The sequence below is a fragment of the Oncorhynchus kisutch genome, linkage group LG3 (assembly GCF_002021735.2).
Source record: "Oncorhynchus kisutch isolate 150728-3 linkage group LG3, Okis_V2, whole genome shotgun sequence".
Lineage (NCBI taxonomy): Eukaryota > Metazoa > Chordata > Actinopteri > Salmoniformes > Salmonidae > Oncorhynchus > Oncorhynchus kisutch.
This window is the reverse complement of record NC_034176.2, coordinates 74542262-74686440: the sequence shown is the minus strand read 5'-3', so window position 1 is coordinate 74686440 and position 144179 is coordinate 74542262. Positions and strand designations below refer to the sequence as shown.

At 41.5% G+C, this 144179-nt stretch overlaps 1 protein-coding gene across 1 annotated transcript; it reads left to right on the top strand.

The window, feature by feature from the left end:
- Positions 1-52460: 52460 nt before the first annotated feature.
- LOC109874969 (TOX high mobility group box family member 3-like) lies at positions 52461-116449 on the top strand. Its single transcript, XM_031814619.1, has 7 exons — positions 52461-53281; positions 89277-89330; positions 103350-103592; positions 110790-111050; positions 111507-111737; positions 112395-112475; positions 114227-116449. The coding sequence occupies exons 1-7, from the start codon at positions 53180-53182 to the stop codon at positions 115097-115099; spliced, it is 1845 nt and encodes a 614-aa protein (XP_031670479.1). The 5' UTR covers positions 52461-53179; the 3' UTR covers positions 115100-116449.
- The last annotated feature ends 27730 nt before the right edge of the window (positions 116450-144179 follow it).

Here is a 144179-nt window from a genome sequence, read left to right as displayed (position 1 = left end):
TGATGCTGAAATGGCTGTTGTGGTTGCAGTGGAGGAGGGGAGAGGACCTGACTCTGTCACACATCTGATCCTGACATAAGACCATCTGATTAAAACAGAACAGTCAATGCTCCCCTCTCTGCTTTATAGACCTTACAGACTTCTGACTAAAACAGAACAGTCAATGTTCCCCTGTCTGTCTTATAAACCTCACAGACCTTCTGCTGCTACTGCTAAACTGATTCAGTGATTACACAGGGAAGATGGATACACATAGGTTATGGTTGGTTTATAGCTTTGGGAAACAACATTGGGAGTCTGTGTATTGGTTGGACTCCCTGATTTGTGCATCATTCTGGTGTTTGGTGACGGAAAATAACCATACCACAATATAGCCTCCACCCACATTTTTTCCCCTGTCAATGAAAGCATGTGTATAAGCTCTAGGAACTCTACTTACCAGACATGAAGTGAAATGTGTCCCTCGCTATCAAATAAACATCTGAATCCAACTTTTGTTCAAACGGCACCATATTCCTGCTGTGTAGGAAGTCTCGTGTGAAGTGTGTGGTTTAATTGCAGCCTGCTGTCTAACTTGGTAGGATCCGTGGTGACACATCATTCAGGGACGGTGGGGCTGAGCCCCACCTGTTTTGAGCCCCACCTGTTTAGTGCCTGTTTTGCATGTTATTTTGGCATTAATACCTGTCACATATCAGTTTACAAACAATGTAAAAAAATATATATCATTGAGTTAATAAAGCTGCATACAAACATGGTCTGTTTTTTGTTTTCTTTTGTAAGGCAGCTCCAAAGTGCAGGTGTTTCAGCCAGTTCAGTGCTTTCTTTGGTGGTGGGGCAGCCAGCGGAAAATGCAGAGCGTAGGGGTTGGTAATGTTCACTAGTTGCGCCATGATTGGCTCAGTATTCTGTCAATAAAGGGGACAATACGTCACCGCAAAATATGCACAAGAGGCAAAAAAATTCAAGCCCCATGGGTGCTGCCATAGAGTTACACTAGAAGTGCCCATCCAACAAAGCTCATGGTCATTGGTCATGGTCATCAAATCATGTTATATCTATAGTAGCTTTGATTGGACAGATCATGTCAACATCATCCTTCCAAAATCTTAGCTAGCAAGCTAGCAGTCATCATAATTAATCAAGTCGACAATCTACTGGCAGTTCTTTTCAATCCTTGTCGTATGAAGAGAAATTATGGAAAGAAATTATAGATAAAACGTATCGGTGCTCATCGGCCATTGGACATAAACATTACACAACAAGTTGGAAATCGCAAATTCAACAATGAGTGGTTTGGAAGGAATCAGTGGCTAACTGCAAACAAATAAATAAAAATAAAAATTGCAAAGCAATCACTAGCCTGCTATTCAGTGGAGTGGATGTGTGGTCCAAGTCTGGGTATAAGTGTCTCTTTTCCAAGCTTAAAAGGATAAACATTAAACATTGGCCATGCTGTCAATCCAGCATGACTTCTGCAGCTTTCAAAACAACTGGAAAATCGGAACTTCGGTGAGTTCAAGAAAAACTGAGAACTCTTTCTGGAGCTCCAACCTGAAGATCACTAATGTCATGATTTGACCTCGTTGTCCTGAAAGCACCATAAATTCAGAGAATGCCAGTCTTTGATGACAAAGTTTGATGACAAAATTAGCCCACGAAGGACCCCCACACCACCTTCCTATTCAAGTGAGCACAGCACAACAAGATGAGTCCAAAAAAGTATTGTTTGCTGCTGCATAAATGATGTAATATGCCAGGGAGATATGTATACCGTAGGTAAGAACGTAATACTAAGTGTATGTTGTGTAGTAAGCTGTTAGTAGCCAATATGCCACACACTAATAATTTGGTCCCTTTTCCCTTCATAATTTAGCCTACTGTTCTGACTTGGTGGTGCACATGTAGTCTAGCCTGTTTTAGAGAAATGTCAACATTGAATATCTTTCATTGTCTGCTTATATGCCCCGTTTATTTATCCTAACGTTCTGATTTGGTGTACAGGGAGAATACTGTAAGAACGGCCCATGTTCTGAATTCTGTTGCTGTACATTTCAAAAGTGCTGAACAAGTAGTTATATTGACTACGTCTGTCCTAGCTCTTAATGTAAATTACGGATTGCGTCTTGTTCGCTCGTCGCCTCCTTATGCCATAGTTTGTACATCTCAATTGTCAGTAGAAACCACATTTGCTTAAGCAAGACTGTTTTTTAAAAGGCAGTAAATGAGGCTGAATTTTTTTACATTTTAATTTAATTTAATTTATTTCACCTTTATTTAACCAGGTAGGCAAGTTGAGAACAAGTTCTCATTTACAATTTCGACCTGGCCAAGATAAAGCAAAGCAGTTCGACACATACAACAACACAGAGTTACACATGGAGTAAAACAAACATACAGTCAATAATACAGTAGAAACAAGTCTATATACGATGTGAGCAAATGAGGTGAGATAAGGGAGGTAAAGGCAAAAAAAGGCCATGGTGGCAAAGTAAATACAATATATGAGGCTGAATGAACTGTTTCACTGCCAAACAAGGCTCCGCTGATAGACAGGTGTAGCAGTGGTTAGGAACCAATATACACAGGCAGTTAGGAAAGCAAAGGCTAGCTTTTTCAAACAGAAATTTGCATCCTGTAGCACAAACTCCAAAAAGTTCTGTAAAGTCCATGGACAATAAGAGCACCTCCTCCCAGCTGCCCACTGCACTGAGGCTAGGAAACACTGTTACCACTGATAAATCCACGATAATTAAGAATTTCAATTAGCATTTTTCTACGGCTGGCCATGCTTTCCACCTGGCTACCCCTACCCCGGTCAACAGCCCTGCACCCCCCACAGAAACTTGACAAAACCTTCCACATTTCTCCTTCACCCAAATCCAGATAGCTGATGTTCTGAAAGAGTTGCAAAATCTGGACCCCTACAAATCATCTGGGCTAGACAATCTGGACCCTCTTTTTCTAAAATGATCTGCCGCTGTTCAACATCTCTTTCGTATCGTTTGAGATCCCCAAAGATTGGAAAGCTGCTGCGGTCATCCCCCTCTTCAAATGGGGAGACACTCTAGACACAAACTGTTACAGACCTATATCTATCCTAACCTGCCTTTCTAAGGTCTTCGAAAGCCAAGTTAACAAACAGATCACCGACCATTTCGAATCCCACCGTACCTTTTCCGCTATGCAATCTGGATTCCGAGCTGGTCATGGGTGCACCTCAGCCACGCTCAAGGTCCTAAACAATATCATAACCGCCATCGATAAGAGACATTACTGTGCAGCTGTATTCATTGAACTGGCCAAGGCGTTTGACTCTGTCAATCAACACATTCTTATCGGTAGACTCAACAGCCTTGGTTTCTCAAATGACTGCCTCGCCTGGTTCACCCAACTACTTCTCCGACAGAGTTCAGTGTGTGAAATCGGAGGGCCTGTCGTCCGGACCTCTGGCAGTCTCTATGGGGGTGCCACAGGCTTCAATTCTCAGTCCAACCCTTTTCTCTGTATACATCAATGATGTTGCTCTTGCTGCTGGTGATTCTCTGATCCACCTACCTCTACGCAGACAACACCATTCTGTACCCTTCTGGCCCTTCTTTGGACACTGTGTAAACTAACATCCAGACGAGCTTCAATGCCATTCAACTCTCCTTCCGTGGCCTCCAACTGCTCTTAAATACGAGTAAAACTAAATGCATGCTCTTCAACCAATTGCTGCCCACACCTGCCCACCCGTCCAGCATCACCACTCTGGACGGTTCTGACTTAGAATACGTGGACCTACAAATACTATAAATACCTAGGTGTCTGGTTAGATTGTAAACTCTCCTTCCAGACTCACATTAAGCATCTCCAATCCAAAATTAAATCTAGAATCACCTTCCTATTTCACAACAAAGCATCCTTCACTCCTGTTGCCAAACATACCCTCGTAAAATGTATTATCCTACCGATCCTTGACTTCGGCGATTTCATTTGCAAAATTGCCTCCAACACTCTCCTCAGCAAATTGGATGCAGTCTATCACAGTGCCATCCGTTGTGTCACCAAAACCCCATATACTACCCACCACTCCGACCTGTATGCTCTCGTTGGCTAGCCCTGGCTTCATATTTGTTGCCAAACCCACTGGCTCCAGGTCATCTATAAGTCTTTGCTAGGTAAAGCCCCGCCTTATCTCAGCTCACTGGTCACCATAGAAGCACCCACCCGTAGCACACGCTTCAGCAGGTATATCTCACTGGTCACCCCCTAAGCCAATTCCTCATTTGGCCGCCTCTCCTTCCAGTTCTCTGCTGCCAATGACTGGAACTAATTGCAAAAATCCCTGACGCTGGAGACTCATATCTCCCTCTCTAACTTTAAGCACCAGCTGTCAGAGCAGCTCACAGATCACTGCACCTGTACATAGCCCATCTGTAAATAGCCCATCCAACCACCTCATCCCCATACTGTTATTTTTTTCTCCTTTGCACCCCAGTATCTCTACTTGCACATTCATCTTCTGCACATCTCTCACTCCAGTGTTTAATTGCTAAATTGTAAATATCTTGCCACTATGGTCTATTTATTGCCTTACCTCCCTTATCTTACCTCATTTGCACACACTGTATATAGACTTTTCTATTGTGTTATTGACTGTACATTTGTTTATTCCATGTGTAACTCTGTGTTGTTGTTTGTGTCGCACTGCTTTGCTTTATCTTGGCCAGGTCGCAGTTGTAAATGAGAACTTGCTCTCAACTAGCCTACCTGGTTAAATAAAGGTGAAATACAAAATGAAATATTAAGGTGTTTGGACTGCTGTTGGGAATCTGCTGTTGGGACAGCTTTATGTAGGCTCAGTTTGCGGGCACTGTTTGTCACCATTATAGTCCAATTCATGTAGTGTTGTGTTGTGGCTTTGTTGGCATGCATCATGTTTGCCCCATCAAGATTTACATGCTAAGATATGATGCAGTTTGGACAAAAAACTGGTGACTCGTCATCCACCGGCCCTGAATGACAGGTTGCCACTGTTCCTACCAAGTTAGACTGCGGGCTACCATTAAACCACACACTTCACACGAGACTTCCCGCACAGCAGGAATATGGTGCGGTTTGAACAAAAGCTGGATTCAGATGTTATTTTATAGCGAGGGACACATTTCACTTTATGTCTGGTAAGTAGACTTCTTAGAGATTATATATATGCTTTTGTTGACACAAATCATTTTTTGGTGAAGGAGGCTACATTGTGGTAGGGTTATTTTCTGTCGCCAACCACCAGAACAATGACCAACTTGTGTCCGAAAGCAAGTTGGTTTAGTATTATAGCAATGACAGCATGATCATGATAGCCCATGTCCCTTGTTGATGTGTATTTTTTATTTTTTATTTTTTATTTCACCTTTATTTAACCAGGTAGGCTAGTTGAGAACAAGTTCTCATTTGCAACTGCGACCTGGCCAAGATAAAGCATAGCAGTGTGAGCAGACAACAAAGAGTTACACATAGAATAAACAATTAACAAGTCAATAACACAGTAGAAAACAAAGGGGGAGTCTATATACAATGTGTGCAAAAGGCATGAGGAGGTAGGCAAATAATTACAATTTTGCAGATTAACACTGGAGTGATGAATGATCAGATGGTCATGTACAGGTAGAGATATTGGTGTGCAAAAGAGCAGAAAAGTAAATAAATAAAAACAGTATGGGGATGAGGTAGGTGAAAAAGGGTGGGCTATTTACCAATAGACTATGTACAGCTGCAGCGATCGGTTAGCTGCTCAGATAGCTGATGTTTGAAGTTGGTGAGGGAGATAAAAGTCTCCAACTTCAGCGATTTTTGCAATTCGTTCCAGTCACAGGCAGCAGAGTACTGGAACGAAAGGCGGCCAAATGAGGTGTTGGCTTTAGGGATGATCAGTGAGATACACCTGCTGGAGCGCGTGCTACGGATGGGTGTTGTGTATATTCATCAGATTGACATAAATGTATTGCAAGCTGTTTTCCACTTCCGATAAACACAACATGTACCTTACATTAGTGTTATGAAATATCTTCAAATTTTCCTTCTAGGCTTTGGAGAATGGTCCATTTACAAGGCCGTGAAAAGGAGAAGCTGCCATAGTCTGCAATTGTGTTGTTAAGAAAACCTAAACAAAAGGATTAGAATGTGAGAGGTGTTCTCAACATCTCAGGTGGGTAGAGACAGAGAGATAGGTGAAAGAGAGACAGAAAGAGAGAGAAAGAGAGAGAGAACAGTGGCAGAATACCTGACCACTGCGACTGGCCCAAACTTACGGAAAGCTTTGACTATGTACAGACATAGTGAGAATAGCCTTGCTATTAAATAAGGCCACCGTAGGCAAACCTGGCTCTAAAGAGAAGACAGGCTACAGTTTACATACACTTAAGCTGGCATCATTAAAACAATTTTTTCAACCACTCCACAAATTTCTTGTTAATAACAAACTATAGTTTTGGCAAGTCAGTTAGGACATCTAATTTGTGCATGACACAAGTCATTTTTCCAACAATTGTTTACAGGCAGATTATTTCACTTAGAATTCACTGTATCACAATTCCAGTGGGTCAGAAGTGGGTCACTAAGTTGACTATGCCTTTAAACAGCTTGGAAAAGTCATGAAAATTATGTTATGTCTTTAGAAGCTTCTGATAGGCTAATTGACATCATTTGAGTCAATTGGAGGTGTACCTGTGGATGTATTTCAAGGCCTACCTTCAAACTCAGTGCCTCTTTGCTTGACAACATGGGAAAAACTAAAGAAATCAGCCAAGACCTCAGAAAAAAATGGTCTTGTTCATCCTTGGGAGCAATTTCCAAACACCTGAAGGTACCACGTTCATCTGTACAAACAACAATACGCAAGTATAAACACCATGGGACCACGCAGCCGTCATATCGCTCAGGAAGGAGACTTGTTCTGTCTCCTAGAGATGAACGTACTTTGGTGCGAGAAGTGCAAATCAATCCCAGAACAACTGCAAAGGACCTTGTGAAGATTCTGGAGGAAACAGGTACAAAAGTATCTATATCCACAGTAAACCAAGACCTACATTGACATAACCTGAAAGGCCGCTCAGCAAGGTGTAGCCACTGCTCCAAAACCACCATAAAAAAAGCCAGTTTGCAGCTGCTCATGAGGACAAAGACCATACTTTTGGTAGAAATGTCCTCTGGTCTAATGAAACAAAAATATAACTGTTTTGCCATAATGACCATCGTTATGTTTGGAGGAAAAAGGGGGAGGCTTGCAAGTCTGAGAACACCATCCTAACCGTGAAGCACGGGGGTGGCAGCATAATGATGTGGGAGGGACTGGTGCACTTCACAAAATAGATGGCATCATGAGGGTGGAAAATTATGTGGATATATTGAAGCAACATCTCAAGACATCAGTCAGGAACTTGATGCTTGGTCGCAAATGCGTCTTCCAAATGGACAATGACCCCAAGCATACTTCCAAAGTAGTGGCAAAATGGCTTAAGACAACAAAGTCAAGGTATTGGAGTGGCCATCACAAAGCCTTGACCTCAATCCTATAGATCATTTTTGGGCAGAACTGAAAAAGCGTGTGCGAGCAAGGAGGCCTACAAACCAGACTCAGTTACACCAGCTATGTCAGGAGGAATGGGCTAAAATTCACCCAATTTATTGTGGGGCGCTTGTGGAAGGCTACCCCAAATGTTTGACCCAAGTTAAACAATTTAAAGGCAATGCTACCAAATACTAATTGAGTGTATGTAAACTTCTGACCCACTGGGAATGTGATGAAAGAAATTAAAGCTGAAATAAATCATTCTCTCTACTATTATTCTGACATTTCACATTCTTAAAATAAAGTAGTGATCCTGAATGATGACTTCAACTGTATGTGCACACTGCCCACAATATTAGGTGGAAACTGAGCTGCACTTCCTAACCTCTCGCCAAATGTATGAACATATCAGAGACACATATTTCCCTCAGATTACACAGATCCACAAACTCAATTTTGATAAACTCCCATGTCTACCGGGTGAAATACCACAGTGTGCCCTCACAGCAGCAATATTTGTGACCTGTTGCCACAAGAAAAGGGCAACCAGTGAAGAAAAAACACCATACAACCCATATTTATGTTTATTTATTTTCCCTTTTTATTTTCCCTTTTGACTTATCTCTTTGCACATAATTACAACGCTGTATATAGACATATGACATTTGAAATGTCTATTCTTTTTGAACTTCTGCGAGTGTAATGTTTACTGTTAATTTTTATTGTTTATTTCACTTTTGTCTATTTCACTTGCTTTGGCAATGTAAACATTTGTTTCCCATGCCAATAAAGCCATTGAATTGGAGAGACAGAGAGAGAGAGAATGTATGCCTGAGGCGTCAGGCAGTTTGATAGTCAGGCAGTCGTGTCTTGTTTGTCTGGGAGCTGAGCAGCAACTCTTCCAGAGCTCTGCCTGTGTGTGCTCTAATTACAGTCGAGATTAGAGCGGAGCAAGCACATTAAACTGCTACCAGCCACTGTGTGTAATTGCTACAAGCAAATGTTTGTAATTATTAACAGATTGCTTTACTGTTGATAATTAAGACCACAACAGAACTTACTTAACGACTGTCTGGAGATGGCACTCTCAAATTGACAAAGTAAGCCACAGAAAATATTTTTTTATATTCTCCCTTTCTATCTCATGTTTTTTCTTGTTCTCTCTATTCTCTCTCTTCTTTCTACCCGGTTTTCTTGTTCCTGATTTCCCTTGCTTCCTCGTTGAAGATCAAGCGATCCTCCTCCAATCAAAAACAAAGGAAGCAAAGACTGATGGACATAGTACTTCAGTGTTGATAGGAAGACTAGTGACTGAATAATCTAAATGAATAACAATATGTGCAAATGCTGCATCGTTTGCAAAGACAGCGATTCATTTAGCTTCTTCAGTCACTAGTCTTCCTATCAACACTTGAGTACTATGCCCACTATGTCCACTATGTCCCCCATGGCCAATGTCCATGAGGAAAACGATACATTGAGTCCTTGGTATTATTAGCTGCAGAGCCATGTTGGTAATCCAGCCACCTGTTGTTGGGTATTTAGAATGAGTCCTATGATATGCAGTTACAGTATATAAAGTAATGGTACGGGAGTCTATATGCAGGAGGTGGGATCTGTTGGACCATTCCCTTCAGGCTAGAGCGTCAGTCTCAGATGCCAGACAGGGATTTATTGTAAATAAATAAACACGTCTCCATCACAGTCAGCTGAGAATGGCTGTATCACCATCATGGCCTGAGGTGGGTCTGGATGGAAACAACTCACTATGGGTTAGGTCCAAGAAAACACTAAGAACAAAACCTCATTTTGGTATTAAAGTCAGTATATTGTGTGAGAATACCACATTTCTTGTGATGATGTGTCATGAATGATATTAGAGTTTTATTTGAGATTCTACACTTTCACCACTCAATCTCCTCAAATAAAATCCCTTCCATATAATCCATCAATAGCCAAATAAACTGGATCAATATACATTTCCAAACGGTATCGCTGACAGTGACAGCATGACAGTGAACATTGCGGTGCACAGTGGAAAGGCGGTGTGTGATATTATGTCTGAACTGGGAAGGAGCCATGGTCTCACACTGTTCAAGCCTATCCTCTGATCACATTCCATTACCTCTCGTATTCATTATCCTTATTGTCATCACAGTGTCTGTTGGATTTTATGTTCTAATAAGGCAGTTTTGATGTGATAACAGATGGTGTTTCATTTCACCAGGCCCCCACAACACAAACGTCATGAGTTGTGTGTGTTTGATTTGATTAGAGATTTGATATAACAGATACATGCTACATTACTGCAACAGCACCCCCATTTCTCATCTGTAGGAGAAAATGAAACTGTGATGAAATGTAATATAGTCCACCTCAGGCGAAACTGGAGGGACTGGGAATTGCAGCACAATAAATCGAATGGATATTACTGCACCCAGCCAGTGTGTGTGTGTGTGTGTGTGTGTGAGTGTGAGTGTGAGTGTGAGTGTGAGTGTGTGTGTGTGTGTGTGTGTGTGTGTGTGTGTGTGTGTGTGTGTGTGTGTGTGTGTGTGTGTGTGTGTGTGTGTGTGTGTGTGCGTGCGTGCGTGCGTGCGTGCGTGCGTGCGTGCGTGCGCGTGCGTGCGTGCGTACTACACAAGCATGAGAGCATGAGTGTGTGGATGTGCACACAAACACACACTCGGTACTCTGGTGAACACACAGAGAGATATTCATGCACACCATTGTTTGTCTGTCAGGGACAAATGTACATGTGGTTGAAGAACCTTCCCATGCTTCCATGAAATTCACTTATATTCACCATCAGATCCATTTTACATCCTCCTAATGGATTTCAATAACCAGCTCTGAACTTCAAAGCTAATGAAGTAGATGCTCTCTCTGCCAATGAACACATTCTAAATACATGACCATTTTAGAACAGAGGATAACATATATTGTTCATTATCAAGGCCATGTGAAATAAATTGCTTTTCTCCAGTCAAGGTTGACAGAGAGATAATGTAGAAGGAGGACATTGTGGAGAAGAGCAGACAGTATTATACCATAACGGCAGTTCTAACTAGCTTTAGGAGGGAGCAGGTTTTGACAGAATGTAATAAGCATGGCAACAGTGATGCCTGGACGGGGATGGGGAAGGACAGCTTTTCTCTGTCAGAGTGAGAGTTAAAGGAAGAAGATGTGGATAGGTCTTTCCTACACAGATCTGACAGATCTGAAGGTTGGTTAGGTTACTGTAGTAGCTGGAAAGGAAGATATTTTGGTCCTTTGATTAAACTTTGGAAAGAAATTATGCTTTTTGAAAAAATATAAAATATAAACTTCTTTAAACTACTGTGGTTAGAACACTATCCTTGAAGATATGAAGTAAGATATTAATACGTATGTGAAAACAACCAATGGGTGAAATGTGTTTGGTCCTTCAGGGATATTTCCCCCTGTTGAGAGTCAAAGGTCATGGCAGTAGCGCTTGTCATTACTTATGTTCTCATCTCATGAATATGAATATCTCAAAAGACAGAGTCTGTTATGTGTGTTCTGAATATGAACATCTCAGAAGATAGAGTTCCCTCTCTGTTGAGTTGTCTGAACAGATGGTAGAACACCTATGCTGCATCAGTCTATTGCTCTTTTGTGCTCTCAAATATTTATAGCACCACAATGCTTGCACAATCCCTGCTGCCTTCTACAGAGAAAACATGTCCTTTACCATCAGGTTAATTGTTAAGACCCCAATTTTAAAAACCAAGAAATGCTTCTGGCCATGCTTCTACCTTACAGTTGAGGAAAGAAAGGCAGAGCAGGAATCTAATGATTCAGAATGTAATGATAAAGGGATAAAATATCAACTAGCTAAAGTTGATTGATTGGTTGATTTATTTATTGGTCAGTGGACTGTTCAGAGTGAATCACCCTTAATTTTCTGACCCATGTTTTTCCTATTCAGTTAAGCCCAGTGTGATGATCTAACCACTGCTATTTGTGCCTGGGAGCTACAGAGCTCCTGTCATCCCTTCACCTTTGCCCTTGTCAAGATGCTTGTGCACAATCCACCATGGGAAGTGACACTACCAGGCGCCCCAAACACCTTGTGATTAGACGGACACACACCATGGTGTGGGGAACATGGCCTTAATGTATTTGCCAAATTGAGTTTGCCTCAAGTGCTTCTATTGTGTAAGATTGGAGGAAGATGGTGGAAGGAGAAAAAACACTGAGACCCAACTGATGTAAATGGATACATCTCAATTACTGTGTTCTTCATGAAAGTGGAAGTGAGTCGTAGAGGGATTATTAAAGTGGATAGGAGGATCAATGTCTGGCTGTCCTCTGCTGGACGCACTCAGAACAGAACAGAAAACCCAAACGCACCATGAGCATTATACAGTAGCTGTGTATGCTGCTATCATTATAAGCCTCTATGAGCTAAAGCAGAACGCAATTAATGACATAAGTAATCATTACAAACACAGCTGCAGCTCTTTTAATGGAAGAATATAATCAAGATTTTGTCATTTACTGTCTTTCTGCATCACACAAATGCATCAGCACTGCCTTGTTTAGCTGCTGCTCGTCGCCATGACAACACCGTTTGACAGAACCTTGTCAAATAAGTGTTTAATACCTCTCTGTTGAAGAGTCTCAAGCTTTGATCAATGCAACACAAGGTCAATAGATGTTTCAAATGAGACCAAGAGACAATGTTTAGACAAAAAAAATACCAGAGAAATCTATGGCCACAAACAATAGTGTCTGACCAGAGGTTGTAGCTACTCTTTCCTTTTCCTCCACCTCTTTCCCTTGTGTTTGGTCTTCATTAGATCTCTGACAATGAGCTTGCTGGAGATGCTTTTAACTGTGCTCATTTGCATTTAACAAGAAATGAAGTCTAAACAGCTGAAACCTGTGTGTCCAATATTCTTGATGCAGAGCCACAATGGATCTTCCAATGCTTACTATGTCACATGAAGAAGAACCTCTAAACATATCCCTATGATGACATAGGCATTTCATCCTAGAACACATATGTTATTAAATATCATAATCAGTGAAATCATTTGATTATTTATCTGTTTGATGAATATTGCGTTAGAGGAGAATTCAATTAAATGGCTGCCCAATCAATCCCCTTTCCAGCAGGTAACTTTAAAGGAATTTTCAATCACAGGCTAATGCAGTTCGGTGGCTTGATGAGACAATGTCTGAGAGACAGTGTAGATCAATATGGCACAACCAGATCTAACCCCAGTAGGATGTGTCAGTGAGGTAACCATCACACAGACACACAGACACACTCATGCATGCACACACACACACACACACACACACACACACACACACACACACACACACACACACACACACACACACACACACACACACACACACACACACACACACACACACACACACACACACACACACACACACACACACACACTAACAAGCTTGCAATGCTGCACACAGCTTAATTCTGTGATTGTCATTAAGTTTCTAATTTACACCATATTTTCACATCAACTATTGGTTGAGAGTGATTTAGATTCTCTCAACCAATGAATCCCATCTGTGTGGTATTAGAACCACGGAGTGAGTCCCAAATGTCACCCTATTCTCTACATAGTGTACTACCTTGTACTATCTTTGACCAGAGTCTTATGGGGCCTGGTCAAAAGTAGTGCACTATATAGAGTGCCATTTGTGACTCAGCCATGCTCTGCTCTGCTCCAGACCTGCCAATTTCACTGACAGCTGCAGTGCTAATTAGCCCAAAAGTATTCTCTTCATTACTAGTTAACCTATCACAGAGCACGGAGAGGGGACGACGACGACGCCATCGCCATCAAATCAAATGAGTTTTATATAAACAAATGTGTTGTTTCAATGTCATCCTATACAAATGAAATATCATTAGCTCACACTTGTTCTTGTTCCCCCATTTGTATTCCGTGGACACAACTCCCGTGCAGAGTTAGCTAGGAAACTATGATGAAGTGACATGCAATTTTCCATCTAGGATATAATATTAATATCCCCAAGGTCGTATTAGTGTGGAGCTGTGTGTCATAGCCTCCAGCGCTGGGCTACTGGGTTATGAGACTACATGGCTGGGCCAGGAAAGGACAGGAGAAGACTAGGGTTCAAATACTATTTGAAATATTTAAAATGTTGTAAGCTTTTACCCTTTCCTGCCTGTAGTGCCAGGTGGGTGGGGTTTATGCTTTGGGACTTTTTTGTAGTTCCATCGCAACAGGCAAACAATCAAGCACAGCTAAATTATTTGAAATGAATTAAAATAGTATTTGAACCCAGGTCTGGACAGGAGGTGAGGAGGGGAGTTTGAGGGTGTTGTCACCATAAATAAGCCTAAGTAGGGCCTGGGAAAAGCAAATCAAGGCCCTAAATCTGAGGAGAGGGTGGACACATGGACAGTTGTTCTCCTCTGAACATTGAACACCCAGATGGCTAGGTCTAGGGGCCATCTGTGGTCTCATCGATGTGCGGTGAATAACATCATAGCACAGGGTGAGGTGGACAACCTACACTATCATTCAAAAGTTTGGGGTCACTTAGACATTTACTTGTTTTTGCAAAAGGGTTTTCTAATGATCAATTAGCCTTTTAAATGATAAACTTGGGTTAGCTAACACAACGTGCAATTGGAACATTGGTTGCTGATAATGGGCCTCTGTACGCCTAGGTAGATATTCCAGCTACAATAGTCATTTACAACATTAACAATGTCTACACTGTATTTCTGATCAATTCGATGTTATTTTAATGGACCAAAAATGTGCTTTTCTTTCAAAAACAAGGAAATGTCTCAGTGACCCCAAACTTTTAAACGGTAGTGTATGTAGCACACCTGTGTCCGCCATCAGACATGTACATTACATTACAAGTTAGCTAACAATGTGACAAATTAAAACATCTGTTCTGAAAAACAAAGTTGTTGAATAAAATGCACACTTTACTTGGTTATTGTTATCTAATTCAGTTACAGCAACAACTTTCCTCTGTGTTTATAGTAAGTAAAATAGAAAAGATGAAATCATCTGTCACTACTCTTCTCAATAAACAAAACAAGTTTAATCAAGGCCCTAAATGTTCCATCTAAACACTCAGGTGGTTTTGTATTCGGTAAACTCTCATTGTAGTCAGTTAGCATTGTTATGTGCTTCCATATTCTTTCATTTCACCCTGCAGCATGCAGACAATAGAGACAAATTGATGGGTTTTGATAGCTGTGTGTAGCTCAAAAGGTCAGTCATACGCTGATATAATTGCAGAAATATCAAAAGTGATTTCCGTTCGAATACAAAACTAACAAAAAGCCAATCAGCCTTTCACAGAGGGCTCTGTGATTGTGGGGTAGAGTTGGACACCTGAAATACATTTGGATGGAGAGGCTGGCCAAATGGTTGATTTTTGAACAGTCACATGGACAGGGAAAAGTAGCTACAGACATCCAGGTGTCATCCTCATCACTATTGAATGGGGGATTGATGACAGAAAGCATCTCTTAACTGATTGAAACAGGACTTAGTTTGGAGCAGATCCATTAAGCATATTGTTTTGTGGAACAAATACCAAGAAGTGTTTGAAACTACAGTAGAAACAATACATTACTGCCTGTTACAGGAGCCTCATCTGGATGGATAATACTGAGTGTGTGTGACCAATCACTATGGGAAAACTAGCTTGTCTCTAGTGAGCATGCTCACAAGACTGGTTCCAGAACTCACAGGGGTTCGACGTGACGGGCGGATTACAATAATTTTAAAAAAGGAAAGTCTACGAACAAAGCCTTTTCAAAGAACCCCTTTCATATGTTTTCAATTGAATTTTGGTGAATATTCTGTCAGCGTGCTTTTGAAGGTCGCGCTGACGGTGCGGTTCAGAGAAAACGGTCATTTACACCACAGAGTCTTTGTTGTTGTCTTCATTGTGTGTTGCTGACCCCAGGCTTCTCTAAAGAAAAACATCCCACACCTCCGATTACTGGCTCATTAGGTCTGATACTAGCTGTGAGCAGGGGAGGTGCAGGGGTGGGCGGGGAGGCTGTCGTATGTCTCTTTAGCCTTCACTCCCACGCCACACTTTAACCATTGAGACATTGTTTAGCAGTCTAAACCTGGGCACTGTTTAACCCCTCGTTTCTCACACTCTCACACTTCATATCAGGTCAGAGGGCAGCTTCAGGAGTTTGTTTAGACATTATCCCTCTAGATTTATATACTGTATGATAATCTGACTTATTCTTTACGTCTTTTAATTATATTTTTCATAATAACGCTGAGTAAAATAAGCTGCTGACTATCAAGATTCTGATTGTTTCTGTTGTTGTTTAAGATAGCTCTGGGGGTGAAACAGCAATATGATTCAGCACATTGCAGAATATAAACTACCATAACATGTACATAACTTACTATAGGAAGTCTATAGAAACCTTTTGGGGTTGTGAAATTGCATTGTATTTTAAATTGTATCTATATTCATTGAATGTACTTCAAGGCTAATGCAATTTGAGAGGTGATAGTGAATACTGGTAGAAGTTCCTATGCAGGAACATCATTCACTGTGCTTGTTAAACAACAATAGTATGCACGGTATTAATTACTACATGTTGTATAACAGATGTTGAATATAAAAGAGCATTTTGATAGTTTCTCTCCCCCAGGCATTCAGCTGAGATGGAAATAAAACAAGAGAACAGTGGAAATGCAGCAGGCACATCAATGACCTTCCATTTCCATGGCTACGTGCCTTTGGTATATTATTATACAACTACTGTGCCGCTCTGTTTAATTTTGAATACACTCAAAATAAAGTTCTCATTCATTCAGCTCTACAGCTCCTGTGCTGAGTTCATCATTTCACTGTTGTTGTTTGAATAACTCTAAGGGTGAGCCACAGTGGACGCTCTCTCTCTTTCTATTTCTCCTTCTCTTTCTCTCTCTCCTTCTCTCGTTTTCTCTTTCTTTCTCTCCCAGTTTCTCTTTCTCTCTCGCCACTTTCCCTCTCTCTCACACTCTCTCTTTCTCTCTCTCTCTCACTCCTTCCATGTGATCCATCATAATTCTTATTTGGAAGACATTATACGTCACTACAGTGTAATTCTCTGCAATGTTAGACCGACTGCGTGAAAGTTTTTCCTGTTGTCGTGTCTTTGGCATCATTAGGGAAATGTAATTCACTAGGAAGTCGGGACACCAAGGAAAATCTTCAGATTACAAAGTTACAAAAATTTTCCTACTAAAACTTTTCAAATATTTTAATATCTGATCAATTAGTCTTCTAATTAATGAATTATTCTTAACCTCACGTTAGTCTCATTCCATAAGTTGTACATTGTTGGTTATCTGCACGAACCCAGCCTTCACTAGGAATCATCCATACATCAATTGTCTTAATCATTTATTTACTAACTAACTAAATAATCACAGAAATGCATAAACAAACTAACAGTAGGTATGGTTACAAGGAAATTATAGGGGATGTGCCCTAGTGGGCTAAACCGATATGACGCTTGGTAGACAAAGGGACTGAGAAGGGCGCGAAAGACAAAAGAGCCAATGCTCCACGTGGTTTGGTCAGGAATTCAACAACCGTTACAACCTTAGCTCCCTCAGATGACCGAGGAATGCATGGTCTCTACTCAAACCTTAGCCCTCTCAGTAATCCAGGTACGCATGGTCTGAAGTGGGCTTCTCCAGGTGGGGTTATATTTGGAACAGCAGAAAAGGCTGTCCCATGACGCCAGATCAATGTCTGTGCTCATGGGGCGGGCCAATGACTCAGATAAACTTTAAAGGGAATTGGATTCTCTTCCATTAAACAGTTTATAATCACATGACATAATTTCACAAATAGTCTAATCTTTACTCATTCATTTTATACAATAATTAGATGCAAAATTCATAACGGAGACTCTTGTATAAGCAGAGTTATGGCAAGGTGGCTGTATTGTCTCTCATGAGGTCACAAACATTACATAAAATGAACCGGTCGTAGCTGGATTCTCCACCGACCATTTACACATTCTCCAAAACATGGACATTGTTCAGTTCTCAAGTTCTGTGATGTAGAAGAAGTTCCTTTGTTCTACTGTGAACCTTTCTCTCTCTATACTGCATGAGGGAGAGAGTCTCCTCCAAGAATTTACGACCTGAGATAACAGAGCCTGGGTGTAGGGGGAAGAGAGAGGTGGTGAGAGAGAGAGAGTTGATACTTGCTATATCCAACGAGGGCCACGTCATGACACTGTAGCTGAACATTCTGTGTGAACTGTAATAGATTTGCGATGGAATTTTGTATCAGGAAGGGAAGGAGAACATGGGAATGACAGCAAGCATTATAGAGATTTGTATATTAGATTGTGTAACAATAACAAACAGGAATCTAATAACAGCATGGAGTTGTATTTGTGTAGTATATGCACGATTACAAACCACTGTTCTATCCTACAGTCTTTTATTTTAGACTCAGTATAGTAGATAATCAGTATATTGTTGGTTGTGCATGCTCATTTAATTAAGAGCTGCTGGAGGGTTAATCAAATGGAAATACAACAACACAGATTTCTACACTGTTCGATATATATTATGTACACTGATGTCTATTGATCTGGTTGTGTCCGATGATTGGGTGGGGGTAGTATGGCTGTGCTCCTCAGTGAAGGGCTGGTCTGAGGGATTGTTGTTTGAGTATGGTCCTCTATCGTCTTCAGCTTCAATTCCATACATGCTTGTGCACACGCACATGCACATGCACGCACAGACATTGAGAGATTGCTGTTTGAGTATGAACCTCTGTCATCTTCAGCTTCAGCTGTACTCAGGAGAACAATCTGTACTTCACAGGCACCTGGAGAAATAGTATTTTCAGACAGTTTCTAATAAATAATGTTGTGTTGGCTACAAGTGTTTTTTGCATAGCACTGAAATGTTGTAAGACCTATACCTTGTATGCTGTATATGAGTTATTTGAGCATTGTCCCTCACTCTGGTTTGTCTATCATAGCTATCAACTACCTTGAACAAAACACTGTATACGTCAATCAGTTGACCATGCTACCATAGCAATACAATCATTAATGATGAGTTCTTTAACATTACAATATTGACATCAATGCAGGGAGGAAATACTGGAGCATTGCCAGTCATCCAACGGTAACACTAGACCATGTTAGCAGACATTACAGAAGTCAAATGGCCTTCTCGTCCATTGTGATTGTTAACTGATCTTGACAGCCAGTCGTGAGCACTGCCTTCACCGTACCGCCCACTAAATCTATCAAATAAAGCAGAAATATTTGAGGTGTTGATCTGAACGAGCAGGCCCCCTGAATTTAATCTAATCCTCGCTTTCTATTTAAAAAGAAGCAAAATAGCCTTGCCTCTGCGCTCTCTCTCTCTCTCTCTCTCTCTCGCTCTCTCGCTCTCTCTCTCTCTCTCTCTCTCTCTCTCTACTCCTCTTTTTCCATGGTGGTTATTTGTCATGTGATTAGCGGTAAAGAAAAACTAGCCAAACGTGAATTAAAGAGAGAACTAACACTGTGGTGAATGACCTGGATGTCGGTCAGAGAGGGGGGAGGGGGAGGGGAGGGGTCAAAGGGATGTCTGAATGTGGCTCAGTCCAAACCGTGTTGCAACGGAGGGGGACCCGTCAAGGCAGCAGCAGGCCCTCAGACAATGGAGCCCATCGCATGCTGATGCAGTTTGACATGTGAATGACATGCTGAATGGTTGCCATGGGTACAAATGTGTTTGGATTTATGCATGAATATTCTGTGGTGATTTTCTTCTCTACTTTTTTTCCGATCTTAACGGCTGGGGAGATTTGACTAATAGTGTGGTGATCCTAAACATTGTCCCCGAACAGAGAGCTGCATAGTGGGGAGGCTCTTCTTTCTCTCTACTAGATCCACTAGACATTATATTATAGCCCCAGCTTAATGCTAATGCATCAGAGAGTATTAGAGCACAGTCAGTCAGCGCCACGGACTATAGATTAGATGCAGAGCATGTGAACAGAGAAACAGTACATTAGGTTCTGCAGGAGGGGGCCTTCCACTGCTAATGATCCAATGACACAGTCTAGTCCACTACTTTGTCAGGCCTCATCCCCCCATAGACCACCACATACTGGTATTAAGTGTTCAGCCACCACTGAAGAAACAGCCAAATATGTGTGTTTCGTTTGCATTCACAAGTGTTACTGTGTATGTGTGTAGCATAGTGTATATCAGTGGTTCTCAACCTTTTTAGGTTACAGTACCACAAACCAAATTTTGCTCTGCCAGGAGTACCCCTGATGTACCCCCTCATGTGCATTTTACCAGTAGGCCTATGGTCTCATGTCATGAGTCTTCTCAAGTACCCCATTGTGGATGGGCCAAGTACCCCCAGGGAACCATTTGCTTATACAACCTGGTGTTGGTGGTGGCAGGTAGCCTAGTGGTTAGAGCGTTGTACTAGTAACCACAAGGTTGCAAGATCGAATCCCCAACTTGACAAGGTAAAAATCTGTTGTTCTTCCCCTGAACAAGGAAGATAACCCACTGTTCCTAGGCCATCATTAAGAATTTGTGCTTAACTGACTTACCTAGTTAAATAAAAGTAAAAGATCAGTGGTGAAATTAAGGTGGTCCGGTACAGCGTCCCAGCAAAATTAATATTGGGGTACCGCATACCGGCTAAATGTGAGCCTATCACAATTAACACAACATTCCCCAAAAACTACAGGCTATTACACCCATATTTAACATTACTGCATGTAAGCCGCTTGAAAAATTTGCAAATTGACTGGGAAATGGGTGGTATAGGCTCCAAATTGCTTTCTGGTTGGAGGAGAACACTTACCTTTTATCAAGCGGAGATAAGTGGCCGAGACACTCCTGGACAAGGCACACATGAGTGTTCAAGACCGAGGCGTGCATGGACAACAGTGGAGGCATCAATTCAGGCTAGAAGTGTAGGCCTAATGACAATCACAGAATTGCGGGTGCACCGTCCACTGTTGGGGTTTGGATGCTGAAATTATTTTGTGAGTGAACCAATGTGTGCAGGTAGCCTTCAGGAGCGCTTTTGTTACACATTAAAAGGCATGGGCGGTGTGCCTAAGGCCAGGGGAAGATACTCTTTCCCTAAAGTAAATTGAATGAAATTGCCAAAATTATATAAGCCTGTCCTGTCTATGCATAAATAAATCAAATCATTCAAAATAGGCTATTACACCAGAAAGCATGATTTGGTCACAGAGGACCATTAGCATCTTTAAAATAAAAGTTGCCACCTAGCCTTAAGAAGTTTTTTTTTTTAAAGATGTGGATTGTTTTTAATCGCATAGCCTACAGTCAGAAGGGCCCGCAATTTGGGCAGGCCATGCTGCAAATACCAAATAGATCATTGCTGAGTTGCGACTATCAGTGAAAAGAGACCCAGCTAGGCATATATGCAATATCTAAAAATAACCTACAATTACAGAAAAACAGTCTGGAAAGCAAATGGCTATTGCTGTAAAGAGATGACAATGAAAAGATTCCAATCTGTCTTTTAGTTATTGTTAGGAATTTTATGAATAATGACTAAACAATATCCCCATTTTAAATAGAACTGTTACTAAGTAAACTTATACTCTGTTTTATTATATCTGATTAACAATATGAATTCATAAGTGAGGGATTGTGGAGCCTGAAACAGGGGGTAATTAAATTAAATAAATACCATTCCAGCCAGGTTGGAGAAGAATGGAAGTGTTTTTTTTTTAAGTAAGCAGAAAGGGTCAATAACTTATGGTTGAACCGACTCAACTTAGATCTGGGATGTTTAGATAAGGCAGTGTGTGTTTTCTTAGGTTTTCCATTAGCTGGAACTGTCTCCTGAATGGTGATGGATGAAAACTTCAGAAGGTTTATCTCGAATGAACTTTTGAACTGTTGGGAGAAAGAATATTTTATAACCTATGACGTCATATTTTGTATATAAACTGTTGTTCGTGGTTACATGGCAGCGCGCTCCGAGAATAAATACTATTATCTATTTTTGATAAGACTGGTCTCTTGTCTATTTTATGCAAATAAGAATCTTACAAATTCTCATAAAATAGACTAAGTGAATTCAATTAATGAAAACATATTGGAATAATGAAATTATACGAACAGTTATGAAAATTATTATCTTAATTGAGCGAACAGTAGCCTATCTTATTGGCACCAGCGGAGAACATCGGCCAAATCCCCAATATTTTTTATATTTGAAGCATACAATATACTTGCAGTGAAGCCGCTCAAAATCTACATCACATTAGTCATCTAACAGACTCCCATCCAGAGTGACCCACAGAAGCAACCAGGGTCAAGGCCCTGCTCAAGGGCACATCGACAGATCTCCCACAAGGTCAAAAATGGGGACCCAAACCAGGGACCCATCAGCCACCGGCCTAAGCTCCCAACCGCTAGGCCACCAGCCCTCCAAGATCCACCCCACAGTTCCCCAAGAGCTGCTCCTCAACCATCCGAGATCCCCCCCCCCCCCCACAGTCCCCTCCTTAAGAAAAATAAAATAATTCCCCCCCCCCAAGACCCACCCCCAATGCACCAACAACCAACAAAATGAACAAAAGAGAAAAAAGACAAAGACAAAGGAAAACAGAAACCACAATGCAAAAACTGAAAGACATAAAGAACAAAAAAATCATAACAGCAAGGCAGACTGAATACGTTTGTGTGCATGTATGGCACTATTTACATGTGTGTATGTGTGTGTGTCCATGTATGTGCACATGTGTGCATTTGAATGAGAGTGTGTGTATATGCTCGTGTACAAACACCTGCACGGCATCAGCCTCAGGCAAACAGGCATTAGCTGTAACAACACTTCCCCTCTGTGTCATTCAAACTTACTTTTTATTATGTTTTATTTTGACTTTATCTTTTGACTTTTATCTTTGACTATCATTCTATCCCCCGCACAGCAACTCCACTCCCACTTGTCTCCAAAATACTCAGCTTCCCTCAGCCCATCCCGCCACCCTCTTTGGATTTCTACGCAACATATATCTTTCAACTATGCTGTGATGTTTAACATACAATTTGAATCTATCTAATCAAATAGAATCCACAGAATGCGAGTTGAAGATAAATACTTTTACTAAGAGTATTAGTAATTTGGTAATTGACTGACACTGTCTCTCCAGATCTCCCAACAATACTAGGGTCAATTTTAGATCAATGTTATGCATTTTCTGCCATTCCTGAACCTATTATCAGAAACAGCCTACCCGAGGGCAATACCAAAACAAATGGTCTATTGATTCTGTATCCTCATAATAAAATCTGCAGAGCTGCGATGATTGTATGCCCTATTCAACTTTTTGTTGGTGGCAAGAATTCTGTACAATAATTTTAGCTGAAAAGCACAAAGTCTTAAATCTTACCTCGTTTTATACAGTTGAAGTCGGAAGTTTACATAAACCTTAGCCAAATACATTTAAACTAAGTTTTCACAATTCCTGATATGTAATCCTCGTAAAAATTCCCTGTCTTAGGTCAGTTAGGATCACCACTTTATTTTAAGAATGTGAAATGTTAGAATAATAGTAGAGAGAATGATTTGTTTCAGCTATAATTTCTTTCATGACATTCCCAGTGGGTCAGAAGTTTAAATTCAACCAATTAGTATTTGTTAGCATTGCCTTTAAATTGTTTAACTTGGGTCAAATGTTTCGGGTAGCCTTCCACAAGCTTCCCACAATAAGTTGGGTGAATTTTGGCCCATTCCTCCTGACAGAGCTGATGTAACTGAGTCAGGTTTTTAGGCCTCCTTGCTCGCACATGCTTTTTCAGTTCTGCCCAAAAATGTTCTATAGGATTGAGGTCAGGGCTTTATGATGGCCACTCCAATAACTTGACTTTGTTGTCCTTAAGCCATTTTGCCACAAGTTTGGAAGTATGCTTGGGGTTATTGTTAATTTGGAAGACCCATTTGCGACCAAGCTTTAAACTGACTGATGTCTTGAGATGTTGCTTCAATATATCCACATAATATTCCGCCCTCATGATGCCATCTATTTTGTGAAGTGCTTTTAGAGAGAGGTTTAGTATTTTCATTTCATATTCATTATATAGATCATTATATAGTTTGGAACGCTTTATCTTGTCATAATTAGGTTTTAGTCCGGAGACTCCAGAAAGGTTATCTAGATCTTCAGTGAGACATTGCAGGGATCTAGCTTGCGGACTTAATATATAACTTGAGTCATCTGCATACATGGACACCTTTGTCATTAAGCCTTGGATTTCTAATCCTCTAACTATTCTTGTTATTTGATCTGATTTTAATAGCTAGCATTTCGATGGCCATAATGAATAGATATGGTGACAGCGGACAGCCTTGTTTAACTGCTCTTGACAATTCAAAACTCTCTGAGAAGTAGCTGCTATTTATTATTTATGCCTCGGGTTGCTATACATTAATTTTACCCATTTTATAAGAGAATCACAACATTTTTAAAAATCAACTATAAATATCAGGCATGGTTTCTTCGATGTTTCGTGTTGTTCTATTATTTCTAGTAGTTGTCATATATTATCTCCAATGTATCGTCCATGTAAAAAACCTGTCCGATCAGGATGAACAATACCTGATAAAACCTTTTTAATTCTGAGTGCTATGCGTTTCGCTAGTATTTTTACATATATATATATATATATATATATATATATATATATATTGCATTTTTGCGCTGGGAGGGTGCAGTGCGTCCTCTGCCTGCGCTCCGCTCGTGCCGGGCAAATGTGGGAGTGGAGCCTAAGGGAGAGGTGCGTGTAGTAAGCACTAGATCTCCCGTGCTTACCCACAGCCCGGTTCAACCTGTGCCTGCACTCTGGAGGGTCCGGGCTAGAGTAGTTGTCCAGCCTGGGGAAGTGGTGCCAAGGTTGCGCACCAGAGCTCCAGTGCTCCCCCACAGCCCGGTTCTTCAGGTGCCTCCTAACACCAAGCCTCCTGAAGGTCTCCCCAGCCTGGTGGTTCCTGTGGCAGCCCCACGCACCAGGCTGTCTCTCTGTCTCCTCCCTGCAGGTGGTCCCGCCTGTCCGGCGCCGCTGCCGGAGTCTCCCACCTGTCCGGCGACGCTGCAGGAGCCTCCCGCCTGTCCGGCGCCGCTGCCGGAGCCTCCCGCCTGTCCGGCGCCTCCCGCCTGTCCGGCGCCGCTGCCGGAGCCTCCCGCCTGTCCGGCGCCTCCCGCCTGTCCGGCGCCGCTGCCGGAGCCTCCCGCCTGTCCGGCGCCGCTGCCGGAGTCTCCCGCCTGTCCGGCGCCGCTGCCGGAGTCTCCCGCCTGTCCGGCGCCGCTGCCGGAGTCTCCCGCCTGTCCGGCGCTGCTGCCGGAGTCTGAGGCGCCAGAGCCCCTCAGCCCAGAGGCGCCAGAGCTTCTGCCCCTCTGTCCAGAGCTTCTGCCCCTCTGTCCAGAGCTTCTGCCCCTCTGTCCAGAGCTTCTGCCCCTCTGTCCAGAGCTTCTGCCCCTCTGTCCAGAGCTTCCGCCCCTCTGTCCCGAGCTGCCCCTCTGTCCCGAGCTGCACCTCTGTCCCGAGCTGCCCCTCTGTCCAGTGGGGTCATTGAGAGGGGTGGCCATGGTGAGAAAGCCACAGAGGCGGACAATAAGGCGGACTAAGACAATGGTTAAGTGGGGTCTCTGATTAAGAATCATACTTAGGTAGCCTGGGTTTCACTGTGTGTTTGTGGGTGATTGTTCCTGTCTCTGTGTTTTGCACCAGATAGGGCTGTTTAGGGTTTCATACGTTTCTTGTTTTTTTGTAATGAGTTGTTCATGTGTACGTTTACATATTAAAAGAACCATGGACACTTACCACGCCGCATATTGGTCCTCTGATCCTTTTCGCCTCTCCTCTTCGGAAGAAGAGGAGGAAATCCTTGACACAGACCTTCCTACTGAGTACCTTACAGACTAACATTTCTATAGGAGTAGTTAAAACAATCTAACAATGGAGCTTTGAGTATATTAAAAAAGGTTTGACATACCTCTACCTCTATTCAGTGTCTTTATCATTGGGTCAGTGCCACTTTTGTTTGTTTTGGGACAATAATTTCCTCCTCCAGGTTAGATGGACATCATATTGTATTTGTGTCTACCCTTTTTGTAGGCCGGTTATGTGGATCAGACAATGTTGTTTTTTATTGATCTGTTTGTCAGTGACAGCAGAGTAGGCTACCCTGTCATTTTTGTAGTAGGCCTATTAAAAGAAATGTGTGAGTGCACTTGGGTGTCCCTTAACGGTAAGAAATGTAATTTACTTTCACCCCTGGTTAAACTGTAATCATGATAAGCTCCAGCACAACCTGGTATCAGAGGATAGATATGGATATATAGGATATAGAGGTAGGACAACTCCCAGACGTAGTGTGTCTTTTTAGCCTTTGAATCCGGATAATTTCTTGTTTCTGGTTGAAAGTACAGTACATACAGTATAGTTACCACTTTGAGAGCTGATCTGCACATCATTTTGAATGTATTAACATAGAGTTATTTGGTATTCAGAGAGGCAGTGGTAGGCTACGCTGACTGTGAGTGTGCTTTACTGTTAACCCGTCCTCGGGGCAGATTAGATGCTGGGGCGTCCTCCACCAAACCCTGCTGATGAGACGGGAGAATCAGCACTATTTACAACAATACCACTGTCACACTCACTGCTACATAATGAAATTGTGTGTGTGTGGCAAAATACCACAGTAACAGATGTGATGGTGACATCTTAGGCATTTATCATCATTTGTCAGTCTTTGATAATAGAAGGGGATCTTACAACCCATGATTAAACCACCCAGAATATCATTATGTCGTGTAAGGTACGGTGTGTGTGTGGACAGGACTGATATATGAAATGTCAATCTTGTGGAGAGCACACACTTACAAGCCAATACTGGTAAAGGATACATGACAATATATTCCATATCTCTCCAATGAGGAGAATGCCCTGAGAATATTTTATTTCACTGACCGAAGATCTACATTTAAATTACACCAGAGAAGTAAGAAATCTCTACCAGTATGATGACAGATAAACACAGCTCACTGTACACATTACCAGCAGAATAACCATCAGTGGAGCTTTATAGGCTACTCTGTGTATTTTCAAATATACAGTGTAATACAATTTTAGATACAGTATGTCCAGAATATTCCCTTTACTTTATTGGCTAATTAACCAGGCCAGACAGGCCAGTTCTGTTTGAAAAATGAATCAATGGATTGTTTCAATGCGTGGCGATGAAATCCCAGAAAATTAAAATTTTCAAGGGTCAATTAGGTCCTTTGCTTCTTGTTGTACAAATTTTGCTTCTTTACTGGAAACCTGGCTGCCACTCTTAGCGTAATATCAATATCAGTGGTCATAGATCATTTATAACGTGATACACCACAGCTGTGTGTTGGGTTTACAGAGAGAGAGAGAGAGAGAGAGAGAGAGAGAGAGAGATGGGGGAAGGGGAGAGAGAGAGAAAACGGGAGAGAGAGATGGGGGAAGGGGATAGAACACACCATTGAATGTCCCAAGCCATTAGAACAAGGGATATTTCTGGTTGACTGAGCAATTCATTCTCGACATGTCACATTGAATTTCTTCCATTATAAAACACTGCTGCCTTCTCTACTCTAAAGGCAGATTGCCTGCTCCTGTTTCACCCAGTAAAATATTGCCTCTCCCTCAAACAATCTTTTTTATCCTAGTTATGAGGAAATTCAGAACATAAGATTGATCTGTCTGTGTTCATAATGTGGACTGATTATTTGAAATAGTCTCACATTATTTTATAAGATGGATAGATATTGAAAACCCTAATGTTATCATGCCATCCTTATGAAATACATGTATACCATCCTTGTATAAAAATATCAATTGTAAGCCTTACATTTGTTCAAATTTTTTAAGAAATAAGCAATCCAAATCCATTGACAGTAAAGCCAGTCTGTGTACTGTCATTTTATGACATGGTTTCTGGTGTTGTACATCACACACCTGTCCATTCTCTCTGTTATTGATGTGGTATTGGACATCAAAAAGAGAATCCATCTGTAACTGTCACCATGTATGGGGCTTTAGTGCTAAAGTCTGTTTTTCACTGAACCTGCCCCATGACACATGGAGTAAAGAGTAGGAGTCTCTTCTATCTGTCGACCAGCGGTATCATATCCTCTCATCCTCAGCAACATCTTGTGGTTAGCTGTTAGCTCCACCACTTCACAGCATCTCTCTTTTAGGAGCCAGGCTTTATTCTGTGACTCAGACAGTTCTGACAGCACTGCAATACAGATTGATGTTGCCCAGATAGAACCGGGAAGGAAAGAATGCCAATTATGTCTGCCTCAGAGAAACACATGTCTGTGTGTGAGGATACAAAGGCCTCCTCACTACATTGTTATCATTCTCAATAACCCAAACAGTGTTTGGGAGTAAATTGACTGTCTGCAGACATCTTTCCCTCTATCGTCTTCTTTTCCTTTCTGTCTTCCACCTCTATTCTATAATGAATCTTTCTCTCTGTTGCTTTGGGTAACATGGAGTCTTTCTCTCTACAAGAAATTGAATCACAGATTTAAAAAAAATATAGTTGTTGGACACGAGTTTGCAGATTGAATACTATTGATACACACGCAAGACATCGTTGTACGAGAATTGGGTTTATATACAGTAAACAAACATGTATGCTTAAACCTGACCACAAAATGCTTGAATGGTTGTCTTTATCTACAATAATCCGATACATGAACTAAGACAAACAAGAGAAGTTGTTAGTTCTGGATAAGTACAAGCCCTTTACCTGTGGGCAGCTGACAGCATACTGTAGGGGGATTTATCATACATTATGTTCTAAACAGAGAATGATCTAAAAGCTATTATTATTCCAAAACCCTCATTCCATCACTTAAGATCACATTTTGGATAGTGTCCAAGTTGTAGTCTGAATATGCTCTCATTTCTGTTAGTCGTAGTTAGAATAACAAAGGAGGTCACATGAGATAGTTCTGCATGATATGTACACTATTCAAATGACTAGTCAGAGGCCTATAGCTGACTACTGAAAATATAATAAACCATAAACATCAAATCCTGTACTTGTCCAAATAACACACTAACACACAATGGGCGGGGTGACTCTGAATGTATCTGACTGAGCCTGATCTTTCTGTGCTAATGGAAATGACAGTTGGGAGAGACAGACAGAGACAGTAGCAGTAGGATCCTGGCTAAGATCCAGATCCATCCACCCCTCTGGTTGCATCCCAAATAGCACCCTATCCCCTAAATAATGCACTACTTTTGATGAGAGCCCTAATGGTTCTGGTCAGAAGTTGTGCACTAAATAGAGAATAGGGTGCAATTTGGGACTCTACCTCTGTTGTTCCCCTGTCTAAACATGGCTGCCCTCCCTTTCTCCTGACCGAGCCAGTTCTCACAGAGCTTAATATGACACTCCACTGGTGTCATGGCAACCCTAACGCCACACGGTAATTACTGCTGTGGAAATCAAATATCTGTATTGGGAATCAGATTAGATTGCTTGTCATAGAAAACACTACCAATTTGTTCTGACTTGTTAGTTATATTACCATACAAGATACAACCTAATCTGTTTGTGCCCTCAACAGTGTAGCTACTATTTACCTCAGCATGTTGCTTGTGTTTAGAAGCGATACACATAGAAATAGAATTACAGATGTAGGATTTTAATTTGATCACCCCGTTGCAGAACAACTTTCCTGCCATTTCAAACTTGATTTTCCCTCACGAGAAATGTATCAACCCCTACAAAAATGTCCATTAATTATAATCCACATAATAACTAATATTTCCTGTTGCTCCAGGATTATTTTGTTGCTGTTGCAAACTGGCTCAAATTAGGATCCTACATCTGTACATAATTTGAATAGAATGACAGTCAGATAGAATAACATTAGTCAAATAGAATGGCATGAGTCCAGAGGACAGGATTCTATTCCATTATATCAGTAGGAATGACAGAATGTTGAGTTAAATGATAGCACGCCGAATTAGGATTGAATTTAACTACTTGCTACAAATCAGATATGTGTCACTCAAACAGGGACAAGTCTGGGGCTTTCTTCTCTGGCAGACTCATCGATTTCAGCAAATGACACATTTACATAAAACAGAATATGAAGTCACACATTTTGTTTTACACTTGTGTTGACATTTAATTCAAGAGACAACAGGCCAAGAGGCCAACTCCATTCTCAGGCTACTGTTTAATGTCTTTGAATGGGTATCATAAAGACAAGCCCTGATCTCATTGAGATAATGGCCAGAAAAGTGGATTCATAATTGGTTTGTAGTTTAATGTATTATGTTGTAAAAAAAAATCTGGTTCAACGCCAACAGGAAAACATATCAAGATGAGACATTTATACAACCAAGTATAAATGGTAACATGGAGTCTTACTCTTGCTCTTCTATCTATTGAAACAAGACCAGTGTCCATACCATATCACATATCATTTCCATGTGATCAGATTGCATTTCCTCAATGCTCAGGGACAAACACTACAGTAATATTCAAGGCCATGGTAAAAGCACAAAATAAATACACCATTCAACAGCTATCTCTACTGGACACCTATGGGTAAGATAAAGTCTTCATGTCTTGTTTTAAATGAGCTTCAGATTAAGCCAGCCTACAGCCACTAGACTCCTGTGAGCTTTTCTATCCAACGGGCTGGGCTATATGTAATATTCAACGTACAAGGCAGAACAGCTAACAGCAAACAGCCCTCAAGCTGTACAATAGTGAGGGGTGAGTAGTGTTCAACTGCAGTGTTGCATAAATATTGATGAGATTCCTAGCTACAAACCTATGATATAAACATCTGAATATGACCAGTGACAGCCATTAGAGATTGGTCACACTGAATCAAACAGAATAACTTGTCTTTGATGCCAGTTGTCAGCATTATCACTGCCATTAGTGGACACATAAGAGGAGAAAATAATTTTCTAAATAGACTCTGACTCTGGAACTCTGGGATTAGATTTTAAAAAATTGCAGCACCTTTCATGTGTGCTATGGAGATGAGAGGGTTTAGCAGCCAGGGACCCTGGCAACTCCACACTCTTAGAAAAAAAGGGTTATTCGGCTGTCCCCATAGGATAACCTTTTTTGGTTCAAGGTAGAACTCTTGGGTTCCATGTAGAACCCTCTGTCAAAAGGGTTCTACCTGGAACCAAAAAGGGTTCTCCTATGGGGACAGCCGAAGAACCCTTTTAGGTTGTAGATAGCACTTTTTTCTATGTTAAAATGATGCCAACACGGACTATTTTTTGTTTACCTTTATTTTACCAGGGAAGACATATTGAGACCTAGGTATTTTTTTAAATGTGCCCTGCGCAATACAACACAAATATACACATTATACACAAAATATACACATACTGTACCAGTCAAAAGTTTGGACACACCTACTCACAATAGGATTTTTCTTTTTTTAAATTCTGAGTTGTCAGTGGCCGTGTTATTATGAGAGTGGCTGTAACCTTTCAACCAAATCTCCTGGTGTTTGTGCTTCAACACCCTCAGTGGCTGTCGAGGTCTGTCAGTCACCACCGCGTCCGCATGTGGCAACCTCTTCAGTACCTGTGAACTGAGACGAGGATATCGGTCTGTGATATCGCAAAGTGTTTCACCAGTGGGAGTCATCGGGTCAGTTGCTGGACTGACGCCATTAGTGTCATTGTCAGGGTTGACAGTCCCCCACAAAGCGGAAGGCGTATCATCGGAAGCAGAGTATACTCTGCGCATCAATGTTTTTCTTGGTGAGAGGGGCCGCAGTGCTTGTGGAAGTGTCCGAAGGGCAAGAGAAGTTCATCTCAACTACCGTATTGCACGAATGCAAGGAGGAGGGAAGTTGCTCATTCACAGAGACAGCTGGCTCGAAATCATGACAAGAATTGTCAATCAGATTGGCTGATGGAATGTGTCGAGATATTGCAATATCTCCTTGGATCGGATTCTGCACCAAGAGGTTTCTAAACGTCTTTTTCCCAAGGGGTGCATTTGACAGATACCCCTTGTGAATGACTGCGTTGCAGCTAGCGTAAGAGGAAAACAGTGTGGTCAGTGGAGAAGGCACTGTAGCATGTGACCATACCTGGTTGGTTTTCCAATCCATCAATGGGAGTAACCGATCCATCAAGTCTGCTCCAAGTAGCAGGGGTACAGTTTTGAGGCTGGTAACATACACAGGGTGGACGAGCGATACGTCCTGGAAGTGTAGTTTCAGCATGACTCTCAATGTGAGAGGCGAGGTAGTCTGAGTGACCCCTTGAAGTGTAGTGTCGCATCGTTCCACTTTTAACCAACATTTAGTTGTCTTCAAAGCCCTTTTTAGATCATCAATGTTTGAGAGATGAATGAGAATGTCGCACCCGAATCAATTAGCGCATGACAAGTTAAGCAGTCCTCCAGAACTGTTTCCAGGTATGGGCGTTTCGATTTGTGTTTAGTGGACATATTCCCCACAAAGTGGAGTGGTCGTTCGCAACGACGTGATGTGTCAATTCTGTTCAAGGTGGAAGCAGACCGATTTTTCCGATTTTGAGTGGGCTTGGCTTTAACGAAGAGTTTGACCTTTTTCTTCGCAACCTTTGTATCAGAGTCTATAGACAAATATTTCTTATTTCTTGATCAAGCGGGCCCTGGATAGGGTCTTGAATGAGAGCGGGAGAGACCTGGTGGACCTGGTGTCTGGTAATTCCCCGTCTAGTCCTTGTGACTTATCTTTTACCCTTTTCTCAAATGTTTCTCGCTTTAGTTCTTCACGTAGTGGAACTGCTGGAGAACATTGGTCTACGTTTTGATCATCCTTCAACCCTTTGTTAACCTTGTGCTCTGACACTCTGTGTGGGTTGGGTGCAGGAACGTAGTGAACAGGTCGATTGTAGCGGTAGTCGTTTTGATGTTGACGTACTTTACAGTAATTTCTTCCGCAGAGATTATCGGAATCATGGTTTCGTGGTAGAAACTGTCATCTCTTAATGCACCATTACCTGATAATGCACCCTCTAACTGGAGTGAGTGCTCCTGGTCAAACTTCAAAACCGAGTGGTCAGGGCTCTTAGCGTTGCAAACTTTTGATGCCTCAAAAGCTGTGCTTGCAAGCTCTCTGAGTTGTAAGATAAGCAAGTCAATGTGGGCTGCAGGGCCCAATTAGGTAATGAAGGTGGGATACATGTTCGACAGGAACATTTGTTTAAATGGTAACAGATCTTCCATGCCTGTTTCAGTGAGTAGGCCAAAGCAAGCTGAACGAAGCCTATGATAGGAAGCTTGTGGGTGTTCATTCCGAGCTTGTTTGACCGTGTTAGCCAGTGAGCTATCGTGTTTGCGAGTCGCAGAACCACTGAATTCTAATTTCAAAGCTGTGGCAAGGTTAGCGTAGTCATTTAGCACGTGTTGCTGTTGTAGACGAATGAACCTCGTCACGTGTCTATTCGATGTTTGCTTCAACAGGTAAACCCTGTCAGAACCCGTAGCGTTCGGGTAGCCATCCAATGCGTCCTCTATGTCAGCTAGGAACGTTTCAGTATCGTTTGGCTGACTTGGAACGGGGTCAAAGGTGGGGAAATTCTTGACGAGTTTGTCAAGGTATCCTGCGTCAAGCGGGCGGAGAGGGTTGGCTTTATCCTTTGGGGAAAGTGGGGCCGAAAGGCCAAGAGGAGAAGCCAAGCTTTGGCCAAGAGGAGCCATATTACTCTGAGGGACACTTAATGGAGGCAATGTCTGAAACCTATCGTCTTCATTCCTTTGAGTACATGGCTCCGGTTGCTTGAAGGGTAGTCTCTCTGAGGAGTGTGACCATTCTGGATTTCCTCCAGATGGTACCTAAGGGTGGTATTCTGCTGCATTGCAGAGTCCACTTGAGCGCTTAGAGTACTGATTTTGGACACGTGATTGTCGCACTTGCTCCTTTCGGTCTCAAACTTATCTGTCATGGTTTGCAGATAGAGGTCTTGAGTACGGAGTGAGAGATTCAGTGATGAGATTTCTTCTGCTTGCTTAGAAATCAGGATTTCCATCTTCATCACCCGAGTTCTCTCATCATTCATTTGGTCAGCGACTTCAATGAGTTCTGCTGATTTGTCATCTAACTTAGTCATTGTGTTCATCAATTGATACTCTTTGGTCTGCAGAATTTTGAGTAGAACCGTGTTACTCTGAGTAACGTTCAACAAAACTGCCTGCATGTTATCAAATTGCGCGCTCTTGTTTGTATATAACTCAACAGATTTATCTAGTTTGGAGTGGACCACCTCGTATTTAGTTTTGGCTAAATCGAGTTGTTCCTGGAGACTACGATTTTGTTGAAGAGTTTGTGCTCGTTCATCGTCATAAGCATTTGCAATTACTTTTAATTGTTCAGATTCCAAATGCAGTTCCTCGACTAGCAGATGTTTTCATTTCCTGCTTTTATCAATAGTTGCTCAGTTCTCTCCACCTGTCCCCTCATGTTAGCCATGTCTGGCACATGCTTCAGCTGTGCACTGTGGTATTGGACCGATGCCACATTTTTATGGCGATACATCAGTGCAAAAGTGGGGAGAACTGTCACAAAGCCTGTGGTTGATTTTGGAGAGTGTTCGCAATTTCGGCTAATGGCATAATTAGGGTTGGTATCGCTGCTGAGGTCAGAGATCAATCCTTTTATGGGTGGAGGTTCACTAATTAGCGGAGGAGTGGTGACCATCTCCTTTGATAGCTTGCACATTATTAGAAAAATGTTCTTTCAATGTTTGGGTTTGGAATTCATTGGAAGCTGATGAACTATCAGTACTGTACCAGTAATGTGGAAGTTGGACGTGAATGAATTTGCAAAAGCAAATTGAATTAATTAATCAATGCCAATGATTAATCCTACCTGGGTAGGCTATCTGGGTATTAAACTCGAATTAACCTGAGAGGTTCCTTCATCTAGGTTAATATGAGAAGTTTAAAAGTGTCTCATTTGATTGGAAGAACATTAAGTTATGTTAAACAATTTAACTTATTAAATTGAATGAGACGATAATTCATACAATCTCCATTGATTGGATATCATAAGTGTAAACAGTAGATCAAATGTTGGAAACATTGAACACTGTGGCACTTCTCCATAAGGCCGAAACCACATGGGATTCCCGCTGGGGCGGGGCTTCTGTCAGTGCTGGATTACTGAATGGTTTTTCAAAAACCACATTTTACTGAATAGACCTGTATAGGCTATTTGGGAATTAAACTTTAACCTGAGAAGTGGCTTCATCTAGGTTAGTTTGGAAAAAGTTTACAATGTCTTATTTAGAAAACTCATCAATTTGGATATTATTTAAAATATCTATTTCAGAATGCAAATAGCCAGATTTACACTTATTAGTTCAATTAGATAAGACATTGATATCCGTCTGGATATCATAAGTAATGACTTGAGTGTGACCTGAGTAATTCTTCATGAACGAATATACTGGGCACATGTCAGTGGTCAATGATTTCACACACTGAAATCAAACGGAACTACCTGGGCCGGGACTTCCGTTCCACAAGGCAGAGCAATTTCAACGTGGCACAAGGGAAGAAAATGCCTATTTTCCCTTGTTAGCTTTAGCATGCAAGCTAAACCCTCCTTGTGCCTGTAAATGCAGCACATAGGATTCCCTTGGCAAGGGAAAGGTTTTACTTATCACGTATTATGTTCAAATCCTTTTCTGCATTTTTTGACAATGTTTTAGCTGGAACACACGACAAACAACGAAATGCACCTTGGTCTACTCACGAGAGAGACAGAGATATATATCGCTGGTCAAGATTATATCTCCTGAATTTCTATCGGCAGGCACTTTGTCCTCGCTCGAGAAATTAATAATGACCGAGCATACCCGCGTCTGAAACGCGCCAGGCAGAACTAGCCCTGCATTTGGCCAAAAACTCTATTTCTCAGATTTCTATAATTAGCTTTCTCGGCCCTCATACAGAAATGTATTTGCTTACGTTACCCACTGACTACGACGATAATCCATACAATCAGCGAACAACACGGAGGCGGGAGAATCTTCAGCACTCACACATACAATAATGCTTGTCTACCACTCCAAAGATATTATGTAATCTTTTTTTCAATTTTATACAGGCTGAATCAAAATGAAAGCCTCATTCTATTTTAGATTCCTATCAGGGGGCTCCAATTATGTTGACTTAACCCAGACATGCGGCCTAGTTCCATAAATGTTCAAATCCTCGAACAATGGTAAATTCTTAGATTACAGAGTATACTCTTGGCTAACAAGTTGAATCAGCAATACGAAATTGGGTTGAATTATTTATTTACTAAATACCTAACTAATCACACAGACTTACACAAACACACAATTAATCATAACTTGATTACAAATTACGTCATAAAGGAAAACGTCCCTGGTGGGTGGAACAGATATGACAGCTTGTTACACAAAATAAAAGGGGCTGGGTTTGAGTGTAAGAGAGGAAAGACTGAGGAACAAAGGGAAGAAGCTGTGCTATCGTAAATACAGTATCTTATGCATTCTAAATTTCCGCCCATTTGGAAAAGGAAAATGCAATAAATATTTACTCTGAGCTGCGCTTCGGTAGGTTGGTGGTAGATGGAAGGCCGTGTTGCCCAATCGAGTCCTTTGAAGAATGTCTCTGGTTGTCAATTGGATACGTTGTAGTAACGTTGTTGTGTGGTAGACAGGATACTCTGTCTGTTCCTTCCTAACCTGCATTTGCAGCTGCGGTTGCTAACTCAACGGCTAGGAGGCGTCACTTCTGTGAATAAGTGAATAAGAGTTCAAAGTTCATGCCATTCGCAACCAAAGCTCACGCTGACGTTGGCTTCGTTCTGTAGTTATTATCTGAACCATTCTGACATAGGACCGTCGTCCTACATCCCCGGAACAGCAAGTTATGTTGTCGTCAAGGGCTTATAAAGGAAGGGAGAGGAGGGCGTGTTTGAAAAGTTTTATAGCCCATGTCCCTTCACAGGGCGGGCCACTGATTGACCAGCCCTATCTTTTGAAAACCCACATCTCACATTTTAGAAGCTAAAATCACATTTCATCCCATCACAAATAATTTCATATTCAAATATTTTAATTGAACAACAATTCCATGTGAATCCGATAATTCTGATGTGTAGACATTCCACTGTGGAGTTTATGTCATCTTATCATTGATGAGAATGTCTCAGATGACAACCGAACTGACATCATATTCATTAAGTACCACCACATATGATCAATTGTTCGGATTACCAGTATATAGTTCATTTCCCCCCACCTACTGATGTTCCCAGAATCTCTATGTTAACCAAGGGTTTTGCAAATGTGACATCAGTAGGGTAGAGAGAGGAAAAAGGGGGGAAGAGGTATTTATGAATGTCATAAACCTACCCCCCCAGGCCATTGTCATGACAGGGGGTACGTAGCTGGAGGTTGAATGTTTGAAGGGGTATGGGACTATAAAAGTTTGGGAACCACTGGATTAAGCGATGTCATTTACAAAATAGCCTCCAACACTCTACTCAGCAAACTGGATGCAGTCTATCACAGTGCCATCCGTTTTGTCACCAAAGCCCCATATACCACCCACCACTGCGACATGCCTGCTCTAATCGGCTGGCCCTCGCTACATATTCGTCGTCAGACCCACTGGCTCCAGGTCATCTATAAGTCTTTGCTAGGTAAGGCTCCACCTTATCTCAGCTCACTCGTCATGATAACAACACCCACCTGTAGCACGCGCTCCAGCAGGTATATCTCACTGGTCATCCCCAAAGCCAACACCTCCTTTGGTCGCCTTTCCTTTCAGCTCTCTGCTGCCAATGGCTGGAACGAATTGGAAAAATCGCTGAAGCTGGAGACTTTTATTTCCCTCACTAACTTTAAACTTCAGCTATCCGAGCAGCTAACCGAACGTTGCAGCTGTACATAGACCATCTGTAAATAGCCCATCCAATCTACCTACCTTTTCTGCCTATTTGCACACCCATATTTCTACTTGCACATCATCTGCACATCTATCAGTCCAGTGTTAATTTGCTAAATTGTAATCACTTGCTACTATGGCTTATTGATTGTCTTACCTCCTCACACCATTTGCATACACTGTATATCAACTTTTTTCTATTGTGTTATTGACTGTACGCTTGTTTATTCCATGTTGTAACTATGTGTTGTTGTTTGTGTCACACTGCTTTGCTTTATCTTGGCCAGGTCGCAGAACTTGTTCTCAACAAGCCTACCTGGTTAAATAACAGGAACATGTTGCCATGAAAGTCACTAGCAGAATTCATTGCTTACCATTATGGCAGAAAGAATGCGTTGACACACATACTTGAATTTCAGACAACAATAGGATCAATGTAGATGGGTATTTATGCAGGAGGGTGACAGCAAGCCTGTAAACATGCTAATTTGCTTAGTTACCGATGAGATGAAGAGAATACATTTTCATTCAGAGCACTGATGGGGAACAGACTACACAAAGACGTGACAAAGCAAATTGTGGCAGAATAATTGATTTAATTTACCAAAATGGCAACCCCAAACTATCCATCAAAAGAGGATGTGGGTAGAAATCTCATTATGCTGTAGCATTTGGAAAATAAGCTCTTTGGGAGATAGCTATTTCTTATTTTACCTCAAGACAATCTTTGGTTTCTTGTATCTGTCAATATTGTGGGTAGATCAGATTGTATACAAAGAAGTGCAGGCGTTACCCTTATACAAAAATACCATGTAAAAGTGTCAGATAATAGGATTATTTTCCTTTAGTATCACACTGACATTAATATGAATCCCTTGTGGAGGGATCTCACAATTATATGTTTTACACACAAATTGCTGAAAGCCTTGTGAAATATGAAATTATTATAAAAACACTGAAGCATATAATGTAATTACTTCCCCGAGTTTTTACAGAATGTCAATCAGCATCATATCTCTGCATCATTTAATGGGATATTGAAATATCCTCTTCCAGCATGAGTCACTGGAGGCTGCTCTACTAATTAGTATGAATGACGAGCGCTAAGATTACTAATGCTGCTGAGGACAGGTTTTAATTGAGAATAATATAATGAAGTATCCTGTAGATTTGTCAGAGTTCTCTAGATTACTTTTCATTGGTCTACTTGGGGGTTATGAGAGGGGTAGCTAGTGTTATTTAGGTCCTGTATACAGTAATAACTGTATAATAACAATATTAACAGTAACAGTGGTTACTGTGTAACCTGTTACTTATAAACAATATTTTTGTAATTGTTTAAAAAGGCAGGGGAATCAATTTGTAGAGGTTGCAATTGCAATCTTCTTAATGTACTGTATGTGTGACTCGAATAGGGGATGGCTTACTTTGAATGATTAAACTGTTTCTGAAAATAAATACAATGCTGGCCACTTAGGAGGGAACTCAAGTCATGCATATTAATTAGGGTGCTAGTATGCACTGTATTTTGGGATGGGGTGGGGCTGAGTGGAATGGAGTTTCAGTACCTTAGTATAGAACATCATTCAATGCAAATTTAATAGGTTTCTGGTAGACATCATTATTGAAAAGCTACACATTCTAGAGACAGATTCATCTCCCATTTCATGTTCATGTTTGAACATTTCAACAACAGTCAATGAAAATAACTGTTTCAGTAACAAATAGTTCCTAGAAACTGTCCTTTGAGGCGTTAATGGTATTACAAATGTTCAAATGCAAATGTAGGTTCTGCGGATATGATTCAGCATTGCAAGAAATGTTACACAAACATGCCCTGTGACATCACCGCATAGGCCTATCACCTTAGAGGAAGAGGATGGTTCAGTTTGGCTTTAATCTTTAATCTTCTCATCATTACCGAGTAGTGTAATAAAGGCAATGGTCCCCAAGAGCATGGCATGAAACACAGCACAGCACATCTAAATCTATCTCCTGCAGGATGAACGATGCTGGATGCTAGATATGCTCAGACTAAATGGTACCCTATTCCCTATATTGTGCTCTATTTTTGACCAGGGCCAATAGGGCTATGGTCAAAAGTAGTGCGGTATATAGAGGATGGGGTACCATATGGGATGTCATGTACCAGTCAGAACCAAGTCCTCCGGTTGCATTTAAAACAGACAATCAGCTCAGGAGACATTCAGGTTGGACTGGAAATATTACAGCCGTATGAAAGGCAATAAGCTCATGTCAGACTGCATCATGACAAATCTGTTTAAAAAAAACACACATTCCTTTTTTAGAACACTGTAGCTGCATTTACATAGGCAGAGCAATTCTGATCCTTTTCCCAATTATGGGCAAAGGATATGATCTGATTGGTCAAATGACTGTAAATCATGGCACAGTATCTTCTTCTGTGGTGGAGGTATTCAAAAGGAGGTAGGGATTAGAAAGATGCTTAATGACTTAATGACTGTCCACAGCTCAGGAGGCTGTCTCTTTCTCTCTGTGGGGTTTGGGTCTGCATTATCCACTTCATGTTCACTCCTCAGTGGCTAGCTGCAGGCCACTATTTATCTCCTAGGAGTGTGTGTCAGGGAGGTGTATATGTGTGTGTGAACTGACTGAGTGATCACCAACAGTGCACTAATAGAAAACTGTCATTTATATGTTAATTTTGGGTATAATTAACAGTAAAATACAGTGAAACGGTGAACTACAGCATTCTGTAAAGAATTGCTGTATTTCAAATGGTACAGTAATTCATTCCCACAGAATACAGTACCATACTGTATTATTGGAGCAGCAAAAACCTTTGACCAGTAGTGGGTGCATGGTATTGTTGTTTCTGGGTTATTAACATATTTTTTGCACCCGTGAGTGAGAGTGCTGTACCAATTTAAATAATATGTGGTAGTAGTGCCCCATCAATTTAAATTGTATAGGGGACAGATTGGAGTGGCAGCAAGTCTTCAACTTTTAATGGTTGAACATTTTGCCATGTCCTTTGTTTTTTAAAAACTGTAGTTGCTGCCAAGTGGAAGCTTTTGTTCAGGCCTCTAGAAGTGCAAGTGATATAAAACACCAAATATACATTGATATGCTGTGTTAAAACATTACCTAGCAGCCAACCTGCTTGCAACATTCCCATATAATTAAAGTAAAATACTGAAATAGAAATCTCCTCTCAATGAATTTAATTTATTCATCCATTCATTAATTACAATTACAGTAAAATTAATTCCCTTCTACAGTATTATTAGACACTACTTGTTGTGATACTACCGAGATTACAGTAGGTGTCCTACAATATAAAATACACAAACTAACTTCAAATCAAAATCAAATCAAATGTATTTGTCACATACACATGGTTAGCAGATGTTAATGCGAGTGTAGCGAAATGCTTGTGCTTCTAGTTCCGACAATGCAGTAATAACCAACGAGTAATCTAACCTAACAATTCCAAAACTACTATGTTATACACACAAGTGTAAAGGGATAAAGAATATATACATAAAGATATATGAATGAGTGATGGTACATTACGGCATAGGCAAGATGCAGTAGATGGTATCGAGTACAGTATATACATATGAGATGAGTAATGTAGGGTATGTAAACAAAGTGGCATAGTTTAAAGTGGCTAGTGATACATGTATTACATAAAGATGCAGTAGATGATATAGAGTACAGTATATACATATACATATGAGATGAGTAATGTAGGTTATGTAAACATTATATTAAGTAGCATTGTTTAAAGTGGCTAGTGATATATTTTACATACATTTCCATCAATTCCCATTATTAAAGTGGCTGGAGTTGAGTCAGTGTATTGGCAGCAGCCACTCAATGTTAGTGGTGGCTGTTTAACAGTATGATGGCCTTGAGATAGAAGCTGTTTTTCAGTCTCTCGGTCCCTGCTTTGATGCACCTGTACTGACCTCGCCTTCTGGGTGATAGCGGGGTGAACAGGCAGTGGCTCGGGTGGTTGTTGTCCTTGATTTTCTTTATGGCCTTCCTGTGACATCGGGTGGTGTAGGTGTCCTGGAGGGCAAGTAGTTTGCCCCCAGTGATGCGTTGTGCAGACCTCACTACCCTCTGGAGAGCCTTACGGTTGTGGGTGGAGCAGTTGCCGTACCAGGCGGTGATACAGCCCGACAGGATGCTCTCGATTGTGCATCTGTAGATGTTTGTGAGTGCTTTTGGTGACAAGCAGAATTTCTTCAGGTTGAAGAGGCACTGCTGCGCCTTCTTCACGACGCTGTCTGTGTGGGTGGACCAATTCAGTTTGTCCGTGATGTGTACGCCGAGGAACTTAAAACTTACTGCCCTCTCCACTACTGTCCCATCGATGTGGATAGGGGGGTGCTCCCTCTGCTGTTTCCTGAAGTCCAATCATCTCCTTTGTTTTGTTGAGGTTGAGTGTGAGGTTATTTTCCTGACACCATACTCCGAGGGCCCTCACCTCCTCCCTCCCTAGCTGCCTGTAACTTACAGTAAAATTCACGGCAACCCCTTTACAGTGTGTACAGTCACATTATGCATGTCTTACAGAAGCACTGCTAGCTCATGGGCAGCCATTGTCTTCTCCCATGACAGACTCTCCTGAACATTTAGTGTTCTCTTTCTGTAAATTAACAAATTGTCCTGATGTGGTGCTTCTTAACCAAGCATGTCCATTCTATGTTACACAGCATGTACAGTTGAAGTCTGAAGTTTACATACACTTAGGTTGGAGTCATTAAAACTCATTTTTCAACCACTCCACAAATTTCTTGTTAACAAACTATAGTTTTGGCAAGTCGGTTAGGACATCTACTTTGTGCATGACACAAGTCATTTTTCCAACAATTGTTTACAGACAGATTATTTCACTTATAATTCACTGTATCACAATTCCAGTGGGTCAGAAGTTTACTTACATCAGACTATCCAAGATGGCGTAGCAGTCAGATGTCTTGTCGTGTCATGTATATATCGTTTTTTAAACATATTTTTCTTCGCATAACTAAACCTCAACATCTAAATACTCTCCTGCAACCCGTCTCACCCAATGTAGCGTGGATCTGCTTTTTTTTCTAAAGTATTTATATTTACTTAGGATCCGGGAACCCCTCAACTGAAGCTAGCCAGCTAACTACCAGCTATCAGTCAGCAAACCATTGCTAGCGGTCATCAGCTAACCTTTACCTCGGAAAGCTCTCGCCATCCCCGGATATCCCCGGATTCCCACCGCAAACGGAACATTTTCATCTGGATCTTCACAACTAGCTAACTAGCTAACCGCAACCCGGATGACTACTCCTGTCTAGCGTTTCCATCCACTTAGCTTGAAGCTAGCCCGGCCAGAGCTCCTGTGCTACCCCTGAAGCATACTCCTGGGCTACAATATCCGGACCCACGACCGGTCTATCGATGACACCGCATGAAGAAGCATAAACAGACTTAACCCCATCGCGACGTCCCCCAAAGGCTAACTTTCTAGCCCTTGCTATCTGCTTGCTTGCTAATTCGGCCTGCTAACTGCTAGCCTGCCCCGGTCTACTAACTGCTAGCTTGTTTAGCCCCGGCCTACTAACTGTTAGCTTGTTAGCACAGGCCTGCTAACTGTCTGAATCGCCGCGTCCCCAGCCAGCCCAACCACTCACTGGACCCATATTTATTTTCAATCTCTTTTCGATTTTTAATTCGATTATACCTTCCGGTAACCTGCCTCATCCAATGTGATACGGAATCACTATTATTTTTAATTTTTATAACACATTCAAGAACCTCCAGACTAGCTACAAGCTATTTAGTCATTGTTAGCCACTGCTAGCGGCTTTTACCTTCTGCACAGCCAGCCCATTTTTTTTTGCCTGGATAATACTCGCCAGTCTAGCTTCCCTGTCCCATCTACCGCTGCCCCCTGGACACTGTGATCACTTGGCTACATAGCTGATGCCTGCTGGACTGTCCATTAATCACGGTACTCCATTCTGTTTGTTTATGTTTTTATCTGTCTGCCCCAGCCACACTCAGGCTCTGTGTGTAGTTAATCCGACCCTCTCTGCCTAGTTAACGCCATTTTACCTGCTGTTGTTGTGCTTGCGGATTGGCTGTTGTTGTCTCACCTACTGTTTTAGCTAGCTCTCCCAATCAACACCTGCGATTACTGTATGCCTCGCTGTATGTCTCTCTCAAATGTCAATATGCCTTGTATACTGTTGTTCAGGTTAGTTATCATTGTTTTAGTTTACAATGGAGCCCCTAGTTCCACTCTTCATACCCCTGATACCTCCTTTGTCCCACCTCCCACACATGCGGTGACCTCACCCATTACAACCAGCATGTCCAGAGATACAACCTCTTTGATCATCACCCAGTGCCTAGGCTTACCACCGCTGTACCCGCACCCCACCATACCCCTGTTTGCACATTATGCCCTGAATATATTCTACCATGCCCAGAAATCTGTTCCTTTTATTCTTTGTCCCCAACGCTCTAGGCGACCAGTTTTGATAGCCTTTAGCTGCACCCTCATACTACTCCTCCTCTGTTCTGCGGGTGATGTGGAGGTAAACCCAGGCCCTGCATGTCCCCGGACACCCTCATTTGTTGACTTCTGTGATCGAAAATGCCTTGGTTTCATTTAAAAAAAAAATATTTCACCTTTATTTAACCAGGTAGGCAAGTTGAGAACAAGTTCTCATTTACAATTGCTACCTGGCCAAGATAAAGCAAAGCAGTTCGACACATACAACGACACAGAGTTACACATGGAGTAAAACAAACATACAGTCAATAATACAGTATAAACAAGTCTATATACGATGTGAGCAAATGAGGTGAGATAAGGGAGGTAAAGGCAAAAAAAGGCCATGGTGGCAAAGTAAATACAATATAGCAAGTAAAACACTGGAATGGTAGATTTGCAATGGAAGAATGTGCAAATTAGAAATAAAAATAATGGGGTGCAAAGGAGCAAAATAAATACATTAATTAAATACAGTAGGGAAAGAGGTAGTTGTTTGGGCTAAATTATAGGTGGGCTATGTACAGGTGCAGTAATCTGTGAGCTGCTCTGACAGTTGGTGCTTAAAGCTAGTGAGGGAGATAAGTGTTTCCAGTATCAGAGATTTTTGTAGTTCGTTCCAGTCATTGGCAGCAGAGAACTGGAAGGAGAGGCGGCCAAAGAAAGAATTGGTTTTGGGGGTGACGAGAGAGATATACCTGCTGGAGCGTGTGCTACAGGTGGGAGATGCTATGGCGACCAGCGAGCTGAGATAAGGGGGGACTTTACCTAGCAGGGTCTTGTAGATGACATGGAGCCAGTGGGTTTGGCGACAAGTATGAAGCGAGGGCCAGCCAACGAGAGCGTACAGGTCGCAATGGTGGGTAGTATATGGGGCTTTGGTGACAAAACGGATTGCACTATGATAGACTGCATCCAATTTGTTGAGTAGGGTATTGGAGGCTATTTTGTAAATGACATCGCCAAAGTCGAGGATTGGTAGGATGGTCAGTTTTACAAGGGTATGTTTGGCAGCATGAGTGAAGGATGCTTTGTTTGCGAAATAGGAAGCCAATTCTAGATTTAACTTTGGATTGGAGATGTTTGATATGGGTCTGGAAGGAGAGTTTACAGTCTAACCAGACACCTAAGTATTTGTAGTTGTCCACGTATTCTAAGTCTGAGCCGTCCAGAGTAGTGATGTTGGACAGGTGGGCAGGTGCAGGTAGCGATCGGTTGAAGAGCATGCATTTAGTTTTACTTGTATTTAAGAGCAATTGGAGGCCACGGAAGGAGAGTTGTATGGCATTGAAGCTTGCCTGGAGGGTTGTTAACACAGTGTCCAAAGAAGGGCCAGAAGTATACAGAATGGTGTCGTCTGCGTAGAGGTGGATCAGAGACTCACCAGCAGCAAGAGCGACCTCATTGATGTATACAGAGAAGAGAGTCGGTCCAAGAATTTAACCCTGTGGCACCCCATGCATGTCAACATCATGCATGTCAACATCAGAAGCCTCCTCCCTATGTTTGTTTTACTCACTGCTTTAGCACACTCTGCTAACCCTTATGTCCTTGCCGTGTCTGAATCCTGGCTCAGGAAGGCCACCAAAAATTCGGAGATTTCCATTCCCAACTATAACATTTTCCGTCAAGATAGAACTGCCAAAGGGGGAGGAGTTGCAGTCTACTGCAGAGATAGCCTGCAAAGTAATGTCATACTTTCCAGGTCCATACCCAAACAGTTCGAACTACTAATTTTAAAAATTACTCTCTCCAGAAATAAGTCTCTCACTGTTGCCGCCTGCTACCGACCCCCCTCAGCTCCCAGCTGTGCCCTGGACACCATTTGTGAATTGATCGCCCCCCAACTAGCTTCAGAGTTTGTTCTGTTTGGTGACCTAAACTGGGATATGCTTATCTAAGGTCTTCGAAAGCCAAGTCAACAAACAGGTCACTGACCATCTCAAATCCCACCGTACCTTCTCCGCTGTGCAATCTGGTTTCCGAGCCGGTCACGGGTGCACCTCAGCCACGCTCAAGGTACTAAACGATATCATAACCGCCATCGATAAAAGACAGTACTGTGCTGCCGTCTTCATCAACCTTGCCAAGGCTTTCGACTCTGTCAATCACCATATTCTTATCGGCAGACTCAGTAGCCTCGGTTTTTCGAATGACTGCCTTGCCTGGTTCACCAACTACTTTGCAGACAGAGTTCAGTGTGTGAAATCGAGGGCATGATGTCCGGTCCTCTGGCAGTCTCTATGGGGGTGCCACAGGGTTCAATTCTCGGGCCGACTCTTTTCTCAATATATATCAATGATGTTGCTCTTGCTGCGGGCGATTCCCTGATCCACCTCTACGCAGACGACACCATTCTGTATACTTCCGGGCCGTCCTTGGACACTGTGCTATCTAACCTCCAAACGAGCTTCAATGCCATACAACACTCCTTCCGTGGCCTCCAACTGCTCTTAAACGCTAGTAAAACCAAATGCATGCTTTTCAACCGTTCGATGCCTGCACCCGCATGCCCGACTAGCATCACCACCCTGGATGGTTCTGACCTAGAATATGTGGACATCTATAAGTACCTAGGTTTCTGGCTAGACTGTAAACTCTCCTTCACGACTCATATCAAACATCTCCAATCTAAAGTCGGCTTTCTATTCCGCAACAAAGCCTCCTTCACTCACGCCGCCAAACTTACCCTAGCAAAACTCACTATCCTACCGATCCTCGACTTCGGCGATGTCATCTACAAAATAGCTTCCAATACTCTACTCAGCAAACTGGATGCAGTTTATCACAGTGCCATCCGTTTTGTTACTAAAGCACCTTATACCACCCACCACTGCGACCTGTATGCTCTAGTCGGCTGGCCCTCGTTACATATTCGTCGCCAGACCCACTGGCTCCAGGTCATCTACAAGTCCATGTCAGTTCACTGGTCACGATGGCAACACCCACCCGTAGCACACGCTCCAGCAGGTGTATCTCACTGATCATCCCTAAAGCCAAGACCTCATTTGGCCGCCTTTCCTTCCAGGTCTCTGCTGCCTGTGACTGGAACGAATTGCAAAAATCGCTGAAGTTGGAGACTTTTATCTCCCTCACCAACTTCAAACATCTGCTATCTGAGCAGTTAACCGATCGCTGCAGCTGTACATAGTCTATTGGTAAATAGCCCACCCAATTTTACCTACCTCATTCCCATACTGTTTATATTTATTTACTTTTCTGCTCTTTTGCACACCAATATCTCTACCTGTACATGACCATCTGATCATTTATCACTCCAGTGTTAATCTGCAAAATTGTAATTATTCGCCTACCTCCTCATGCCTTTTGCACACAATGTATATAGACTCTTTTTTTCTACTGTGTTATTGACTTGTTAATTGTTTACTCCATGTGTAACTCTGCGTTGTCTGTTCACACTGCTATGCTTTATGTTGGCCAGGTCGCAGTTGCAAATGAGAACTTGTTCTCAACTAGCCTACCTGGTTAAATAAAGGTGAAATAAAATAAAATAAACACTAAGTTGACTGTGCCTTTAAACAGCTTGGAAAATTCCAGGAAATTATGTCATGACTTTAGAAGCTTCTGATAGGCTAATTGACGTAATTTGAGTGAATTGGAGGTGTACATGAGGATGTATTTCAAGGCCTACGTTCAAACTCAGTGCCTCTTTGCTTGAAATCATGGGAAAATCAAAAGAAATCAGCCAAGACCTCTGAAAAAATGTAGACCTCCACAAGTCTGGTTCATCCTTGGGAGCTATTTCCAAACACCTGAAGGTACCACGTTTATCTGTACAAGTATAAACACTATGGGACCACGCAGCCGACATAACCTGAAAGGTCACTCAGCAAGGAAGAAGCCACTGCTCCAAAACCGCCATAAAAAAGCCAGACTACGATTTGCAACTGCACATGGGGACAAAGATGGTACTTTTTGGAGAAATGTCCTCTGGCCTGATGAAACAAAAATATAACTTTTTGGCCATAATGACCGTCGTTATGTTTGGAGGATAAAGGGAGAGGCTTGTATTCTGAAGAACACTATCCCAACCGTGAATCACGGGGGTGACAGCATCATGTTGTGGGGATGCTTTGATGCAAGATGGACGGACTGGTGCACTTCACAAAATAGATGGCATCATGAGGGCGGAAAATTATGTGGATATATTGAAGCAACATCTCAAGACATCAGTCAGGATGTTGAAGCTTGGTCACAAATGGGTCTTCCAAATGAACAATGACCCAAGCATACTTTCAAAGTAGTGGCAAAATGGCTTAAGGACAACAAAGTCAAGGTATTGGAGTGGCCATCACAAAGCCCTGATCTCAATCTCAATAGAACATTTGTGGGCAGAACTGAAAAAGCGTGTGCGAGCAAGGAGGCCCACAAACCTGACTCAGTTACACCAGCTCTGTCAGGAGGAACGGGCCAAAATTCATCCAACTTATTGTGGGAAGCTTGTGGAAGGCTACCTGAAATGTTTGACCCAAGTTAAGCTATTTAAAGGCAATGCTACCAAATACTAATTGAGTGTATCTAAACTTCTGATCCACTGGGAATGTGATGAAAGAAATGAAAGCTGAAATAAATCATTCTCTCCACTATTATTCTGACATTTAACATTTTAAAAATAAAGTGGTGATCCTAACTGACCTAAAACAGGGATTTTTTTTACTAGGATTAAATGTCAGGGATTATGAAAACTGAGTTTAAATATATTGGGCTAAGGTGTATGTAAACTTCTGACTTCAACTGTACATTAAGATCCAATAGTTCAACTGAATGTGCACTGAGTATACAAACCTTCAAAACAATTTGCTCTTTCCATGTCCTAGACTAACCAGGTGAATCCAGGGTGAAAGCTATGATCTCTTCTTGATGTCACTTCAATCCACTTCAATCAGTGTCGATGAAGGGAAGGAGACAGGTTAAATAATATTTTTTAAGTCTTAAGAAAATGTAAACATGGATTGTGTATGGGTGCCATTCAGAGGGTGACAAAATATTTAAGTGCCTTTGAAAGGGGTATCCAGCCAATTTGAAACAACTGTGGGAAGCATTGGAGTCAACATGGGCCAGCATCCCTGTGGAACACTTTTGACACCTTGTAGAGTCCAAATTATGAGGAAATCAGTCAATTGAAATAAATGAATTACGCCTTCATCTTTAATCGATTAAATGCAATTGTGTCCATTGTCCATAGCTTATGCCTGCCCATACCATAACCCCACCGCCACCACGGGGCACTCTGTTCACAACGTTGACATCAGCAAACCGCTTGCCCACACAACGCCATACAAGTAGTCTGCGGTTGTGAGGCCAGTTGGACATACTGCCAAATTCTCTATAACAATGTTGGCGGTGGCTTACGGTAGAGAAATTAATATTAAATTCTCTGATAACAGCTCTGGTGTTCATTCCTGCAGTCAGGAACTTGAGTCAACTGCAGTCAAAACTTGAGAAATCTGTGGCATTTTGTGTGACAAAACTGCACATTTTAGAGTGGCCTTTTATTGTCCCCAGCACAAGGGGCACCTATGTACTGATCATGCTGTTTAATCAGCTTCTTGATATGCCACACCTGTCAGGTGGATGGATTAGCTTTTGGCAAAGGAGAAATGCTCACTAAAAGGGATGTAAACAAATTTGTGCACAACATTTTAGAGAAATAATATTTTTGTGCGTACAGCAAATTTCTGGGATTTTTTATTAGTTGGAGATAATACATTTGTACATTGTCCTTGCGTACATGGTGCCCTTCAGTAAGGATAAAAGCTTCCGCGATGAAAGCTACATTTTGTTTTGCTGTACATGTAACAGTATTATGTTATATGTTTTGATAAAATAATCTATTCTCGTTTTAGCAGGTGTAGCTTGATAATAAATGTTCTGCACATCACATTTGGTCAGGTGTTAGGGTTGCATATCTTATGTCCAACGCATGTCAGTAACTCACGTACGTTCTCCACTTTCCTCGAATAGATTGACATTCTAACACGTATGCTGATGCAGCTGTATCCATCATGCACAATATGTGCTTAATGGGTGAATGAGATGGTCATCAGAACAGATCTGGGTATGACATGTACCTGAGCTGTTTTTAATTTGAGATGGGAAATAATGAGCATTTGATTTCACTAATGTAACACAGGACGAAAAACAAGCACGAGAATTCAGTTACAAATATCCAACAGCAGTTATTTGTTCAGGTTGCCGCACAATGGAATCCCATACTTAATATGAGGAGGATCATAAATAAAGATTATTAGGTTAATTAATTATTTTTGCATTTATTACTCTTTTGTACCTCCACATAATTACTCAGCACTGATTTAATTGAATTTGAATGAGAGCCAGCGGAAGATAATTTGTTTTCAGGTTACCAAATGGTTCCAATGTTCCCTGAGAGAGCTGAGAGAGGGAGAAATGACACATGATTGCATCCCAATTGGCACACTATTCCCATCCCTGGTCAAAAGTAGTGCACTATAACGGGAATAGGGTGCCATTTGGGACATGTCCATGGTAGCAAGGCATAATTCATCAGGCTGGGACACTGACACCCAACCAACAATACGGAAATGAATTCAGCTCTGCAGCTGCATGGGAGAACAACATTAAACACAGAAATAAATAACAACACCAACCTGCCGGAGCCAGAGCACAGCCGTGCTTTATTCAAAACCAAAACATATCCAATAACCATGAGCTATTGAATTAGAAATGTAGTGTGGCGGGCGGGCGGTGGCACTCTTATCTGATAAATTATGTGGGAGATTGTGTGGGTTTTAATGTGTGTGTGTGCATGTGTGCGTGTGTGTGATAGTGAAAGAAATGTGATTGAGTGTATATATGTGGGTGTATCTGTATGTGTGCATGCATAATGCTTTTTTAGGCATGTTTGCAGTTGAATCATCCAGGAACATAACATAAAAACATCCACCTTGGGTCAATGTATCCATAATTGCAAAGTATATTTTCTTTGTGATGCTACATAGATTTTTAAAACATTTTGTTAACCATCTCAAAGCAAGCGTTGTATCGTTGGATAGCGCTCAAAACAAGGATTATCTTCTAGCATGGGCATACAGGGATGTACAGTATTTCTTTGATTCAGTCTTTAATAACACATGCTGAAAACCTCCCACATTCAGAATATCTTATAAAATCAAAACATACACCAAACCTTCACCCACTTGGGACCACAAAGGAACCTTAGATCTGAGATGTTCAATAACTCAAGATCTCCAATTCTCTAACACGTATGGCAGCACTCCATGTTTAGGTGTAGGTATGTGTGTGTGTGTGTGTGTGTGTGTGTGTGTGTGTGTGTGTGTGCGTGAGTGAGTGAGTGAGTCGGTGAGTGAGTGAGTCGGTGAGTGAGTGAGTCGGTGAGTGAGTGAGTGAGTGAGTGAGTGTGTGAGTGAGGGACAGAAAGGTCCGGGGTCTCTTTGTGGTTGCTAATAAGTGATGCCCCTCATTTTCATCTCTCCACTGGTCAGTATGTATGCAGCAGGCCTACTATCCTGAAGAGAAAGATGTGCAGGCAGGTGGTTGAAGTATCTAATAGGCCATGTCTCTACATGTGGCCGTATATGTTTGACTCGGCCTGACAAGAAATCAGGTTATCATTATATACATAAGAGGGCGAGCACACATAAAGTACATCTCCTCCAATCCCTGTAATGGGAGACTGACTGTTAGTTCAATCTTTTCAGATGAGAAAATAAACAAGTAGGTCTACACTTCATTGAGACATGATGATTATTGTAAATTGACTGTTTGTATTCATTCTACTGTCCCATGTGGTCATATTAGGGAGGGGGCCAACAAGCTGCTTCAGGCTATAGCGATCCCTAAAATTGGATTGGCTTTCAAAACCAATGTTTGTTTGATTTTCATTAAGAACAATGTTTGATTTAGTTAAGCACATAGAAACAATTATAGTAATACGGTTTATAAGGTTAATAAGAGTTTTGGGGCGGCAGGTAGCCAGTGGTTAGAGCGTTGGGCCAGTAACCGAAAGGTTGCTGGATTGAATCCCCGAGCTGACAAGGTAAAAATCTGTCGTTCTGTTTAGGGGTAGGATGTAATTGTAAATAAGAATTTGTTCTTACCTGACTTGCCTGGTTAAACAAAATACATAAAAAAATATGACCAGTATATTACAAACATAAACCATTCTCAATTCGAGCAACTGCTGTAAAACCGTGTATATTCCTGATTAAGTATCTTTTATATAAAATCTGTCAATCAAAGTATCCCCAGAGACTGAAAGCCGTGTAAAATTTAACTATCTAGTGTTTTCATTGAAGCAGATGCTGGCTAAATGGGAGTGGCGTGCTGTGTTCGGGGAGTAGCCCAAGTTGTTCACACATTGTTCATCAACAGAGCCAAAGACGGAATCAAGCATCTATCTAGTGTTGTATAGCAAATCTACTAATTCCACATTATTGGTTGACCGCACAAATGTATCTTTTTTTTTTGTCCCAAACCCCACTCTCCACTGGTGGAACACTGTAGCAGAATTCCAGGGAATACAATATCCTCATTGCTTTATGCACCTTCGCCAACTACTGTGCAAACTTGAGGAAAAACAACTTTTGGGGGGAAACGAGCGCTTTTTACGTGGATAGTCACTCTCCTGCGAGCCGGACGTCTTATTATACACATATTATAACGTTAGTTCCGTTTTCAATTTTGTTTCGCAAGCTGAACAGGGGAAAGACGATTGTGCAGTCTGTCCCTGCCGGTCGCGTGGCTTCTTTGTGTACAGCAGCTGCCTCTAAATGCATGGGCAAACATCACTGCTTGGCGCAGATATCATAAACCTTGAGGACGAGCTTGGACATAGCTCAACCGTTATTTGGGTTTTAAAACTATGAAAAGCTTCTTTAACAAGTAGAAGAGGAATAACAAAACGTCGTATTTGACCCCTTACCCCTTCTTATCCCGCTTTCTATTTCTTTGATTTACGGTCCCGATAAAGCTTGCCCGCCTCGCCGCCTTTCTCTCACTCTGTGCGCGTGGATTGTAAAAAGGTAGAAACAAATTGAGCTCTGTTCACAGTACAGCTTCGCTGTTGCCTGGTACATCATGGATGTACGGTTTTATCCGACTGCCGGAGGAAATCCTATTCCAGGAGACCCACCAAACCTGGATTTTTCCCACTGTTTGGGCTACTACAACTATAATAAGGTGAGCAATTGCGTTCTACGTTGTTTTGCATACTTCTATCATGTTTCTGCACACTGTATTCAAACCCCATTCCTCTGGAGTCCGGACAGACTAATATAATGACAAATGGTGTTGTACACGATTGGGAATGTTTTCTTTGATAATTAATTAGGCTACTCCATCATCTAATTCTATTCTGCATTGGCATTACAAAGCTTTTATAAAATAGACAGAATAACACAATAAGACAAGAGGTCGTTTTTACCAGTGCATTACACACTTTTATCAATTAGGCAAGTTTACCATCTTCATTTGGTGCTGGACTTCTGCGTGTCATAATGTTTACGCGTTGAAATGCTTTCTCATATAGTACATCTCTCAATTGGACGAAGTTTTGGTATCCTATCTCTTGCAGAGTAAGCTATTCATGCCAGGTGGCAGTGACACTGCTACTTTACGATGAGTGATCAACTTGATTACATGTGTGACAGAGCCTTTAAAAAGTGACTTGATCCATAATAATTTAAAAATTTAATGGTCAGTGTTTATAATTTATAATTCCATCATCATCAATCAACATGCAGTTCATATGTTTTAGATTCACTGAAGGCACATGATAAAGTGATGTCACTACCTATAGAGCTGGTCATATTTCAGGGCAGTTCATGAATTGTGAAAGGCATTAATTATCCTTGAAGTGAGCCGGTTGTTTATGTTGATATCTGATATCTGATGTCTGATTCAACTACTGTTGTTTCAGATCGTGATTCCTTCTTTTGCTCACAAATAATATGTCCCTGTTTACTGATGTGTTGCAGTGTTTTGAAAAAATTTCATACTGTCCCTAGTAGGGTTATCCTATGTGAGATATCCTTCCACAAACAGTCCCAGACTGACAGGTGGTTTGGTACACAACCAGCAGCAGATATTTGGTGTTTTTGTATCACAAGCACAAAGGAGTATTTGTTTTGAAAAGGATAATGGCTCTATTTGACAACATCTTCAGGATGTGGAAGCATGGTAGCTACCAAAAGAGAGAGAGACAGTCCATATCAAATGAGTTTCCAGACTTTTCCCCAGAACATCCTCTAAGAACCAGTCGAAAACATACTATAATCGTGTTCTGAGAACATTCTGAGACCAGAGCAGTGTTTGCGTCTGCTTAGCCAAATAGCCCAGGCTTGTTAAAGCTCCCAAGTGCAACCACATTTGTTTGACTGTCCTATAATAGATAAAGCGTGGTTTTGTGTTTGCTTGAAAACTCCCCGGGCCAAAGTTTGAGAAAGGAAATAGTATTTCTGTCAGGAATAGGCCAAAATGCAATTGTAGTCTGAGAGGGAGAGGAAATGAAGCACTCCCTCTGCAACATGTCTCATCACAAACCACACATCACATGCCAATTCAGAAGCCTCTGCATACTGAGTGGAAGGGAGATTTGCATGTGTTTGCATAATGCAAGACACATCATCCCCAAATTGATTCCACCAAACTCATAGAGAGGAAACATTAGTCATCCAGATGATGTGTCATGTTTTTAAGTTGTATAGACTCAAATTAACTTGGGTTGATAACAGAGTTATTTATTATAGCTTTCATGTCAAGTTACCACTCCAAGAAGCTGTGACAGTGCCTTGGTCAATGTCAATGGGTACTCAATGTGATGTATAAACAGTAACACCCCCAAAATGTTGTCTGAGGAAATAATTCAGATTGAATCACAATGGGGCCCAGAGGCACTTTCAAACATTACAGATTGTTTTTTAAATCTACAGAAACATCCAAACGAGTGGCACAAACTTAATTAGGTATTAAAGTCATCATGTACTTTACAAGGGAACATAAGCTGCTAGTAATCTAGTAGAATTGAACCTCAGACCCTTGATGATAAATGTCATTAAGAGCTGATTTAAAGCACACTTCATCTATGCTACATATTATTCTATACCTTTTTAATATTTAATGGTGTGGATTGTGTTCAGGTGTATGACAGGGAAGTCTCAGCAGGGTGCCTTTGGTAAAGTGCTTTGATTTAAGCTGGGACACAAGGCAACTATGTTTAGGGGTATATACCCACAGGGACTCTTTTTAGCTGCTGATTGGTTGATAGTTGGTACTTCAGAAATTGTGTGCAGTCTTACATTACATTCAATTTATCTGGGATAATGACTTGGTTTTTACTGGCTCTTTGGTTTATACTGAGGCACATGTGGTCTTAGTCAGTGAAATTTACAAGAAGCCCGGCTTCACTTGTGAAACCTTATGAATACACGCCTAGATTATTTCTGGTCATCAGGGTGTATTTTCTCTCCCTTTCTGTCGCAAAAGTTGAATATTTTATATGTCCCCCTTGGTTTAAAATGTGGGACATTTTGTGGTCTACATAACTGTGCAAGCTCTTCAGATTGGACACTACTAAAGGCTGTGATCTTTTTTGGTATTCTCTCAACTGTACTGGTTTACATTTAGCATGTCTAAATGATTTGACCATTTGATTGACTGAAATGCCTTTGTTCATGAGCGTGCCCCCCCCTGTTACTGGCACATTTATAGTCCTGTGTTATACTCCCCTGAAGTTTAATAATGTTTTAGATGTAATATACATTTCATTAGCTGCACTGGTAGAGGTCATTAGTTGGTTGTTACCAGGTGTAACTGAGGAATGGGTTGCACCTGCAGCACTGCTACTACTACAGAGCTTTAGTTTGTGAAACTATTACTAATACTGTCAGTAAGTGATTATACATTGTAGATGGCTATGTTCAGATCCAAAGATGATGTAATATGCATTAGCATTGTGTTAACTGTGATTGACTGAATTATTCCGCTGTTCCGTAGCCATACTTTCCTGTTGGTTTAAAAGGTGTCATTACGGAAGAGTGATTGATTGTCTTCCAAGAATCCTTTCAATGACAACTGCTGTAAACAGGAAGTGTGTTTCACTAAGTAGGGTTGATAGTAACAGCTGATTGGCTCTGATGACAAATGGCCTCTGAGACTCTACCAAATATACAGTATATGTTTCCTCTTATTCAAGGAAGCGCTTATCAATTGATTATATTTAAACTTTGAGTTGTATGAACCACTCGTCTGTCATATGTAATAGACTACATACACTGTAAGAACAACAAATGGGAAGTTATTCACAGCATAACACATGAGGATGGAAGGCTGCAGCTGCAGTCGGCATACTCTAGGACTTTACTGAGCCTTTAAATGAGTCATGTAGGTGAAACAAAAGCCTGATTGAGGATGGGTTGGATTCTATTGTTCCTTGCATATCTATAGGAAACAAAGCAGAAAGGACATAAATCAGAGATGCTAAATTACAGTCCCTTCACACCAGAAAACCCTTGGGGCAATATCTCCCCATTGTCCCCTACAGCCAGATTGGCCTAGCCTCCCATGGTCTTTGTTGTCCTGTCTGTGGAGTGGTAGTGAAGGGGTTAAGACGCTCTTCAAACACACAGTGGGCCATGTGCATCTTGTCAGTGTACACAGCTGGTGCCATTTCACCACACACACATTGTAAACATATCCAAACACTACTAGGACTCTAAATCGCTGGCACCACGAGAAGCTGCTTACTTTGCCGTTTTCTAAAGTTGATGGATGTAACCGAAGTTATATGTTTCAAGGTTTAAATGTTGAGGAAGTGAAAAGCTGATGTATTTCCTGGGCATTTTAATTGCAGTTTGTCGGACGCCTAGTTCAACAGATTTATTAAAGACCCGGTTTTCCATTTGAGATTGGGAAAGTTAATTTTTAGCTCACTCACTTGAAGTACAGTACTTGGAACCCCTGAGCTAATGGATTCTCCGTCCGAAAGTGAGTTACTCTGCAAATTCAGACAATTTCCCCAATTCATCTGGTCCTATCTACATTAATTCAACTGATGTGTGTATGTGATTAACTATGTAGTGTTTACGTTTTTGTTCTAACTCTGAACTTCTATCAGCTCAGCTTCCTGCATGGAAGACCATAATAGTTGTTGCTATGGAAGCTGTGTCCGGACTGTCAGTCATATACTGTATATTAGAGGTGGACTTGTGGTGGAACATTAGTAGATCATACTCTCTGCTTTCTATGGCTGTGCCGTAGATGATCTAAGCTATTACACGGATCATCCCTTGCAATGCACACACACACACACACACACACACACACACACACACACACACACACACACACACACACACACACACACACACACACACACACACACACACACACACACACACACACACACACACACACACACACACACACACACACACACACACACACACACACACACACACAACTAGGGAGTCCTCCTGTTTGTGTTTGAATCTCTCTGCGGTATGTACTTTTGAATTTTACAGTGACGTTAATCAACACTTAAGAGTCCTCGTCTATATGTCCACTGAATCTGTGTGCAACATTGAGACCGATTGACTGTCTTTACAAGGTGGGTTTGGAAAGAGAGGCTGTGGTTGGTGTTGAATATGTAAATCTCATGCTCACACAGTCCATTACCCTGATCAGCTCTCATGAAGACCATCTTTAATCCAACCACCACCCAGTGCTCATGAATCCATTCCATCTCCTCTTCTCACATCACCATCATCAGCCAGCAGGCTGCATGTAGATAGAGTTTACACAGTATTGCTACATTTTAATATCCACACTAGCATACTACTTATAATGAAATTATGAAATGGTCATGCACGGCACCAAGTCTGGAACCAGAAGGACCCTGAACAGCTTCTACCCCCAAGCCATAAGACTGCTAAATAGTTAGTTAACCAATAGCTACCCGGACTATTTGCATTGACCCTGCATTGCACCAACTCTTCTGACTCATCACATACACTGCTGCTATTGTTTATTATCTAACCTGTTGCCTAGTTACTTTATAGCTACTGATATGTACATATCTACCTCAATTACCTCGTACCCCTGCACATCGACTCAATACGGGTACTTCTTGTATATAGCCAAGTTATTACCTCGTACCCCTGCACATCGACTCAGTACTGGTACTTCCTGTATATAGCCATGTTATTACCTCGTACCCCTGCACATCGACTCAGTACTGGTACTTCCTATATATAGCCATGTTATTACCTCGTACCCTTGCACATCGACTCAGTACTGGTACTTCCTGTATATAGCCATGTTATTACCTCGTACCCCTGCACATCGACTCAGTACTGGTACTTCCTGTATATAGCCAAGTTACTCATTGTGTATCTATTTTTCTATTATCTCTTTTTTCTTTCTCTCTGCATTGTTGGGAAGTGCCCATAAGTAAGCATTTCACCTGTTGTTTACCAAGCATGTGACAGATACAATGTGATTTGATTTTGGAATGTCCACACTAGCCTACTACATAGAACACATGCCCGATACATTGCTTCCTTTTAAGTAGTATGCTAGTATGGAACAGAGAGACTGTTCTGTTTTCTCTCTGGACAATCCAAAAGCTGTGTCACTGTTACAGCTCCACCGCACTCACGTTGAGTCTGGATTTGCCTCTCTCCCCAACAATTTCTAGAATGTGAACACATTCCGTCCGTTCTGATTGGTCTCAGAAACCGATGGATTGGTCCAGAGCCGGCCTACACGATGTTTTCATTAACTTTGGTACTCTGATTGGTTCGACTTGTTAGAGAAGATCCAATCGCTGATGAATTCGTTCTGTACAATGCCCCTCATTTTGAAGTTACACAAACAACAGTTTCAGACTGAATGTATGGAGCGATTGATAGAGCAGAGGAATTCAATTCAGGGTGAGTCGTTAGGCAAGCCTAACATGTCTCTTTATATCACACCAGGGTCTACTAACTCACCATGAGACCTACTTTTCTCACCAGGATAAACCATTTCAATCTGTCTTTGTCTCGCTACATCTCTGACAGCATCAACCTCACTGACTTATTAAAGATAGAATCTGTTCACCCCAGCGCCATTGTTATTGTTTTTGTTTTGTCGACTAAACGGAGGTGAGCAGCGTCCAAATGGAAATGAGCAGCGTGGTACAACAAATTGCACTACATCAGTGGAGACTGCTGAGGGGAGGACGGCTCATAACCATGTGGAAACCATGTGTTTGATGTATTTGATACCATTCCAGTGATTCCGCTCCAGCCATTACCACGAGCCCATCCTCCCCAATTAAGGTGTCACCAACCTCCTGTCCAGTACATATTCTGCTGTTCTATCGAAGCGTGCAGTGATGTTCGAGGCAAAACAACTGTGTTTGTTGTTTGCTGTAACTTCTTTGGTGTTATAATATCCCAAATTGACGTGGCAGTTTCACCATTAAGGATTCCATCTTTAAAGAGAATAATTTATTCTCTATGTGCCACAGAAACTACTTAAACTGTGAATTAAGCAGTAGGACCAGTCAATCAGTTCTGTCTGGGTGATTCAATAAATTGTGTCCTATAAATGATTAGCCTTGCAGTTAAGACACTTACATTTATTTTTAAAGCACTGTTGCAGTGAGACAGCCATCATATTTTTCACATATCTAATTTCGAATGCCTCGTAATGGGCTGACGGAGGACTGTATCAAAACATTTAACTGATCTCCCCTGGATTTAACCTTTAATCCAACACAGATTGAATTAGCAGATAGATTAGAAATGTGACGTTTTACACAGTCAAATATGCATGACCCCCTTCACTCAACACGTGAATAGGAGGTCCTGTCAACAAAACGAGACTTAAAAGTTCAATTGTTAGAATTTTTGCCTATGCTATTTTTCAGACCATCCCTTACTGTTCAGAATGGACGTATATTCCGTCTCATCAAGGTATTGCTGACTGTTATTATTACATTAATTTGCAGAGCAGTGCATTGTCGTGACTGTAAGTGTGAAATGTCACCTCATTAGTGAGCTATGTGCTGTAGGGACTGAGAGAGAGATATTACGTACAAAGCAAAAGAGATTTATGTGCTTCCAAAATGACACCTAATTCCCTTTGCACTACTTTTGAATAGGGCCCTGGTAAAAATAAGTGCACTATATAGGGAATAGGGTGCAATATCAGACGCAGTCAAACTGTGGTGATTAGTCCAGCTATCCTTTGTTCAGCTGCCCGTAGCACCACCACGACCATGCAACATTCCCAAAATGCTCAGTGTGTGTCACCACCAGGTCGTCCTTTAGGGAGAAGACAATGTCAGCAGGTCGGCAAATATCCATCAGACCTGCTGAACAAAGAGCACAGAAAATGGAGTAATACAACAGCTATTTGAATGTTTAAATGGGAGACTGAAATGAACCACAGTAACAACGTACTGTTTTTCAATAGGTGATTTAATGTAACTTGGACCTATGCCTTGGTTACTGTAATACAGTAGTAAACAAATAATCTGTGTCACGTTTAGAACACACTGACGTTAACGGCTATGTTTATCTCCATTTCCAAACTGTTTTCTTACATTTTCCCAGCCAGTGCAGAGGTCCCCAAGCCAACAGCTGGAGTCAGTGTTATAGAAATAGGGGAGCCATGTTGGCCTCAGAAGGTCATAGTCATTGATCGTAGATCGCCCCTCCCCCAACGTTATATATGTGGTAAATGTTAAAATCTCACTCTGCTAATCCAATTTTGCTGCAGCGTTAATAGTGTAGTATTTAAAGTCATCTTCACCTAATAAATCAACTTTATGTCTCCTCAAAAGCTAATATAAATTGGAAAAGCGCCATCACACTCTGACAGATTTTAATTGGTTCTTTTATAGACGTGCATTAGAATGATAAGAATATTCTATTGCAGAAGAGTCCTTTGTTTTACCTGTAAATTTAATTTGTCATCATTTATGTTAGAATGAAATGGTAGCGGAGATCTACACTACATAGGCACTGTGCTGACATGGCCTTGTCTGTCTCTCTGCTCTTTGCAGGCCTAGCTCTGAGAGTTTTGAAAGAGCTGTTCTTGGGAGAATGTCTCTGTTTCTTGTTGTTTATTTATGGCTTTAAATGGTTGATTGTGTCCATTGTTCTTTCACTGGATAGTAGTGCCTATCCATAATTTATCCTCTCTGTCAGAAAGAGTTCATCTCACATATGGATACTTAGTATTCATTTCTTTGTGTACAGGTACACAATTCTAGTTACAACTCCTGCCTGTAGTTTCCAAAGCAGTCAGTTCACAGTGACGCCTAGAATGTTTTTCTGAATAGAAATGCTTGACTGTACAACCCAAAACTATTCATCATTATGCCAACATATGAAATAAGACACATGGTGAGTGAGCCCCAATATCAAAACAGGGAAAGAGAAAAAGCTAGAGTGAAAAAGCAATATTTTTCTAAAACATCAAACTCTCTCTAACATATTCAATAATCATAAAGTTGTTGTCAGCCTATGGGGTGCTCCATTACTCTCAATAAAAGATCACGTCTTGCAACCACACAAATCCCTCTCACATATTGGCTCTGAACCCTTCTTTTGAGATGTAACATACTCCCCCCGAGTAGCATTTCTCTATCTGTTCTCAATGTACCACACATTTACTGTAAATCACTATTTAGTTGGAGTTCACTTTTATATATTGGAGAAAAGATAAAGACATGTAGCGTTTTATAGAAAGCACTAGCCTATGGATAGATTTTTTTATCCACCAAGCAACATATGGTTTCTCTCATGCTCTGGCTCGGCTCTAATATTTATTTCATACGCATATACAAACTGGAAAGTGGTCTCTTTGTAGATGGTTTCCAAAAATTATACAGTGATTGCTTCATTGCTGATTTTTATTGGCCTCAGAAGTACTGTGTGTTAAACAAAAAGCGTGCCTCCCCTTTCCCCTGCCGTAATTCAATGTTGCATTTAGGATGCACCAATAAAGTCCCAATAAGGGGACACTTTGCTTCTGGCCTCCATCTGGATCTCTGAAAGCAGTATTGATGTGGGGGGAGAAGATTCTGAAAAGTCATCTGCTAGTTGGTTTAGATCTCTTTTGTCTCTTGGCAACCATTCTTGTGGGGTTTAGAGGTCACTGCTTGCAACCTCCAATTGTTTGCAAACTGATGACTTGATGAGAGGGTTCTACCATGTATTTGTCTTATGACGACTCCCCTATTACAATTGGGAAAGGAGCTGATATTTTAGGCTTTTTGTTGGAGGTCATCTCTTTGTGGCAGTGCATTGCAGGGGGACTTAATGCACTGCCACTGCACTGTGACCCGGTGAACACTTCCTCACAGGTGGCTATGGTGTGGGATGCCAGTGGTAGGAACCAGGCCAAGGAGAAAGAGGCCTCGGCATTGAGGAGTCCTTTAGTTTCCTCCTGAGACTACATGCTATTGACAAGTCTTTCATACTCCATTCCTTTCTAGGCAAACGATCTAGGGTCTCTGACAATGGGCAATAACCCTGAATCTTCCTCTCTCCTCTTCGGAAGCTCTTACATACGTGTGTCTTCCCAGACACATGCAGATCCTGGAAAAGGAGCTTGCTTTTTTTTTTTCTCTAATGAGGCACAGGTACGTTTTTCCTTCCTACCCGCTGATAAATGAGAAGTAGAAGCAGAATGATAACATTGTATCAGAGACATTACAGGCAGTTGATTAAAGCGTTAGTTGGGGAGTTAGCCAAGGTTAACAATCCATAATGAAACACTGTGAAAATAATGATACGCTGCATGGTTTTATGAAGGCTTGTGGCTGCTCAGCAGAGCTGCGTTGACCTTCAGCAGTTACACGAGCTAATCGTGGTGAACCTTCAGCCCCCCTGTAGTTTCCAGCCGTCTCCATTAGCTTCTGATATGCATCTTCTAGGAGAGCAGCCTAGACTTTACAGAGTTTTGGCTTTGGGATTGGGATTGTTCTAGTGACAATGAGATTACGGGCTATTTTAAAATTGCTCTTTTAGGTAGTATCATAAGTTGTTCTTCTAACGTATACCAATACTTAGGGTTTTACCCTTGATACACCACACTTCCTTTTACACGGGTGTGGCTGGCTTGAATGACAACAGTTATTTAAAGGAATCAAGTATTTCTTTGTTGTCGTGGTTTGTTTTCAGTGAAGTCTATTAGAGTGCCATTGATTCTCCTGGAGAGAGCCAGAGATTGGTCACTGTCCAATGTCAGATCCTTTGTGTATGTTGAAAGCAGTTGCCTGGTGTTACTAAAGTCTCAACTTATTATGCTGTCAAAACAGCAGCATATCTGTATGCTTTGGATAGTAGCTTGGATCATGTTCCTACTGCTTTATCCAGACCATTTGCTACTCAACAGGCCATGGTGCTAGCGGCCTAGCACCATTAGCTTTGATCACTGACTAATAAAGCGTTCTACTATCTAGGGATCCTGTTGCCACAAAACATTGAGGATGTCAGGTGATGTCATATTTTCATTGGCCTGTAGTCTTTCCTATTGGCTAATGACAACATTAACCTGTTGCTGACCAAAATAGTAACTGTAAGACATCATGGATTACACCTACTTCTCCTCCACAAACTATCCTCCAGATGCAAATAAGATATTTAAGCAATACTTAGCCTATATAGTGATTAACTATTGCTTCAAAAGAAAATACATTTTCTCGGCCCAGATGTGTGAAATCACAGAAAAACGGCATTGTTTACTGAAGCATGTTCCAAGTGAAGCTTCATGCATGTATACCAACATCTGTGAGTACTGAGTATTGTAATAAACTGTGGATGAGGTGATATGCTAAAGTTAGACAGAGGAGCGTGAGTTACGTGTATCTTTCTGTAATTACCTCAGTGATTGTCCGCTGCTTTGGTTCTTATCAGACATAAACTTGAAGCACATTCCTCTGTGTAATTGTGCTCGCCATTATTACTGCAATTACTGTAAGTTATTACTCATATTGTTCTCTGTTGGACTGGTAGTTTGCTAGTTACCAAATATGGACTCTAGGGTTGGGGAGTATTCAGGTTTTCATACCTTCATACCATTTCTGTAACCTCCCAAAAACATTTATTTTATTTTTGACACACAAAACAATTTAGGCAACAGGGATCTTCATCCAGGGGGGAATTAAATGTCTCTGCTGTAACCAAGAAGCTTGATCTTGACATCTAGTGACTTAGCCAGCGAACCAAATGCATAGCTGGAGCCGTGAGCTGGATATTATTTATTTGACACATCTTAGATTTCTTATAGTTATACTAAACTTATGAACAGTGGTGTAGCATGCACCCCCACAGCCACCACGAGGCAGGGGTGCCCCCACGTTTCCACTTAACAATAACAGAACTTTGTAACGAATCTCTTTGTCGTCTGAGGAGGAGTAGGAAGGATATGCAGCGTGGTAAGTGTCCATGTTAATTTATTCAACTGAACACACAAAAACTAAATAAAGCGAATGGAAGAAACGAAACAGTTCTGTAAGGTCATATACACTCAACAGAAAACAACTACCCACAAATCATAGTGGGAACACAGGCTACCTAAGTATTGTTCTCAATCAGAGACAACGATTGACAGCTGCCTCTGATTGGGAACCATACCAGGCCAAAAGCAGAAATACAAAACATAGAACAAAACATAGAATGCCCACCCCAACTCACGCCCTGACCAACCTAAAACAGAGACATAAAAAAGGAACTAAGGTCAGGATGTGACACACTTACAGTTGACCGGGGAAGCTCTAGCAGGGCAGAAATTTGACGACATGACTTGTTGAAAAGGTGGCATCCTATTTTAGTGCCACGTTGAAAATCACTGAGCTCTTTAGTAATCCCATTCTACTGCCAATGGTTGTCAATGGAGATTAAATGGATGTGTGCTTGATTTTATACATACCTACAGGCCTAATCCACTAGTTTGAAGAGGTGTCCACATGCTTTTGTATATACACAGTGCCTTCGGAATGTAATCAGACTTTTCCCACATTTTATTACGTTACAGCCTTATTCTAAAATGGATTAAATAAAATAAAATCCTCAGCAATCTACACACAATACCCCATAATAACAAAGTGAAAACAGGTTTAAACTTTGTTTTGCAAATATATAAATATACAAAACAGAAAAACCTTATTTACATAAGTATTCAGACCCTTTGCCGCGAGACTCAAAATTGAGCTCAGGTGCATCCTGTTTCCATTGACCATCCTTGAGATGTTTCTACAACTTGATTGGAGTCCACTTGTGGTAAATTTAATTGATTGGACATGATTTCGAAAGGCACACAACTGTCTATATAAGGTCCCACAGTTGATAGTGCATGTCAGAGCAAAAACTAAGCCATGAGGTCTAAGGAATTGTCCGTAGAGCTCCGAGACAGGATTGTGTCGAGGCACAGATCTGGGGAAGGGTACCAAAACATTTCTGCAGCATTGAACGTCCCAATAACATAGTGGCCTCCATCCTTCTTAAATGGGAGAAGTTTGGAACCACCAAGACTCCTCCTAGAGCTGGCCGCCTGGCCAAACTGAGTAATTAGGGATGAAGGGCCTTGGTCAGGGAGGTGACTAAGAACCCGATGGTCACTCTGACAGAGCTCTAGAGTTCCTCTGTGGAGATGGGAGAACCTTCCAGAAGGACAACCATCTCTGCAGCACTCCACCATTCAGGCCTTTACGATAGAGTGGCCAGACGAAAGCCACTCCTCAATAAAAGGCAAATGACTTCACCCTACGGTGAAGCATGGTGGTGGCAATATCATGCTGTGGGGTTGTTTTTCAGCGGCAGAGACTGGGAGACTAGTCAGGATCGAGGCAAAGATGAACGAAGTAAAGTATATCGAGATCCTTAATGAAAACTTGCTCCAGAGTGCTCAGGACCTCAGACTGGGTGAAGTTTCACCTTCCAACAGGACAACAACCCTAAGCACACAGCCAAGACAACACAGGAGTGGCTTCGGGACAAGTCTCTGAATGTCCTTGAGTGGCCCAGCCAGAGCCCGGACTTGAACCTGATCGAACATCTCTGGAGAGACCTGAAAATAGCTGTGCAGCAAAGCTCTCCATCCAAACTGAGAGAGCTTGAGAGGATCTGCAGAGAAGAATGGGAGAAACTCCCCAAAAACAGTTGTGTGCCAAGCTTGTAGCGTCATACCCAAGAAGACTCAAGGCTGTAATCACTGCCGAATTTGCTTCAACAAAATACTGAGTAAAGGTCTGAATACTTATGTAAATATGATATTTAAAAAATGTCTAAAAACCTGTTTTTGCTTTATCATTATGGGGTATTGTGTGTAGATTGATGAGGGAAAAAACAATTTCATCAATTTTAGAATAAACAACACCAATTTCAACATCAACAGTGAAGAGGCGACTCCGGGATGCTGGCTTTCTAGGCAGAGTTGCAAAGAAAAAGCCATATCTCAGACTGGCCAATAAAAATATTAAGATTGGCAAAAGAACACAGACACTGGACAGAGGAACTCTGCCTAGAAGGCCAGCATCCCGGAGTAGCCTCTCAAGTGTTGACGTTGAGACTGGTGTTTTGCGGGTATTATTTAATGAAGTTGCCAGTTGAGGACTTGTGAGGTGTACTTGTCCTCTTGCTCAGTTGTGCACCGGGGCCTCCCACTCCTCTTTCCTTTCTGGTTATTTTTTCAGAACAAGAATAGACTGACGAGTTTCAGAAAGTTAATTGTTTCTTGACATTTTGAGCCTGTAATCGAAGCCACAAATGCTGATGCTCCAGATACTCAACTAGCCTAAAGAAGGCCAGTTTTATTGCTTCTTTAATCAGAACAACAGTTTTCAGCTGTGCTAACATAATAGCAAAAGGGTTTTATAATGATCAATTAGCCTTTTAAAATGATACAACGTGCCATTGGAACACAGGAGTGATGGTTGCTGATAATGGGCCTCTGTACGCCAATATAGATATTCCATAAATAAAACTGCCGTTTCCAGCTACAATAGTCATTTACAACATTAACAATGCCTACAGTGTATTTCCGATCAATTTTATGTTATTTTAAACTTCTTGTGACTCCCCATCCCGGATCCGGGAGTGTAATCATCGCCTGACACTAATTAGCATAACGCAACAGACATAAATATCCCTAGAAAATATTACTATTCATGAAAATCACAAATGAAATATATTGAGACACAGCTTAGCCTTTTGTTAATCACCCTGTCATCTCAGATTTTCAAAATATGCTTTACAGCCAAAGCTAGACAAGCATTTGTGTAAGTTTATCGATAGCCTAGCATAGCATTATGCCTTGCTAGCAGCAGGCAACCTTGTCACAAATCAGAAAAGCAATCAAATTAAATCGTTTACCTTTGATGAACTTCGGATGTTTTCACTCACGAGACTCCCAGGTAGATAGCCAAAGTTCCTTTTCTCCCAAAATATTATTTTTGTAGGCGAAATAGCTCCGTTTGTTCTTCACGTATGGCTGAGAAATCACCCGGGAAATTGCAGTCACAAAATCTGCTAAAAATATTCCAAATTAGCTCCATAATATCGACAGAAACATGGCAAACGTTGTTTATAATCAATCCTAAAGGGGTTTTTCTAATATCTATTCGATAATATATCCGTCGGGACAATTCGTTTTTCAGTAGGACCGATTGGAGTAATGGCTACCTCTGTATTTTACGTGAGAATCTCTCTCGGAGCCACCATGTGACCACTTACGCAATGTAGCCGCCTACGGCTATTCTTCAACATAAATGCGTAAAACTTCGTCACAATGCTGTAGACACCTTGGGGAATACGTAGAATGGCACATTCACTGCTCAATAGGGACTCATTGGAACGCAGCGCTTTCGAAACCTGGGGCACTTCCGGATTGGATTTTTCTCAGGCTTTCGCCTGCAACATCAGTTCTGTTATACTCACAGACAATATCTTTACAGTTTTGGAAATGTTAGAGTGTTTTCTATCCAAAGCTGTCAATTATATGCATATTCTAGCATCTTGTCCTGACAAAATATCCCGTTTAAAAGGGGAACGTTTTTTTCCCAAAAATGAAAATACTGCCCCTAGAGTCGCAACAGGAAAAAATTTGCTTTTCTTTAAAAAACAAGGGCATTTCTAAGTGACCCCAAACTTTCAACGATAGTGTATATATAATAAAAAATTGGGGGTTGTGGGCTCCCCTGCCTCGTGGGGGCTGCGGAGGTGTGTGCTACACCACTGATTATAACTATAAGTTAAGTGTAACTATATGAAATCTAAGATGTGTCAAATAAATTATATCCAGCTTAGGGCTCCAGCTATGCATTTGGTTTGCTAGCTAATATATATATATTTCTTGTGTTTTAGAAAATAATACCGTCTGTATTTCAAAATACCCCAGTATATGGTGTAAACGATATATCGCCCAACCTAGTGGACTCCCTCTAAGAAATAAAGCATCTTTCCAATTATTTACAGATTGGACATGCTCAAAGAATTCAATCATATTTACCTTTTTTTAAATCCAATTTATATATATTTTTGCCTGTGGATAGTACATTCAGCAGATGGACTAATGATTACTTATACAGCAATCCAGTGGCTGCAGGTAGACTAGTGGTTAGAGTGTTTGTAACCAAAAGGTTGCTGGATCGAATCCCTGTGCTGACAAGGAAAACTTCTGTTTATTCTGCCCCTGAACAAGGCAGTTAACCCGCTGTAGGCCGTAATTGTCAATAAGAATTTGTACTTAACTGACTTGCCTAGTTAAAGGTTAAACAAAAATATATTTTTTAATCCACCATGCAGGATGTGTAATGTTTTCATAACGTTAACACATTTTCCACCAGTGTCCACCACATACCAGGCCTATTTATTCAATTCCAGGATCTCTTTCATTTTCTGAACTAGCCTAATGTGCAGGGGGTTTCAGATCACGTTAGCGGATCAAAGCACAAATTCCCTTTCTATGTTTTCCTCCAGCATGTCTAACTACAAACAAGTCCTCATATTTTCCGGTTGCAGTTTTATTTTGTTTACTCAAAACAGATGAAGAGGTCCGTGACACTCCAACATGAGAGTGGGTTGTGCTAATATCTCTCCAGGCTAAACAGAGGCCTGATAGAGCCATGATATTGAGGATAAATCACAAGTGTGTGCGCTCACATTAGCAGGCTACAGTTGGACAGCCACAAGGTTGAGTACTAATTAGTGTTTTCAAAAGCCAATCAGTTCCGCACGATGGCTGCTTAGTGCCGTCCAAAAGTGCCATTTTATTTAATCTGGGTTTCAAAGTTTATCCAGCAATGGAGTGTCATTGCAAATACAGGCAGATTGTTTTTGGTTTAATTGTGAGAAGGCGGAGACTGGGAAACAATAGGACAGAGAGAGAGACTGGCTGTTGTGGTGTATTGTGGGTATTGACATTTTCAGATAGAATATATTTTTAACAGAAGCTAATTAATAAATAAGAGTAAATGTTCCATCCGCATATTCATCACCAGGCAGGTGATGGGGTCATCTCTCTCACAACACAACAGGCAAGCCTTAAGCAGGAAAAACAAAGTAGTACATAAATCAGAGGTTTTCTCTGGCAAGGCGGAACCCCCCGGGACCTACCTTGGTGCTTCATTAGACTCCAGAAGGATCATGTTTTAAGTGGAGGTGAGCGAGTTCTGAATAACAATGACAAATTATGCCTCAGAGCATTGGGTGTTTAGGGAACATAAAAGCAACATATCCCTTTTCCTAAAAGTGAATAAAATATTATTTGAGAGAAAAGATATTCACTGCACTACATCATATACGCACAGTAGGGATATAGACTATAGTTAACGTAACGGTTACTATTACTGTTTCTGGCAGAGTTTCCCAAATTGAGGTTGAGCATATTCCTTTCATAATTAACCATATGGGATTACAATGAATATATACTCTTTATTCGACTTCAGTGAGATGGCTTCACGTTTTAGTCATTTAAATTGTTGTCCTTTTTTGCATCTCGTCGTATTTGACCACATAATTCTATTCACTTAACTCACCCCACATACAGTACTTGTGAGGAAACACTCATGATAATATATGATCAGTATCATGTTTCTCTTTTAATTATAAAAACATTGTTTCTCTGTAGAAAGTGATAACAACATAACTGAGAGAATATGCAGCACTCTATGTAAAGCTTGTAAGATAAAATACGTCCAGAGTTTGGTACACGGGCTGTCAAAACAACATACTGTAGCTACTGTGCTGACATAGAGGCTTTTAGAGCCCAGTCAGGCAGGCCTCTGGCTATTGTTCTTCCTGATCTTTGAATTCCTGGATCTGACAACTCTGCACTGACCAGCCTAACCAGCACTGATGTCTGATGGTCTGTGGGCGAGAGAGAGCCAACAACAAATCTGAGGGTAACAAATCGTCATATAAAAATGATATGGATTAAGGATATGGATTCAGATGATGCTAGTGAGAAAGATTAACTGAACTATAATATATCACAATTTGTGGCTGCCTGTTTAAAAAGACCTTTACAAATGAGTAATACATGAAATAGAAAGCCTTGTGTAGCCGAGTTATAATAAGAAAGCCTTTTCCAGAGGATAAATCTGCTCAATTACAGACAGACAGGAGAGATATGCTGGAGCAACATTCCCATGGCTATTCAGTCACACTGAATATCCACACATGGCAGATTTGAATAAAGAGATCGGGATTATTATTGCTTCCCAGTGTGATGGTAGCCTCGTTTTCCAATCCAGGCCTTTATTTGGATTTTGGGGCCAGCATGATAGCAGTAATGCTCCCGATTTAATAAAAACTGTGAAATACAAGGAGCTAACAGTCAATACTGTTGGAGAGCTGATTTGGTCGATCTCTTCAGTTTACATGAATGAAGAGATGAATTATCTCTGTGTCCATTGAATCTGCCCCTCTATCTCCAGGTAAATTGGCTGATGACAGGCAGGGTGATAGCTTGTATCCTTCCTCTCTCTCTCTCTCTCTCAATTCAATTCAATTCAAGGGCTTTATTGGCATGGGAAACATGTGTTAACATTGCCAAAGCAAGTGAGGTAGACAACATACAAAGTGAATATATAAAGTGAAAAACAACAAAAATGAACAGTAAACATTACACATACAGAAGTTTCAAAACAGTAAAGACATTACAAATGTCATATTATATATATATACAGTGTTCTAGCAATGTACAAATGGCTAAAGGACACAAGATAAAATAAATAAGCATAAATATGGGTTGTATTTACAATGGTGTTTGTTCTTCACTGGTTGCCCTTTTCTCGTGGCAACAGGTCACAAATCTTGCTGCTGTGATGGCACACTGTGGAATTTCACCCAGTAGATATGGGAGTTTTTCAAAATTGGATTTGTTTTCGAATTCTTTGTGGATCTGTGTAATCTGAGGGAAATATGTCTCTCTAATATGGTCATACATTGGGCAGGAGGTTAGGAAGTGCAGCTCAGTTTCCACCTCATTTTGTGGGCAGTGAGCACATAGCCTGTCTTCTCTTGAGAGCCAAGTCTGCCTACGGCGGCCTTTCTCAATAGCAAGGCTATGCTCACTGAGTCTGTACATAGTCAAGGCTTTCCTTAATTTTGGGTCAGTCACAGTGGTCAGGTATTCTGCCGCTGTGTACTCTCTGTGTAGGGCCAAATAGCATTCTAGTTTGCTCTGTTTTTTTGTTAATTCTTTCCAATGTGTTAAGTAGTTATCTTTTTGTTTTCTCATGATTTGGTTGGGTCTAATTGTGCTGCTGTCCTGGGGCTCTGTAGTGTGTGTTTGTGAACAGAGCCTCTCTCTCTCTCTCTCTCTCTCTCTCTCTCAAAGAAAGTAGTGTTTTGTCTCCACCTGTCCAGCACAACTGTTTAAAAGCCTCTCACTCTCTGTGTCTTTAAAGAAGGTTGTCTGTGAAGGATAGTGAGAAGGACAGTGTAGAGTAGATGAGATGTGGGCTGCTACAGTATGAAGGAGCTGCAGCTGCTCCCAGTAGACTCTATACTTACAGAGATGTGGAGAAACAGTTCAAACACAAGCTTAATGAAGACGAATGGAGAGGCATGTTGGTACACACATACACACAGTGGGGAAAGTGCTTGAGTTCGTTGTAGAACGTATGGTGGAACCCGACCTTAACTGAACTGTCTCATTTATTTTGGTGCAGAAACTCACAGCGCAGTTCCCATTTGCCCCTAACAAGGAGGTCAAGGCTCAAATACAGCATATGTCACTGTCTGACCCCTTTCTCATCTTCCTGGACTGTTAGAAATGGGATAAAACTGCTCTGAGGGAGTTGTGGTCAAAGGAGGAAGTCAATGACTTATTTTTCTATAGACACTTAGCAGACCTTGCTGCCTCAGAGGTGGAGTAGTGTACAAAATCAAATGTGCAGTGTTATTTTTAAGTGTGGAAAAACAGATACTTCCTATCTTAGAGTAGTTGTTTAAAACAAACTGTACACTACTTAATCTCTGTAGTCAACCTAATTAATACCCAGCATTAAACTGTCCATTAAAGCACCTCTACGTTGCAATAAGTAGATCCTCATGTTCTAGAACACACTAACAAATCTAATTGAACCATGATCTTAATGTAATGTATTTCACTTCATCTAGTATACTCGGTTGAAAGGGGTTGGATAGACTAATGACATTACCATGTCTCTCCTACTTTCCATTCCAGACCCAGATGCTGGTTTATGGTTGTAATGTACTGTATGCGCACATGACTGACTTTATGAGTTATACCATTGGCTCATACATTAGTCGTAAAGACAAATGCTTAGCCTCATATTATCCTGAGGGAAATCCACACTTTTAAGTGTCATGGCTGTATTTGATTGGTCACATGCTTTTTACGTGTCAGCCTCACCAAGGATATTTTTTAGAGAGAGAGAAAATCACACAGACACAAATCATTTGAAAACAAATCAAACATTGATAAACTCCCATATCTGTACAATCATGGCAGCAAGATTCGTGGCCCGTTGCCATGAGAAAAGGGCAACTAGTAGAGCACAAACAACATTGCAAATACCACCAATGTTTATCTATTTAACTTCCCCTACTATTCGTACTAGAACTATTTGCACATTGCTAAAACACTAAAAATATCTGATAATAAAACACTTGAAATGTATTTATCTTTTTGAAAACTTTTTGAGTGCAATATTTACTGTTAAATTCGAATCGTTTTTTGTTAATGTTTTGTGTCTTCTCACCTTTGTTTATTGTTTATTTCACTTGCTTTGACAATGTAAACATATGTTTCTCATGCCAATAAAGCCCCTTTGAATTGAATTGAGAGCGAGAGAGACGGAGAGACAGAGACAGAGAGAGAGAGGTATATTTTCTCCTTCACCTTTTTCAATGCTTTGCTAGCTAAGCTCAGCTTCTCTTTTTTCCTTCCCTGTAAAAAAGAAATCCTCTAGAACATAGTGGGGTTCCATTAACTCTGTGGACTGTCATGTTCAGGTACACTTTGATCTCACTGTTCTTTCTAACATGGAGGAACGGAATCATTTTACATTGTGTCTAAACAGATGCGGCTTTCTTCTTAAGCTCTCCTAAATGTCACTGGCTGCTGTGATATGAAATAAATAGTGAAGATTAAGTCTTTGTAATTATTCAACAGTAGGTATCATAATCTTACACTTCCTTTGAAAAGTGAAATGTTAAAATGGCACTTCAGGTGTAAATAGAGTGAAAAGCATGAACAGAGCATTTAGTCTTGATGGCTCCTGTCACATAACGAAAACAATATCTGAAACTCAACAGACGCTTATTTTTTTTGTTTTTTGGAGGCCCTGTTGCCAAGAATTGTCAGTCAAATTGCTGAATGGAGGGTAGTATGCTGGAAAAGACATACTTGAAAGAGCTAATATGCAGGTCTAAACAGCTGTTTTTGTCCAGCGTTGTCTTTTGCAGCTGTCCTTTCATTGTGGAATAAAACAATTCATAACATGCTAGGCAGTGTATTAACATTGCTATAATGAGTGTGTATGTGATCTTACACACCAACCCCCAATGATTGTGTAGGAGAAAGATACTGTAACAACTAACAATGACTGGCAAAAATGGCAGGTATATGTCGCTCAACAACCCAAAGGAAAACATCCTTATCCATAGCATTTCCATAATTTCAGATAATTTGCTCCAGTCGTTGCGTTAATCTGCGCTGACTTGTTGATTGTCAGTTTTCCAGACACATTTCTGTAGCCGAACACAAACAGTATTTGCAGCAGGACCTCTCTCTGTTCTGTCAGTAGTGCCAAGCAACACAGCCACAAATTGGAATGTGGTAGAGCTCTGGGAAGGCAGCCAAGATTGAAATTAGACAATAACCTCTGCTCCCCTATACTGGCTCTCTCCTCCAGCTGCAGGCAGATCCATTTGTTTAATACAGTCAGCCCTGTAGTGTATAATAGACTGATATATGAGTCACCGCTCAGCAGTTTGTGTTTCTCAGATTTATAGAGATTGAACAACTGGTCGGTTTCTACTTACTGTAGTCTTATCGAGAAAAATACATGGAAAGGAAGGATGCATGCAGCACAGCACAGCACAGCACATCACAGCACAGCACAGCACATCACAGCACAGCACAGCACAGCACAGCACAGCACAGCACATCACAGCACAGCACAGCACAGCACAGCACAGCACATCACAGCACAGCACAGCACATCACAGCACAGCACATCACAGCACATCACAGCACAGCACAGCACAGCACAGCACAGGGTAGATAGATCCAGTACACCCACGCCAGCTTACAGCTGTATCTTTACAATACATGCATGGAGATAGACACAGTTATTTACCTAATCCATTTCTAGCCTAAAGAGTTTTGTTTTTGCGAGTAAGAAGAGAAGCATGAAAGCTTAACAGGTAATACTACAGATCCTTCTGATTGTACACAATGCATTTGCTGGATGAATAATTTGTTGGTACATCAGATCTATTTACATAATCATTGGATGGTAGAATACTTTCATACTGTCACTTTTAATCCAGGAAGATTTTTTGCCTGCGTCAAATTATAACGGTAGCCTGGTTTATAAACGTTGTTTCAACCTCCTGAGTTAAATAGAATTTTCATGCAATTACTCTCAAAGAATTAGAGGATTAGTTTCCAGTGAGTCCCTGAAACAGTGACTGGTACCTGCGTTTTGCAGTGTGTACAGAGGCAAAACCATTCTAATGAGTGTGTTAACCAGTAATAGTGTCCAGGGAATAGAGAAATGTGTCTGTTTTGCCAACGCAATAGGAGAAGACTACATTCTCCGCAGCTCTCAATAGGGATGGATCCAGGTCACTGAGCCCATACCCACCTGTCTTATCTAGTACAGCAACACCACCATCAGCACTAATACCACTGAAACAAACCCATCTACTGTGGTGAAAAGCTTTCCTGTATGGCGATTAAACAATGCATTATCTCAGATAATGACACCTAAACCCACAATAGCCGTAGACCAGAGAGCTAAGAGTGCAGTAAAAGTAAGCCTGGTTTAAATGATAGCATCTTGGAGCTGGAGTTACTTCAAAGCTGTCCCAAAGTAAACAGCATCTAGACATTCAAGGTTTAGAGGCGACTGCAAGACACCACCACCACCAAGCTGATTTGAACTACTCTCATGTCATTTCCTTAAAGGTCCAATGCGGCCATTTAAAAAAAACTCAATATCAAACTGAAAACTTGCTGTTATTGGCAGAGAGGTTTGGAACTCTCCTTCTTATTGGTCTATTAAGTAATGTACATCCTGGTGATATCACTAGGCAGGCCAAAACCTCATCCAGGAAAATAATAGCTGAAATTTCAAGCGGTCTTTTCAAACAGCTCTTACACTAAAAGGGCATTGTCATCATTGTCACAATTTTACAGTATTATTCCAACCTCATAGTGTGGAAATATTGTATATATATATAAAACAGGGAAATCACATTTTTGACTGCACTGGGCCTTTAACGACTTGTGTGTCTGTGTCTGTGCTGCTAACAGCAGGCATTGTGGGAAAGCTTCCCCATGTTTCTGAGGCCTTATACTCTTCTCCTCAGCCCTAAGCCCCTTTGTGGCGGCGGGCCAATGGCTTTGCACCCCTCTAGATCAAAGATGAAACCCCACATTCAGCTACTGCTTTCTTTTAGGATTTGCTCTCGAGAGTTTGGACCAGACCAGACTCAGTGGTAAAGGGAGAAGAGGAGAGGGTGGTTCATCTACATAGTATGTAGACTAGCTGGATTGGACCCAGGCTAAGGACACAAGTCCCTGTAGGCCTAGTGCTAGAACAGATGCTTTTGGTCATTATTGTGTTGGTATCAACTAGGGATGTGGCGGTCACGAAAGTTTGTCAGCCGGTGATTGTCAATCAAATAACTGCCGGTCTCACGGTAATTGAACGTTAATTAACATAAACACATTTAGCATCTCCTGGCTTCTACACATCGCCTACAAGCCACTAATGCTGATCTTTGGAACATATACATTTGAAAAAGTCTAATAAATCCATGTATTATAGCCTACACCTTCACAATAAATCCATTATTTACTTTAGACAGGTCTAAAGAAACATGATATTTAGAAAATGTAGTTTATTTCAGAAGGACAGAATAGCATACTCTGAGTTTGTCCTGATCTGGCTATGCCAAATGGCTGTAGGCTACACTAGTTCATTTAACAGATAAGATTTGCTTAGAATTCCATGCCATTATTTTATAGTATAAAGAATACAATTGAACATAGCTGAATAATTCTCCAAATGATTTGACGGAGTGCGCTCATGCGGCTATTCTGTATTGAGAGGTTAACAAAGAAATAGTTATTCCTTTAAGCTTAATTTAAAGTTATTAATGTAACTTTAGTTGTTCTACAAACGTTGGGCTATAATGTTTAGATTTGTTATACATTGTAAGGCTGCATGATGCGACTTTAATGATGATTTGAAAAAAGTTGCTTGAAAGGCATGATCTCTGTTTAGTTTTTTTGCGCAGGCTGAACACACTTCATCAGTCACTCATTCACAACTTGACAAGCAATTGATAATGCTTAGAATTTAACGGCGGCATCGCCTTTGTGTGGCCGTAATGTGCCCTCGCTGAGTGTGGCGATCAGTTAGCATGTTTGGTATGCTACTAATGACCATCAGCAGCATCAGAGCTTGGAGAAGCCTAATTAACATGACTAACGGTCACGTGGAATTTGACTGCCTTCATGACTCGTGACTGCCGGTGTGACGGTAATATGGTCACCACAACAGCCCTAGTATCAACTACAGTGTTGAGGCTTTGGTGTGCATCTGTCACAGATCCAATGAATTTCTGACATACTTTGTGAATTGTTTTGACTGTATGGAAGTAGCTTTGTGTCATCATAATTCCGAACAGCCTATTTATCCACATATTCCATATTCCTGAAACAGATCAAGCATGGTTTGAGTCGTAGGGGACATTTTTGAATATGTGACACGAGTAATAACAAGAAAAATGTAGCACTGGCCGTCATACGGAACCAAAGCACAACTCTCCTCGGCCCAGTGTTTGTTATGTTTGCTCTGCAGAGAACATGACAAAAGATGTCTGCGTCACTAACCTCAGACTTTTACTTACAGTCTGTCTCTCAACACTACCAAAACAAGCTGGCCCAGAGAAGAAACTTGACAGCGAAGTACACTATAATATCATTCAATCTCATTTCCTTTATTTTGTTAATTGACCACTTCAGCTTGTTTCCAAGTGTAGCCCATGTTTCTTAAACCAGCAACAAGGAAGCAGTAATGTTCTTAGTTATGCCATGTACTGTAACATAGTACCTGGGAGGCTCTACTTAGGTTTAACTCCCGTCCCAAATAGACACATCTATATTAGGTGATCTCACATTTCAGAGAGAGCACCCTTGGGACTGTATCTGTCATATACGTTAAAGTGAGCTTACACAAAATCTTTCTGAGGGGACCTGCACCTGCACCTGAGACCTGAAACTCAGTTTTATTAATACACTCAACTCCACCGAGGCTGCTTCCCAAATGGGACCCTATTCCCTACATAGTGCACTACATTTGACCAGGGCCCATAGTGCTCCCATAGGGCTCTGGTCAAAAGTACTGCTATATAAGTAATAGGGTAATATTTGTGATGCAAGACATCAAACACTGGTAGAGTATAAGTGAACAGTGAACAGGTGGTCTTTTATAGCCATGTTTATTTCCCAGCATGGGGTTAAACAATTCCATCAGGTCTGGTCCAGATTTATTAAAGCAAACAGGGCAGACTGATGACACAATGGGCATGTCCCAAATAGCAACCTATTTCCTATATAGTGTACTACTTTTGACCAGAGACCTATGGAATAGTGTTGAGACACATTTGAGACGCAAACAATGCAGGGCCAAGCAGAAGAGAGTGGACCGGCTGTGAAAGAGAGAGACAATCAGGACACAGACTGAATAAAACTGTCATCTGTTTTTTCCAGAATTCTGATAACACCAAATCTTTCCCTCTCAGACCTGTTCTACTGCTCCATTTGAATCTAGTGAGGGGTGAGAGATAGGCTTGAATGGTATACTGTATATACCGTATACCTGGGTATTTGAAAATATTTTTTCAACACCGTGAATACCATTGAAACTTTCTTTAAGGTTTTAATACATTTAAATATTTGTAGCTACTTTTTAAGTAAATACCTACGGTCAACTTGTGCAATACATTAGAAGATTAAGAAGATCGTGTTCTTCATTTCACCTGTCACGTAATTTTTCATTATAGTCCTCAGTTATGTGGTGATTGTTTACAAGCACACAACGATGAGAGACTGGAGCCTTGTGAGTCACTCACTGTTGTGCATCATGCGCCAGGTGATCGAGTTACAGCATGGAATTCACAACTATATGTTTGCCAGCTAGATATCTTATAACTATTAAGTTAACTGTCTAAATTTAAAAAAATGCTATGCAGTTGTGCTTTTGATTTGCTAATTTAGTGGTTATCTTCTTCCAAAATCAAGCTAAGATTGGTAACAGCAGAAAAAACCCTCCTGGAGCCATGTTGTCTATTATTTGTTTTGTGCGTGCAACAAACTGTGAGTAGCATTTATTTGTATAACTTTATGAGCTGGGATGTCTGTCCTGCAAATAATTTAGGTCAGAGACTGTATAAAATGTTCGCAATAATCTTTTTAGCATTCTCTATGCGATGTTACAGTTGAAGTCGGAAGTTTACATACACTTAGGTTGGAGTCATTAAAACTTGTTTTTCAACCACCCCACACATTTCTTGTTAACAAACTATAGTTTTGGCAAGTCGGTTAGGACATCTACTTTGTGCATGATACAAGTAATTTTTCCAACAATTGTTTACAGACAGATTATTTCACTTATAATTCACTGTATCACAATTCCAGTGGGTCAGATGTTTACATACACTAAGTTGACTGTGCCTTTAAACAGCTTGGAAAATTCCAGAAAATGATGTCATGACTTTAGAAGCTTCTGCTAGGCTAATTGACATACTTTGAGTGAATTGGAGGTGTACCTGTGGATGTATTTTTTTTAGGCCTACCTTCAAACTCAGTGCCTCTTTGCTTGACATCATGGGAAAATCAAAAGAAATCAGCCAAGACCTCAGAAAAATATTTGTAGACCTCCACAAGTCTGGTTCGTCCTTGGGAGCAATTTCCAAACGCCCGAAGGTACCACGTTCATCTGTACAAACAATAGTTCGCAAGTATAACACTATGGGACCACGCAGCCGTCATACCGCTCAGGAAGGAGACGTGTTCTGTCTCCTAGAGATGAACATACTTTTGTGCGCAAATCAACCCCAGAACAACATCAAAGGACAGTATCTGTATCCACAGTAAAACAAGTCATATATTGACATAACCTGAAAGGCCGCTCAGCAAGGAAGAAGCCACTGCTCCAAAACCACCATTAAAAAGCCAGACTATGGTTTCCAACTGCACATGGGGACAAAGATCGTACTTTTTGGAGAAATGTCCTCTGATCTGATGAAACAAAAATAGAACTGTTTGGCCCTAATGACAATTGTTATGTTTGGAGGAAAAAGGGAGAGGCTTGCAGAACACCATCCCAACCATGAAGCACAGGGGTGGCAGCATCATATTGTGGAGGTGCTTTGCTGCAGGAGGGACTGGTGCACTTCACAAAATAGATAGTATCATGAGGGAGGAAAATGACGTGGATATATTGAAGCAACATCTCAAGACATCAGTTGAAGTTGAAGTTGAAGCTTGGTCGTAAATGGGTCTTCCAAATGGACAATGACCCCAAGCACACTAACAATATAGTGGCAAAATGGCTTAAGGACAACAAAGTCAAGGTACTGGAGTGGCCATCACAAAGCCTTGACCTCAATCCTATAGAAAATGTGTAGGCAGAACTGAAAAAGCATGTGCGAGCAAGGAGGCCTACAAACCTAACTCAGTTACACCAGCTCTGCCAGGAGGAAGACCAAAATTCACCCAACTTATTGTGGGAAGCTTGTGGAAGGCTTTTGGAGCCAAATACTAATTGAGTGTATGTAAACTTCTGACCCACTCTGAACATGATGAAAGAAATAAAAGCTGAAATAAATAATTATCTCTACTATTTTTCTGACATTTGAAATTCTTAAAACAAAGTGGTGATTCTAACTGACCAAAGACAGCGCATTTTTACTAGGATTAAATGTCAGTGATTGTGAAAAATGGAGTTTAAATGTATTTGTCTAAGGTGTATGTAAACTTCCGACTTCAACTGTACATCTACTTGTTAGCATGGCTATCCTTTGGATTTTTAAAATTTTACTAGGCAAGTCAGTTAAGAACAAATTCTTATTTACAATGAAAGCCTAGGAAGAGTGGGTTAACTGCCTTGTTCAGAGGCAGAATGGCAGATTTTTACCTGGTCAGCTTGAGGATTCGATCTAACAACCTTTCGGTTACTGACCCAATGCTCTAACCAATAGGCTACCTGCCGCCCCGGATTATAGAGGCTCAGTGGGATTTTGTTCACTGCTGGTATTATAGAATGTTCCGGGATGGCACATGGTCGGTATGGAAATCTGGATACTGCCCAAGCCTAGTGTGTAAGGGACAGAGAGAGTGTATAAGGGACAGAGAGAGTGTGTAAGGGACAGAGAGAGTGTGTAAGGGACAGAGAGAGAGAGTAAGGGGGAGAGAGAGAGAGTGTAAGGGACAGAGAGAGAGAGGTAGAGAGAATGAGAGAGAGAAGGTAAGATGGGAGACAGACAGACAGAGAGAAAGAAATTCACTTTAATGTTACTTCTTGTGTAGTCCTGGACCAGCAGTCAGTTAGTTCTTATGGGAGGGAACAGTCTGCTGTGCTGTGGGAGTAATGATTTTTAGCTTTAAACTGAATTACGGATCGATTCCTCCTGCAGATCAGAACACAGCTTGTGAGCTGACTGTGTGGACACGCTGTGCACTGGAGTCGCTTTACAAATTGACTGCCGAACACATAGTGAGGTATATATATATATCTATATGTGTCAGCTTGCACTGCATGTATGGGGGCATGCTGGTGGTGAATAGCCCCTATAATCACAGGAGGGTCCAGCTGCAGACTGTTTACCCTGAATTGGGTGGTAAATGAGCATGTATTTGGTGAGGAGGACCCAGGGAATCAGAGATTGGTGTTTACCCAAGCTGCAACTGGCCTGGTGGAGGTTGTGCGGAAGGGAAAGTGTTCCATTTGTATTGCTAGTCTTGGTCTCCTCCCCTTCTGCTAAATGAAAGGGCCAAAGCTACAGTGGCTGTCATCTTAATGGAAATATAAAAATAAATAAAAACAACAGAGCAAATTACTTATGGTTATACTCTGGACTGAACTGGAGGCGTAGTGTAGTTGCAAGTTGACTGGTGTTTTATCCTTCTTACAGAGAGATGACTGGACTGGAGAACACATTAGCATAAGCATCGTGTCCCGGAGAACAGAGGCTATGCTGTGATTACTGAGCTCATAGTTGAATTGTAAAATTGCTTGTCAGCAGCTGATATGTTTCTGGCAAATGTCTGCTCGTGATTGAATTCGTTTTTGGTGTTTCTGTGAGGAGGAGGGAGGAGGAACACAGTCAAGGTGCTTACCTGCTGTCAAGCTAATACTGATACTGATGGCTTTGGATTGTATTGTGTAACCTAAGTAGCCTATATTCTGCTCATTCTGTGTCTCGTCCATCACAGAGTAGACATAGTTTTTTTTTACATAGCCAATCACTTATTGTGAGGTCATTTCATTTTGATTTATTCATGAGAGTCAACTTTGGAATTGAATAGTCTAAAGTGCAGATGGAAAAGGAAGATTCTAGACCCTTTGTATTAAATTTAGTATGGAATTTTGCAGTCCAAGACTTGAGCGGAAAAAAATACTTGATTTATTCTTACAAAATGTGGTTTTCGATGTCTTTTCTCTCTGTTCATGCTCTTGTGAATCTGGACTGTATGTTGACCAAATGAGCGCAACAGTCCAAGCTGACTATACCAAACAGTTACAGTGGGGAGAACAAGTATTTGATACATAGGTACACTTCAACTGTGAGAGACTGAATCTAAAACAAAAATCCAGAAAATCACATTGTATGATTTTTAAGTAATTAATTTGCATTTTATTGCATGACATAAGTATTTGATACATCAGAAAAGCGGAACTTAATATTTGGTACAGAAACTTTTGTTTGCAATTACAGAGATCATACGTTTCCTGTAGTTCTTGACCAGGTTTGCACACACTGCAACAGGGATTTTGGCCCACTCCTCCATACAGACCTTCTCCAGATCCTTCAGGTATCGGGGCTCTCGCTCGGCAATATGGACTTTCAGCTCCCTCCAAAGATTTTCTATTGGGTTCAGGTCTGGAGACTGGCTAGGCCACTCCAGGACCTTGAGATGCTTCTTACGGAGCCACTCCTTAGTTGCCCTGGCTGTGTGTTTCGGGTCGTTGTCATGCTGGAAGACCCAGCCATGACCCATCTTCAATGCTCTTACTGAGGGAAGGAGGTTGTTGGCCAAGATCTCGCGATACATGGCCCCATCCATCCTCCCCTCAATACGGTGCAGTCGTCCTGTCCCCTTTGCAGAAAAGCATCCCCAAAGAATGATGTTTCCACCTCCATGCTTCATGGTTGGGATGGTGTTCTTGGGGTTGTACTCATCCTTCTTCTTCCTCCAAACACGGCGAGTGGAGTTTAGACCAAAAAGCTATTTTTTTGTCTCATCAAACCACATGACCTTCTCCCATTCCTCCTCTGGATCATCCAGATGGTCATTGGCAAACTTCAGACGGGCCTGGACATGTGCTGGCTTTAGCAGGGGGACCTTGCGTGCGCTGCAGGATTTTAATCCATGACGGCGTAGTGTGTTACTAATGGTTTTCTTTGAGACTGTGGTCCCAGCTCTCTTCAGGTCATTGACCAGGTCCTGCCGTGTAGTTCTGGGCTGATCCTTCACCTTCCTCATGATCATTGATGCCCCACGAGGTGAGATCTTGCATGGAACCCCAGACTGAGGGTGATTGACCGTCATCTTGAACTTCTTCCATTTTCTATTAATTGCGCCAACTGTTGTTGCCTTCTCACCAAGCTGCTTGCCTATTGTCCTGTAGCCCATCCCAGCCTTGTGCAGGTCTACAATTTTATCCCTGGTGTCCTTACACAGCTCTCTAGTCTTGGCCATTGTGGAGTGGTTGGAGTCTGTTTGATTGAGTGTGTGGACAGGTATCTTTTATACAGGTAACGAGTTCAAACATGTGCAGTTAATACAGGTAATGAGTGGAGAACAGGAAGGCTTCTTAAAGAAAAACTAACAGGACTGTGAGAGCCGGAATTCTTACTGGTTGGTAGGTGATCAAATACTTATGTCATGCAATAAAATTTGAATTAATTACTTAAAAATCATACAATGTGATTTTCTGGATTTTTGTTTTAGATTCCAACTCTCACAGTTGAAGTGTTCCTATGATAAAAATTACAGACCTCTACATGCTTTTTAAGTAGGAAAACCTACAAAATCGGCAGTGTATCAAATACTTGTTCTCCCCACTGTATCTTATTTTATCTCCACATTTATGAGCAGCCTAATCTCGGGAGTTGATAGGCATGAAGTCATAAACAGTGCGATGCTTGAAGCACAGCGAAGAGCTGCTGGCAAAACCCACAAAAATGCTGTTTGAATGTATGCGTACGAGCCTGCTGGTGCCTACCACCACTCGATTAGACTGCTCTATCAAATCATAGATTTAATTATAACATAATAACACATAGAAATACGAGCCTTATGTCATTAATATGGTCGAATACGGAAACTATCATCTCGAAAACAAAACATTTATTCTTTCAGTGAAATACGGAACTATTCCGTATTTTATCTAACGGGTGGCATCCCTAAGTCTAAATAGTCCTGTTACATTGCACAACCTTCAATGTTATGTCATAATTACGTAAAATTCTGGCAAATTAGTTCGCAACGAGCCAGGCGGCCCAAACTGTTGCATATACCTTGACTCTGCGTGCAGTGAACGCAAGAGAAGTGACACAATTTCACCTGGTTAATATTGCCTGCTAACCTGGATTTCTTTTAGCTAAATATGCAGGATAAAAAATATATACTTCTGTGTATTGATTTTTAGAAAGGCAATGATGTTTATGGTTAGGTACACGTTGGAGCAACGACAGTCCTTTTTCGCAAATGTGCACCGCATCGATTATATGCAATGCAGGACACGCTAGATAAACTAGTAATATCATCAACCATGTGTAGTTAACTAGTGATTATGATTGATTGATAGTTTTTTATAAGATAAGGTTAGTGCTAGCTAGCAACCTACCTTGGCTTCTTACTGCATTCGCGTAATACGCGTGGGGCAGGTGGTTAGAGCGTTGGACTCGTTAACTGTCATTGGAAATAAGAATGTGTTCTTAACTGACTTGCCTAGTTAAATAAAGGTGTAAAAAAATTATAATAATTGGGCCAAATCGGCATCCAAAAATACAGATTTCCGGTTGTTGTGAAAACTTGAAATCGGCCCTAATTAATCGGCCATTCCGATTAATCGGTCGACCTGTAGTGGAAAGTCTTTCCAAATAAAAACAATCCAATGAACTACTATGCTATTTATAGTACATGGAGAAAACAAATGCATCTCAGCAAATGAAGATGTAAACAGCCACAATTTCCCCTCCTCCTCTTCCAGCTCTCACAAGAGCTCATCATAGCACTATAATGGGAGAGAAGACTGCCAGTTGTAAAGGATTGGGTATTCTTTCCCTTCTCAAAACACAGAGAGAAATTAAATTCATCTCTTCATCTGATTCAATGTGAGGAAAGCTTAATGCTTTTCTGTCTCTCTCTATGAGTGTTTTCTCAGACAGTACATCCTATTCATCTTTTCATGGCAGGATCAGAATCATGTAAGCTCTTTAATTCTCTCTTTTCTGAAACATTTATTGAAGAAAGAAATTTGCTGCTAGTGCAGATAGAGAGGAAGTGGCTAGGAGTGAAAACACTAGGTAGATGGCCGGTCAGTCAGTGTGTTTGCTCTGCCGTTTCTGTCTCTCTCACACCGTCGAGGCTCGTGTTACACAGAGCTCCTTTGGCCATGGATCCACTCTGTTAATAAAAGCCTTCTATCCCAAGGCTATTTTAAAGCTCTACTCTACTCTACTGCTGCTTGTTCCCCTCTGCCAGATAGAGCCTTTAGGAGATATAGAGAGAGAATGACAGAGAAAGAGAGATTGGGAGAGGGAAAGAGAGACATCACTTGTTTTTCCAAACATGCTGAGCTTGGAGCTTGAATGTGCAGGGCTGTCTAATGCTTTGTAACAGGTTTGTCTGGCCTGTTGCTGCTGTGCTCTTATGTTCCTACAGATTTTTCACCCCCAGTTCCCTGGTTCCTGTAAGAACACCCCATGATAACATTTCTGTAACATTTACTCTGTCATGTTCGGGTGATAATACCCCAGACAATCTTAGTTCCACCAGTGGCAGATTTCACTGCTGCCAAAAAGCTTCCTGTGTAACATAGCGTGGTTTGGTTTTGTCCTAACGAGGACTGTAAGCAGGCAGAGTTTGTTCATCCATCCTGCTCATCTCATCATTTTAATTACAGAGCGCTTATTGTCTGCTCTGACCCATTTTAGTGCAGGCTCTGCCGTCAGCTGCACAGTCCTTCCAATCACACTTAATTTCATCTGGCATTTGACTCAATCAGAGCCGGCCGTGAAACATGAACATTAAACGCCGGCGTTCCACCAAATGAATTGGGAGCAACAATATAACAATAACAAGATCCGCTCATGTTGCTACTCGCTGTCCACTGAGGATGTGGCCAAGCGACTGCCACAGTAGGGTAGAGCTCTTAATGGTCAAGATTGATTCTGGTGGCTGGGGACCATTTCCAATGGTGTTGGTAAGAGACTAGGATGTGTCCCAAATGGCCCCCTATTCATTTTATAGTGCACTGCTCTTGACCAGGGTCCAAAAGTAGTGCACTACATAGGGCATAGGGTGCCATTTGGGATACAGTCTAGTTCTCAGAGGAGAGTTGGACTTGTACCCAATGTGCCCTGGAACTGGAAGCACAATAAAACACACCTCATGGAAATGGGGCAGTCTTCCTAAAGAGTTTCACAATACTAATTAATGGCCTTTCCTTATTGCAGTGTTTTCACTGAAGTTAATTTACTGGAACTCAGTCCAGCATCAATTGTTGTTGGTTGTTTTCCTATTGTTTCACCTTAGAGCGTGGTGTTTGTGTTATTGAGGTATAAATTCACCATGTGTTGGGAGCACACACCACAGAGGCGGTAGTTTACAGATCTTAATTTGACCTGTATTGTCACAGCAAAATAATCCTGTGCAACAGGATTTTAATGTTTAGTCCATAATGTTGCTTGATCGGTAGTTAGGCTATTAGCTGGTCAAAATGAGGCTACATGAAAAGTGGAATACTGTTAATATAACCACGTGTTAGTGCTGGTTTTCAGTGAATTTGTGTATATCATGAAGCTCGTCTGCATTTTCTGCGGCACAGAAAAATATTCAGCATAAAAAGAGTGATCAAATTAAGATCCTGCATCTGTATGTTGCAGGTAGTAATTGCATTGGGAAACAGTTGGATGTCGATGACGCTAATGAATAACTAAACACTGACAACCAACACACTACCTGCATGCTCTGGGAAGACATAGCCTACCTCCACATCAGTTCTTGCCATTAGAAAGCCCACAATAACAACAAAATGATGTATTCACCTCCTTAGATCCTTATGTTCCCTCTCCATTTCCCACAATATTCAGAGTTCTCTTGGTTCCAGAGCTATTGTTTGTTCACCCCCTAACGTCTCACTTACCAGAAAAAACCCAGGGGGGTTAGGAACAGAGGTAGCACTGCACAAAACCTTCCTATATCTTCCCACATCAACACAATGTTGCCTGTGTTTCAATAGAGAGAGATATCTCTGAGGCTTCAATTTGTAATCTAAAAGAAGAAGGGGACAGTGTAACACTTCACAGATAAGCCCAGGCTGCGTTGAGGTTAATTACTAGCCGAGTGTGGCTCAGAATGCCAGATGTGTGTGTGTGTGTGTGTCTGTGTCTGTGTCTGTGTCTCTGTGTGATTCTCAGAATGCCTGACCATAGAATACCCTGGCCATGTCAGGTCTGAAAGTGCAGAAGGGGGAAGGGAGGACCGCTCCTTATTGACAGAGGTTTCACAGTTGAGGTTATCTGCAACTCTCTGTGGTGTGTGTGTGTGTGTGTGTGTGTGTGTGTGTGTGTGTGTGTGTGTGTGTGTGTGTGTGTGTGTGTGTGTGTGTGTGTGTGTGTGTGTGTGTGTGTGTGTGTGTGAACCCCAGTGCTCAGATGCAGTTCAGTGGGACAGCTCCAGGTAAAGAGGTCTACAAACGGGTTGTGTTGAATGTATCAAACCACCTGCTTTGCCAACTGCTAGTGGGGCTTGTGGCTTCCCTTCTCATTGGTGCATTACGCTGTTAACATTGCTGCTGATTCTACACGCTCTCTCTCCAAGGCATAGGCTAATTAATGGATACCATTCGTAGTTGATTAGCTGCAGTTCTTTCGGTAATTACATTCGCATACTAACCACTCACAAGAAAACGAGGGGAGAAAAAAACAAAGGAGTGGAAAATAAATGAATGCACTTCTCATCTCGCTCTGATCTTAATTTGTTTCCACTATTGTTTGGCTTCCGCTTAAGATAAGAAACCATTTTTTCTCTCCCTCTATATTTGAGTTGTTCCACTTTCATAATGTTTCACTAGAATGACTTTGTAATAATTACACAAAATGAGATTATTCCAGTGCTTTGTGCAAATGGAGAAAGTGTCTCACAGAGGGAGGACTCATGAAGACACAAACCTCTTCCCCTCTTCCTCCCTGCCCGGTGTAGGTAGGGTTTGTGGGGTTTGTGCTGCTGCTGTAGCCTGGTCACAGAGAGGTGCATTGTGCTCTAGAGCCCAGCTGCTAGTGCATAATTCTTCATTCTGTCTCCCATTGTTCCTACCTGTCAGCATGCTTGTGTCTCAGAAGAAAGGAAGTGGCAGCCATTTTGCTAGGAGGGCTGTGTGTGTGGGTTTAGGGGGCTCGTCATGAACGCAAAACACAGCGCTGTTGCTATTTCTTAACTAAACTAAAGGACACATTTTGTAATAGCTCATCTAGCTACACTTATCCCCTCCATTCATGCTTGCCTTTCACCAATCCAAAAAACCACAACCGCTCCATGTCCTATTGGTACTCTCCCACCATCTTTTTTTAGTTCCTTGGCAGCATCCTCCTCCCTTGGGTTACTTGAAGTTAATAACCTGCCAGAGCATCTTGATACTTTGCTTTGTGATGCAAACCCATGCTTAATTACCATCCCATAAGGCATGAATTTCATTATTCCAGATTCCAGATTTTCATTACCTTGCAGTGAATTGGCTACAGCTTTTCAAAAGACATATTCTACTATGTGACAATAGAGCAATGTCACCCAAGCAGAAACAACTAGGACTAAACTCAACACGTAAATGTGAAAAACGTAAACGCAAGTGACACTAATTGAATGGATCTGTGAAAGGAAATATCTCTGTGACACTGATTTGACATAATCTTGGTATGAGGCCAGAGGTATAATGATGATCTGTTCTCTTCTCTTGCAGTTTGCCAACAACAACAACTACATGAACATGGCAGATGTCGCTGGCGGTGGTGATGTAAGTATCCCTTCTCCACTTTCCTCAACTATCCCTTCACGTTCTGATCTCTTCTCCACGTTCTGATCTCTTCTCCACGTTCTGATCTCTTCTCCACGTTCTGATCTCTTCTCCACGTTCTGATCTCTTCTCTACGTTCTGATCCCTTCTCCATGTTCTGATCTCTTCTCCACGTTCTGATCTCTTCTCCACGTTCTGATCTCTTCTCCATGTTCTGATCTCTTCTCCACGTTCTGATCTCTTCTCCACGTTCTGATCTCTTCTCCACGTTCTGATCTCTTCTCCATGTTCTGATCTCTTCTCCATGTTCTGATCTCTTCTCCATGTTCTGATCTCTTCTCCATGTTCTGATCTCTTCTCCATGTTCTGATCTCTTCTCCACGTTCTGATCTCTTCTCCATGTTCTGATCTCTTCTCCATGTTCTGATCTCTTCTCCATGTTCTGATCTCTTCTCCATGTGCTGATCTCTTCTCCACGTTCTGATCTCTTCTCCACGTTCTGATCTCTTCTCTACGTTCTGATCTCTTCTCCATGTTCTGATCTCTTCTCCACGTTCTGATCTCTTCTCCATGTTCTGATCTCTTCTCCATGTTCTGATCTCTTCTCCATGTTCTGATCTCTTCTCCATGTTCTGATCCCTTCTCCACGTTCTGCTCCCTTCTCCATGTTCTGATCCCTTCTCTACGTTCTGATCCCTTCTCCATGTTCTGATCCCTTCTCTACGTTCTGCTCCCTTCTCCACGTTCTGATCTCTTCTCCATGTTCTGATCTCTTCTCCATGTTCTGCTCCCTTCTCCATGTTCTGATCTCTTCTCCACGTTCTGATCCCTTCTCCATGTTCTGATCCCTTCTCCATGTTCTGCTCCCTTCTCCACGTTCTGATCTCTTCTCCACGTTCTGATCTCTTCTCCATGTTCTGCTCCCTTCAAGTTCTGATCTCTTCTCCATGTTCTGATCCCTTCTCCACGTTCTGCTCCCTTCTCCATGTTCTGATCCCTTCTCTACGTTCTGATCCCTTCTCCATGTTCTGATCCCTTCTCTAAGTTCTGCTCCCTTCTCCATGTTCTGCTCCCTTCTCCACGTTCTGCTCCCTTCTCCATGTTCTGATCCCTTCTCTACGTTCTGATCCCTTCTCCATGTTCTGATCCATTCTCTACGTTCTGATCCCTTCTCCACATTCTGCTCCCTTCTCCATGTTCTGATCCCTTCTCCACGCTCTGCTCCCTTCTCCAAGTTCTGATCTCTTCTCTACGTTCTGATCCCTTCTCCATGTTCTGATCCCTTCTCCACGTTCTGCTCCCTTCTCTACGTTCTGATCCCTTCTCCATGTTCTGATCCCTTCTCTACATTCTGATCCCTTCTCCATGTTCTGATCCCTTCTCTACGTACTGATCATGTCAAGGCCAACATTGGAGATGTAGGGAAGTCAATGAATCAGATGTCAAAGATAACAACTACTATTTGTCCGACAGTGGACCGGCAGACAAGCTATAGTAAATTATAGACTACAATTGTTTTTAACATTGAGTAAGGCTTTGTTGTATTGCTGTTTAATAGCTTCATACTGAAGCAAGACCCTGCATAGATTGATAGTAAGATTAGTCAAGTTCTGAAAGCCTTGTGATGTGTCTAGCTTGACAGGACTCAGCAAGCCAAGCCAAGGTGAGGTGTCAGAAAGTTAGGGATGTAAACACCTGTTTTCCCTCGTGTTCCAAGACATGATCAAGGAGCCTGAGGAGAAACACGCGCCATCACTCACAAAACCACTCTCTGTCTTGCCTGGCAGTTCCAATGCCTTGAACATCATGTGGCATGACTTTAGAAGTGTCTGAATGATCTGTGTATGTTATGGTAAGGACACATAGAGTAGGTTTGGGACTACTTCTGATGAGCTGCCGAACTCACATTTCATGTCCCTCTGAGCGTTGGTGACTGAGGATTCAACAGTGTGCTAAATATACCAGTGTAGTCGACCTCCACCCTCTCTCCTGCCCTGTCATTAGGGAGAAGTGCACCAAAAATAGCCATCATCCATCCACAATAGTTCAAAACAGAGCAATCTCATACTGTTTAGTGTACCAGGGTGCTGTCTAAAGAGAGACTGATCTAGCCTGCTCTCTCAACCATGTACCAAGCAACCACAGTATTGCCATAGAGAAGATGAAAACAGATACCTTTGTAATGTTACACATCACATCTTTCTCCATGGTTGAGAAAGCTATTGTTTCTTTAGCTCAATGGTGATGCTACTCAGTCATGCAGATACAGTACAGCCGGGACTGCACAGACTGACGCAACTACAAAGCTTTCATAGAGTCTTATAGGGAGATGTTTCATTTGCCAACAAATTTGCTAAAACTTAGTGCATCCATCCTCCATGTCCAGGGGCTGCTGAGGCCAAAGAAATATAATTACTAGAACCGGCATCCCCATGCAACTAAATGTTGCATCCCCATGCAACTCAATGTTGCCATGGTCAAAGGGGCTTTTTTTTTTTACCCAATCTAGTTACTCTACTTCTATGGCTGGGGCCCTCTGTGGTGAGGCGAGTGGAGGCCACACCATCACAAGCTGTTCAGAGATCATTCAGCCCAAGCTGTGAAAGCCCAGTGTGGCTGGACTGGCTGGGTGGGGGCTGGTGGTAGGGGGAAGACAGGAGAGTTGATAGAACAGCCAAGCAGCTCATTTGCATTTGATCAAAAGGAGCAACTGTTTCCAGTGTTACGGTGCAGATGGTATTGTACTTCAGCCCACATTTTGTGTGTGTGCGTGCGTGTGCGTGCGTGCGTGTAGAGAGCGACATAGAAAAATATGTCTGAGTGTAACCACAGACAGAGCACAGATTATTAAGAATTGGAGTGTGTGAAGTATTGTTTCTTGTAACCTGAACTGGGGGGAAATTTAAGTGACTTTCCTCTTTGAATTGTGTAATTTCACACTAAAATGAGATTTCTCTCTACTGTAACACTGTATTAATCAAGTTAATGTGACAGGCCTTGGCTCTGGGTGCACTGGGAGGGAAAGCTTCTGTACCAGCACCAGCCAAAATGGATCTGGCTCCATGATGAATGAGTGACTTTAACAGCAGCTAAATATATACAACTGCATTCTGCATAGACAATTGAGGCTAATGGTAATTGTAAAAAAAAACATCAAGTTCTCTTGCAACTGTATAATGCAGAACACTGAGTCATCTCTACACAAACACTACTGGCTATTTACTCACTGGTATACTAAAACTCAGAGAACATCTTTAAATTAGCCAATATGCTTATTCAAATAGATTAAACAATATTAGATACTTAGATGACTAGTGTATCAAAATAAACCAATATGCTTATTCAATAGATAAAATAATGTTGGATATGTAGATGGCTGGTGTATCAAAATCAACCAAAACGTCATATGTAACAGATAAAACAACATTGGATTTTTACTGTAGATGGCTGGTGTGTTATTATTCTGCACTTACAGAATGAGATAAGATGACCTTGGTGTGCTCCTGTTAAAACACCCATCCTAACAGGGCGGCTTGACTGCTCTCCTTAGAGAGTATGATACTGTACACCGGGATTCAATTCCACTCAGCGGTGGGTATCACTTCTCCCTTCCAATCAAATTAGACAGGAGTAATGATCTATGTAGAAATGGATTCGAGATGGTTACAAATTTGAAATGTTGATTACGGGCCCACTGTGATGTTATCATTTGAGTATCTTTATGCTCCTCTGCCTCTCTAGATGTTGGAAACTGGAGTCTCAATCCTGGCTCTATTGATCCCGGGGCCTATTATATTCAGTAATTGCATGGCTCTGCCTTTAACAAGTCTTGGTTATTGCATCAGTGAATTGGATTACAGAAGTTTATTGAAAGGCTGGAGATATTGCCTCAAAAGCTTTTTCTTGCTCCTGTCTTCGATATTGGGAGTGAGAACACCATACATGTTCTAGATAGAAGGAATATGAGATAGATTGGAGTCCTCGATGGTTCACAGAAACACATCAGATCATTAGCACCATGAATCGTCTCATGCTTTTCCTGAATATTTCCATAATCCTTGCCTTGTTAGCTCCAATAGTCAACACTTTAGCAGTGAGCCAATGTGTTTGTCATAAACCTGATGGCCTTTTCACCATGCACGTAATGCTGCCTGTGTATTAACACATTACATCATACAACACTGGGGCTCTGTGGCTGCTTGGGAGATTCCCTATACATCTGCCCACAGATGCTGGATTGATCTGGTCTGGCCTCAGCTCCCTCTTACAAGCCCTGCTCTTCCCCCTATGCCATCGGACCCTCCACCTGCCCATGGAAAGACCCGTCACACATGCACGCACACATAACACAAACAACATGCACACACACACAGTGACTGACATGGACACACACACACACACACACACACACACACACACACACACACACACACACACACACACACACACACACACACACACACACACACACACACACACACACACACACACACACACACAAACATGAAGCCAGCATCTGGTTCGCTTGGCACTTGGCTGTGCTGAGCTTTCATAACAATTTAAATGGATAACCAGGCTGCTGATCAAGGAAGTGGATTGTGCGTCTCTTAATCTGAGATCAGAGCCCCTCTAAACTGCTCCTGGTGCAGAATTAGCCAGGCTTTATGTGAAGTGACACCAGGCAGTAATGCTGCAATGCTGTAACAGTGTGTTACTCTCTGGGCTCCACCAGCCATCCAGCCAGGCAGACAGGCACTTCTAGTCTGGCACCTCTCCCCCTCAGAGGAATTTTTAAATTTCACCTTTATGTAACCAGGTAGGCTAGTTGAGAACAAGTTCTCATTTGCAACTGCGACCTGGCCAAGATAAAGCAAAGCAGTTCGACACATACAACAACACAGAGTTACACATGGAATAAACAAACATACAATCAATAATACAGTAGAAAAATCTATATACAGCTTGTGCAAATGAGGTAGGATAAGAGAGGTAAGGCAATAAATAGGCCGTGGTGGTGAAGTAATTACAATTAGCAATTAAACACTGGAATGGTAGAATGTGCAGAAGATGAATGTGCAAGTAGAGATACTGGGGTGCAAAGGAGCAAGATAAGTAAATAAATACAGTATGGGGATGAGGTAGATTGGATGGGTTATTTACAGATGAGCTATGGACAGGTGCAGTGATCTGTGAGCTGCTCTGACAGCTGGTGCTTAAAGCTAGTGAGGGAGGTAAGAGTCTCCAGCTTTAGAGATTTTTTCATTGGCAGCAGAGAACTGGAAGGAGAGGCAGGCAAAGGAAGAATTGGCTTTGGGGGTGACCAGTGAGATATACCTGCTGGAGCGCGTGCTGTGGGTGGGTGCTGCTATGGTGACCAGTGAGCTGAGATAAGGCGTGGCTTTACCTAGCAGAGACTTGTAGTTGACCTGAAGCCAGTGGGTTTGGCGAATGAGTATGAAGCGAGGGCCAGCAAACGAGAGCGTACAGGTCGCAGTGGTGGGTAGTATATGGGGCTTTGGTGACAAAACAGATGGCACTGTGATAGACTGCATCCAATTTGTTGAGTAGAGTGTTGGAGGCTATTTTGTAAATGACATCGCCGAAGTGTGTGTGCATAGTCAGTTTTACGAGGGTATGTTTGGCAGCATGAGTGAAGGATGTTTTGTTGCGGAATAGGAAGCCGATTCTAGATTTCATTTTGGATTGGAGATGTTTAATGTGAGTCTGGAAGGAGAGTTTACAGTCTTAGCAGACACCTAGGTATTTGTAGTTGTCCACATATTCTAAGTCTGAACTGTCCAGAGTAGAGGTCGACCGATTATGATTTTTCAACGCCGATACCGATTATTGGAGGACCAAAAAAGCCGATGCCGATTAATCGGGCGATTTTTATTTATTTATTTGTAATAATGGCAATTACAACAATACTGAACACTTATTGCAACAATACTGAACACTTATTTTAACTTAATATAATACATCAATAAAATCTATTTAGCCTCAAGTAAATAATGAAACGTTCAATTTGGTTTAAATAATGCAAAAACAAAGTGTTGGAGAAGAAAGTAAAAGTGCAATATGTGCTATGTAAGAAAGCTAACGTTTCAGTTCCTTGCTCAGAACATGAGAACATATGAAAGCTCGGTGGTTCCTTTTAAAATGAGTCTTCAATATTCCCAGGTAAGAAGTTTTAGGTTGTAGTTATTATAGGAATTATAGGACTATTTCCCTCTATACCATTTGTATTTCATTAACCTTTGACTATTGGATGTTCTTATAGGCACTTTAGTATTGCCAGTGTAACAGTATAGCTTCCGTCCCTCTCCTCGCTCCTCCCTAGGCTCGAACCAGCAACACAACGACAACAGCCACCATCGAAGCAGTGTTACCCATGCAGAGCAATGGGAACAACTACTAGAAGGCTCAGAGCGAGTGACGTTTGAAACGCTATTAGCGCGAGCTAACTAGCTAGACATTTCAGTTCGGTTACACCAGCCTCATCTCGGGAGTTGATAGGCTTCAAGTCATAAACAGCGCAATGCTTGACGCACAACGACGAGCTGCTGGCAAAACGCACGAAAGTGCTGTTTGAATGAATGTTTACACGCCTGCTTCTGCCTACCACCTCTCAGTCAGATACTTAGATACTTGTATGCTTGTATGCTCAGTCAGATTATATGCAACGCAGGACACACTAGATAATATCTAGTAATATCGTCAACCATGTGTAGTTAACTAGTGATTTATGATTGATAGTTTTTTCTAAGATAAGTTTAATGCTAGCTAGCAACTTACCTTGGCTTACTGCATTCGCGTAACAGGCAGTCTGCTTGTGGAGTGTAACGAGAGAGAGGCAGGTTGTTATTGCTTTGGACTAGTTAACTGTAATGTTGCAAGATTGGATCCCCCGAGGTGACACGGTGAAAATCTGTTGTTCTGCCCCTGAATGAGGCAGTTAACCCACCGTTCCTAGGCCATCATTGAAAATAAGAATGTGTTCTTAACTGACTTGCCTAGTTAACCAATTATGCATTAGGGGGCGCTATTGACATTTTTGGATGAAAAACGTTCCCGTTTTAAACAAGATATTTTGTCACGAAAAGATGCTCGACTATGCATATAATTAACAGCTTTGGAAATAAAACACTCTGATGTTTCCAAAACTGCAAAGATATTGTCTGTGAGTGCCACAGAACTGATGTTACAGACGAAACCCAGATAAAAATCCAACCAGGAAGTGCCGCATTTTTTGAAACCGCCTCATGTCAATCACTCCTTATATGGCTGTGAATGAGCTACGGATGAGCTTACATTTTCCACGTATTCCCCAAGGTGTCTACAACATCGTGCTGTCTTTTTACGCATTTCCATTGAAGAATAGCCGTAAGGGACCATATATAGCAAGTGGTCACATGGTGTCTCCCGCAGAAAATCTTGCCTAAAATACTGAGGTAGCCATTTTTCCAATCGCTTCTTATGAGAAACCAATTGCCTCGACGGATATATTATCGAATATATATGTTAAAAACACCTTGAGGATGGATCCTAAACAACGTTTGCCGTTTTTCTGTCGATATTATGGAGTTAATTTTGAAGTTTGGCGTTGTAGTGGTAGCATTTTCCGGTCGATTTCTCAGCCAAGCATGATGAACAAACGGGAGCTATTTCGCCTACAAAAATAATATTTTTGGAAAAAAGGAACATTTGCTATCTAACTGTGAGTCTCCTGAGTGAAAGCATCCAAAGTTCTTCAAAGGTAAATGATTTAATTTGGTTGCTTTTCTTATTTTCGTGAAAATGTTGCCTGCTGCCAGCAGAGCCTAGCATAGCATTATGCCATGATAAACGTACACAAATGCTTGTCTAGCGTTGGCTGTAACGCATATTTTGAAAAACTGAGATGACAGTGTTAACAAAAGGCTAAGCTTGTGTTTTAATATATTTAATTCAATTAATTAATTAATTAATTAATCTAGGGGTATTTATGTCCGCTGCATTATGCTAATTCGTTTGAGGCTATGATTACGATCCGGGATTGCTCATTGCAAGAAAAGTCTAAAAAAAATATATAAAAAAATACAGATGTCCGATTGTTATGAAAACTTGAAATCGGCCCAAATTAACTGGCCATTCTGATTAATCGGTCGACCTCTAGACCAGAGTAGTGATGCTGGACGGGCGGGCAGGTGTGGGCAGCGATCGGTTGAAGAGCATGCATTTAGTTTTACTTGCATTTAAGAGCATTTGGAGGCCACGGAAGGAGAGTTGTATGGCATTGAAGCTAATCTGGAGGTTAGTTAACACAGTGTCCAAAGAAGGGCCAGTATACATAATGGTGTCGTCTGCGTAGAGGTGGATCATTGAATCACCAGCAGCAAGAGCGACATCATTGATGTATACAGAGAAGAGAGTCGGCCCGAGAATTTAACCCTGTGGCACCCCCATAGAGACTGCCAGAGGTCCGGAAAACAGGCCCTTCGATTTGACACACTGAACTCTATCTGAGAAGAAGTTGGTGAACCAGGTGAGGATATCATTTGAGAAACCAAGGCGTTTTAGTCTGCCAATAAGAATGTTGTGATTGACTGAGTCAAAAGCCTTAGCCAGGTCGATGAATACGGCTGCACAGTAATGTCTCTTATCGATGGAGGTTATGATATTGTTTAGGACCTTGAGCGAGACTGAGGTGCACCCATGACCAGCTCTGAAACCAGATTGCATAGCGGAGAAGGTACGGTGGGATTCGAAACGGTTGGTAATCTGTTTGTTAACTTGGCTTTTGAAGACCTTAGAAAGGCAGGGTAGAATAGATTTAGGTTTGTAGCAGTTTGGGTCTGGAGTGTCTCCCCCTTTGAAGAGGGGGATGACCGCAGCAGCTTTCCAATCTATGGGAATCTCAGACGATATGAAAGAGAGGTTGAACAGGCTAGTAATAGGGGTGCAACAATTTTGGCAGATAATTTTAGAAAGAGAGGGTCCAGATTGTCGAGCCCGGCTGATTTATAGGGGTCCAGATTTTGCAGCTCTTTCAGAACATCAGCTGTCTGGATTTCGGTGAAGGAGAAGTGGGGGAGATTTGGGCGAGGTGCTGTGGGGAGCGTAGGGCTGTTGACCGGGGTAGGAGTAGCCAGGTGGAAAGCATGGCCAGCCATAGAAAAATGCTTATTGAAATTCTCAATTATAGTGGATTTATCTGTGGTAACAGTGTTTCCTAGCCTCAGTGCAGTGGGCAGCTGGGAGGAGGTGCTCTTATTCTCCATGGACTTTACAGTGTCCCAGAACTTTTTTGAGCTACAGGATGCAAATTTTGAGCTACAGGATGCAAATTTCTGTTTGAAAAAGCTAGCCTTAGCTTTCTTAACTGCCTGCGTATATTTGTTCCCAACTTCCCTTGAAAGTTGCATATCACGGGGGCTGTTCGATGCTAATGCAGAACGTCACAGGATGTTTTTGTGCTGGTCCAGGGCAGTCAGGTCTTGAGAGTCAGGTCTTGAGGGCTATATCTGTTCCTGGTTCTACATTTTTTGAATGGGGCATGCTTATTTAAGATTGTGAGGAACACACTTTTAAAGAATAACCAGGCATCCTCTATTGACAGGATGAGGTCAATATCCTTCCAGGATACCCGGGCCAGGTCGATTAGAAAGACCTGCTCGCTGAAGTGTTTTAGGGAGCGTTTGACAGTGATGAGGGGTGGTCGTTTGACCGCAGACCCCTTACGGATGCAGGCAATGAGGCAGTGATCGCTGAGATCTTGGTTGAAAACAGCAGAGGTGTATTTGGAGGGCAAGTTGGTTAGGATGATATCTATGAGGGTGCCCATGTTTACGGATTTGGGGTTGTACCTGGTGGGTTCATTGATCATTTGTGTGAGATTGAGGGCATCAAGCTTAGATTGTAGGATGGCTGGATTGTTAAGCATGTCACAGTTTAGGTCACCTAGCAGCACGAGCTCTGAGGATAGATGGAGGGCAATCAATTCACATATTATGTCCAGGGCACAGTTCGGGCAGAGGGTGGTCTATAAGCAAGCGGCAACAGTGTGAGACTTGTTTCTGGAAAGATGAATTTTTAAAAGTGGAAGCTCGAATTGTTTGGGTACAGACCTGGATAGTAAGACAGAACTCGGCAGGCTATCTCTGCAGTAGATTGTAACACCACCCCCTTTGGCAGTTCTATCTTGTCGGAAAATGTTATAGTTAGGGATGGAAATTTCATGGTTTTTGGTGGTTTTCCTAAGCCATGATTCAGACACGGCTAAGACATCTGGGTTAGCAGAGTGCTAAAGCAGTGAATAAAGCAAACTTAGGGAGTAGGCTTCTAATGTTAACATGCATGAAACCAAGGCTTTTACGGTTACAGAAGTCAGCAAATGAGAGCACCTGGGGAGTAGGTGTGGGGCTAGGCACTGCAGGTCCTGCATTAACCTCTACATCACCAGAGGAACAAAGGAGAAGTAGGATAATGGTACGGCTAAAGGCTATAAGAATAGAGGCCTGCGCTGCACTGACAGCTGACACACTCCCTCCGTACCCCAGATGAGCCTTAGCTAACTTCATGTCTCAATTTTCAAGTTTGTCCCAACTTGTGCAGATGTTAATTTGGATCATCATTAAGGACGGGAGACGAGGAACACAACCACAGTCTTTGATAGCGATCTCACTTCCTCTCTCTCTCCCTCCCTTCCTCCTTCCCTCCCTCCGTTACACTATTTAGCAGAAACTAGGAAAAAAGCATTCCTCTATTCCTGCCAGGGGCAGGTCTGTTTATCTGAAAGGTCACAGTCACATTTGCTCTGTTTTACTATAAAAATGGAACTCACCTTTGCTCACCTTCATCTAAGGGAAGGCTGTCTCAAACCTCATTGTGCTTGCCACTATAATTCAGGCCACAATGCATCAGCCTACGGTCCAACATCCCTATCCAGCTCTGTTCACTGTCCTGGTTTAGCTTCTTCCACACAGATCTTGGCAAGTTGTACCCATATGAAAAGGTCAGAGAGTAATACAAATGAATGTAATGGTGATGTCCTTTTTTCCTCCCCTAAAGTATCCTTCTGAGGCCTGTGAAACCAGCCAAACAAACAGAGGCCCTTTTTACTGCACATCATTCTTCTCTAATGACTGGTTCAGATTGGTAATGAAGCCTGTGATGATGATGTTCTCTCCTGATCACTGCCATATGGCCCTGGCTGTAGCTCTACACCGTTGAGTCATGACAGTTCCCTTTTTACACTATTTATGTTTTAAACACTTTGTGTTTTCATTGTTAGGCATGGAGACAAAACAGGTTCCAGTGTTTTTTCAGTGACGTTAACATGAAATAAGATGGCAGTAGTAGAGTAGAGCACAGTAAATGGTTTGTTTAAAGCTTTCTGTAATGTATCCTGCTCTCCTCTACACTCTTAGAAAAAATATAAATCTCGAACCGTAAATGGTTCTTTGGCTGTTCCTATAGGAGAACTCTTTGAAGAACCCCTTTTGAAAAAAAGGGTTCCAAAATGGTTCCTTGGCTGTCTCCATAGGAGAACCCATTTTGAATCCAGGTAAAACTCTTTTGGGTTCTATGTAGGACCTTTTCCACAAAGGGTTCTACATGGAACCCAAAAGGGTTCTATGTGGAACCAAAAAGGGTTATCCTATGGGGACAGCCAAAGAACCCTTTTGGAACCCTTTTTTCTAAGACAGTATAAAAGTGTCCGTTTGCTTCCCAACTGAAACAGTTCATGCATATATTATGATGACATTTTGTGACATTTTTGTTCGTTTTGGCCTTCGGCAAGAGTTTTTTCGTCTGTTCATGCACACAATATTTTTTCTCAAGGCAAGCTGAATCTGTGCCCCTTCGTCTGTAATTGGTCAACAGTAGGGATTGTTCAAGGACATGTTTGTTGTCATTCAACGATAGACGACTCGTTTTCATGTACATTTTTTCACTTGAGAAATACTAAACCCAACATCCTAGTTAGACGTAAAATTGTGCGACGAAGATCTCATTGGCAAAAACATCCAAATGAATGACCAATTTTGTTGTTGTTGTTACCTTAGATTAGTCTTTCATTTTGAGGAATTATATACTGGCTACAGCGTCTCAACTAGTAATAATGGTAATGGTCAAAATTTTCAAGTGAAGGTCTTTTCAAGCGAAGGTCGAAGGTATGCGAGCACACTAGTTTGGTGCGCCTAGCCGAGTCCGGCTAGGCACCCTCCAAACCGAAGCATGAGGAAGCCTTAAGCCTGAGTCCAGAGCTGTGATGAACATGCAGTGGCTCCTTCAGAAAGGATAACTGCTTGAACTGCAGTGAAACAAGCATCAGAAAGTTTAAAAGTGGTCTGAAACTAGGGGAACAGGAAAATACAACTCTATTAGCTGTCTCTATCGCTGGAATTCATCAGAGACAGCTGCCCTGAGTAGGCATTGAATTAGTTTCAAGTGTCTGTGTGCCAAAGCAAGCAACAGAAATATTACTACTCTCTAATCAAGGACTAGGCTGGCATATTCCCTCTGCTGCCACTGCCTTGGGTTTTTTCATTGCCTGTTCTAGAAAAAGAGAGAGAGAAAGAGAGAGAGAGAGGCTGATGGACTTCTGTTCCAGCCTCCCCTCTAAGCTTGCCCTGGTAAAAAGTGTATTAACACTGATATCAACACACTAACCTAAAGCTAACAGAAATATGTTTTTCAACTCGATTTAAGACCTTTGATATTGAGGAAAGAGTATCTTGACTGCCATGCTAGTAGTGGCTGTATCCAATTGTGGCGCGTCCTATATGCATGTGGTCATTGTGGGTCGCTATGTGAATATGTTGGCCTTTTACAGAGTGGCTTAAGGAATGTACCAATGAAGACAAGAGTAGGTGAGCAGAGCAGTCGGTACCATCTCCAAGAATCCAAATAAGCTAATTAAGTGTGACCAAAAGCTTGAATTCCGCAGGCAGAGGGATTAGACTGTTTGATGAGCAGATTTAAGGGTTCAACCAAGGGGAACAATGAGAAACCCTTCTGGCCAAGCGTAATATTTCTCAGAACATTTTCTTTAAACCCATGTTTCTGTGACGTGTATTTTCTTTGCACTTCAGACCCAAGATCTTCCATCCCTGAGATTAAAGGGCTTTTATCATGTATCCGGTCCTCTCTCATGATTTCTTCACTTTTTTATAGTTGCTTCTTTTTCTCTCTTCCCTCCTTACTTTGCTCAGAGTGAACTTTAATGGGTTTTAAGAAATGTTACATCTCTGTGTGGTTACAGACAAGTGTTAGTACCACTCCACCGAACTTCTCCTCCTTTAAACAATACATCCCTGAAAGGAAGGCTTCATGAAGGTATGAGAGATAAGAATGATTCCAACTCGGATTGAAACGTTGTCTGTTCTGTGCGTCTGATTAAATCCCCATGGGAGCATAGGAGAGTTGCAGATATTCCTTTTTTCCTTTGATTATAATTCATGGACATTTTTGTAGGGGTTGACACATTTTTCAAAAGGAAAAATCTACTCTGAAATTTTGAAGTGGAAATTACAAACTTCAGAATAATTTTTACACCTCAAATACACTACACATTTAACATTTCCTGCATTGCAGGAAAGTTCTCTGTAACATGATCATTGGGATCATTCCAGAGTTGTGTATTCTTTCTTTGATACGTTCTTCTGGCCTGCACCTGATGAATTGGATGTGCCTATTTTTCTATTATTTCCATGAATTATAATTCACATAATAATTCACATTTCCTGTTGCTGCAGGATTATTTTCCTGCTGTAACAAACTGGCTCAAATTAAGATCCTACATCTGCAGATAGTTTTAGCTAAATGTCATTATAAAGTATCTAGGCTTGTAGCGACAGCACACATACACTGATCATAAATTAATACATTGAAGTGACAGTGTGCTTTTCCTTCCTTTTTCTCGCTCAGCCAACTTTCACTACTAGTTTCCTTTACAGTACACATGATCTGTATTTATTCGTAAACATGAATCCAATGATATGACTATGTTCTTCCCTCTCCCTATCTGCTCTCTAGACATTCCACACCCCCAGCCTAGGAGATGAGGAGTTTGAGATCCCTCCCATCACCCCTCCTCCAGAGACAGAGTCTGGCCTGGGCCTATCGGATGTGGACTCCCCCTTCCCAGGGCACCCGCTCCAGCACAGGGGACCCTTCACCCCCCAGTTCCCCCCTCAGAGCCTGGAGCTGCCCTCCATCACCATCTCACGCAACCTCATGGACCAGGAGGGGCTCTCCAGCATCAACGGCCTGCCATTGGTGAGTACTAGACTGGACCAACACTTAGGGTTGAGGGGTTTAATAGATACTACAGTCACATGCATAGGCTCTTCAATAATTATAGGGCTAGGGCGGGTATAAGGTGTCAATCTGATGAATTTGTTCATGCACAGAGAAAATAGAGTACCAGGCACCAACACTTGGGTACAGGATCAAGGTGATGTCATATAAACATATAAATAAAAAAGGTCAGGAGAGCCCATGTGACCATTACAGTATGATCTGAGTACCTGGAGAATACCCTTACCCTTTATTAGGCCATAGAGTAACCTTCACTGCACTCAGTGCACACCTCCAGTTGTTACTGCATCTGGCACAGCATCTGGCCCGTTTATAAAGCTGGAGGATGGAATAGTATCACAATGCTAGCTAGACAATGGTCGCAGTATGTAAATACTGAATTCTGTTTGGGTTTATAAAGGAAAAACAAAGCCTACCAAAATAACTCTCTTTGTAATAGGAAAAGATATGAATGGATCATGGGCATGATGGCACAATGTATTTTTTCCCCCACAGGGAGTGGTGAAAGTGAGTCCCCAAAAAGTGCCACTGTTTCATGGGTCCGTATGTTGGTTCCAGAAACCCTGTTCTGTAGATGCTGATGAATCATTCTGTTCTGTCCTGTCCCCTCCACTGTCACATGATGTGTTTCCATGCCTTTATCTACATGTTGTTATGTTCAGAGCCTGAATGCACTCAGTCAACTAACAGACAGAGCTTTGTTTCAGAGTTCAGAATCCCAGGTTTTGTATTTGGTTAAATAACACGATGCTACTAGAATTAACCTTTCGGTGTGAGTACTTAGAAAGGGAGTCAATGAATGGATATCCAGCTTAGCCTTCCTGTCCATTGGTGTGGATGAGAAAATGTGGAATGGTTCCGGAACCCAGTAATCACTTTCTTTATGTTGATAGAGTTCTATGTTATAGATTTTTTTGAGGAGGAAACGTGGAGAGGTCACTTGCTGAGAGATGATGATATTGATGCTGTGTTTTTTGGGGCTGAACTGCAAAAAATCATCACATTGAACAAATGTGATAGTTCATGATAGTTTTAGCCATATTATGCATGTAAAAATGTATTTCAGACCACCCACTTTTAAACCAGACACATATGGTGAATCGCATATGATATTACAGAATATGTATTTACATTCCGATATGGGCAGGCACTAGCATATTTTATTGCCTTTTTTCCTCCCTTCCATGCTGCTGGCATGTAAAATAATTGCAGCTTTTAAAATATCTGTGCTGCATAAGCGAGCCCCGGAAGGCTTTTGCCTAAAGAATTTTCATTTCATGGTCAGTTAAGCTTTTTTACATCTGGAGAAGAAACGGAACCTTGACACAATTACAGTCCTGACTGTTCTCACGACTTGGTGGAGGATTAGATTTGATTCTCCAACATTATTCCTCTTTAACACCATTTGCATGGCTCATGTCTCTGATTGTAAGGAGACTCTATTAAAACTACAGGGAAAGAATGTGCGGTTTCTGCTCCTTTGCCTCGTGGCATTGTCACTGGGAGTCTGTTGCACACTGCTCTGCTCCTTTATCACTCAGCAAACATTGTACCACAGACAGAAAGGCAGAAAGGCTTACCGACCGTGAACTCCATTATATTCTGGATATGGGATTGATCCCCAAAAGTCCTGAACACAGAGACAATGCAGGGAAATGACATTGATCTATGCCATTGTCTTTGGTTTGAGATTTGAAAAGGGTTGCGGGAAGTAACTATTTTAATGAACTATATAGTGTTTATAAAAGTGTTATTACATTTTAGGTTCATTTTGTCAGTGGAATGACATTGGGGGACAACATTATGTACACTACACTGTTGTGTATCTCTTATTTGAAACGTTTGCAAGGACATATAAATAAACCATGCAAATAAACCATAGTAAGTACGTTTCCCAACCAGCCACAGTTTTCATATTCCCCAAATAGTTTTCTCTGTTCTCTTAGCTCTGTGGCAGTGGGTAATTCGTAACTGTGATAGCCTCTCTCTACACCACCATGACAGAAAAAACAAACCAATGGGTGTACAATGTACCTGTACCATTTTCAAATCCCCCTCCATGTAGTTGCTCTGCCAAGTGTTCCATTAATTCCATTCCCCTAATGCTCCATGTATGTCTAGCAAATTGGCCACAAATGCAATGGTTCTACAAAGAGAAGTACATTTCTGTGGGCTGCAGACAGTCAGAAACGGCTGGCAGAAAGCAAGTCATTATTTATTTAATCTGCTCTCCTAACAAGCTTCTGACTGTTATTTGTGTCTCGCTGCATGTGTCCTCCTGATTTGTGATTTGTTCTCTGTCAATAGTGCCAAATACTATTGGAAGTGGAACTGGTATCTATTTATTTAGAGTTCCCTTCATTCTTGCTTTCGTTTTCTCTCTTGTTCTCTCTCTCTCTCTCTCTCTCTTGTTCTCTCTCTCTCTCTCTCTCTCTCTCTCTCTCTCTCTCTCTCTCTCTCTCTCTCTCTCTCTCTCTCTCTCTCTCTCTCTCTCTAATGCACTGCACAGACCTCTGGGTGCTATTTCAGAAAATCTCCCTGTCTTCTCTACTGTATCTTTGCACAGAATTAGACTTTTCCTGTGTTTCCTCCCTTGTAAGAAAGTAAAAGCATGGGTGGATATGGCTGTCTATAAAAGGTCTCTTCTATGTGTCATATCTTCATAATTGGGTTAGAAATAGCCCAAATATCCCACTTGAGTAGAAATGAATATGGAGTAAAATGTATCTTTCTAGGTTTGTTGCCCAAAATTGATGCAGAGATGCATGTTTATTGTATTTACATGAATACATACGGACTATTTGCCAAAATCTAGTCAGTAGGAATCTAATCTGCATCATTTGCGCTACGTTCACCCTAATGACTTATTACAAACACACATTTAGCCAGCTAGACTAGTACATTCATCCACAGTTGTTTTCCTCTATAGCCAACACCCAGCAATGCCATGCAATTGGGTCTGACCTGGGGATTTGTAGCTGACTGTATGTACAGTACGGTTAATTACACCCTGATAATGTACAGATAGTCTATGAATGTAATCCCCTAGATTCTGACCCGTCACAAACCACTGTGTCTTGAATAAAATGGAAAATATGACCAGTGTTGCAGAAATGTTATTTTTTTACACTCTCTTATCTTCCTTCCAAGCTGAGTAGCACTGACATCAGTTGTACATCCATTTCAGAGAGTGGATTTTTTTTGTCATTGTTTTCTTCGTCCTGTTTCTTTTCTCTTTTTACTTTCAGCCAGACAGATGTTGTGACATATTGGGTCAGTCAGAAGTGAAAGATATTCATGCAGGCATGCAATCCTTGTAATGAAGTCTCAACCTGACCTTCTGTGTGATTGATTCTGTAATTTAGTTTTCTCATGCAGCCAGCGCTTGAAATGAAATGATATCATGTTGAACAACTTTTAAATACCCACAGTGCACCGGGAGAAATGGGGGAAGGAAGGGTTTTGGGACGGGGGACATTCATTGTGGGAGAAGGGGATTTGTAACCCTTCATTGTCAGATAAAATGGGGTTGTGGAAGGGAAGAATTTGTTTTTGGGCTTGGAGGTTGGATGGAGAGGGGTTAGTCAGTGGACGGACTGTGACTGTGTATATGCGCAGCAGTATAACGTGAGGTTTGTTAAAGCCAGAGACAGGAGAGAGGAGTCGAAAAAAAAATTATCTTCATGCTATTATAGCCTTTACCAGCATTCTAAATTCCATTTTTCTCATTTGGCTTAAGCACCAAGGTTCTGCGGCCAGGGAGCCGACAAGGGAGGAGTAAGAAAATAAGATGTTCCCGTTTAAAAGCACATGCAGTAAAGGACTATGTGCAGAGGACTGATAAACTATCTTTAATAGGACTGACCTTTCATGCTGGCGAAAGTTACTGGGGGACTCATCCTTATAATTACCATATAGATGATTTTACCCCTCTTCTGCAATGGAACATTTCCAAGAGCCTCTGTCGTTGATTGAATGGAAATTGAACTTGTTAACATTTTTTTTCAGCCTGTTACGGCTCACACAGTGCCACTGGTAATAAATTTCCCACCTCCCCAAATTCTGATTCCAATATCTTCAAGAACAGACCCAAGGCTCTTTTCATTGACATCGCTGCTATTGAGATTTTATCTCTGGTACTTCTGAATGAGTAATGTTGCATTTTCAGTCCAGCTGCTGTGTTTATTAGCCAGTGTGTTGTGGAAGGGTCTCGGCTATTGTTTTGTTTTTTATTGCATCTTATTCATAGTTGTTGGGATGCTTTGGTGCAGAGGAGAGGATAGGATGTGTAGTCAAAGCCAACAACCTTCTATCAAACAAGACAATATGCTTGTGACAGCTTGACAGGTACACATGACTTGCTGTGTATCATTTTGCTGCTGGCTCCTTGAGCTTGAGGTTTTTTAAAAGGCATAGATGTTGAGAGACTGATTGATTGATTGGAGAGTAGATTGCATAGACTCTGGGTTTACTTGTGTTTGATACACATGTCCATGTATACAAACACACACACACACACACACACACACACACACACACACACACACACACACACACACACACACACACACACACACACACACACTAGTTGGATGGAGCCTGATAGGGGAGAGAAGAGAAGGGGTTGGCTTGTCACATCTGGCCACTGTGCATTCGAGATAAGGATTTATTTACAGATTTATGATGACTATCAAGCTATCTTCTTAGATGTCTGCTGTGACTGCAGACAATATCTGCGTCCCAAAGGCACCCTATTCCCTACATAGTGCACTTTGTGCCCTGGTTAAAAGTATACACTATATAAAGAATAGGGTGCCATTTGGGATGCAGACAATATTCCAATTAAAATGCAAATGAGAGGACAGAAGGACATAAATTAACAGACTTGTTGCAGATTCACACATTACAATCACAGCCACTGTAGCTGGAAATGATGATATCCTTTCTCAGGGACTAGTACTATCCAGGGGTGTGTTGATAGTATGGTTAACATAGATGTGTTAATATTAGGCCTAAGCTAGGGTACGTTCGCCTACTCTATAATCACTCACTCCTCTTCAAACTTTGTTTGTACAGCTTTTCTGTTACATACAGCATATATGTTACACACATTTTACATACATGGTCATTTTTTAACACTGTAGTTACATAGCAAATATATAGTTTTTTCATATAGATTACATTAATAACTCACTCTTTTTGGTAAGTAGTTGTGAGTTGTAAAGAGCCGTAGATGTGTTTATAGCCACCAGTCCAGTTTATAATATTATACAACTATAGTCTTTTTAGCAAGCTGGGTTATGTGATATTATTGTAACACTAGTGTAAGCTATTTCACCACAAACCCATTTACAAAAAGGCCAGCTATCACTAAAGCCAGCAAACACAAGATACATTTTGAAAGGCAAACGATCTTTGAATGCTATGACCGTCGCTGTTATGAAGAAAACTCAACATTTGACACAAATGGCAGGATGTGTCATTGCTCTAAGTGATATTGCATCATTGTGATATTGTGTTGAAGTGTTGAAATGTTGTTACAAAGATAGTCATGGCTAAAGAGCTCAGTGTGTTTCATCTGTGATGCTCTCAATGAGCAGAGAGTCACTGCTGGAGGTGACAATGAGACTTACACATCAAGTGGAACGGTTTCAAACTGAAGATATGTAAGTCAACATTACATCGTTATCCCATTGCTCAAGTTTATTTCACCATTTATTCAAAGAGCGAATTGAATGGTTTGCATGTTTGCATCATCAGAAAAATATGTCTATAAATTGTATTATATTCCGTCACTGGTGGAGTATTTCTATGTAAATATTGAATACATATCTGCCTTGTACTGTTTTATGATAAGTAGTAGACATGGCATATGAGAAAGATGGGAGACAAATGGATTGTAAATTCAATATGTTTCTGTTCTGAGAAGGTGTTTGAATATTGTTTTGAAGACAGGGTTCGTACGGTTCTCTCAATAAAGCAAGGTGTGTGGGTATATGATGTGTTGATGTTGGGAGAGATGGAGTTTGTGCTGCTGCTGAATACCAGATGGATGTTACTCAGGGAGAACACACGAACACACACACACACACACACACACACACACACACACACACACCTCCCAAACAAATCACATGTTTGTTGTGTTCGGTTATTTTTCACTATTCCCTGTCAGCTCCGCTGCACCGTTGATCATTCTCCCCTCTGAGAGAATGGCAGGGCATGTAATTCCATCCTCTGTGCAATCAATGCAAACACCTACCTCTTCCTCTCTCTTTACACAAAGAGCTTTTGAAAACCATAATGTTTAATCTGGAAAATATATTAGAAAATGTGAAGATGGTATGATATACCCACAACGGTAAAAAGAGGAAGAAGAATGGCCATGACACGCCAATCGTATCTTTCAGCCAGTTGATTTATAGAGTTGATTATATAGAAATATTTTTCACTCCTTGGCAGTTAAAGTATGATCTATGAAACCTGCCAGCAGATAGCATTTAATTTCGAAACATACTGGAGGAGGTATCGTTTTGTGCCCCCATCTGCCAGCCAGGGGAAATGTATAACCTTCAAAATGTCAGACTTCACAGAAATGTATAGCATTTTTATTTGTTGCATGGGCATTAAATCCAAAATGTCTTTGAGGTAGTCATTGTGCATACACATGTTTTTGTCCTGGCATTTGAGGTTATGTAGCCTAACCATCTCAAGGGTACTAACTCAGTCCATTATACACCAGGGTCTGAGCAGTCAAAGCTGTGCCACAGATTTCCATACAATAGAGTGTTGTGAACCGTATCAATTGAGCAGTGAAGCCATCTATTAATGGCAGATCAAACTGGCGACTCAGGTTTCAAGATAATTCAACAAAGTTGATAATGGGAGAAGTTAAAGACCCAGGGCCATGTGTTATGTTATGTGATGCATTGTGACCATGTGACAGTCTGGAAGAATGTGATGACCAGATTATTTTACTGCTATGCTCTGGTCCAATATCTGTTAGTGCTGTATAGCCAAGTCCCACTTGGTTGTGATGCCAAACAAATGGCTATATAGCACAAACAGATCTGGTACCAGGCTACAGATACAGTACAGTCTCTTAAAAGATGCTGTCATATTTACTGACGTTTCCCTCTTTCTCCTCTGATTCAGAACATGCAGGGCCACCTCCGCCAGTACCCCCCTAACCCCGCCATGGTCATGAGATCCATCATCAGCATGAACAACCCCAATGGTATGATGTCCCGGAACCAGCTGACCACCATCAACCAGTCCCAGCTCAGCGCCCAGCTGGGCCTGAACATGACAGGACCCAAAATCCCCCATACTTCGCCCTCACCACCAACCAGCAAGTCGGCCACGCCCTCACCCTCCAGCTCTATCAACGAGGACGACCAAGACCAGGACAATAGGGTGAGTGAGGAAAACTCCATGAAAGGGCCTTAAATAAAAACACATTTTAAAGAAGGCTACACTAAGACTGTGCTCACTTTAGTGTGAAATAGACCTGATTGAATAGCACAGTGACTGCTTGATATTCATATACATTTGTTGAGGGTGGTTGTGTTAGTAAAGTGTCACATGCACATTTGGGCTCCTGAGTGGCGCAGCATCTCAGTACAAGCGGTGTCACTGCAGTCCCTGGCTTAAATCCAGGCTGCATCACATCCGGCCGTGATTGGGAGTCCCATAGGGCGGCGCACAATTGGCCCAGCGTCGTCCAGGTTTGGCAGGGGTAGGCCGTCATTGTAAATAAGAATTTGTTCTTAACTGACTTGCCTAGTCTAACAAAATAAAATTCCTTTGGCACTACATGTCACCATTGAATTGCATTAATCTGTCTAAACCAGATCACTCTTCTTGTAACAGGTAATGGCGGGAGAGAAGCGCCCAGCACCAGATGCTGGGAAGAAGCCCAAGACCCCCAAGAAGAAGAAGAAGAAGGACCCCAACGAGCCCCAGAAGCCAGTTTCAGCCTATGCCCTGTTCTTCAGAGACACACAGGCTGCCATTAAGGGTCAAAACCCCAACGCCACCTTCGGAGAGGTTTCCAAGATAGTGGCCTCCATGTGGGATGGCTTGGGAGAGGAACAGAAGCAGGTAATCCATCATTATCTGTCAGAACAGTCCTACACTATGACGTTTACACCACTGGGTCTGCATTCACAAAGGCTGTGTTTACACAGGCAGCCCAATTCAGATTTTTTTCTCACTAATTGGTCTTTTGACCAATCTGAAAACGATCTGATGTGATTGGTCAAAAGACCAATTAGTGGAATAAAAAACAAATCTGAATTGGGATACCTGTGTAAATGCAGCCATAGCATCTCAGACTAGGAGTGTTGATATAGAATCAGTGTAGCCTTTTAGATCATACTGAATACGATTATATATGAACAGGACAGGGGAGACTTACCAGATCCTGAATGAGCACTTCTACTCTGAGATGCTTTGTGAATACGGGCCCTTGACTTTTATATCTGATTGAGAAGCAAATGCATGATGATCAGTAATTAACAGTAATTGCTCTAAGGGGATGCATGAAGTCAGATTGTATAATTTCTCCCGCCCCCTCTTTTCCCAATCAATATGTGGAGAGCCACAGAAATAAATCGATGAATATAGACATCAAAAGTAGAAGGCTGTTTAGTCAGTTATATTGTGCTGCCTATGCCTGCAGTTATATGTTGTATCTCTTTACAGAGTGATCCTTTGTTTGTCACCTGTCGTTCACACCTGTCCGTCTTGTCATAACAGGGCTATAAAAGCAAAACAGAGGCTGCTAAAAAGGAATATTTAAAAGCCCTCGCTGCCTACCGCGCCAGCCTGGTTTCAAAGGTGAGACACTGCTTTCACTTTTCAGCCAACAGAAGTGTGAACTGCTGGAAAGAAGCCCAATACCCCTACTTTTATTTCTGACTTTCTGACTGTTATATTTTTGATTTGACTTGATTATTATTGATATTTGTACTGCATTGTTGAGGAGCACTTGCAAGGTAGCATTTCACTGTACCATTTATACATGCAGTATCCTGTGCATGTGACAAATAAACATTGATTTGATTTGAATTTCATTGTGATAAGTAGTAAACTTACAGTTGAAGTCGGAAGTTTACATACACTTAGGTTGGAGTCATTAAAACTCATTTTTCCACCACTCCACAAATTTCTTGTTAACAAACTATAGTTTTGGCAAGTCGGTTAGGACATCTACTTTGTGCATGACACAAGTCATTTTTCCAACAATTGTTTACAGACAGATTATTTAACTTATAATTCACTGTATTACAATTCCAGTGGGTCAGAACTCAGCAATTTCCAAATGCCTGAAGGTACCACATTTATCTGTACAAACAATAGTACGCAAGTATGAACACCATGGGACCACGCAGCCGTCATACCGCTCAGGAAGGAGACGCGTTCTGTCTCCTAGAGATAAATGTACTTTGGTGCGAAAAGTGCAAATCAATCCCAGAACAACATCAAAGGACCTTGTGAAGATGCTGGAGGAAACAGGTACAAAAGTATCTATGTCCACAGTAAACCGAGTCCTATATCGACATAACCAGAAAGGCCGCTCAGAAAAGAAGAAGCCACTGCTCAAAAAAACGCCATTAAAAAGACAGACTACGGTTTGCAACTGCACATGGGGACAAAGATCGTATTTTTTGGAGAAATGTCCTCTGGCCTGATGAAACAAAAAATAGAACTGTTTGACCACAATGACCATCGTTATGTTTGGAGGAAAAAGGGTGAGTCTTGCAAGGCGAAGAACACCATCCCAACCGTGAAGCACGGGGTGGCAGCATCATGTTGTGGGGGTGCTTTGCTGCAGGAGGGACTGGTGCACTTCACAAAATAGATGGCATCATGAGGAATGAAAATTATCTCCAGACATCAGTCAGGAGGTTAAAGCTTGGTCGCAAATGAGTCTTCCAAATGGACAATGACCCCAAGCATACTTCCAAAGTAGTGGCAAAAAAGCCCTGACCTCAATTCTATAGAAAATGTGTGGGCATAACTAAAAAAGCATGTACGAGCAAGGAGGACTACAAACCTGACTCAGTTAAACCAGCTTTGTCTGGAGGAAGGGGTCAAAATTCACCTAACTTATTGTGGGAAGCTTGTGGAAGGCTACCCAAAACGTTTGACCCAAGTTAAACAACTTAAAGGCAATGCTACCAAATACTAATTGAGCATATGTAAATTTCTTACCCACTGGGAATGTGATGAAAGAAATAAAAGCTGAAAGAAATAATTATCTCTACTATTATTCTGACATCGGACATTCTTAAAATAAAGTGGTGATCCTAATTGACCTAAGACAGGGAATTTTTACTAGGATTGAATTGTGAAAAACTGAGTTTAAATGTATTTGGCTAAGGTGTATGTAAACTTCTGACTTCAACTGTAGATATTAAAATATTCCTGCACAAACTGCATCAACATCCTGAGTCTTAGAAAAGTAAGAGGCTTTATAGCTTTACGTTGTTACCTCAGGCTATTGTCGAAATAAACATATTTGTTTAGTGAGTAAGTCTAGTGTCCATTCCTAGTCTGTATCTAACATGCTGTTGTTTCGCTTCCAGGCTGCCCAGGAATCAGCAGAGGCTCAGACCATCCGTTCAGTCCAGCAGACCCTGGCCTCCACCAGCCTGTCCCCAGGTCTGATGCTGCCTTCGCCACTCTCCCAGCACCCGTCCATGTCCTCTATGTCCTCCATGGCCCAGGCTCTCCAGAACGGCATGCCACGGGCCATCGCCCCCAAGCCGCTGCAGATGAGGATGGGGGGCAACCAGATCGTGACCTCGGTGACAGTGCAGCACCAGAACATGACCAACGGTGTGCCATCCCAGCTGCTGAACCAGATGGGTGGAGGTGGTGGAGGAGGGGCCATGGTGGCCGGGGCCCAGCCCACGGCCGTGTCCCAGATGAGCCCTCCCATGCAGGGTGGTGTGGGGGGGCACATGCAGCAGCTGCAGCAGCAGCAGACACAGCAGCAGCAGATGCAGCAACACCTGCAGCACCACCAGATGCAGCAGCAGCAGATGCACCACCAGCAGATCCAGCAGCAGATGCAGCATCAGCATTTCCAGCACCACCTCCAGCAGCAGTTGCAGCAACACAATATGCAGCAACAGCAGCAGCAACAGCAACAACAACAACAACAACAACAGCAGCAGCAGCAGCAGCAGCAGCAGAGGCATGACATGCAACAACAGCAACTGCAACTCCACCAGATGCAGATGCAGCAGCTCCACCAGCAGCAGATGCAGCAGCATCTCCAACAACAGCAGCAACAGCACCAGTCCCAGTGTTCCCCACCACAGCACTCACCCAGCACGCCTCAATCAGTGGGGAGCTCCGCCTCCATGGGCAGTCCCCAACCCACCCCCCAGCAGCCACACCCCTCCCAGATCCAGGCCCACGCCCAGGTTCTGTCCCAGGTCTCCATCTACTGAGCCAAACAAATGGAAGATATCAATCTTATCTCAAAGAAGAGGAATAGAAATAAAAGCATAATTTCCACATTGCTTTTCTAAGTTACACTTAAGAAGTGTGTAAGAATTAGAATGTTTTACAAAGAACTTGTCCATTGTTATAGACGGATATGAATACCTACGTAGACGTGTAAAGGGGCAGATACCTTAGCTGGATTTTGTCTATAAAATAGGCTGCGCTATGAGGAAAAGTCGGTAGGCAAATGCCCATTGATTGTTTATTGTTTGTTTTCTTGTCCTTCTCCGCTCAATAGTCAATTCAAAACTGACTTTGGGCACATTTGTGAAAGGACTGGTGTACCTGACTCACACAGGGGAAGGAATGCCCTGTTTTTATTTAACGATAGAGCTTTATTTATGAGGTCAAAGTTGTCCGTTCAGCTCAACTACTGGACACATTGAATGGATTTCAACAGGCATTTTTTGCAGCTCTAACCTCTCCCAGAGAAGAACACCTGAACTGAATGACTTACAGGTACCATACTGGAGACCAGTAACCCACACATTAAACTTGTTTCCACACTGGCCATTATATTATGAGACTTTCTAAATTTTTCCCATGTTTCTCTTGCCCTACATTCCTGCAGATGTAACTGTTTAACAAATTGCCTAAGGGAAATTCTCCATTAAACCATCATGCATTTCAGGCCAATGTGATATTTGAGCGCATTCATCCTATGGCATGAAGGCAAGAGACAATATCTTAAGGAAAAAGGGATGTGAAAAATGTCTTTGGGATGGGGGATTGTGGGGGTTGCTGGATGGAGGAATGGAGGAATGGACAGGCTGAGAGACATAAACTGCCATAAGATCATTTATGTCATCCTATGTCATCAAACTGTAAATGTAACCTGCTGTAAGTGTTTTGTAGAGTTGGGGACCTCCTCTTTCCACTAAAATACCCATTTGTTCAAAAAGTGTGTAAAACTGGCACTCCAAAAAATCCTCCTTTTATGTATTTGTTTTTACCTCAGATGTTTAACAATTAAATTATGTTTTTATTTGGTGTGATAAAGGGGATATTTTATGGTAAATGAAAAATTCCACGATCAAGGTTGATGGTTTCATGATTGATTGATGTATTTTTACACTACGTACTCCTTGATACTACAAAACGTATCAAAAGTAAACAGAAGAAGTAGCAGAGACACTTTGTTGCACTGTCAGAGCCAATTGAAAAGGCAATGAGGGTATTTTCTTGCCAGATGAAGTGATATATCCATGATGAAAAGAGAAAAGTTGTACATTTTTCATATCACCTGTTGTAAAGTTTTAATATGTGAGGCTGTAATTAAAACATTGGTAAAATGACCTGTATGATTACTATATCACGTAGTGCATTTCTGCTCTTTTATACTTTTTTATGAGTTATAATAGCAGCAATTCATTTGTTTGTATTTTGCTTACAGATAAAAATCCAACTGATTTTTGAAAACTGTGCATAGAATAAATACATTTTAGTATGAATATTCTACTTATTTTTCAGCTGTTAATAGGACATTTAATTTAACATTTGAGCTTAAATGAAAACACAACCAGAGACATCAATTATACGATACTATCCATCATTTTGTATGACGTCTCCTTATTGTTAGATATTGAAAAATGCGTGATTGCAACATGATTTCAACATGGAGTACCAACCCTTGTAACTGTGTCAAACAAACAGTGTTGAGAGTGGAAAGAGTCAGCATGTAACTGGTGCTTGTCTCAATAACAGTCCTCATTCTCACTGACAAATGTTTTGGATTCTGACTCTTTCTTCACCAGGAACTAACCGTTTCGTACCACCACATAGTAACTACTTCATTTCTAAGATAGCCTATCATCAGGGGGCTCTGAGCTTACATCAACATGGTGAATGAGTGGGGGAGGGAAGACTAGCAAACAATAATTATCATATATCCACAATGAGCAGCAAAGCCATTAGACTATGTAGGGGGGAGGGACATTTATTTTTAACCAAACCTGTAAAAAAAATTGTGAAATAAAACCCATGCATATTTTATACCGCCGATTTATATCATTTTAAAATTGTGGCTTTGTATTCAATTAGTTAGTTTGTAATTTGGATTTTGAGGGCTGGCTGCTGTTGCTTAGTGTGTAGTGATTGGCTCTTCATCGCTGTGTGGAGCAACGGAGTCCATTTCTCCGTCCGGCGTGATTAATTGCAGCATCTGTCCTGTCAGAAGGCAGTAGTGAAGAGGTCCGCAGGAAAACTGCAAATAAGCTCTGGCAACAGCCTAAAAGCGCTTATGATGAAATGAAAATGAAAAACAGCAAGTGCCGTCCATGACCTGAATCTCAATAGGAGGGAGGTGGGGGGGAAGGAATGAGAGAAAATGTTGAGTGGGGTGTCCATGGCGACCAAACACATGCTTAAAAACACAGTAATGAGGCGGAGGGAAATGGCTAATATTATTCTGAACAGATTCGCGGCGGAGCTTTCATTAATAATGCATGGAGCTCCTTGTTATTCCATAACCCCACAGCACGGTCACTGTGTGGACAAATATCTCACAGCCAGGGATGGGAGTTTTGGGACTGTTCAATAAAAAGGTTACAGATTTATTTTCAAAACATTATTAGTAGCCTACATCCTCAACATACATTTTAAATTATTACTGTTGAGTAAGTCTTCTTTGGGAGACTGACTGGATTAGATTGAAGACCTAGCTGAATATATTTCACTTGCTTTCAGTGGACTTCCATTGAGGTTTTCTGCAGGCATTTACACTACATCACAACCAGTGTATTCATCTACACTTGCAGAAATAGGCTAGTGCAAAATGTATAATCAATGTATAATCAATTTGCCAGTTTTGATAACAAACCTAACATAATAAGTCATATGATAGGCTATATCAGGGATGGGCAACATTTGAAGGCCCTCTGATATATTTCCACAAAAAAAACTCAGTCGGGGTCTCAACTTACTGTTTACAAGTTAGAATTGTGGATAAATCATGGTTAAATTTCCGGCTGGGGGCCCTTCATTAATTTTGTTAGTCAGTCTTACTCAGATATCATATCAAAAACGGCAAACATTTCTTTCCACCATATTGCAAAATGTGTAGAAGTTTTGTAAATTAGCTGTAAAACATCACATTTTCCTCTCCGACCCATTGCCAATTCACTCCGCCCTATGTCAAAATGTGCAGAAATTTACTTTAAAAAATTTCTGTTTTCTCAAGAGGAGGGGCTGCTAAAATGTTTTCCTCGCAACTGCTGCCCCTCATGATGCGTTTAGATTTGTTTGGCCCCTACCACCATCAAAGTTGCCCAACCGTGGGCTATATGCTTCATGCATAACCTGAGCCAGTTGCCTTCATCCATATTCGGGTCTTATGCCTCATATGCTTGGCGTTGTGTTAGAGGAAGCCTGAGGAGCCAGACGTGGAACCTGTATGATCCCTATATTTTAATGATTTATTTGGGTCCTGTGTTTTCCTGTTCAATGCACAGATACAATGTAGCCATAACAATAGCCCTGCTGCTACTAACTCCTAGTCCCCCAAACACCCAGACCCACGTAGGCTTGGACCATACCCCACACCCAAGCTACAGCCAATGTCTGTGTCTGGACTCCAACTCCAACTCCGGTATGCAGAGTTACTGACCTGACACTTTGCCCATCAAAACTATGTCTAATATAAAAAGCATGCAGCCTTTGGGTGTCTGAAACTGCACCCTATTCCTTTCATACAGATGCAGGATCTTAATTTGATCACCCCTTTTTTTCAACCTTTATTTAACTAGGCAAGTCAGTTAAGAACATGTTCTTATTTTCAATGACAGCCTAGGAACAGTGGGTTAACTGCCTGTACAGGAGCAGAATGACAGATTTGTACCTTGTCAGCTCAGGGATTTGAACTTGCAACCTTTCAGTTACTAGTCCAATGCTCTAACCACTAGGCTACCCTGTCATAGAACTTTCCTGCAATAGAGGAAATGTAAAACTTGTAGTGTATTTGAGGTTTAAAAAGGCTTCTGATCGTTTGTAAATTCACCTTGATTTCAGATTTGATTTTCCTTTACAAAAAATGTATTAACATCCGATAAAATGTCAGTTAATTATAATCCACATAATAATTCACAATGCTGCAGGATTATTTTCCTGCTGTAGCAAACTCTCAAATGAAGATCCTACATCTGTAGTGCACAACTTTTGACCAGAGCCCTATGCGAACCCTGGTCAAAAATAGTACACTATATAGTCCTAGTCGGTATTGAATAGAACGTTGCGGCCCCGCCCGCATGTGGAGAAAACAACCCATGGTTACCTAATTGGCTTACAGCACAAACGTGACCTTTTTCAAACGCAATTTTCTTTTTGTCTGCTTGTTTTAGTCAATTACAAAACTACATTTAAGAAAAATACATGTCCCAAGATTACTTTTCAACATTGCCTGCTCCCAAGCGTTCTCACTACTTAGAAAAATGTAGAATTGCAGGGCCTCCCTCATGCCCCATTTTTTGATGGCGCTAACCGTAGCCATGCAACAACACAAACAAACAGACTATAAAGCTACAAGTAGTGAGTGTAGTTACAAATGGACTATACTAAAAGAAATAAATGTCTTACCTGTGTTTAAATGTTTTCCCTGCTTGGACACCGGGTCCCCACAATTTCCCATTCTTCCACATTGAAAACCTATAGACACAGCGCTCTTCTCGCAGGGTCTATTTCCCTACGTGGGATTTTTTTACCTGGTTACATTGACCAGCACAGCAGCTTATTGGAAAGTGTTGTTATTTCTGTATAACAAAAAATCTACACCGAAGTTGGCTCTTTTACAATGAGGGTCAATGGGAAAGAATGTTTGTTTTCCCCAATTTGTGGGCGAGGTCGAGGGGAATATCGACTCGGGGTAAGGCTGCCATTTCAGATTCTGCCTTTAGCTCCTAACACCTGGTCCTGGAGAGATGACAGTTGACCCTTCAAGTCCAATGGCAAAGCTTTGTTTATGGGAACAGTTAAGCTCCCATGTTTAAAGTTCACTGGTGATCTTTGTTTAGAGAACTATTGACCCCATGGTTCAATGATGAACTTTGTTTAGGGGGGCTCGCTGGCTCTTCAGGTTTTGGGAAGATGAATTCTTGACTCCCCTGACCAATGGTAACCTTTGTTTAGGGAACTTTTGACCCAGCAGACCATGGATGGACATAGTTGAGATGATAAGCAGCCTCTCCGGATGATAAGACTAATTTAGTGTCTGTGGGAAGCTTCTGATAACCCCAGAATCAGTTCATAAAACAAAGGCTTGATTTAGAAATGCATGTAAAACTTTCACTGATATGTATCCATGATGTTAGTGTGTGGCATTTGCATTTTATTATCGCTATAATGCATTTAGACCTACTAAAAAGAGTATAATGCCATGGGTTAGGGTCCTTTGCTCGGTTTTTTTGTAAAGCAAAAGAAACCACAGCATTAGTTTGCCGTATTGGTAGAATAACCAGCACATTGAAACCTAGCACACAAACACACAGGACACACACTTGCACACACACATTCTCTATCATTGTTGACAGTGATTCAGTCTTTAGGCTTATCCCCTCTTTTGTTGAATTCAGTGAATGTAAGGCTGAACTGGCCACTCTACTGACCTTAGTTGTCAGGAATTGTGAAAAACTGAGTTTAATATATTTGGTATGTAAACTTCCGACTTCAACTGTACCTGCTCTTTCCATGACTTAGACTGAACAGGTGAATCCAGTTGAAAGCTATGATCCTTTATTGATGTGACTTGTTAAATCCACTTCAAATCAGTGTAGATGATGAGGAGGATACAAGTTAATGAAGGATTTGTGTATGTGTGCCATTCAGAGGGTGAATGAACAAGACAAAATATTTAAGTGCCTTTGAACGCGGTATGGTAGTAGGTGCCAGGCACACCAGTTTGAGTGTGTCAAAACAAGAACAAGAACACATTCCTCAAGTACAAGGCAAGGGAACATTCCACAATCGTTACTGTCAACTTCTGCAGAGATCATCGAACAAACATCAAAAGTCAAATATCTGTCGGACAAAAATGCCATCAAGCCTGCCTATAGTCCAACCATGCTGTGAACTGGATAGACATTGAGACCACCCACTGGGCACAGACGTCAGTCTAGTTTTGATCGAAATTTGGTTGAGTTGTCAACTAACGTGAATTCAACCTGAAATCAACCAAAAATATCACAATTGTCATTGGATTTAGGCGAAAAGTTGGATGGAAAAAAAACTAAATTCCCTTACATTATTGAGTTTTTGCAAATCCAATCAATTTTCCACGTTGAGTCAACGTCATCACATTATTTTTTTGTTGTTGAAATTACTTGGAAACAATGCTGATTCAACCAGTTTTCTTTCTCCTGGGCTTGACTGGCTACCCATCCACATTGCCCCGGCCAAACGCCACACCCTCTGGATTTGTTTCCTACCCGATGACTTCTCAAACGGATCTAATTGGTCCCAGAAACCGATGGGTTGGACCAGAGCCGGTCTACACAAATCATGAATCACATAATTTTTATGTCAGCACAAACAATTTCTATGATGGTAGGTTGAGACTGATGTATGGAGCAAACGATAAATTCAGGATGAGTTGTCAGGCAAGCCTTCTGAAGGTCTAATGTAGTTCTAATGTATTTTGTAGTATTATGAGTGACTAGTCATTTATGTCAGTGATTTGAGAACTCTGGCTACAGTATACTGTGACAGAACATCATATCCCAGAGGTGTTCTGCAGAGTTGCCCATAGTCTGACATTGCCTTTGATTGAAACTTACTTAGCCTGTTTATAATCTATTACAGAGCTCACATGTATCTATGGCAACAAAACCAGACCAAACTGATAGTTTACATGTGCGTGCTGTGTCATATCCAATTAAGTCAGGCTGACTATACACCACCATTATGTGTTCCTCTGCTCTGGAGGAAAATCAATAAGTATGGACAGTGCCCAACAAGGTCCCCCTTGTATCTTTTTCTTATCCACTTTGGACTAACAGGGAAACAGGGAGACTAAGATAGATCAAGCCACTAGGATGTCTCTGATGCTACAAGAGGCAGGTGCTCTGTAGACTCCATTCAAAACTTGGCCTATTCAGTCCAAACTCCTCTAACGTCCATTCATGCACAGAAAAACACCATCTGCTGCTGTTTTGCCTGGAGCAATCACAGCTGACCAAAAAAACATGATACCAGCTGTTGCTAAACAAAAGCCAAACAAAGGGGGCAGGAAAAGGTTAGACACAAGTTCGACCGCGCTGAAGATTACTCAGTGGAAAGAGGTGAGAGAGGGGATAGATGGAACATTTTTGTTGGCTCCCTCAAATCATCAGAGTAAGAAGGGTCTATTCAGGAACAGTGAGTGTAAAGGGTTAAACATGAGATATTTAATCCCTCAGTCTAGAAGAGCCTTAAAGCATCAATGGGTCAGGTGATAATAAAGACGGATACTGTGGATGAGGATGGTTTCACAGTTCACACAGTCACCGTCAGGGGGGAAATATCATGGTATATTATCACTGTCCTGGTGCCTGCTGTAGCACGGAGGGGCTAGTAGGAGAGCATGTAAAACACAGGTGTTAAATGAGACTGAATTTAACAAGCAGAGGGCCAGAGGGGAATCACATGATAGAGAATTATTCTAGTGAATATACTAGAAATGTGTAATAGTTGACAAACCTGAGAACTAATTATAAGACCATATCAACAGATTAATTCACATCCAAAATCAACAAATAGAAGGAAAATCGAATGATCCACTGAAGGAAAACTGGTGTTTTCAGTGAATATAGACATGTATAATAGGTAACATACCTTGTCACCAGACCATATCAACATATCTTTATACTTAAGCTAAACAAACAGATTAGGTAAACTAATATAAATACAATCAGAGAGGGCTGGGTCACAACCTAAATGAGTGCATCACATTGCTTCCTTCCTTATTAAGGGGCTCTATTTGTCCCCATCAGTGTGATGCTCATTGCTCTGTATTGTAGAGTGATTGCCACCAGTTCCTGGACCCTATGAGACTTTTCCTGCTCTAATGTATGGCTGGTTGACCTGGGGGAGGAGCAGCAAGGTGATGTGAAAGACTGAACAGCTTGCGTGCCTTCAGACTTCAGCTGTCCATGCAGACTGTGACTGCGTCAGAAATGGCACCCTATTCACTTGTGCACTGCTTTTGACCAGAGCCCCATTGTGCAGTATATAGGGAATAGTGTTCCATTTCGGACACAACCTGTCAGGGTTGGCTCAATTCAGAATTTTTAAATTGACTCCTATTCAACTTATGAGTTGAAAATTGAATTGGCCACACCCCACAGGATGTAGAATAAAAATGTGAGTGACAGGAAGTAGAGTTTAATTCGGTGCAATTAAAAGAAATTCCACCCACACACAGAACATGAGAGTTTTATTGAATCTGACAGATACCAATGAATACATAACTTTTGTCTAGAAACAATGTTCATGTACTCTTTTAACTTTAGTGCTTAGAATAGCCAATTATATTTCCACCAAATCAAATCAAATCAAATTTCACATACACACATGGTTAGCAGATGTTAATGCGAGTGTAGCGAAATGCTTGTGCTTCTAGTTCCGACAATGCAGTAATAACCAACAAGTAATCTAACTAACAATTCCAAAACTACTGTCTTATACACAGTGTAAGGGGATAAAGAATATGTACATAAGGATATATGAATGAGTGATGGTACAGAGCAGCATAGGCAAGATACAGTAGATGATATCGAGTACAGTATATACATATGAGATGAGTATGTAAACAAAGTGGCATAGTTAAAGTGGCTAGTGATACATGTATTACATAAGGATGCAGTCGATGATATAGAGTACAGTATATACATATGCATATGAGATGAATAATGTAGGGTAAGTAACATTATATAAGGTAGCATTGTTTAAAGTGGCTAGTGATATATTTACATCATTTCCCATCAATTCCCATTATTAAAGTGGCTGGAGTTGAGTCAGTGTCATTGTCAGTGTGTTGGCAGCAGCCACTCAATGTTAGTGGTGGCTGTTTAACAGTCTGATGGCCTTGAGATAGAAGCTGTTTTTCAGTCTCTCGGTCCCAGCTTTGATGCACCTGTACTGACCTCGCCTTCTGGATGATAGCGGGGTGAACAGGCAGTGGCTCGGGTGGTTGATGTCCTTGATGATCTTTATGGCCTTCCTGTAACATCGGGTGGTGTAGGTGTCCTGGAGGGCAGGTAGTTTGCCCCCGGTGATGCGTTGTGCAGACCTTACTACCCTCTGGAGAGCCTTACGGTTGAGGGCGGAGCAGTTGCCGTACCAGGCGGTGATACAGCCCGCCAGGATGCTCTCGATTGTGCATCTGTAGAGGTTTGTGAGTGCTTTTGGTGACAAGCCGAATTTCTTCAGCCTCCTGAGGTTGAAGAGGCGCTGCTGCGCCTTCTTCACGATGCTGTCTGTGTGAGTGGACCAATTCAGTTTGTCTGTGATGTGTATGCCGAGGAACTTAAAACTTGCTACCCTCTCCACTACTGTTCCATCGATGTGGATAGGGGGGTGTTCCCTCTGCTGTTTCCTGAAGTCCACAATCATCTCCTTAGTTTTGTTGACGTTGAGTGTGAGGTTATTTTCCTGACACCACACTCCGAGGGCCCTCACCTCCTCCCTGTAGGCCGTCTCGTCGTTGTTGGTAATCAAGCCTACCACTGTTGTGTCGTCCGCAAACTTGATGATTGAGTTGGAGGCGTGCGTGGCCACGCAGTCGTGGGTGAACAGGGAGTACAGGAGAGGGCTCAGAACGCACCCTTGTGGGGCCCCAGTGTTGAGGATCAGCGGGGAGGGGATGTTGTTGCCTACCCTCACCACCTGGGGGCGGCCCGTCAGGAAGTCCAGTACCCAGTTGCACAGGGCGGGGTCGAGACCCAGGGTCTCGAGCTTGATGACGAGCTTGGAGGGTACTATGGTGTTGAATGCCGAGCTGTAGTCGATGAACAGCATTCTCACATAGGTATTCCTCTTGTCCAGATGGGTTAGGGCAGTGTGCAGTGTGGTTGAGATTGCATCGTCTGTGGACCTATTTGGGCGGTAAGCAAATTGGAGTGGGTCTAGTGTGTCAGGTAGGGTGGAGGTGATATGGTCCTTGACTAGTCTCTCAAAGCACTTCATGATGACGGATGTGAGTGCTACGGGGCGGTAGTCGTTTAGCTCAGTTACCTTAGCTTTCTTGGGAACAGGAACAATGGTGGCCCTCTTGAAGCATGTGGGAACAGCAGACTGGTATAGGGATTGATTGAATATGTCCGTAAACACACCGGCCAGCTGGTCTGCGCATGCTCTGAGGGCGCGGCTGGGGATGCCGTCTGGGCCTGCAGCCTTGCGAGGGTTAACACGTTTAAATGTCTTACTCACCTCGGCTGCAGTGAAGGAGAGACCGCATGTTTTCGTTGCAGGCCGTGTCAGTGGCACTGTATTGTCCTCAAAGCGGGCAAAAAAGTTATTTAGTCTGCCTGGGAGGAAGACATCCTGGTCCGTGACTGGGCTGGATTTCTTCCTGTAGTCCGTGATTGACTGTAGACCCTGCCACATGCCTCTTGTGTCTGAGCCGTTGAATTGAGATTCTACTTTGTCTCTGTACTGACGCTTAGCTTGTTTGATAGCCAACCGGAAGGTTGCAAGTTCAAACCCCCGAACTGACAAGGTACAAATCTTTCGTTCTGCCCCTGAACAGGCAGTTAACCCACTGTTCCTAGGCTGTCATTGAAAATAAGAATTTGTTCTTAACTGACTTGCCTGGTTAAATAAAGGTAAAATAGAAGAGGCATTTGCAATGAATTAATTGGAATTTGAGGCATTTTCAATTCAATACTGAATTGTTCCCAACCCTGTGAGCTGTAAAACACTATTAGATCCACACAAATAAATGCAGTGCAGTGGGCACTAACAATATACTACCACCAGTACACAGAAAGGGGAAAATGATACCTAGTCAGTTGCACAACTGAATGCATTCAACCACAATGTGTCTTCCGCATTTACCCAACCCTTCTGAATCAGAGAGGTGCTGGGGGCTGCCTTAATCGACATCCATGTCATCAGTGCCCGGGGAGTAGTTGTTGTTGGGGATTAACTGCCTTGCTAAAGGGCAGAACGGCTGGGTCAGGGATTCAAACCAGTGACCTTTTGGTTACTGGCCCAACGCTCTTAACTGCTAGGCTAGCTGCCTAAATGGTGTGTGTTTGTTGGGATACTGAAAGTTTGATTCATGTTGACAGCAACAACAAACAAAAAATATTTTTTATTTTATTTTACTAGGCAAGTCAGTTAAGAAGAAATTATTATTTTCAATGACAGACTAGGAACAGTGGGTTAACTGCCTTGTTCAGGGGCAGAATGACAGATTTTTACCTTGTCAGCTCAGGGATTCAATCTTGCAACGTTTGAGTTACTAGTCCAACGCTCTAACTACTAGGCTACCTGCCAACCGAATGAATGGTACTATTTCCTTTTCCATCTGAGGCTGTAAGAGAGGTGTCTATTGGTGGAACTTACATTTACAAACAGACATTGTTGATAATGCAATTTGACTAACAAATGCAATTTGACTAACAAATGCATGCAGGTGCTGTTTTTGCATCTGATTGTCAGTTTGTTATTTATACTGTCTCTTCCAATAGTCCAATAGATGTATGTTGTTCAATAGATTGATCTTTGAAATTCTGTTTAAGAAAAAGGAGTATGTGGGAAGAAATTCAATTTAAATTAAGAATTTTACATAATTAGATCAACTTTCTCCTTATTAATTTCTATATCTACTGTATATCTACTGTTCTATATCTACTATATCTACTGCTAAGTTAAATGACACTATGTCTGTATGCCTGGAGTGAGAGGGGAGAAGGAGGAGAGAGGGGACAGTCTGTTACCATTAACCTATTAGAGGTGATTTGGCTGCTGTACTGATTCCAGTGCCTGCAGTTTTATCAGTTTAAAGCACAGGCAGCGTTCATTATTTCTTTGCCGGGAGGGTCAGCCTCTCTTCAGCAGAACAAGTGTGGGTTGTGTTTCTGTCAAAAGGGGGGTTTAGTGCTTGACCCGCAAAGCAATTCAGTTCTCAGAGTGATCCATTGTTTGTGTCCTCTCTTTGTTTCCACTGTACAAAAGAGAGAGAGGGAGGGAAGGGGCCAGTGCAGGGGGAGGGAACAAGGGAAAGAAGCCAGGGTCTTCAGTGCGGTGCCAGAGGTTTGCACTCTTCTTCCCACTCTACACACACAGATCCAAGACTACAGTAGGCCTACCCAGTTTACTCTAAGTCCATGCTCTGTGAATGTCAGCCTGAACTCCTAGCAGGCCTGATTAACAATTACAACGAGACCGCCTTCAAGGAGGAGGTGAAAGCCCTGGTAGAGTGTTGTCAGGAAAATAACTTCTCCCTCAATGTCGACAAAACGAGGGAGCTGATTGTGGACAACAGGAGACAGCAGAGAGAGCACGCCCCATCCACATTGACAGGGCCACAGTGGAGAGGGTCAAAAAGCGTCAAGTTCCTTGGTGTGCACATCACTGAGGACCTGAAACGCTCCATTCACACTGACACCGTGGTGAAGGCGTAACAGCGCCTCTTCAACCTTAGGAGGCTGAAGTAATTTGTCTTGGCCTCTCAAGAACTTCTAAAGATGCACCATCGAGAGCATTTTGTCGGGCTGTATCACAACCTGGTACGGCAAATGCACCGCCCACAACCGCAGGGCTCTCCAGAGGGTTGTGCGGTCAGCCCAACGCATCACCAGGGGCACACTGCCTGCCCTCTAGGAAATCTACAGCACCCAGTGTCACAGGAATGCCAAGAAGATCATCAAGGATCTTAGCCAACCGAGCCATGGCCTGTTCACCCCACTACCATCTATAAGGTAGAGACAGTACAGGTGCATCAAAGCTGGGACCGAGAGAATAAACAGCTTCTATCTCCAGGCCATCTGACTGTTAAACAGTCATCACTAGCCAGGCTCCGCCCAGTAACCTGCATTTCACTGTAGAGACTTCTGCCCTATGTACAGTCATTCAACAATGCAGTGATGGTCGGTGATATTTAAGATGAGGGAAGACAATAAAAAAATTTAAGAGCATGGCCTTCTTTCTATTACAACATATTGTATTATCTAAACTCTCCTTTCAGACTCACATTAAGCATCTCCTATCCAAAATGAAATCTAGAATCGGCTTCCTATTTCACAACAAAGCATCCTTCACTCATGCTGCCAAACATAGCATCGTAAAACTGTCTATCCTACCGATCCTTGACTTTGGCGATGTCATTTACAAAATAGCCTCCAACACTCTACTCAGCTAATTGGATGCAGTCTATCACAGTGCCATCCGTTTTGTCACCAAAGCCCAATATATTACCTACCACTGCGACCTGCATGCTCTCGTTATCTGGCCCTCGCTTCATATTCGTTGCCAAACCCACTGGCTCCAGGTCATCTATAAGTCTTTGCTAGTTAAAGCCCTGCCTTATCTCAGCTCAATGGTCACCATAGCAGCAAGCATCCGTAGCACGCGCTCCAGCAGGTATATTTCACTGATTACCCCCAAATTCCTCCTTTGCCCGCCTTTCCTTCCAGTTCTCTGCTGCCAATGACTGGAACAAATTGCAAAAATCACTGAAGCTGGAGACTCATATCTCCCTCCCTAACTTTAAGCATCAGCTGTCAGAGCAGCTTACAGATCATTGCACCTGTATATAGCCCATCTGTAAATAGCCCACCCAACGACCTCATCCCAATATTTTTTGTTGTTGTTGCTCCTTTGCACCCCAGTATCTCTACTTGCACATTCATCTTCCACACATCTATAACTCCAGTGTTTAATTGCTAAATTATAATTATTTTGCCACTATGGCCTATTTATACCCTTACTTCCCTAATCTTACTTCATTTGCACACACTGTATATAGACTTTTCTATTGTGTTATTGACTGTACGTTTGTTTAGTCCATGTGTAACTCTGTGTTGTTGTTTGTGTCGCACTGCTATGCTTTATCTTGGCCAGGTCGCAGTTGTAAATGAGAACTTGTTCTCAACTGGCCTACCTGGTTAAATAAAGGTGAAAAAAACAAAAACAATTACTGTCATTCATATTCCATTCACCCAGCTCAATGTAACATCGATAGGTTTAGGCTCTACATGATACTCAAATTTTCCCTATACCCAGCATGAGGTTGCTACAACCTTGCCTATGGAATGAACGGTTAAAGCGTAGGTGCAAAGGTTGAGAGAAAAATGTGATTAACTTCTTATGGCTGCAGGGGCAGTACTGAGTAGCTTGGATGAAAGGTGCCCAGAGGTGCCCAGAGTAAACGGAATAAATTGAATACACCGTGGGATATTGGTTATGTTGCACTTCCTAAGGCTTCCACTAGATGTCAACCATCTTTAGAAACTTGTTTGAGGATTCTACTGTGAAGTGGGACCGAATGAGAAGGAAATGAGTCAGGTCTGCCACGAGTTGACCATGCTCTGACTGCGCGTTCACATGAGAGGGAGCATCAAAGGTAAGTTAATTTTTATAATGCTATTTCTGTTGACTACCCAATATGGGGGATATCTTTTTGGCTGCTTTGTTGTCTGAAAGCTGTACTCAGATTATTGCATGCTTTGCTTTTTCCGTAAAGTTTTTAAAAAATCTGACACAGCGGTTGCATTAAGGAGAAGTGTATCTATATTTCCATGTCTAACAATTGTATTTTCATCGACATTTATAATATTATTTCTGTCAAATAAGTATTTCTGTAAAATGATGTGGCTCTCTGCAATATCACCGGATGTTTTTGGAACTAGTGAAAGTAACGTGCCAATGTATACTGAGTTTCTTTTTTACATAAATATCGAACAAAACATATACAGTGCCTTGCGAAAGTATTCGGCCCCCTTGAACTTTGCGACCTTTTGCCACATTTCAGGCTTCAAACATAAAGATATAAAACTGTATTTTTTTGTGAAGAATCAACAACAAGTGGGACACAATCATGAAGTGGAACGACATTTATTGTTTTTTTCAAACTTTTTTAACAAATCAAAAACTGAAAAATTGGGCGTGCAAAATTATTCAGCCCCCTTAAGTTAATACTTTGTAGCGCCACCTTTTGCTGCGATTACAGCTGTAAGTCGCTTGGGGTATGTCTCTATCAGTTTTGCACATCGAGAGACTGGCATTTTTTCCCATTCCTCCTTGCAAAACAGCTCGAGCTCAGTGAGGTTGGATGGAGAGCATTTGTGAACAGCAGTTTTCAGTTCTTTCCACAGATTCTCGATTGGATTCAGGTCTGGACTTTGACTTGGCCATTCTAACACCTGGATATGTTTATTTTTGAACCATTCCATTGTAGATTTTGCTTTATGTTTTGGATCATTGTCTTGTTGGAAGACAAATCTCCGTCCCAGTCTCAGGTCTTTTGCAGACTCCATCAGGTTTTCTTCCAGAATGGTCCTGTATTTGGCTCCATCCATCTTCCCATCAATTTTAACCATCTTCCCTGTCCCTGCTGAAGAAAAGCAGGCCCAAACCATGATGCTGCCACCACCATGTTTGACAGTGGGGATGGTGTGTTCAGGGTGATGAGATGTGTTGCTTTTACGCCAAACATAACGTTTTGCATTGTTGCCAAAAAGTTCAATTTTGGTTTCATCTGACCAGAGCACCTTCTTCCACATGTTTGGTGTGTCTCCCAGGTGGCTTGTGGCAAACTTTAAATGACACTTTTTATGGATATCTTGGATAAATTGCTTTCTTCTTGCCACTCTTCCATAAAGGCCAGATTTGTGCAATATACGACTGATTGTTGTCCTATGGACAGAGTCTCCCACCTCAGCTGTAGATCTCTGCAGTTCATCCAGAGTGATCATGGGCCTCTTGGCTGCATCTCTGATCAGTCTTCTCCTTGTATGAGCTGAAAGTTTAGAGGGACGGCCAGGTCTTGGTAGATTTGCAGTGGTCTGATACTCCTTCCATTTCAATATTATCGCTTGCACAGTGCTCCTTGGGATGTTTAAAGCTTGGGAAATCTTTTTGTATCCAAATCCGGCTTTAAACTTCTTCACAACAGTATCTTGGACCTGCCTGGTGTGTTCCTTGTTCTTCATGATGCTCTCTGCGCTTTTAACGGACCTCTGAGACTATCACAGTGCAGGTGCATTTATATGGAGACTTGATTACACACAGGTGGATTGTATTTATCATCATTAGTCATTTAGGTCAACATTGGATCATTCAGAGATCCTCACTGAACTTCTGGAGAGAGTTTGCTGCACTGAAAGTAAAGGGGCTGAATAATTTTGCACGCCCAATTTTTCAGTTTTTGATTTGTTAAAAAAGTTTGAAATATCCAATAAATGTCGTTCCACTTCATGATTGTGTCCCACTTGTTGATTCTTCACAAAAAAATACAGTTTTATATCTTTATGTTTGAAGCCTGAAATGTGGCAAAAGGTCGCAAAGTTCAAGGGGGCCGAATACTTTCGCAAGGCACTGTATGTATTGTGTAACATGAAGTCCTATGAGTGTCATCTGATGAAGATCATCAAAGGTTAGCGATTCATTTTATCTCTATTTTTTGCTTTTTGTGACTCCTCTCTTTGGCTGGAAAAATGGCTGAATTTTTCTGTGACTTGGTGGTGACCTAACATACTCGTTTGTGGTGCTGTGAAGCCTGTTTGAAATTGGACACTTTGGTTGGATTAACAACAAGATTACCTTTAAAATGGTATAAGATACATGTATGTTTGAGGAATTTTAATTATGAGATTTCTGTTGTTTGAATTTGGCGCTCTGCACTTTCACTGGCTGTTGTCATATCAATCAAATCAAATTTCAAATCAAATTTATTCAAATCAAATCAAATTTATTTATATAGCCCTTCGTACATTAGCTGATATCTCAAAGTGCTGTACAGAAACCCAGCCTAAAACCCCAAACAGCAAGCAATGCAGGTGTAGAAGCACGATATCAATCCCATGAATGGGATTGCAGCCCTAAGAAGTTTTTAATCAATGTGACAGACAGTGACACATTCAATACCGCCTTGCACACTCTTGCCTGCATCTAGCTGATCTAGTGTGAAATCATTAGTCCAACAGTTGCAAACAAGAGTTATTTTGGACAAATTAGGTATGTTTACCCCCATTTCATTCAGTTTGGTTCTGTTTAATATTTTTTTTTACAGAATCAGTGGAATGAATTCACCCCTGATCACACGCAAACACACTTCACTTTTTGTCATGTCTACTCCTGCTCCTCCCCTCCGGCATTCGACATCGCAGGTTTACTAACCACCGGTCCTGGGAACCATCTTTAAGCGCACCTGGCTTTCATCATTACGCTCACCTGTGCTTCATCATTAAGCACATCTGGACTCCATTACCTAACTCATTACATCCCCTTTACCTATCATTTACACTTCCATAGCAGCCACATACAAACAGCATAATAACTTTGCTTGTTGTTTAATTCCTTCTCGAATCTACACATTCTCCTCCTCTCACCTTTTCCTTTTGCTTGTGGACTTCAGTGCACAACACATCAGCTGTCTGTAACCAGGCAAAAAAACATTTCCAAGCCAAACCTTCATATCATAACCTCTAACCACTACACACAGCCTAAATAGTTTCACCATATTAGCTAACGTCATAGTCAACATAGCTACTAGAACTAACGCGTCAGTAAACACACTACAATCATGCAGTACAGTCAGCAAGCAGTTTAGCAGTTACACCGGAGGGCCACAGTGGCAGTAAATTAATAAACCAAAAGCTTACCTTGACTTGGAATAGTTCCAGTGTTGGATAGCCATAGCCAGCTAGCTAATATAGCATAAACATCTCTGTTTGAGCTGGGTGTTTGAGTATGCAAAAATAGCTAACTGCATATAGCTAAGTGAATGTGAAAAAAACACACTGAATCTCTCTCTCTCTCTCTCTCTCTTGCTTCTTCTTCATTTTTAAAGAAATTAAGTCGAAAACTGTTCAACTCTCTTTGACTCAACTACTCACCCCATTGTATGCACTGCAGTGCTAGCTAGCTGTAGCTTATGCTTTCAGTACTATATTCATTCTCTGATCCTTTGATTGGGTGGACAACATGTTAGTTAATGCTGCAAGAGCTCTGACAGGTTGGAGGATGTCCTCTGGAAGTTGCCATAATTACTGTGTAGGTCTTGTTACGTTCCCCAGTTTCTGTGTTGTGGGTTTGTATGTGTTTTTGTGTGTATTTCAGGAAATGACTTCCTGAAGTCCAAAGAGCTTCTGGGTATGCCCCAGTATTGTTTAGTGCTCAGGGAGAGCTTATTGGTATGTCCTGTGTTGGTTGTTGCTCAGAGGCAGGTTTTGTAAAGTATTTTGTAGCTGGTCCTGCAGACGTGTATGTCAAAAGGACTGTTTTTGATAATTTAAATTTTTACTACGGTTGTAATTATTCTGTTTTTGTTCCCAGGGGGGAAGGGGAAGGCACCTTGGGAGTGCTTAGGCAAGAGGCCTGACAGCCTCTTGGCATACATATACCCATAGTATGCACTACTTACTACATACTACTTACCAAGTGTGTCTATGCACACTAGGTAAGACCTGGACGGACCATCCCCTGTATTTTGGTTAGTGCTCCAGGTGGTGCTAGTTAGGGAAATTGTGGGTAGGTAAGGTAGGAGAGGGGGCTTTTTAATTTTTTATTTCTTTGCTTTGGTTCCGTCCAGCCCCTTTTCCCATAAAATTGTTACACACGCCTCTTGGGAGAGGGAGCGCAACACGCTGCTACACTCAACTCCCAGTGGAGTGAAAGAGGTATGTGACTGTAGGTGCGGGTAAGGATGACAGAGGCAGAAAAAATTACTGGAATTGATTTATTCATTCACATGGTAATTTGGGGAAAAAGGGGCTACCTTCAAAGGCCTACCTTCAAACTCAGTGCCTGTTTGCTTGACATCAGGGGAAAATCTAAAGAAATCAGCCAAGACCTCAGCAAAAAAAATTGGCCTCCACAACTCTGGTTCATCCTTGGGAGCAATTTCCAAACGCCTGAAGGTACCACGTTCATTTGTACAAACAATAACACGCAAGTATAAACACAATGGTACCACACAGCCGTCATACCGCTCAGGAAGGAGACGTGTTCTGTCTCCTAGACATGAACATACTTTGGTGCGAAAAGAACAACAGCAAAGGACCTTGTGAAGATGCTGGAGGAAACTGGTATAAAAGTATCTATATCTACAGTAAAACGAGTCCTATATTGACATAACCTGAAAGGCCGCTCAGCAAAGAAAAAAACACTGCTCAAAAACCGCCATAAAAAAAGCCAGACTACGGTGTGCAACTGCACACTGGGACAAAGATCGTACTTTTTGGAGAAATGTACTCTGGTCTGATCATGTTGTGGGGGTGCTTTGCTGCAGGAGGGACTGGTGTACTTTACAAAATAGATGGCTTCATGAGGATGGAAAAATATGTGGATATATTGAAGCAACATCTCAAGACATCAGTCAGGAAGTTAATGCTTGGTCACAAATGGGTCTTCCAAATGGACTATGACCCCAAGCATACTTCCAAAGTTGTGCCAAAATGGCTTCAGGACAACAAAGTCAAGCTATTGGAGTGACCATCACAAAGCCCTGACCTCAATCCTATAGAACATTTGTGGACAGAACTGAAAAAGTGTGTGCCAGCAAGGAGGCCTACAAACCTGACTCAGTTACACCAGATCTGTCAGGAGGAATGGGCCAAAATTCACCCAACTTATTGTGGGAAGCTTGTGGAAGGCTACCCGGAATGTTTGACCCAAGATAAACATCTTAAAGGCAATGCTACCAAATACTAATTGAGTGTATGTAAATGTCTGACCCACTGGGAATCTGATGAAAGAAATAAAAGCTGAAATAAATAATTCTCTCTACTATTATTCTGACATTTCACATTCTTAAAATAAAGTGGTGATCCTAATTGACCTAAGACAGAGAATTTTGTGAAAACTGAGTTTAAATGTAGTTGGCTATGGTGCATGTAAACTTCCGACTTCAACTGTAACTACTCGTGTACACACCTTTTCTGTTGACATACTGTCCATACTGTCTATACACACACCATTCAGATAGTGTACATATACATACAGTACAAGTCAAAAGTTTGGACCAAGTGTGTGCAAAGATGTCATCAAGGCAAAGGGTGGCTACTTTGAAGAATTTCAAATATAAAATAGATTTAGATTTTTTTAACACTTTGGTTACTACATGATTTCATATGTGTTATTTCATAGTTTTGTTGTCGTCACTAACATTCTACAATGTAGACAATAGTACAAATAAAGAAAAACCCTTGAATGAGTATGTGTGTCCAAAATTTTGACTGGTATTGTTCACATATTTATATTCCGGACTCTGGTCCGGAAGCTACATTCCTGCAATTCTATCCATTTTGCCATGGGGTTTTGTACTGTGTATTTAAATACTGTATTCTCGACATAGCACGTTGAAATATTTATTCTACTGTACATTGTATTTTACAGTTTATTTACATCGCATATGTATTTATGTACTGGATTCTTAACACCCCTTGATTTTTTACAGCCTGAATTTAAAATGGATGAAATTGAGATTTGTTGTCACTGGCAAGATCCCAATATCCCATAATGTCAAAGATTAATTTTGTTTTTGGAGATTCTTACAAATTTGTCACGTTTCTTCAAAATCGAACCCAGAAGCAGACCAGGACAAGGAGAGTAGGAAGAAGGTGAGTATTTATTTACAAGTGAATGTGAGTGGGTAGATACATCCAGGTGGCGTAGCGGGCAGCGGTGGTGAGTTGATGGGAGTAAATAGGTGGATCCAATGGGGAAGCGGAATCCTCCGATGACCAGGCGGGAATGGGGTAAATGATCCGGGTGAGTAACTGAAGACAGAACAAACGGAGGTAAGTTGAAGGCAAGCAAGACGTACAAAACAACAAAACAAATTCTATCCAACTTGAGGCTGATACTATGGCACAACATACTGTTCATGGCTAACGATCCGGCAGGGAATGGATGTCAGGTCAGAGCTTTTGAAGGGGAGAGGTGATGATCAGGACAGGTGTGCAGATTACTGATGGGATACAGGTGCGGGTGAACTTCGATCTCCCAACAAGCTAATCTGCCCGGCAACCAGACAGGGTGCGTTCCAGGACACCGGAAACATACTCCAGGACAGAAACACAGGCAAACACAGACTCAGGAAGCGGGGTTCGTGACACAAATTAATAAAAAATGAAAGCTGAAATGTCTTCAGTCAATAAGTATTCAACCCCTTTGCTATGGCAAGCGTAAGTTCACCAGTACAAATGTGCTTAACAAGTCACATAAGTTGCATGGACAATAATAGTGTTTAACGTGATTTTTGAATGACTACCTCATCTCTGTATCCCACACATACAATTGTCTGTAAAGTCCCTCAGTCGAGCAGTGACTTTCAAACACAGATTCAACCACAAAGACCAGGGAGGTTTTACAATACTTCACAAAGAAGGGTACCTATTGGTAGATGGGTAAAAATAAAACAAAAAGCAGACATTGGATATTCCTTTGAGCTTGGTGAAGTTATTAATTACACTTTGGATGGTGTATCAATACACTCAGTCACTACAAAGACACATGCGTCTTCCTAACTCAGTTAGGATTTCACCATGAGGCCAATGGGGACATTAAAACAGTTACAAAGTTTAACGGCCGTGATAGGAGAAAACTGAGGATGGATCCACAACATTGTAGTTGTGAAAAGAAGGACGCCTATACAGAAAACATACATCCTGTTTACAATACAATAACCAATCTCTGAAACTGGAAACACTTATCTCCCTCACTAGCTTTAAGCACCAACTGTCAGAGCAGCTCACAGATTACTGCACCTGTACATAGCCCACCTATAATTTAGCCCAAACAACTACCTCTTTCCCAACTGTATTTAATTTTAATTTATTTATTTATTTTGCTCCTTTGCACCCCATTATTTTTATTTCTACTTTGCACTTTCTTCCATTGCAAAACTACCATTCCAGTATTTTACTTGCTATATTGTATTTACTTTGCCATCATGGCCTTTTTTGCCTTTACCTCCCTTCTCACCTCATTTGCTCACATTGTATATAGACTTGTTTATACTGCATTATTGACTGTATGTTTGTTTTTACTCCATGTGTAACTCTGTGTCGTTTTATCTGTCGAACTGATTTGCTTTATCTTTGCCAGGTCGCAATTGTAAATGAGAACTTGTTCTCAACTTGCCTACCTGGTTAAATAAAGGTAAAATAAAAAAATAAAAAAAATAAGGCACTACATTATATATATTTTTTTACAAATGTTAGATTTTTTCTTCCACTTTGACATTGGAGTATTTTATGTAGATAATTGACAAAAAACACAGCAAAATGTGGAAAAGTCAAGGGGTGTGAATATTTTCTGAAGGCACTGTATGCTAATGCTGTACATATCATTATTAGTATATCATGTCTAAATTCATCCAGTGTATATACAGAAGGTATAGATTGCATTTGGATTACTGTTATAGTGCTATTTGGGTTGTTAATTGGATTCGTTCCAACATTTCAAAATTATTATTATTATTTGTGTACTTTGGCATTTTACTGCATTGTTAGGAGCTAGTAATATATGAATTTAACTGCACCCACTATAACATATTAAACTGTGTACATTGAATGACCAATAAACTTAGATTTGATTATTAGATTTTGGCCTAGTATGACTTCTAGGCTGACATAAACCAAGCAGGTAGGTTCAAATTAAACAAAAATAATAAAATATTTGGAATTCAATGAACAGCATGAACATTTTTAGGGTCCAATACAAACCCAGGTAGCCTAAAATCACTCTTAATTAAAGAGAAACTTTTATAAAAAATGTTTTATTTGATAACCAGAAGAGGTTTTAGGATTTCTTATAGTGAAACTTATCAATTCTGGTCTTCATTTTGACAGCTCATTGCAAAAGTCAAATATTTTGGTCTTTTAGTATTAAATCTAGCTCTTTCTGCCCATAGAAATTCAACTACTATTAAAATCGTGATGTAGAGGCATTTCATCTCAAGAGATGTGCTGGGTGGTGTCATGACGTTGGCCTGGGAGTAGGTTTATGACAGTCATAAATACCTCTTCCACCCTTTTTCCTCTCTCTACCCTACTGATGTTACATTTGCAAAACCCTTGGTTAACATAGAGATTCTGGGAACATCAGAAGGTGGGTGGAAATGAACTATATTCTGGTAATCCGACCAATTGATCATGTGCGGTGGTACTTAATGAATATGATGTCATCTGAGACATTCTCATCAATGATTAGATGCCGTAAACTATATAGTGGAAAGTCTACACATCAGAGTTATTCACATGGAATTGTTGTTCAATATAAATGTTTGAATATGAAATTATTCGTGATGGGAGGAAATGTGATTTTAGCTTCTAAATTGTGAGATTTAGGTTTTCATAAGGTAGGGCTCTGCTCAATCAGTGGCTCACCCCTGTGAAGGGACATGGGCTACAAAACTTTTCAAACCTCCTATTCCGAGGATGTGAGGACGACGGTCCGATGTCAGAATGGTTCAGATAATAACTACAGAACGAAGCCAACATCAGCGTGAGCTTTGGTTGCGAATGGTATGAACTTTGAACTCTTATTCACTACAGAAGTGATACCTCCTAGCCGTTGAGTTAGTAACAGCAGCTGCAAACGCAGGTTAGGAAGGAACAGACAGAGTATTCCGTCTACCACACAACGACGTTACTACAACGTATCCAATTTACCAGCAGAGACATTCTTCAAAGGACAAAGGACTTGGTTGGGCAACACGGCCTTCCATCTACCACCAACCTACCGAAGCGCAGCTCAGAGTAAATATTTATTGCATTTTCCTTTTCCAAATGGGTGGTAATTTAGAATGCATAAGATACTCTATTTACGATAGCACAGTTTCTCCCTGTGTTCCCCAGTCTTCCCACTCTTTCACTCAAACCCATACCTTTTCTTTTGTGTAACCAGCTGTCATATATGTTCCGCCCGCCAGGGACGTTTTCCTTTATGATGTAATTTGTGATCAAGTTATGATTAATTATGTGTATATGTAATTCTGTGTGATTAGTTAGGTATTTAGTAAATAAATAATTAAACCCAATGTTGTATTGCTGATTCAACTTGTTAGCCAGGGTTCATGCAGATAACCAAGAATTTACAACTTTCAGATGAGACTGAATTAAGGGGACAATTAATATTGACTGCTATTGATGTAAAATATTACTAGGTCTTTAAGAGTTTATTCGGAAGATAACAGCTCTATAATTATTATTTTGTGGTGTCCCGACTCTCTAGATAATTACATTTACATGATTAGCTCAATCAGGTAATATTAATTACGGAGAAATTATTTTATAGAATAACATGTCATATCACTTAATCCGGCATAGCCAAAGACACGACAGTGGTGCCACCTCAAGGCTTCCTATAGAAGCAGGTGACAGGACGCCTTATTTGGCAATGGTCTTGGTAAGTGGAGTGTGCCAATACATTAAGCATAATGCTTCCTTGACTAGACTACTGACGGTACATAAAATTCAAAAGGCTGTGAGGCACATTTTCGCATTTGACCAAATGCAACTTTTTTGCTTACTGTTTCATGTGCTTTTACAAAGAAAAAAACATGTAGGCTATATGGATTACACCAAGTTAGGCATACCTAATTTCAAAATAGGCCATCATCACTGTCAATTGTAAATGATTATTATTCACATTTTAGTGGTGAAATTGCAACAGCATGCCAATTATTTGATTGATCTCAATCAGTTTCATGGGAATAGTCTACGCATTTTGATCTTCTTGAATTACTGTTTCATGAGTGAAAAAAATCAAGCTTTTAGTGGTGTATTCATGCATCTCTATACACCAGTGGCAATATTTTAGCATGTAAATCTTGGTGGGGCAAATGCAAAAACATTTTTTAGATGCATGCCAGCAAAGCCACAACACAACACTGAATAACACATGAATTGCACTATAACAGTGACAAATGGTGTCCATAAACTGTTAGGGCCTACATAAAGCTGTCCCAAAAGCAGAGATTTCTTTTCCACACCATGGAGTGAATCCTTACCACTGCTACACCTGGCTATCAGCAGAGCCTTGTCTGGCAACAAAACAGTTAATTCAGACTCATTTACTGCCTTTAAAAAAACATAACTGATATGGTTGACTTGCTTCAACAAATGTGGTTTCCACTGACAATTGAAATGTACATACTATGGCATAAGAGGACAAAGAGCGGATAAGTGGCAATGCGTAATTTCGATTAAGACATTAATGAGCGAGCTAGGACAGATGTAATCAATATTACTATTTGTTCAGCACTTTTGAAATGTACAGCGACAGAATTCAGAACATGGTCCGTTCTTACAGTATTTTCCCTGTACATCAAGTCAGAACCGTAGGATAAATAATGGTGGCATATAAGCAGACAATGAAAGCAGACAAAATTCGATGATGACATTTCTCTAAAACAGGCTATGGGCTACATGTGCACCACCAAGTCAGAACAGTGGGCTAAGTTAGGAGGGGGAAAGGGACCAAATTATTAGGGTGAGGCACATGGGCTACTAACAGCTTACTACAGAGCATACACTTAGTATTACTTTCTTAGCTACGGTATACATATATCCCTGACATATTACATCATTTATGCAGCAGCATTCAATACTTCTTTGGACTCACTTTGTTGTGCTGTGCTCACTTGAACAGGAAGGGAAAAAAAGGTTGAATCATGGAGTCATGGAATCATGGAGAAAGAGGCCCGAACTCCCGACTTGGAATTCCGAGTTGGATGACCGTTCAAAACGTATTTTCCCAGTCGGAGCTCGTTTTTTTCAGAGTTCCCAGTTGTCTTGAACTCACTGAAGTCTGAAATTTCTCAGTTCAGAGTTTCCAGTTGTTTTGAACACAGAAGAAGTCATGCTGGATTGACAGCATGGCCAATGTTTTCAACCTTTTCTTGCCCATCTTGTTGAATGTTTATCCTTTTAAGCTTATAAAAAAGAACCTTAAACCCAGACATGGACCCCACACCCACTCCACTGAATAGAAGGATAGTGATTGCTTTGCTATGCTTGCAGTTAGCCACTCATTGCTGAATTTGCAATTTCCAACTTGTTGTGTAATGTTTATGTCCAATGACCGATATGACAAGGATTGAAAATGATTTGCCAGTAGATTGTCGACTTGATTCATAATGATGACTGCTAGCTACGATTTTTAAAGTATGATGTTGACATGATCAGTCAAATCTATGGTAGATATAACGTGATTGGACATTATTTTATCTGTGGCCAATGACCTTGAGCCTTCTTGGATGGGCACTTTTAAATGTACAGTGTATTCGGAAATAATTCAGACCCCCTTAACTTTTTCCACATTCTGTTACGTTACAGCCTTATTCAAAAAAGTGAATAAATATTTCCCCCCTCATTAATCTACACACAATACTCTATAATGACAAAGTGAAAACGTGTTTTTAGAAATCTTTGCTAATTTATATAAAAACGGAAATATCACATTTACTTAAGTATTCAGATCCTTTACTCAGTACTTTGTTGAAGCACCTTTGGCAGCAATTACAGCCTCGGGTTTTCTTGGGTATGACACTACAAGCTTGGCACACCTGTATTTGGGGAGTTTCTCTCATTATTCTCTGCATATCCTATCAAGCTCTGTCAGGTTGGATGGGGAGCGTCGCTGCACAGCTATTTTCAGGTCTCTCCAGAGATGTTTGACCGGGTTTAAGTCCGGGCAATGGCTGGGCCACATTGAGACTAGTCCTGAAGCCACTCCTGCGGCTGTCATTGTCCTGTTGGAAGGTGAACCATCGCCCCAGTCTGAGGTCCTGAGTGCTCTGGAGCAGGTTTTCATCAAGGATCTCTCTGTACTTTGCTCCGTTCATCTTTGCCTCAATCCTGTCTAGTCTCCCAGTCCCTGCAGCTGAAAAACATCCCCACAGCATGATACTGCCACCACCATGCTTTACCGTTGGTATGGTGCCAGGTTTCCTCCAGATGTGACGCTTGGCATTCAGGCCAAAGAGTTCAATCTTGGTTTCATCAGACCAGATAATCTTGTTTCTCATTGTCTGAAAGTCTTTAGGTGCCTTTTTTTTCAAACTCCAACCGGGCTGTCATGTGCTTTTTACTGAGGAGTGGCTTCCGTCTGGCCCTTCTACCATGAAGGCCTGATTGGAGGAGTGCTGCAGAGATGGTTGTTCTTCTGGAAGGTTCTCCAATCTCCACAGAGGAACTCTGGAGCTCTGTCAGAGCGAAAATCTGGTTCTTGGTCACCTCGCTGACCAGGGCCCTTCTCCACCGATTCCTCAGTTTGACCAGGCGGCCAGCTCTAAGAATAGACTTGGTGGTTCCAAACTTCTTCCATTTAACAATGATTGAGGCCACTATGTTCTTGGGGACCTTCAATGCTGCAGATATTTTTTGGTACCCTTCCCCAGATCTGTGCCTCGACACAATCCTGTCTCCGAGCTCTACGGAATTCCTTCAACCTTATGGCTTGGTTTTTGCTCTGACATGCACAGTCAACTGTGGGACATTACAAAGACAGGTGTGTGCCTTTACAAATCATGTCCAATCAATTGAATTTACTACAGGTGGACTCAAGTTGTATAAACATCTCAAGGATGATCAACTGAAACAGGATGCACCTGAGCTCCATTTCGAGTCTCAGAGAAAAGTGTCTGAATACTATTGTGAATAAGATATTTCTGTTTTTATTTTTAATACATTTGCAAAAATATTCAGAATGGTGACTTTTGCGATCGGTTATCTATCGCTCATTTGCACGTCGTGTCAATGATGTCATGTCACCATATAGGACTGAAGAGGTGGTTCTCCCAGGGAACCATACAAGCTAGAACAGCCACTGTTCACAAGGCATATGAACTGACAGGTTATAGAGCAAACAACCCAATTATCACAACAGATGTTGGGTCTGTGGAGTTTTAAGATCATCAAGGCAGGTACACTGCATTTTGAAATGGAAAAAAGTGAGGACTTCGCGCTTCCCCAGTACTACAGACCTGTTTTCGACATAAACGTTGTAGCTTTAACCAGTGGCATATTTTTCCACTGCATTTGTAGGTGAAATCATTTCGGGGGTCAATGTGAGCCTCTCACCATCTTCCTTTGAAGTCAACAATACCGGTGTGATTGGGAATAAACAGGAGACAGACATACAATTCCCATCAGTGCACCAGGTAGGTGGCTTTGGACACCATAATTAAAGTTTTGAACCTAGAATGGGAGCATTTTATGTTGAGTAAAGTCAAGTATCTATAACTATTTCACACATTAGCAGCCTATACGCCCATTTCTTGCAAGGAAAATGTACTATGAAGAAAAATGTTGGGAAAGTCTCAAATATATGGCGCAAATAGGTTCATTTTGGTGTAGCCTACAAGTTACCAATAGGCCCAATAACTATAACCATGCGAATTAGAGTTGGCATGCTTGCAATATTTTGATATGTATGAGTAGGCTAATTGCACATTTTGCCCTCACACTGCTACCAATGGGTCAGTTGCTTAAGCCACTATCTAAGTTCAGGAATCAATATGGCTATAGTCCATGGCCAATTCCTCCCATACTGCACTGTGGTCAGGGTTCATCTGAACATGTCCATGTTCCTTGCTTCCACTCCCTCAATACCAATGTAGCCTAATTGGAGAATCTGGACCGTGTGGGTTGAGAAGTGGAGGCTTGGTGATTTGGGTGACAGCCAGGATTCATGCAAACATAGGCAGCCTAAGCATGCTACTGACTGGAACCAGTTTAATCAGTGGGTGCAGTCAATTTGTCTTGGGCTTTGATGTGATGGTGGGGGCTGGGAGGGAGGTGGTAGAATTAGTGCAGTAGACCTATGTTCATCATCTGCGGCAGTATCATCTATCACTGTCAAGTTGACAGACCCCTACCCCAACCA

Coding starts and splice junctions, on each gene's coding strand:
- LOC109874969 (XM_031814619.1), top strand. CDS start 53,180: ATGGATGTACGGTTTTATCCGACTGCCGGAGGAAATCCTATTCCAGGA. Junction 103,593..110,789: donor GCATCAACGGCCTGCCATTG/GTGAGTACTAGA, acceptor CCTCTGATTCAG/AACATGCAGGGCCACCTCCG. Junction 111,738..112,394: donor TGGGAGAGGAACAGAAGCAG/GTAATCCATCAT, acceptor TTGTCATAACAG/GGCTATAAAAGCAAAACAGA.